Consider the following 111,554-nt stretch of genomic DNA (forward strand, 5'->3'; position numbering starts at 1 on the left):
CTTTGCTATACTGGCTGGTGTGTGCCAGAGCTGTTTTCCTTATTCCTAATCTCAGCCTTCCCCTCACTACCACCTATGCCATCCTGCCCCTGCTAGGAGACCCACCACGCTGGAATCTTTTGTGGTCAAGGTCTTTTGAGATCTACTTCTTGTTAGTGCAGCGAAGGATCCTCAAATTCTTCAGGACTCCACTCAACAAAACTCTCTCCTGATAATTCATAGTAGCTTCCATCCAATTTTAGGCTATAAGGCTGCTCCTAAATGATGTGGTGTAAAACAAATAAAGAAGCCTGCTCTGCTGATGCTAAAGATAAAAACGGAAGAAAGTTCATCTCTTTTAAGTAAAGTAGTAAAGACTAGATCAAGACATTTCTATGATTTAAAAATTTTTAAATCTAGACATCCTATGGATATATTGTCCTGTGTCCAGCACTTCAAGGGATGTCAATTATGAAGATTCACCTCCATACTTTTGTCTTCCAGTGCTGAGGTTGAACACAGGGCCTTGTACATGCTAGGCAAGAGCTCTGCCATTGAGCTGCATCCCACCCCTCCACTCCATGCTTTGACTCAGGTTGCATATTCTTTATAAGGCAAAGGACACAGATTGTCACTACATTAGAGCTGCAAAGGTGAGGTAGTGACTGGCATGGACACCTGAAGCAACCAGAATGCTTGGGAAGAAGCAGTGTTTTGCAAGTGTCTAAGCGCTCACACACCACATTCTTGTTGAATACTGCACTTTACTGTGCAATGTCCTTACTGGGAGGTGCTACAACCTCTGTAGACAAACCCCCTCCAGGGAGGGAAAGCCCTGACTCACTAGTGAGTCTTCTTTTACATTGTGTTAGATACTGCAAAGCACCCCTGGGTCCCACTGTCCCACTCCTTGATTAAGGAGGCAGTCATTCTTTACCCTGCTGAGAATGTTCATAGCTGGAACTCAGCCAAGCCTCTCCAGTAACCACCCTCATGGAAGAGAATCACCTTGCCAAAAGGTTATGCCTCTTTTCTGGATGCAAAAACCTGTCCCTCTTTCCTGGATTCAGGACAACTCTCAGGACCATCCCTTCTCAAGCCCATGGGATTGACTGAGGAGGCCTTCCCTGAGACTGCATTACAGTTTAACAACCACCAACAGCTGTTGATCAAGAGCACTTCCCAATAAACTCCATCTCAGAGTCAGCTCCCAAGGAGCCTGACTTGCAACTTCATTAAGTATAACTCTGCTTTATATAAAGTCTACTTGCTCTAATTCTAACCTCAAAAACTGTATCAGTTAAGACAATCTCTGTTCTCCATGATGGACTTTCAGATGCTCCAAGGCAGTTATTGTGTGTTTTGGGGACAACATCAACCTTTAGATTTGGGGAGCAAGAAGAGAAACAAGACAGTGTAAAAGGACTAAAGTTGGAGAATGTGGTGTCTTGGGAACCATACTGCATCCTAGCTGCCAAGGCTGCTAGAGGCATTCCCAGCCATAAGGCCAAAGGATGAGGACTGTCCCATAGACACTGCATAGCTAACCCTGAAAACATCCTGTATTAGATTTCTATTGTTACATTTTAAAAAATCACAGGGTTAGCAGACTTAAATGCTCATTTATTAGCTCAGAAGTCTAGCAAGTCTCAACAAGGTTCTCCACTTGAGGTCTTGCAGGACAAAATCAAGGTCTCACTGAGACTCAGCTCCTAGCTGGAAGGGGACGGAAGAATTCTCTTCTACACTCATTCAGGTTGTTGGCAGAATTTAGCTCTTTGTGGTTGCAGAACAGATGTCCTGCTTCCTTGGGGACACTCACCCAGTGGCCACTCTGCCTCTAGAGGCTACCCACATGCCCTCTTACGTGGCACCTCCACCTCTAAACCAGCAATGCCCTTTAGGATTCAACTTATAAGCATCTCTTCACCTTCCTCTTTTGTTACCAGCTGGGGACAGGTCTCTGGTTTTCAAGGTTCCTGTGATTAGATCTTTCTTGCCCAGATAGTCTTCCGATCTTATCATCAACTGTGCTATGTAACTTAACATAATCCTGGGTATGATACCTTATCATATTCTCAGGTTCCAGGGGTTCAGGGGAAACACTTTAGGGGACTGACTCAGAAATTCTGCCTACTGGCAGGCTCTTTACATTCATTATTCTGGTAAATTCCTCTTCCTCTAATGACAGTAGTTTAATCTCTCTACAGTCTCCATACCTACCTACCTCTGTCTCCTACCTGCCTTGAATTTTGCCAAAGTTTAAATTAAGATAGTTTATTATGCCATTCAGCATTCCATTTAAGTTTCATATTATTAAATATACATTATGGGCTGGGGTTGTGGCTCAGAGGTAGAGCACTCACCTGGCATGTGTGAGGCACACTGGATTTGATCCTCAGCACCACATAAAAATAAAACAAAGGTGTTGTGTCCACATACAACTAAAAAAAATAAATAAATACTTTAAAAATATACATTAGTTCATTGTCTGAGTGAAACTTAACCTATTTAAGTACAACACTAATTATGGTTATTTGTGCCTTCAAAGTATGATATATTTACTATATCATACTTTGATGAACATCATACTTTCCATTTTTTTTTTTATCATTTTCTTGGTTAATTTCTGAACCAAAGGACATAAACACTTTCCATCAGGCTGGGGGGGGGGGTGTTGGGTGGGTGAATAAAGAAGCTTATTGAAAACAGTAGAATTAGGCCAAAGTCTGTGACTACCAGATGAGACCTCCATCATTCACCCTCTTCACCTGCTTGGTAGTCAGTGTTGGAGAAAAAGATGCTAAAGGAAAACGTCCTACAGATCACAATGGCATTTGGAGATCCCACAAAGAACAGGGAGTCCCATCTAATTACAGTGTAAAATTAATCTACTACTGTTTATAATTAGTCTGCAATCTGTACAATGTCTGTGTATCAGTGGTGCCTCATATTTAAAACTACCATTTTCCAGTTTCTCCATTATTCATCCCATACAGCTCCCTTGACCATTCTGATTCTGACCTAGGATAAGGCTAGAGCAGGAAGTCACACGTGTTAGGAAAACACCCAGCTAACCTTCCTTTCCCCTTCCCCCTCTCTGGACCCCAGGCCACTAAAGAGTCCACTGAGATATCTAATACATAATAAAATATTTATGATTTAAAGTTTGGCAAATATTCAAGAGAAAAAAAAACTGTGTATATTTAGACTTTTGTTAGCTGTGTTAGCTTTTCATTGCTGTGACCAAATACCCGAGGAGAACAACTCAGAGGAGGAAAGATTTATTTTGGTTCATGTTTTCAGAGGATTCAGACTGTGTCTGGTCAGCTCTGAGGAAGAAATATGTTGGCAAACGGGCCTGGCAGAGGAAAGTTGCTCACCTTATGGCAACCGGGGAAGCAGAGGGAGGGTATGGAGTTGGGGAGGAGAGAGAAGGACAGGCAGACAGACTCACAGACAGGAAGGCGGAAGGGGAGGGACAGGACAGATACTGTCCCCAAGGCCACACCTCCAGTGACCTACTTCCTGCGTCTTGCCTCACCTACCTATGGTTTTTATCACCTCCTAGAAAATCCATTGAAACTATAAACCCATCAAGTGGATTAATCCATTGATGAGATCAGAGCCCCATAATCTAATCTTCCCCCTCTGAATACTACTGCATTGCCTAACACATGAACTTTTAGGGGGACATTGCAGATCCAAACCATACATTTATATTAACTATGTAAAAATTAGGAAGGTGATTGGATGGACAGTCACCAAATCTTCAAAGGTGGCTATACGTGAAAGTAGAATTGCGAATGATTTTTATTTCCTTTTTGAATTTTTTCCATATTTATTTTTTGCAATAAATACATATATATTATTTTTTTAAATCTCAGTAGGTTTAAAGTAAATATGAAAGAATGATTTGAAGAACAGTTGGTAACTGGATTCTCCAGATGAAAATTTCCAGTTAGTTTATACATGAGTGGCTTTTCAAGATATTATATCATCTACAGGTATATGAGTAGTCTGCATTTTAAAGACAGCCCATTGCAAATCTTTTCTACAGGGAACAGTTATGTTATCTATAAGATAATTGCTACCTTATCTAAAGTTTTTTTCTTTAATTATCTTCTGTTTGAAACTTTTAGATAACTTTTCCCTCTGACTTTAAATTTTGTAATAAGTCAATGAGGTCATCTTCATCTTTTTGGGGGAAAACTGTCTCCTCAGATCAAGTACATTTTAAAGCAAAAAGATCCTCCAAAGCACAGAAATGGGCCCTACCAGGCAGGTCAGCAACCCCCTTTATTCATCCTGGTATCGCCCAGGACCAGAACCCAGCCCCGCACACGGCAGGTAATCCCCGTGTGTGTTAGAGTGTGGTCGAAAGTCTAAACTCAGAATTGGGCAGAATGTAAATGCACCGAAATCGGCACCTGGCTCCCTCCTCCTTCCCACGCCTTCTCCAGTCTTTCCCGGAGCAGCCAGAGCCCGAGTCCACTTGGCGCCCGCTCCGCTCCCGCTCTGTCGGTGGCCCTGGGAACCTCAGGTGGCAGCTCCCTCGCCGGGGCGGCGCTTGGACACCAGTGTCCCCGCGGGGGCGGCCCGGCGTCCTCGAAGGACAGCGAGGACCCGGGTCCCGCACTAGGCGGCGGGCGAGCGCAGCCCTGAGCACGGTCCCCGCGGCGCTCGACGGCTCACCCCGCGCACCGCCACTCGGCGGCGGGAGAGGCGCGGGCCGCGACGGGGACGCGGGCCAGGGGACGCGGGCCAGGGCCCGGGCCGCGGCGAGCCCCGCGAGGGTGGCGCCAGCGGAGCGCTGGTCTGGCCGGAGCGTCCCCTGGAGGAGCGGCCGCCGCGGGCCGAGCACCAGGACCGTGGTGCGGACCCCGCCGGCCTCGGCCCCGCGGCTGGAGCCCCCGCGTCTGGCGGCCGCGCGAGCCCTCGCCCCTCTGCCTGCTGCCGCTACCTGCGCCCGCGCCCGCGGCCAGCCGCGCGCAGCATGTTCCAGGTGCGCAGGTCCAGCCTCCCCAGACCCGCGCGCCGCAGCCTGGAGGACTTGGACTCGGTGCAGCGCGTCCTGCTACACAGGTCAGTGTCGCGACGCGGGGCTGCGGGGAGACGGCGCGGGCCCGGGGCGTTGTGGCGGAGGGACTTCCAGGGTCCTCAGGGGCGTCAGGCGGGGCTTCCCCGCAGGGCCAGGGACCTGCACCCCACCCCTGGCAGCGTCCGGCCCTGGCGACCCTCGGGCCGCGCGGTGGGGTTGCCCACCTCCAGAAGCGCCACTTCCGAAGCCGGGAAGGAGCTCCTGGGCGCAGCGCGCCGGCACCTCGGGCTCCTCGGGAAGAGCGGGGTTTCCTCGGGGAGGTGCCTGGAATTGCCAGGAGCCTGTTTCCACTCCGTCCCACCCCACCCCTCCCTCGCGCCCCACACGCGTGCGCGTCCCCGCAGCACACCAGGAATTCAGGAGTTCCCCTAAGGAGGGCGAGAACCCCAGCCTGCGGTCGGCCGGCAGTGTGGCCATCGACTGCCAGGACTTCGTCCGGTCTTACCCGAAACAGACTCACAGACATAAAGCCATAGGCACAGTGACGAGCTTATCAAAGAGAAGGAGAATCCACAGGAGCAGTTCTGCTTCCCTCCTAACAGCGACTGGAGGAAGAGCCAGGCCACCCCACCGCTGTCACTCCGGGAGGCCTGGCCAGCCTAAGATGTGCTGTGGGGAGGGGGAAGCACACAGCACACCACACAAAAGCCTGCTTTAGAAATATAGCAACAGTGTCTCTTGAATGCATCTGTGGTGAGAAAGAGTCAGTGGCGCTTAGTAAATATCTGTCGGGGGAGGTTTATGTGAGTTCTCTCATCTGTAAACGTTTCAAGTGATCCTTTTAAGTCCTTGTACAAAACCATATGAACTGTAGAAATCCTGTTCCATTGGAAGTGTAGTAAAAAGAAATATTGTTCAAGGGGAAAATTGGGTTCCTTCTATTTGCACTGTCTTCTGAAACTTGCAATTTTCTACGGTTGGTTTCCTCCATCCCTTTCCCATCCCTTAACAAAGCTGCTACCATATAAAATAAAATATATTGTCAAACGAGCAGCTAAAACTCCTGAATTTTTAAGGGTAATTCCCCTTGCATTTGGTAAAATCACAGTTCGGAAATAACCCCAGGAAGCATTAACTAGAAATTCATTCACAGCATGACTGGTAATGTGGGGAACAGTGTTTGTTTTAAATACTTAGGACTCTCCTGTAACAGAATTTCTTCGTATTTTTCATGTTTTAAATGTTGAGTGCCAAAAAATTCCAAAGCGATTAACACAACAGGGTTTCAGGTCCAAAGCACAAACCTGCTTGATGAACCAGCACAAAAGAATATGGTTAAACTATAGTCATCGAAACTGAGATGATTATTTCGGAAGTGAGTAGTTGAGTATTTCTGGAATAAACCTGCTCAATATTAAATGAAAATCTACTTCATCTGAATTATGAATAACTGCTCCCATATGCTATAGGAACCAAGGGACTCTGAAGCTATAAATGTGTTTTTCAGTATCATGGCTAACAGTGATTTCTTTTTAACAGTATATGAAATATTTTTGTTTTTATAATGCACTATTTTATTAGTGATGTTTTTCAAACACTTGTTAAAAATTTGAGACATCTGTCAAAGTTTCTCTTTCATTTGATGAAACTGTTTGTAAATACATTCATATGTAATCAAATGTCTTGCTTGCATATATAAAGATTTGTTTAGACATAATGTAATAGAAATTGGAGAAATCAGATTACCTTTAAATCATGCTAATTTATCAACCATAGTTCTCATGAACTAGACTAACCCATGGCTTTTTTTTTAAAACTAGTTTTACAATGTTTTATGTTTTTCTTTTAAAACATCCCTTTTAAGTTATCCACAAAATTCTGGCAATTGCATTAAAGACTCCAGTGGCCTTGGGCCACAGAAATTCATATACAAGAGAAAACATCAGATTATTTTATTTTTACATTTTATTCTAAAGAGTATGTTTTCTGAGTGTTTGTTTTTTTAATTACTTGTATATTTTCCATTGCAAATGTGGTTTTTCAAAATGTAAAGCATTAAATTAATTGCTGTGCTTTTGAGAAAGATATTTCAGCCAAACCAAAATTGATGCAAAGTTGCAGACTTTGCTGTGCATGAGGTGTTAACTACAAAATGTCAAACTAAAAATGACTATTGCTCAGAAAAAAAATATTCAGCTATTCTGCTTTTAGGGAAAAAAAGTTGAGGTTTCTAAGTGGAAAGCTTCAGTATTGGCATTTCTGTTAAGTTTACTTGAGTTAACATTTTTGTGTCATCTTGATTCTTAGAAGTACTAAACTAACCATGTTAGTACTCACTAGTGTTTTACAATTTTTTTTTTAATTGTGCATGAGGCTTTCCCAATTTAGCAATTCCTTTGGAGTCCTATTTCTATTGTATATTAGTTGTATGACTTGGCAAGATTTTTAACTTGTCTGTTAACACAACAGGGTTTCAGATCCAAAGCACAAACCTGCTTGATGAACCAGCACAAAAGAATATGTTTAAACTATAGTCATCGAGACTGAGATGATTATTTCGGAAGTGAGTAGTTGAGCATTTCTGGAATAAACCTACTCAATATTAAATGAAAAACTAATTTCCTATTCTTTTGGTACTATAAAGAGTATAAGACCCATCTCATATGGCAGTATCATGAATTTCTGATTATATAGAAGCACTCTATAAAACTAAGATTCTGTCAAATATAGAGGATTATGGTAGCAACTATCTTAAAACATAAAGTATAGCTATTCATAAAGCCTGTGAGAGGCTCAGTTGAGCTACTTTGTCCAAGGCCTAATGGCTAATAAATAGTGCTGGTCCAGGCTAAAATGTTGATTTTGGGGGGCACCAAAACCAGCAGAGAGAGTGAACTAAAGGCAAGTTCCTGAAAATGTTTTATGGTCCAAATTTCATACTCTTGTCAACAGCAAAAATGTGCATATTAAAAACACCTCAGACATCTGGAGCTTCCAGGGGTAAAAGTGTGCCCCATTAAGTAATATTCATGCTATTAATAGTATAAAATATTGGGACTAGGGCTGTAGCTCAGTGGCAGAATATGAATGAGGCACTGGGTTCGATCCTCAGCACCACATTTAAAAAAAAACAAATAAAATAAAGGCATTCTGTCCATCTACAACTACAAAAAAAATAAAAAATAAAAAAAAGAATATAGGCTGGGGTTGTGGCTCAGTGGTAGAGTGCTCGCCTAGCATGCATGAGCACTGGATTCAATCCTCAGAACCACATAAATATAAAAATATTGTGTTTACCTAAAGCTAAAAAATAAATATTTTTAAAAAGTATAAAATATATTTTTAAACTCTGAAAGTAAAAACTGACATAAATCATAAAGCCAAAAGTATTGAAAGTAGAGCATAAAGCATCACTGCTGTTTTTAAATGTGTAAGGCATTGGGTTTCAATGATTATCTCATTTGAATTTTGACAACCCTGCATGGTGGGCAGAGATTATCATTGCTGACTTTGCCTATGTTCATTTGGTCATCAGTGCTAGAATCACAGAACTCAGATCCTCTTACTAAGAAAAGCATGGCACTTACGGATAATCGAGCATTTTGACAGCCCATTGTCAGATCGTTACAGAGTTTGACAATGCTGTGATTTTTTTTTTTTTTTTTAAGATGCTAGTAGTGCTTTGGGCACTCATTTATAAGCTGTATTTTTTTTTTTTTCCTACGTGGAGTCTGTGTTTTGGTTCTTCTTTTTCCTCTTCCTCTTCCTCAGCAGATGTGGGCCATTCACCTGGGGCTGTTGTGTTCCTGCTTAAGGGGCCTCCTTTACTTCTGCCTGACAACTACTAGTCTATGACAGTAGAACAGTTCACCAGACTTGTAAGTGAAGGCTTGGGGCTTAAGCTTTGTGCTGTCCACTGTAATTACTTTATGACTTTGGGTTCCTCATGAGTAATTCCATAATTATCATTCAAACATAGAATACATGATCTTATAATAGTTAAGTTCCATAAATTTTTACAAGCAATTCAATTTTATATAAGAAAATTAGAATTCTAGACCATAACTTAATTCCATAAATTTAGCATTGCTAATGCTATTTTTATATACTATGATTTGATTATGAATCTGAAAAATTCCACATTATATAAACTCTCCATTTTGCTGGCCTACCAAATTATTTATTCATGATTTAAGAAAATAATAGCAGTTGTGTTTCCACAAAGTTTATGAAGTATTATTTCTGTTTTCACAATTAAGGAGATTTTAATTAGCTCCTAACAAGACTCTGCTACATGAATTCTTACCTTGTGGTTTGAAGGTTTTAATGAATGTAACCTCTGTGGCCTTGTTTTCATTTATTGCTTAGTGCTAGCTTATCTTTCCACTAGGGAAAGAGCTCTTGAACCTGCTAAAGATACTAAATATTTAATTATGTTCTTATCTCCTGTATTTTATGTCAGAATCGTATTGTTTGCCTATTTGAGATGATAATCTATGGAAATAAGGACCTCACATATTATATGTTTTAAACTAAACATTTTGGGGCCTCAGAAGAGGCTGACCATTTGTGTAGTTAAAAACCAGTAATGAGAATACACCTCATTCTAAATCTTTCAAGTTTTGTTGGGATTGCTAATCACCCAATAGACAAAGGCCCTGAAAATGGCATCTTATTTTTTTCCTTTCTTTGTCCTCTCCAATACATATAAAGGATGTTAAGTATTAATAAGGTTAGGGCAAATATGATATGTGAAGTGAGAAATATGATTAGCTAATATATACCCCACCCTGAAAATTAAGGATAAAAATTATTGCTATTTTTTTTCAATTGTGAAAAAAAACAGGGTGGTAACTGTTATTATTTCTTTGTGATTGTCTTTTGTCCATTAGCCAAAGAAGTTGCTATATCCAGGGACACATCTAGGGGAAGGAACATTTCTTAGAAGATAAAACTTTTATGTGGCATTCTTTTGCTCCTATTCAACTTTGCAAAAAATGAATGATTACAAAACAAGATCCAGTCATATTCTCTAGGACACTGTCATTTGGTAGCAAAGATTTTATATGTATATATATATATATATATATATATATATTCCCAAATAATTTAGATATGACAGACTGATACTAGTTATACCAGAACCTCATGGGATATATTGTGATGGGAAAGGTGGAAAGAAGAATTCTAACAGAGGGAGGAGAGGTGTCTGGGAAGGCTGATGGAAAAGGTCTTGAGAGATTATGTAGTACTGTATTCAAGGAGTAAATTTTGGAGAGGTATCATCTCAGGAAAAAACTGTGTGAGCAAATGGTGTAGAACTGCTAAGTTTTATTGATACTTTATGTACTAGCTGTTTTACATGGATTAATTCATTGGATTTCAAACAGTGCTGTGAAGTAGATACCAATATCTGAGTTTACAGATAAGAAAATTGGAGAGGTTGATTTGCTCAAGGTTCTGCAGATGGTGGGTTCTGGAGCAGCAAGAGAGGCCAGCCTGAGGGGCTCAAATTCAGAAGATGGGAGTGGTTCCAGCCTATTCTGGAAGTGGCCCCTGAACCGACACTTAGAAGTGCAGGGCTAGGGGAGAGCTTAGGGAGGTTTCGCAGGTTTGTAGAGTTGGGGGGGATGCTCCTTGGAAATAAAAAGATTTCCAGGCCCTTCCCCTGGAGGTTCTGATCCTGTTACCTGTCATTAATCAGTGATTTGATTAATGAGGGAAGTTGGACACAGTTCATTAACTTAATTAAGATATAGTGGGAGATAAAGCATCTAACCCTAATTAGTGCTCAGTTATTTGTAGTATTGGAAAAACTGTTCTTAAAGAATCTACAGTGTTCATTCTCTGTTTAATGTGATGCTAGAGGAATTTTATGAGCATGGTGTAAAATTATTAGCTGCTTATAGAAAAACAGATTATTATTTGTGAGAAGAAAATGTGATATTTTTCTAAAATTTAAAATATCTTTCTTTACTCTAACAAATTGCTTTAAAAATGAAGAAAGGCTAACTTTTTAAAGAGGCCTAAAGCACTTTTTATTTTGGAATGGAATCTTAAGTAATTTTTAACATTTGAGACTTTGGTGAGAATAAGTACATACGTTTTGCCAGAAAAATGTAAGATAACTATTAAATGTGACTTCAACTTTTTAAAATAATATCATTTCTCTGATTTTAAAAGTAGTCCCTTTTTTTGGTTTGTTTGTTTTTTTGGTCACAATGCTGATGGAAGTAGTTGTTCCCTTCTTTCCTTGCTTCAAATTCCTGGCCCATTACTACTTCGTTCACTGTAAGTTGGCATGGCGGCTGCCTATCAAAAAACAAAATGAACAAAATCACATGAGACCGCCTCAGTGTCCTGCTGAAACCGGTAGGTCGCCACCCATGCCCTCCCTCCTTTGGTCCTTCCTTCCAGTTTTCAAGAAGAGGTGTTGAGGGAGGTCATATCCTTCATTCTTCGACTCAGGAGCCGTCTCTGCCTGCCTCCTCAAGGACCTCCCTTTCCATCGTCCTTTTACAAATTGGTCTCCTGTTGAGGAGTGTAGGAATCACTTTTAGGGAGAAACTCGCGGATTTCCAGAGATGGCTTCAATTTTTTATAATCTTAAGTAAACATATGGAATATGCTTTATAGTTTTAAGATAAAACCAATTTTATAAATCAATACAATTAAGCTATAAAATAAAATTCAACAGTTGTTATATAATTATACAAAAAGCACATTTAGAAAGTATTACAAATAAAGCCATAAAGCCTAGTTTCAGATCCACAGCCCAGTGGTGCTAGGGCAGTGGGTTAGGTTGCTGAAAAGTCAAAGAAAGAACCTGGAGATGGTGTGTGAGACATAATTTACTCCCAAAGGCTGAGGAGGTAGCCCCTCTGTCCCTCACGGTACCTTGCCATCCCTCACAGCATTGCTCCAGAAAGCAGTGTGTCCATCCCTCACTGAGCAGTAACACCAGTGGGATGAGTGACATGCACACTCTCCCTCTGTATTGAGCTTCACGTTAGCTACTACAAGGAAGAGGTCTTTTATAAGTTAGTTGGTAGAAGCAGTGCCGTTGTTAGTGGCTTAGTTTGCTTTCTTCCTTGTATGGCCATCATTCCAAGGAGTGGCTGTTCTGGTGTTCATGGAAGCAGGCGCTTTTTACAGATAACATTAACTTGTTCAAGTTCCTAGCATTCATGAGAAAAGGCAGTGTCCTCCAAGGTAGTACTTACTCAGGCATACTGGCCTGGGCCTACTCTCTTGGTTCCCTTGACTTGGCTGGGGAACTGGGGACCAAAGGGCATCTCAGGAACATGGTATTATTTTGTTGCCATCCTTCTTTAAGGATGACACACAGGAAATCCAAATGTACATAATTTAAAGTGACAAATGAAACTAAATTGTCTGCTACTGCCCAGGTTCTTGAGTTCTTCATGCATAATCACTATAAGAGCACACGATGACCCATTAGTCTTCTCTGTTGGAAACATCCCTTAATAAGATAAATTAAGACTTCCTCTAAGAAATTTGCTGAGGCCCCACATGTGCTAGCTTGGTTTTCTCTGGGTATTTTGTTAGAAACCTGCATTTATAACCAACCCTGTGTCTCCATCTGCCCATCTAGTTTAGTTGAATCCCCAGCACCCATCCTTTGAAATAATAAAATAATATTATATCCTTTATTACTTTATTACCTGATGGATTACTCTTTGAAAATATTTCTATTTAAAATAAAAATATTAATCATTATATCAATAAAAGTATACTTAACTTTCTCCATTTTTCTTTAGATCACCTTCAGATTTCACTCTTCTGAACTTTCAAAATTTTATTTACTTTCTTTATTTCCTCAGACTGGATTTCTAGTAGTTTAATTACAGTAGTCCTTTATCCTAGGGAATATGCTCCAAGACCCCCAGTGGGTCCCTGAAACATCAGATAGGAGTGAACTCTATGTGTGTTGAATATGCCTTATTGAAAATGCTTGGGTCCAGAAATGTTTTGAATTTGGGATTTTTGAAATCAAATTTTGAAATATATGTATATACATAATAATATTTCTTAAGTTTAAACATAAAATTCACTTTTGTTTCATAAACATATACATAGTCAGAATATAATTTTAAGTAATACCTTTAGTGTGCTAGTGTTTTGACTATGACCTGTAAATAAGGTCAGCTGTGGAATTTTCCCTTGTGGTGTCCTATTGGGGTCAGAAAGTTACGGATTTTATAGCACTTTGGATTTTGGATTTTCAGACTAAAGATGCTCAATCTACATATACTATGTGTTTTCCTATTCATATGTATTCAATTTAATAAAGTTAAATCTGTAAATTAGCCACAGTAAGAGATTAAAAGCAGCAATAATAAAATGGAACAACTATATCAGTATATTTTAATAAGCATTATATGAATGTGGTCTCTCTCAAAATATCTTATTTGCCTTTATTCACCCTTCTTGTTGTGATGAGATGACAATGTTTTATGTGATATTGTGAAATATATATTTGGTTTTCATCTGTGGTTCCTGGCTTACAACCCCCTTCTCATGTTGAGTCTTAAAAACTCTTCATCTTCCCCAACTTTTCTATCTTGGATTTGGCTATAAGAAATTCTCAGACCTATTATCCTTGTCTGATAGAAGGCCATAAGATCCTTTTCATTCCAAAGAGGTCCTGTCCCTTACCTGGGAGGAAGAAGGGCTGGGTTTCCCCAACCAGTCTGTTAGTAGTCATGCCTGTGAAGGGCAGTGTTTGGAGAGTTTCCAGAGTTTCCACATGGAGGTTCCTGGAGGGTGGCACACCCAGAGAGGTCATGGAAACACCATGCCCTTTCTCTCAAACTTCACCCTGTGCATCTCTTCATCCATATCCTGGGTAATTATCTTTATAATAAACTAGTAAACATAAGTATTTTTCCTGAGTTCTGTGAGCCACTCACGCAAATTATTCCAACCTGGTGAAGAGGTTGTAAAAATCTCAATTTATAGATGGGGAAAACAACCTGAGGCTTGCAAGTGCCATATATGTGGGGAGGCATGCAGGGGTTCAATCTAGGGAACTGAGCCCTTAATTTGTGAGATGACCCTATCTCCAGGCTGTATTAGAGGATGCCCCACTGATGTCCACTGCTGCAGAATTGATTGCTTGCTGATGGGGAGAGATCCCCCAACTTTGGAGGTCTGTATTGATAGCAGTGGGAAAAACAGTACTCCCTTCGTCCCACACAGAGTGATGAGGTGAGGTGAATGACTTAGGTATTATGACCCATTAGCCTACTGCTTACCTTTTTTAAAAATTTTTTATTTTTTAAAAAATATTTTTTAATTATTTATTTTTTGGGGGGGCGACCTTCTTACTTGAAAACAATTACATGACAAGCAGCTACTAAGTGACATAGGGCTATTACCATATACAGTGTGCATACACTGGACAAAGATTCATGACCCAGGTGGGACATAGAACTGAATGAGATTTCATCATTTTGCTTGGAATGGTGTGATATTCAAAACTTACATATTGTTATTCACTTCTGGAACTTTTAATTTAATATTTTCTGGTCTTGGTTGACTTCCAGTAACTGTGAAAAAGGGAAACAGATGAGAAGGCTATTGTCCTGAGTCCCGAGGAGAAAATTTCAGGTAATGATTTCTTGGTTAGCTTTTTATGCCAATTAGCCATCTAGCCATTAACAAGCCTCAAGACCTCTCTAACTCTGTTTGCTTATTTGTATATGGAGAAAATATTTACTTTATTGTGTGCAAATACTTAGCATGGTATATAAGTAGAACAGGTACATAACCTAAGCAATGGTTGACAGTCAGTGATAGCTATTATTTTGTGCTTTCAAAAATATTTGATGTAGATATGCACAAATGACATATCAAATTAGCCAGTCTACTCTTCCAACCTCAGTGAGGAGAACAACTTAGATTATAAAATTGTGTGTTAGAAAACAAAATCATCACCCGTTTGAAGCACTCTAAGTACCTGCTTGGCAGAAACGTAAAACTGTTTCCAAGTGCTGCACATACAGACATAGGGCAACTAGTGAGCGCATCCACAGGTCGCCTAGAGGTGCTCAGACCCGTCCGTTCCGTGAAGGGACGCAGCGTCCCTAAGGCAAGATCGTTTCCTCTACTTGTAAACGGACCGAGCCGGGCGCCTCTGCGGCTCGGTTCTGCATCGAAAACCCGCCCCAGTGCGAACAGGAAACGGTGTGATACGCTGTGCAGCCCCCAGGGGCGAACGCTAAGGGGAAAAGGAGCGGTGACGTCTCAGCGGTCCCCTTGCAGCCACCGAGACACGCTCGCGGAGAGTCAGCTCCTAGCCCAGTTCGAGCCCGGGCGTGCTCCGCGGGAGGCTTCCTCGTCGCCCCGGCAACCCGCGTCTCCACCAATGGCAGCAGCGCGGCGCGGTCACGTGGCCCCGCCCTTCCCCGGCGGCAGCAACATGGCGGCCGCTGCGGGCGGTGGCGGCGGGCTGTGAAGGGCCTCAGCGGCGGCCGTGCATCCCTCACGATGGCTTCGCCGACCTTGGGGGCCTCGCGTGGGAGCCCGGACGCGCTCCCCGCAGGTTCCGCTTCGCAGGAAGACGAGGAGGGCGATTCTGCAGACTGGACGGGCTCCTCGGGCTCCTGCGCCTCGGCCAGCGGCTCTTCCGAGTGAGTGCAGAGGGGGACGGTGGGCAGCCCAGGGCGCAAGTGCCGGGCGGCCCGAGCGGGACCTCGGCGACCCTGGGGTCTGAGCCAAGTCCGCTCCCGCCGGTTCCGCGCCTTGGAGGGCGCCTCTGCGGAAGGTTCTGGAAACGGCCCCTGTGAGGCTGCGCCCTTCTCTATGCCAGGTCCTTGCGCCCCAGCCGCCTGGGTGTGTGGGATGCGGATACCACGCGGGTTTTACAAGGCAGCGATGAACTGTGCAGGTTTTCCTCCCGCCGTGGAAAGAGTAGCTGTGTGTAGTCACCCACCTGCTCCAGGATAGCCTCCTCCAGGATGATAGCCTCCCTCCAGGATGATAGCCTCCCTCCAGGATGATAGCCTCCCTCCAGGATGATAGCCTCCCTCCAGGATGATAGCCTCCCTCCAGGATGATAGCCTCCCTCCAGGATAGGCTCCTTCGAGGATCAGAGTGTTTGTGCTGTGTTTTATGCATCCTCCTGGTTTCCTGTTTTGTCATAAGTTAATTTTCAAAGTGTTCTTTCCACGTTTTTATCCTTAATAATACCAGAGAAAGTTATTTTGATTTTCAATACCCAATGCTATTTCATTTTTTTATTCTAATTTGTTATATATGACAGCAGAATGCAACAGGGTTCATACTACACATATAGAGCACGATTTTTCATATCTCTGGTTGTACACAAAGCAGAGTCACACCATTCGCCGTCTTCATACATGTACTTAGAGTAATGATATCCATCTTGTTCCACCACTTTTCCTACCCCTATGCCTTCTCCCATCCCTCCTCCCCTTTGCCCTATCTAGATTTTGTCAATTCCTCCCATACTCCCCCTCCCAACCCCATTATGAATCAGTCTCGTTATATCAGAGAAAACATTCAGCATTTGGTTTTTTGGGATTAACTAACTTCACTTAACATTATATTCTCCAACCCCATGCATTTACCTGCAAATGCCATGATTTTATTTTCTTTCATTGCTGGGTAATATTCCACTGTGTATATATGCCACATTTTCTTTATCCATTCATCTACTGAAGGGATTCTAGGTTGGTTCCACAGTTTAGCTATTGTGAATTGTGCTGCTATAAACATTGAAGTGGCTGTGTCCCTGTAGTATGCTGATTTTTAAGTCCTTTGGGTATAGACCTAGGAATGGGATAGCTGGGTCAAATGGTGGTTCCATTCCCAGTTTTTCAAGGATTCTCCATACTGCTTTCCATATTGGCTGCACCAATTTGCAGTCAATGTATGAGTGTGCCTTTCCCCCCACATCCTTGTCAACACTTACTATTGTTTGTATTCTTCATAGCAGCTATTCTGACTGGAATGAGATGAAGTCTTAGAGTAGTTTTGATTTGCATTTCTCTAATTGCTAGAGATAGTGAACATTTTTTCATATATTTGTTGATTGATTGTATATCCTCTTCTGAGAAGTGTCTGTTCAGGTTCTTGGTCCATTTATTGATTGGGTTATTTGGGTATTTTTTGGAGTTTAGCTTTTTGAGTTCTTCATATACCTTAGAGATTAGTGTTCTAATCTAATTAGTGTTCTAATCTGTTGTTCAAATGGTAAAAATTTGCTTCCATTCTGTAGGCTTTCTCATCACCTCACAGATTGTTTATTTTACTGAGAAGAAGGTTTTCAGTTTGAATCTGCCCCATTCATTAATTCTTGATTTTAATTCTTGTGCTATAGCAGTTTTATTAAGGAAGTGGGGGCCTAATCCGATATGATGAAGATTTGGGCCTACTTTTTTTTCTATTAAATGCAGGATCTCTGGTTTAATTCCTAGGTCCTTGGTCCACTTTGAGTTGAGTTTTGTGCGTGGTGAGGGATAGGGGTTTAATTGCTGTTTCATTTTTGAAGGAATCTATTCTATGGATGAAGAACTTTTTGGAAAAGCCAATCAGTACAACTTGAAACACCTAAGGGTGAAAGGTTTAGGCACCAAGAGTCTACCAAGCTGATAAGGGACTGCAATACATATTTTTAGGATGGCATTTTATGGGTAGTTAGGAATAACAGTTACAAATAAGTAAGAATTACTCCTAAATTATTTTCACTTATCATAATTATAACATTTTTATTACTGTCTTTGTAAGTGTGTGGGGAAAGCCTGTTTAATACATCCTAGAAACTTAAGGATAGGTTGTAGTCTTGAAAATTTGAACAAATTTAAGAATATCAATTTTTTGTAATCTCTTTGTGCCCCCCTTTTAAATATTATTTTAGTTGTAGATGGACACAATACCTTTATTTTGTTCATTCATTTTATGTGATGCTGAGGACCGAACCCAATGCCTCACATGTGTGAGGCAAATACTCTACTGCTGAGCCACAACCCCTGCTCCCCTTTGTGGCCTTTTAAAAAAAGCAGTACAGGGGATTGCAACCAGGGCCTCATGCAAGTTATGCAAGCACTGTACCACAGAGCTTTATCTTGAGCCCATTTTATATTTTGAGACAGTGTCCTTTTAAGTTGCCTAGGATGGCCTTGAACTTGTGATCCTCCTGCCTCAGTCTCCCAAATAGCGGAGATTGTACTTGTGTACTACTGTGGTCATTTAAAAGTAATTTAAAAACTCGTGGTTATTAAGCGAGGCTGCTGGAAGGAAGTAAAGATTACATGGAACCTTATTTGGTCCTTATATAGAAGCAATAGACAGGGTGAGACTTCAGCTTTTGGTTTCTCCACATCTCGGAGTCATACATGTTAGTCTAGAGATAATATGTCATTTCCCATAGTTACACACAGCTGAGTGTTTCATTGTAGAAACTCAGGACACCTGATTTCTAATGGAGCCCCATGCACTTGGTGGTATGAAAATAAATGAGCTTAACTCAGTTTCTTCAGAATGTGCAATCTGAGGACCTTGTGCTAGGGTAATGTCTTACTTTTTAAGTATTCCATTTTCTGGAATACATTATCTATGTATGATATTTTAGTTTTTAAAAACAATCATTAAGATTTCTACAGTAGTCATTTACTATTCACTCTAATGTTTTGTCTTTCAATAGAAAAAGTACAGTAAATCCCTATTGGAGGCTGGGCACTGTGGTGCACACCTGTGATCCCAGCGGCTTGGGAGGCTGAGGCAGAATGATCTCAAGTTCAAAGCCAGACTCAATAAAAGTGAGGTGGAAGCAACTCAGTGAGATCCTGTCTCTACATAAAATACAAAATAGGGCTGGGGATGTGGCTCAGTGGTTGAGTGCCTCTTAATTCAATCCTTGGTACCTCCCCCACAAAAAAAATCTGTATCAAAAATATTTTTCTGGTCTCCGTTGAGTTCTATCAAGATTCAGATATTATGTCTTTTCTTTCTTTCTTTCTGTACTGGGGATTGAAGTGTTTTTGTATTTTATTTAGAGACAGGGTCTCTGAGTTGCTTAGTGCCTCGCCATTGTGGAGGCTGGCTTTGAACTTGCAATCCTCCTGCAATCCACAGGGATTACAGATGTGCACCACTGGGCCCAACTGTCTGTCCTTTCTTGATGTATATGACTTAAAGGTTAGGTTTCTCTCTTGGTATTTGGTGTCCACCTCCCTAATCTGCAGTCACCAGTGCAGACAGCCTTCCTACCTTGGACAGAACCAGCATTTGCTCAGAAGCATACCAGTGTGAATCTTAATCCAAGGGAGATGAATTGCCCATTATCTTTTATGGTCTATATGAAGCTGACTAAGGAAGTTATATTACACATTGATTCACATAAATAATCCTGAAATTTCAAAATTCTAGTTAATAATCTGTATGTTCTTTTTGGAAATTATCATTTTTTTCACATATGCTTTGTAACTAAAAATCAGTTTTGAACTGCATATGATTGTCAACATTATTGTTTGGTGGATAAAAATATTGTTTGGTGGATAAAAATCACCTTAGGTACATCTGTAGAGTTCTTACAGGCTTACTATAGAGGAGGAAGGTTGGCACACGGGTATGTCTCTGAGGAGGCTGCGGAGGTAATACTGGTGGGTGGGTTGGAAGAAGGAACCCTTGACTGGTGTCAGTATTGAGATAGCAGAAATCAAGCATTTACTTGGCAACAATGCCGAGTTTCTTAGCTTTGGCTGTAGTTACCCGACTCATTGAAGAAACATGAGCATAGTTGATGTTGGCCTGACATTGCCCAGTTTTCTGACTCAGATTTTCGGTGTTTCAATGTGAATTTTTTTTACTATTGTTATGTTAGTTGCAAAACTTTGGCTGATGAAGAGAGAAAAATAACTGTAAAAGAGATTTTAGCTGAGAAAAACTAAGGAACTTCTATCTAAAATGAGATTGACTACAGAAGAAAGCAAATATCTCAAAATTTTTTCAGAGATTTTTTAACAGCTCTCTTGAATTATCATTTATATAGAAAAAATTGCACACAACAGTTTTCATTTTGACATATATACATCTTCCAGGATAATGAACATATTTGTCTTACCCACTAGTTTCCCTATGCACCTCCCTAAGAGCACACATGCCCCCTCACTCTTCACAGTCACTAACTTGTTTTCTCTCATTATGTATCAGTTTGTATTTTCTAGCATTTTATAAAAACGAAATCATCCAGCATAGAGAGGTTTTTTTTTTTTTTTTTTTTGGTCTGCTTTTTTTTTTTTAACTCAGCAAAATTGAGATTCATCCATTTTGTTGCTTGTAAGGGTTGTTCCTTTCTTTGAGTAGAATTCCATTGTTGGAATATAGCAAAATTTATCTTTTTCTTGGATTTTGGCATGGGAATGTACTGCTCACATGTTTTCAGATCGGACAGTGTCCAGTCCTGTTGACCTCCTTCCTGTACCCCCACCCCACCCCCCGCCATTCCCACAGCAATACCTTGCTTAAGGGGCTTCCTCTCCTGTGTCTCACTGAGTACCTTCCCTTGGATCTGGATGCCTCTTATTTTTGTTTCCAGTTGGTCTTCCATACAGCTACCAGAGTTTCAAACACAATTTTAAATCATTTTCTACTTTACTCAAAAGCTTATTGGCCTCTCAAATAAATTCCAGATTCCTTAGGATGATTCTTAAAGTCCTTTTTGATCTGCACCTGGCATTTTGTATTTCATCTTTAATGAACTCTTTTAAGCTACCTGTATTTCTGCTATACTACAGTATCCACCTGTTCTCAAACTGACAATGTTCTTTCACGCTGAACCTTTACAGGCTTTGTTCTCGCTGTTTGAAACCTCCTTTCTTCCTATCTCTACTTGCCCAAATCATTTAAAAAATCCTACTTAAATGCCACCTTCTCCTAGAACCTTGTCTCATTCCTTATACTTAATTTTCCATGCTCTATCCTCTATAAAAAAAAAAACAGTGTTGATTTCTGTTTTAGCTCTTGCATTTCAACTATTTGATTATCTCTCGCCTATCTGACATCTTTAAGAATACCGAATGGCGATGTGTTCCTGATTGTGGAAATTTATTAAATGTAAAAAGTCCTCAGTTATATCAGCTGCTCCCACTGTCTTCTCTAATGTGCTTTGTGCTTGTTCCTATGGTGACTGTCTAGAACAGCATCAACCCTTTGGAGACCCCCTACCCTCTGACTGCTATAGCATCCAGCAAAGATTTCAACTACTAAAATTCTTAACAAAAAGACCTTGAGGGGTGAAACCTAGATATTATTGGTAGACAGAGCTCAGAAAACGCAAAAAAGCATTGGCTAGTGCTCATTGAACAAGTGCCACATAGAACCCATATTCATTTGTCATAACATTTTTTATTGTGTGTGGTTTTTCTCTGTCCCTAGAATTGTCCTTGTGTTCCTAATAGTGTCATATGACTACATGTATTGGCCACTTTGATAAAAGGCATTGTACCTTGCCCACTTTAAAAGAGAAAGAGAGAGAAGAAAAGAATAATGTAATGGATTTGGAATAGGGCAAATGTCGGTCCTCCAGTAAGAAAACAGTGTCAGTAGGACTGGTTAATTTATAGATCTTTTCTCTGTGTGGAATTGCTATACTGTTGCAAATGATTTTAAAAAATTATATATATAGATAGGCATTAGTGCAAATTAAGTCCTGAGAGAGTCAAATAACTTTGGGGGGGGGAATATTTAGTGTCAACTTGGAATTCTTGAAAACATTAGGAATTGAGAAACTTATTAGCATTATCTGAAATTCATGTTCTGTAATCTATTTGTTACATATCATTTAGGGCCTTGAAAAACAATTAAAGTGTCTTTAAATTTTGCAAGCAAGCTGTAAATAAACTGTTATCTGTTTAGAGCAAAGCAGAATAAACAAAGTAAGACTTTCATTGAAAGAAAATTGAGTCATTTACTCAATGAGAATTTTATAGCTTGTACCATAGGGTTTCAGATGGTGATGGAAGAGTATTTGTATAGTACTGATTAATATGACCTATGCAATATAAAAATATGAATTAAGCAGCTACATTTAATTTTGTTTGTTTTTTGAAATAAGGTTTAAATTTTGAAGTAAGTTTAGATTTACAGAGGAGTTGCAAAGGTATTACAGCATTCCCTTAAACCCTTCTCCCGGGTGCCCCTGATGTTGACGTCCTATATAGCTGTTGCTCATTTGTCAAAACTAAGAAAATTAACACTGGTAAGTACTATTAACCAAAGTCTGAACTTTATTTGTTGGCAGATTTCACCATTCTGCCACTAATGTTCTTTTTCTGTTCCAGGATTCAACCCAGGATATCAAATTGCCTCTAGTCAGCCTGTCTCCCTAGTCGCCTCTGTTCTGTGAAAAGTTCTCAGTTCAGTGGTTTTCGTAACCTCAGTCCCTTGGTTGAGGTGGCACTGGCCAGATCTCTTCCCCATCAAGTTGTTATTTTCCACTTTCCATGTTCTCACACTTTGCTGGTGAGAATGTGCATTGGTGTGTCTTTTGGGTGAAGACCTGTATATACACATACATAAAAGGAAAGTCACTGTAACTTTCTTAGAGAAAAACAAAAATAAAAACAGAATACAAAGCTCATCAGTAGCTAAATGAGTGACTATGCTGCATCCTCTATATGGACTGTTATGCCACCATTAGGGCTTTCTGAACTGTATTGTCAAGTGAGAAATTAGAAAGCTAAGTACATACTGTTATATAAGTATATACGTTTTATGTGATTATGAAACATGGGTTTTTAACATTGTTTATGTCAATGAGAAGTAGGAAGGAAAATGACCATGATAATCATACTTCCATTTATTTGTGCCTACGTATGAATAGAGAGATGCTGGCAGTCACCAACCAGAAATCCAGTCCACTTCAATCCCTTCTGTCTTATCTTACCTACTGAATCTCAAAGTTCTGGTGATTTCGAGTATGTTTCAGCCCTAATTACCTTAGTTATTTTTGCTTTGACTACTAAAATGCCAATTAATCTTCTTGCCTTGGGTTGTGTCTGTCTTAAACTCACCTTCAGTTTACTTCCAGAGCAGGACTGTCCAGGGATATCTGACCTCTGGACCCTGCAAACCCTTCACTCACCTTGATGGAGGCCAGGTCTCCACGCCTTCTACCTCCCATGTTGCTCTGGCACCCGCACTTGCTGGTGGTTTTCTACATAGGTTAGACTCTTCCCTCAAGCCTTGCTCTGTTGTTACTTTTGTTTAAACTTCTCTTTTTCTTCAGCTTCCTAATTCTCCTCCCAACCACTTGTTGTTGGGTGTAGAGCTCTGGTATGTGCCTCTGTCCTGTGCTCCAAGTGTATTGTCCTGGGTTCCTTCTCTCTTTTCCCCACTAAGCAAAGGCAGAAACTGATATTTTCATTCTTGTAATTCCGGTATTTACTGCAGTGCTTGGTGCTATGTATTTGTCCCTTTATTCCTCACTGCATGCATCTTAGAATCATAACCAGGAAGTGGGTTCACATTCATTCAGATTTTAGAGATTAAAATGCACCATCTTTTTTTTTTTTTTTTTTTTTTGGTACTAGGGATTGAACCCAGGGGTGCTTAACCACAGAGCCACTTCCCAGCTCATTTGGTATTTTATTTAGAGGCAGGGTCTCACTGAGTTTCTTAGTGCCTCACTAAGTAGCTGAGCCTTGCTTTGAACTTGCGATCTCCTGCCTTAGCCTCCTGAGCCACTGGGATCACAGGTGTGCGCCACTGCGCCTGGCTAAAATGCCCCATCTTTATACTTGGCATGTAAGCTAAGTTAGTGTATGTATTCCAAAAAGACTTTTAAAATAAATAACAAAACCTTTTATTGTTTAAATTTATATAAAGTTATGAATGTATAATCGTGGTATTTACATTGTACCAGTTAAACTTATGATGCATTTTCTGTCTACTTGTTTGTAATGGGCACAGTTAGGCTCATCAAACCAGAACTGCAGTTACTGACGCTGACCTCCGTGAGTGCACGCTGTGAGGCTGAAACGGCTGATGTGTGGCCAGTGAGCAGTGCTAAGTGGTGCTGAGCACCTAACGTGATTCCGGGCCTCAGAAGCCAGCTAGAGCCCGAGAAATATTACTTTTGATATTTTAAGCTAATTATGTCTTTTTAAAGAAGTGACTCATATACTTGAAAATTCTGTGTGGATAACCAACCACAGACCAGGGCAGTAGTTAAGAACTGAGTAATAGAATTTAGGGGCTTTCGCAGCATTTAGAAAGAGACATTTAACAAAACGTTGCTAATAAACATTATATAAAACAGAAAAGTGTCTGATTGATTGATGATTAGAACACAAATCATACCTTTTCACGCCAGGATATTGTCACTCATGTTTCTGAAAAGACATGTTAGTTTTTCCACTGGAACCAATTTCACTTTAAAGGACAGCAGTTTGAAAGGTGGTTCACAACATGGAGCAGGGTAGAATTTGTGATTAGGTTTGTTATAAGAGTTTTTGATGGCTATTTCAGTACTTTTAATAGCAATAATTATGTTTTTTTAGTGACGTACTTCCCAGTTGAAAGTTGATTTTTTAACAGATGATGAATATTATGAGTTTTGCTTTTCTTAACATTACTCATAAGAAAGGAGTTTTTACAAAGATTATAGGCTATAGAGCTGATCATGAGTTAGCTCTGACTATAAATTGGTTGTTTTCAGCAGAACTAACTGTGGTGAGATGAATGTTTCCATTTTGAAAATTTATTTATTTATTCATTTTTATTGGTTCTTTTTGGTTAAACATAGAAAGAGGTTGTGGGATTCATTTTGATATAATTGTAAAAGCATGGAAAAAAATTTGTTCTCATTCAGTCCTCAGTATTTCCCCCTTTACTTCCCTCCTCTCTTCCCCTGTTCCCTTCCCTCTACTGATATTCTGCCATTTATAGTTTTTTTAAACTTTAATTTATCGTCTTGTGGATGTGGATGATGGTGAGATTCACTGTGGTATATTCATATACGTACACAGGAAGGTGAGGTCAGATTCATTCCACAGTCTGCCTGTCCCATTCTTCCTCCCTTCCCTTCATTCCCCAAGTCTGCTCCACTGATCTTTCTTCTGTTGTTTTATTCTTCCACCCCCACTCACCCCTTATTTTGGATCAGCTTCCACATATCTTTGACTTTTGAGGACTGGCTTATTTCACTTAGCATCATAGTCTCCATTTTCATCTATTTACTGACAAATTTTTTATGGCTGAGTAATATGGCGCACACACACACACTAAATTCCTCTGTTGAGGAGCACCTAGGTTGACTCTATGACTTGGAGTTATTGGCTTCTATAAACATTAGTGTGGCTATCTTACTATCCTGTGCTGATTTTAAATCCTTTGGACACACACAGAGGAGTGGGATAGCTAGGTCACATTACTAGTTTTTTGAGGAATCTCTATGTTGCTTTCCAGAGAGGTTGCACTAGTTTTCAGCCCTCCCAGTGGTGTATGAGTCTACCTTTTCACCTACATCCTCAACAACGTTTAATGTTACTTTTTTTTTTTTTTTTTTTTTGTACCAGGGATTGAACCAGGAGCACTTAACCACTGAGCTACATTCCCAGCCCTTTTTGTGTTTAATTTAGAGACAGGATTTCACTGAGTTGCTTAGGGCCTTGCTAAGTTGCTGAGGCTGGCTTTGAACTCACAGTCCTCCTGCTTCGGCCTCCCAAGCCACTGGGATGTTACTTGTATTCTTAAAAATTGCCATTCTGACTGGAGTGAAATGAAATCTCAATGCAGTTTAAATTGCATTTCTCTAATTGTTAGAGATGTTGAACATTTCTTTCATATATTTATTGACCGTTTTTATTTCTTCTTTTAAGAAGTCTTCATTTAGTTCCTTTGCCCACTTATTGATGGGGTTTTTGGGTTATTTAGGTCTTTTAGTTCTTTGTATATCCTGTATGTTAATGCCCTATCAGAGGATGGGGGGCAGGTTTTCTCCCATTCTGTAGGCTCTCTCTTCATGATTTTAGTTGTTTCTTTCCTTTGAAGAAGCTCTTTAACTTGATGCTGTCCCACATATTGACTTTTTATTTTACCTCTTGTGCTGTAGGAGTCTTGTGAAGGAAGTCACTTCCTGACTCTCCATGTTGGAGTGTTGAGCCTACATTTTCTTCTAACCACTGTAGGCTTTCTGGTTTGGGTCTTTGATCCACTTTGAGTTGAGTTTTGTGCATGGCAAAAGACAGAGGTTAAATTTTATTCTACTACATACAGATTTCCAGTTTTCCTAGCAGCATTTGTTAAAAAGGCCATCTTTTCTCTAATGTATGCTTTTGGCACCTTTGTCTAGTGTTTATGTGGGTTTGTCGTTGTCTTTTATTCTGTTCCATTGGCATTCATGCCTGCTGTGGTGCCAGGACCAGATGTTTTGTCACTGTAGCTCTGTGGTATAATTGAGGTTCAGTTTTGTGATGCCTCCTGCTTTGCGTTTCTCACTAAGGATTCCTTTGGTTATTCTGGGTCTTATTTTTCCAGGTGAATTTCATAAATGCTTTTTCTAGTTTTGTGAAGAACTTCATTGTATTTTTTATGGGAATTGCTTTGAATCTCTGTAGTGCTTTTGATTGTGTAGCCATTTTGGTAATATGGATTCTGCCTATCCAAGAACATGGAAGATCTTTCTATCTTCTAAGGTCTTCTTCAATTTCTTTCTTTAGTGTTCTATAGTTTTCATTGTAGAGAACTTTCGTCTCTTTTGTTAGATTTATTCCCCAATTTTTTTTTGAGGCTACTGTGAATGGGATTGCTTTCCTAATTTCTTTTTCAGTGGATTGAACATTTTGTACAGGTACACAGTTGATTTATGAGTGTTGATCTTCTGTCCCTCTAAATAAATTTGCTGGATTAATTTATTTATGAGTTCTAAAAATCTTCTTGTGGAGTTTTTGAGTCTTCTAAATATAAGATTATGTCATCAGCAAACAGATAATTTGAGCTCTTCTTTTCCTGTTTGCATCCCTTGTTTCCTCCTGTTGCCTGATTGCTTTGGCTAGAGTTTTAGGACTGTTTGAATAGGAATGGTGAGAGTGGCCACTCTTATCTGCTTCCTGTTTTTAGAGGTAATGGTGTGCAGGTTTTCTCCATCCAGAGTAATGCTGGGCTCGGAGTTGTCATATGTGGCCTTTACAGTGTTGAGGCAAGTTCCTTTGGTCCCTAGTTTCTCCAGTATTTTTAACATGAATGGGTGCTGAAATTTATCAAATGGTTTTCTGCATTTATTGAGATAATCATGTGATTCTTGTCCTTAAGCCTATTTAAGTGGTAAGTTATGTTTACTGATTTCCATATGTTGAACTCTGAATGAAACCTACTTGATTGGGGTTGCACTCTCTTTTTAATGTGTTTTTGTATACGGTTTGCCAATATTTTATTATAAATTTTTATATCTGTGTTCACTGAGGTTATTGGTCTGGAGTGTTCTTTCCTTGATGTGTCGTTGTCTGGTTTTGGTGTCAGGTGATACTGGCTTTGTAGGAAGAGTTTGGCATATTCCATCCTTTTCTGTTCATACAATAATTTGAGAGGATTAATAGTAGTCCTTCTTTGAAGGTCTGGTAAAACAGCCAAGAATCTCTCTGGTCCTGGACTTTTCTTCGTTGGAAGGTTGTTGATAACTGATCTGTTTAAGTTTTCTGTATCCTTCAATTTGGATGGGTCATAGCTCTCTAGGTATTTGTCAGTATCTCAAGTTTTTCTAGCTTATTGGGGAAGAAATTTTCAAAATACTTTGTGATGACCCTGTATTTCATAATGTTTGTGGTGATATTTCCTTTTTCATCTCAAATTTTGATAATTGAATTTTTGCCCTCTTTGGTTAGTTTGGCTAAGGACTTATTAATTTAGTTTATCCTTTCAAAAATCCAACTCTTTGTTTCATTGCTCTTTTGTATTTTTTTTCATCTCAATTTCATTGATTTCATCTCTGATTTTAATTATTTCCTGCCTTCTACTGATTTTGGTTTCTTCTTCTTTTTCCAGGGCCTTGAGATGCAATGTTAGATTATTTATTTGGTATCTTTCTATTCTTTCAATGTGTGAGCTCAATGCTGTGAATTTCTCTCTTAGAACTGCCTTCATACTGCCCAGAGATTTTGAAATGTTGTATCACTATTCTCATTTACCTCTAAAATTTTATTTTAATTTCTCCCTTGATTTCTTCTGCTATCCATTCATTATGTAAAAGTATATTATTTAATCTCCAGATGTTAGAGTGATTTCTGTTTTTTATCTTATTTATTTCTAATTTCATTTCTGATAGAATGCAAGGTATTATCTCTGTTTTATTGTGTTTGCCAGCATTTGCTTTGTGACCTCAAAGCGGTGTATTTTGGAAACTGTTCCAGATGCTGCTGAGAAGAAAGTAAAATCAGTCGTTGATGGATAAAATATTCTACAGATATCTGTTAGGTCCATATTATTAATTGTATTTTTTTAGTTCTGTAGAATTTTAGCTTAGTTTTTGTTTGGATGATCTATCCAGTGGTGAGAGAGACATGTTGAAGTCACTTAATATTATTGTATTTTTGTCTATTTGATTCTTAACATTAAGAATGGTTTATTTGGGGCTGGAGTTCAGCGGTAGATTGCTCGCCTAGAATGTGCGAGGCCTGGGTTTGATCCTCAGCACCACGTAAAAATCAATAAATGGAATGAAGGTGTTGTGTCCAACCACAACTAAAAACTAAATATTAAAAAAAAGAAGAGTTTATTTGATGTATGTAGACGCTTAGTTGTTTGGGACATAAGTATTTACAATCAATATATCTTGTTGACGTATGATTCCAAAGTGACCTTTTTTGTCTCTTTTGATGAGTCTTCACTTCAGGTCCACTTTATCTGATATAAGAATATCAACCCACGCTTGTTTATGAGTCCCAGGTGAATTGTATTTTTTTTCCCTCCTTTCACCTTCAGTCTGTGGATGTCTTGCCTGTGGGGTATGTTTCTTGCAGTCAGCGATTGTTGAGTCTTGTTTTTCAATCCAGTCTGTGAACCTGTATTTTTTGATTAAATAGTTTAGACCATTTATATTTAATGTTATTATCAAAAGGTGAGTTTTATTTTCTGCCATTTTTGATTCATTTCTAATGTTAAAATTGGACTTCATTATTTTTTGATTGACTTTTCTAATGTAATTCCTCCCTATGCTGGTTTTTATTTTTATTTTTTCATTTCTTCTTCATGGAATATTTTGTGAATATGTTTTATAGTATAGGTTTTCTAGTTATGAATTCTTTTAGCTTTCATTTATTATGGAAGTTTTTATCTCATCTTCAATTCTGAAGTTTAATTTTTGCTTGATACAGTATTCTTGGTTGGCACCCATTTTTTTTCAGTGCTTCATGTGTATTATCACAAGCCCTTCTGGCTTTAGGATCTGGGTTGAGAAATCATTTGAAATCTGGATTGGTTTACCTTTCAGTGTGACCAACCATTTTTCTCCTGAAGCTTTAAAAATTTTATTTATTTTATATGTTAGACATTTTCATAATATTGTGTTTTGGAGTGGAACTATTGTGATTTTGTATATTGGGAGTTCTGTATGCCTCTTGTATTTTAATTTCCATCTCATTCTTAAGGTTTGGAAGTTTTATTTTAATACTATTTCATTGAAAAGATTGTACATCCCTTTAGCTTGTATTTTAGAGCCTTCATCTACCTCAGTGATTCTAAAATTTGGCCTCTTGATGTTATCACAGATTTCTTGACTTTTCTGTTTATGGTGTCTTAACATCTTTTCTCTGTGGTCAACTTTATTTTGAAGATTATGTACTTTGTCTTTGAGGATTAAAAATCTGTCTTCAAAGTGGCCTAACCTATTGGTGGTGCATTCCACTGAATTTTTAATTTAGTTTGTTGATTCTTTTATTTCCAGGATTTCTGTTTGGTTGTTTTTTCAGAATCTCTCTCTTTATTGAAGTGATCTTTCACTTTCTATATTTTCTGTGATTTCACTTCTTACATTTCTTTTAGCTCATAGAACATTTTAACTGTGAACTTTCTAAATTCCTTCTCTGGCATTCCCTCTACTGTAGTGTCAATGAAGTCTGTTGTTCAAGCATTATAGACTGTTTGGGATGGTTTGGTTCCTTGCTTTTCATATTGTTTGATGTCTACCTATCCATCCATATAGCTCTCACTTCTTCTAAGCGAAGAACTACTTTGTGAGCTTCTTTCTCTTAAGAGCCCTGGTTTGGGTGAATGTCTAGTTAATGATATTTTAAGTTGTGATCTCATTAGCACTACTTTAAGAAATGCTACTGAGCCCCATGGACTATAATCACTATTGAGCAAAGCCTTGTTATTTATATTCAACCTTATAAGAAACAAAAACTTACTGCAGTTGTTCTCCACACTTACTCACGTTCAGGTGTAAACCTATAATAATCTTTGGAATAAGTCGGTAATTAGTTGGTAAATTTAATAAACTTACCTTAAATGAGGCTAAAAGGGGGAGGAATAAACATTGTCAAGGTGAAGAAAATTCTTGTTAAATTTTGGTTTGGATTTCGTTGAGGTTTGGACATTTAGCAGATGTCCATCAGTTTTTGGTTCTGGATCTCTCACAAGTTGCAGGGCCACAGGAGCCAAGTCCCTAGTTTTTATGAGCCTCCAACAGCAGCTTCTGGTTTGTCAGCCCAGAGGCCTGCAGCTGAATGCTTGGAGGGCGCACTGGTGTGAGTTGGCTGTTTCTATTGTGTGCCGTAGTTCAGGATGCAGGCTCTGAGGCGCCCTGTGTTTGCTGTGGGTCATCGTGTATCTGCTCCTCTCTATAGAATCCTTTTCATGGTAGGGAAGATCCTGGTAGCCGTGTGCACAGGAACTCTGGTTGTGGGATTTCTGCATGTGTTCTGTGGTGCGCGGCTACTCCCCTGGCCGGCCACTCTGTGAGGTACTGCAGTGAAGGGTGTCAGGTGGTTCACCTGGACTCTCGTTTCCACTGCCCCCGGTTGTGAATGGTGGGCGTTGATTCCCTCTATTTACTAAGTCTGATGCCAGGTCCACAAGTGCCCAACAAGGCCCTCTCAGCCTTCATTTGTGATCATGGGTCAGGCTGTGTGCCACTGAAGGCGGGGGCAGCCTCTTCTCTCTGTGAAGGCTCTGGAAATTCTCCACCTCGGGCAGTGTTGGAGTGGTGAATGAATCGTGAGTCATTGAACTGCCCAGGTGCAGGGGTGATGTTTCTCTTGAGACTTTCTTGGTACAAAGATTCTGAGAAAACGGCCCAGTTGTATGGTGATGCCCTGTTCAAAGGAAAATCCCTTGCTAGCCAAAGACTTTTGTTAGTTCACAATCTTGGGTTCAAACACCTGCTGCCCACAGGTAGAGAAGGTCGAGAATCATAGGCTTGAGCCAGTGATCCCAATTGGGCTGCTCTTGCCCTCAGCTTCTGCTCTGTTTACCTTGAAGAAGCTTTCTCCCGCTGCGTCCTTCTGATGTTTAAACCTACCTAGTGAATGCACTGAGCTTGCTCGTGGTCATCTCCCTCCCCAGAGGCAGGCTGGACCTCCGAGCCCTGGCCTTGTCTCCACTTTTGTTCTGTCTTCTTCCTAATCCCCTCCTCAGCCGGTTCATGTACCCTGGATAAACTGCCATGCAGGACACGACAAGGCAGCTTCCCCCCATGTGGCCCCACCGCCCTGGTCCTGTCCCTAAGCTTCCCCGGTGCCTCCCCCAACATCAGTGGACAGGGCCTGGTGACCTTTCCTCTGCTGGGGGCCTAAGCTGCTTCGTAGCTGTGTCTCAGGGGAGCCGTGGGGCGCTGCCCAGAGCCTCTGCCCTGGCCTGGGTTTACAGGCTGAGCAGCGTTGGGCACAGTTCCTGCCAGGTCCCCACCAGCCTCGTCTGTTCCCTGGTTCACGGTGAGGGGCGGGGGAGAGGCTTCAGTGAATTTTGGCTGGTCGTGGTCTTCCTGGAAGTTCTTTCTGGCCAGATTATTAAAAGGTCCCAAGGTAGGGCACTGCCCTCCGGTTTGATTTGCAGCTGTCTGATGTACGGGGTGAATGGTCAGCCGAGGGCTCCACAGGATGCCTGTGGACCCGCAGCTCAGCTTTCTTTTCAGGCTTTGGCTTTCAACTCTTTGCTCTGTCTTAAGGAGCCTTTGGTTGGTTACCTTCACACTTTAAATTTTGTCTGTCTTTCCAAAGTGTTTTTAAGTGGGTGAGTTTAAGAGATTGTCTGTGCCTCCTTCTCTCCCCAGGTTCAGTTTTGGGGTTAGGGGACTCTGAGTTTGTTTTCTTCTCTGGTTCCATGTCTCAGACTTTGTAATATTGAGACTATTTTTTTTAAATAACTTTAAAAACATTATTTATTTTAAAGTGTCCATAAGTGGCATATTTGTTTTTCAATTTAAGTTTTTTATAGCTGTCTTATATATGTGACAATTGAACATAATGGATTGAAATTGTTGGTTTGTTAAGAAATTATCAGAATATTAAATTCTCAGAAAATTAACAGTAATTCCAGTAATTGGATAATCTATAATTTTCTATAGGTTAATATTAAAAGCATTTATTTTGTTGCTCACCTCTCAATTCTGCTTTTCCTTTGCCATCTCCTTGTAAGGAGACCCGAACTTGCTGCCTAGCTCACTTTTGCCATCTTCCTGTCCATAAATGAATTTTCAAAAATGTTTGTGTAAATGACCTATGAATGCAGGTATGCTTTCATTTTCCCCTGATAGCCATGCTAACAATTTCTATGCATGTAGACTATTTTCAAGTACAAATTCCAATAGTAAATTATTGTCCAGTGTGGTTGTTGTCTAAAGCAAATAATAACCATGTAGTAATTGAATTAATTTATTTTTAAAAATCCTGTAGGTTTTTCAAAAGGACCATCTCTTTTTTTAAAATATGGGTTTTCTTTCCTATCACTGCACCTTCTTAATTCCTTCTCCTCCAACTCCTATTCTTCAAGACTCTACAAAAATCATTCTATAGGAAATAGTGTTAATGCTCAGTAAATTAGAAATGTTCGGAAGAATTTGAAATAAAGAAAATTCAACCCTCCCACATCCCACACCCATTCTCATCCTCTAGGAGGGTGACACTGTTTCTTATGTTGGGCTGCATCCAGATGATCTTTTCTCTGTTTCCTAGTGATCTGGAGCCTGAGTGGCTGGACAGTGTGCAGAAAAATGGAGAACTGCTGTACTTGGAGCTGAGTGAGGGTGAAGAGGAGAGCCTCCTTCCTGAGACACCAACTGTGAACCACGTCAGGTTCAGTGAAAATGAGATTATCATTGAAGAGGATGGCTACAAAGAAAGGAAAAAGTGTGAACCCAAACTCAAGCGATTTACCAAAATTTTAAAAAGTAAAAGACTTTTACCCAAGCGCAACAATAAAAAAAATAGCAGTGATAATGGGCCAGTATCCATTCTAAAGCATCAGTCCAGTCAGAAGACAGGAGTCATTATCCAACAGCAGTACAAAGATGTGAATGTTTATGTGAATCCCAAAAAGCTCACTGTCACAAAAGCCAAAGAACAGCTCAGACTTCTAGAAGTGCTGGTTGGAATTATCCACCAGACCAAGTGGAGCTGGAGGAGAAGTGAGAGGCAGGGCGATGGAGAGAGGCTTGTGGTCCACGGCCTGTCGCCAGGAGGGTCCGCTATGAAGAGTGGTCAGATAGTAGTTGGTAAGTGTCACTGATGAACGTCGGCGGCGTTTGCAAGATTCATGATTAGTGATAATGCCTTGTGAGAGCTGTGATTAAAGAAACTGTTATAGAGGGTCTCACAGATTAAGGGCTGATGAGTGATCCACTGATTATTTCTCTGTGGTAGAGAAATTGTTGCAGTTGGTGTACCACAAGGCACAGTGTTCTTAAAATAATCGATTCAGTGTGTTGAATACATGTGCTCCTTGTTCAGGCCAGGCGTTAGCCTAATTTTAAAGTTTTGATTATGTAATTTTATTCAAGCTTGGTTATATTTGCTGACAAGAAAACTAAAATAAGTTGATTGTATGGTGATAATTTAGGCTTGAATGGCTGCATCCAATAGCATGATATAAAAATCTATAATTTATGAATAAAAATACCTTTAAATTGTATGTTTGCACTTGAGTACACTAAGTTCTTGGACTTAAACTACACTTAAACTGTTTCATTTGGCACACTTAGCAACAGTAGTATTATACATAAATTTCCTTTTAAGGGTGTTTGTCATAAAATACTCCACTGATTTTGAGGAAAAGCCTAAGTCCTCAAGTTATTCTGAATATGCATTAAGACGAGCATTCTGTGTTGCCAACAGATTTTAAGGTGTTGCATATAATGTTTGCATTAGTAGCAATCTTTCTTTCTTTCTTTTTGGTACCAGCAGTTGAACCCAGAGGTGCTTAATCACTGAGCACATCCCAGTCCTTTTTGTTTTTTATTTAGAGACAGGGTCTCACTGAGTTGCTTAGGGCCTCACTAATTTGCTGAGCTGGCTTTGAATTAGTGATCCTCCTGCACTGCTGGGATTATGGGCGTGTGCCACTACGCCTGGCTAGTAGCAATCTTATTAATTAAAGATAAGGTCAGTGTTATTGGGGCTGGGTTTATAACTCAGTGGTAGAGCGCTTGCCTAGCACATGTGAGGCATTGGGTTTGAGCCTTAGCACCACATACAAATAAATAAATTAATTGAATAAAGGTATTGAAAAATTTCAACATGCATTAAAAAAAGATGAAGTCTGTATTATTAATGAAACTTAAAATTATAATAGTTCTAGAACCTGACAGCCTTTTAAGTTGACCCAGCTTAAGAGATTAGACAGAGAATATTTTTCAGATACTTCAGAAACATTTTTATAAGTTAAGTATGTCTGACTTGAAGTCTGAATTTCAGTTTTTTATTCATAGATTCAACAAATTAAACATTTTTTGAGCTTCTACTAAGTGCCAAGAATGCAAAAGATTGCTGTCACAATCTGATACTCTTATAAAGGAGCTCATATTCTACTGGAAGGGATGGATCACAAAGAGGCAGAGAGTTTCACACATTGTGATAACTCTTTACACAGAGGGTCCTCCAGAATCATGTAAGAACCACCTCAGGGCAAAGTGTGTGTTCTAAAGTGGCAGTAACAGCATCTCCATGTAGTCTTCTCACACTGTGATATCCATATTTCCTAGGGAGAATTACATCCGTGTCCTCAAGTCTGGGTGGGCCTATCACTACAGATTAAGTGATGCTGTGTGACTTACAAGGTTGGGTCATAAAAGGTGATAGTGCTTCTGCCTGGTTCTTTTGGGGACACTTGTTCTTGGAACCCGGTCACCATACTGTGAGAAGGCCAGGCCAAATGGCGAAGCCGGGAGCGGTGATCTGACTGACAGCCTAGCTGAGGTCCCACCCATCAGACCTGAGTGGAGAAGCTTCCGGGACAACTCCAGCCCAGCCCCACCCCCACCTGGCTGTAAATGTGTGAGGAGCCTCTTGTGGGAACCTTAGTTGAGCCCAGAGCCAGAACGGATAACAAATTAATGTGGTGGTTTCAAGCCACTGAATGTTCTAGATGGTTTGTAATGCAGCAGTTGATAACCAGAGTGGGAGCTAGTGTCCACTTGTATGCTGTTAGTGCTGAAATTTCTTTCTTGTAAAATAATGAGATTGAACTAAACTATTTCTCAGGTTAGTTTTTTTACTTCTACAGAAGGCCAAGATTCCCACTTAGGAAATCCTGCCTGGTTGTTTGCTGACCACCTGTTTTCCCATCCCACATGATGGGAAACAGCCAAGACCTTCTTTTTCCACATACCTGGGGCCTTTCCTCAGTATCTGTTTGGACTGGTTTACAGACAGATATCTACAGTTCCTGTTATCCTCTTGACATCTGGGGTAGAGGAAAGAGAATGAACCACAGAGAGGAAGAAAGCTTCTACTGTGTGTGGGGGGGGGTCCTGCTATTTTTCCTTTAAGAAAAATTCTAATTTTCTTTGGCCTTTGTTAGTATACTGCCTTACCAAATATGAACAAAGGGGGAAAGAAGCCTATAGTTTCCTCTAAATGTCATAGTTTCCCCTATGAATGATCAAATAATCCAAATAAATGTCATTCCTTCAACAGACATATGTTGAGCATCTGCCATGCACCAAGCACTGCGTCAGCATTTTCCTCCACACACACATAGGTATCTATGGCTTTCAACAGAAAGGGTACATATAAGGAACCAATATCTATGTAAACTTTTTGAGTCTCAAAAAGTATCCATATAGGGGCTGGGGCTGTGGTTCAGCGGTGGAGCGCTTGCCTGGCATGTGTGAGGCCCTGGGTTCAATCCTCAGCACCACATAAAAATAAATAAATAAAATAAAGATATTGTGTCCAACTAAAAAATAAATAAAAAATTTAAAGTGCCCATATAGGAAAAAAAGGAGAGTTGGCTCTTATTTCACACCTTTCATAAAAATCAATTTTGAGTACAGTGTGCATCTGAATATAAAAGATAAAAGATTTCAATAATATGGGAGAATAGCTTCAAAACTTCAGAAAGGTTTATTATATAATATTAATCACAAAATAAAATATTGCACTGAAATTAAGAACTTGGGTTTAATCAAAAGATATGCTATTGTAAGAGTCAAAAAAGGCCAACCTTCTAGAACTGACAAAGAGCTTTTATAAAACAAACTGCAAATTCAATAATAAAAATATAGACAACCCAGTTGGATAATGGACAAGAAACCCAAGCAGGCACTACACACAAGAGGATATCCAAATGACTATAAAACATACAAAAGGCTTTCAACTTTACTATTCATCAGAGAAATACAAATTGAAGCCACAATGAGACACCACTGCCTATGAGGTCCTTCATAATCCTGAAAGATGTGGTCTCAAACACCATATCCCATGGGGCATGATGGCACACACCTGTAATCCCAGCAGCTGGGGAGGCTGAGGCAGGAGGATCTCGAGTTCAAAGCCAGCCTCAGCAACTTAGTGAGGTGCTGAAGCAACTCAGTGAGACCCTGTCTCTAAATAAAGTACAAAATAGGACTGGGGATGTGGCTCAGTGGTCGAGCCTCTGAGTTCAATCCCTGATACTCAAAATAAACAAACAGAAAACCCCACTATATCCCTAAATGTTAAAATCCTTAAAAAAGCAAAATTCCTAATTCTTAAAATCTCAAAAATCATAATCCCAGGAGATTAAAATTCCAAATATCAAAATTCTGGAAGCTGACATCCTCCAAACTGAAATTCCCATGGGAGAAAGAAAAAGAAATAAAAGGGGGGAAAAAGTCCCATAAGAGAAGTAGAAAGCTGAATTCTGGGGATAGCATACAATGTGACAGTGACAAAAACTTCTGATTAAAAACTCAATTAAAAAACTTCAGTGAATTAAGGCTTCATTTTTGAAGAAGCCAGCAAAGGTCCTGACTGGTTAAAACATAATCACGTGCATGGAGGATAAGAAAACATTTGTGCAGCGGTGTTGCAGTTTGATCCTCAGGATTGTGTCTGTGACCTGTGGCGTCTGCGAGTGCACCTGGAGTGCACCTGGAGTGGATTTCCACATACTGAAAACAGAGCTCAGCACGAAGATGGGAGATTTAATAGGGACTGCTCATGTCTGTGTGGATCAAATCATAGAATTTCAAAAGGGGCAGAGCTATGCGGGAAATGAATATGAACTCCAAGGAGAACCATTCCCTAAAAGATAAAAGGCAGCTCTTTATCACAATGCAAGACCTCAAAGTCCAGTTAATGAGTGTGAAAGTGCCAGCTCTCGTGGGCAACATGTGCTGTTGCCCCTGATTAATCCCTGTGTGCACTTTTTCCTGTATCAACTTTTCTTTATAGCGTTTATGGGTTTTTGATTTTGCCTCTTCAGTTTTTTTTTGTTTGTTTGTTTTTATCACCCCAGTATTTTTAAATTGCCAACATTATTTTTTACAATTATATTGTAGATTTTGCTTTTACCTCATTTCCAATACTGGAGTTCTAAATTGTGTAATTTTTGTGTAACGTCATTTAGAGAATTCTAATTTGTATGTTTTGGATGTGAGGTGTCCCTCAAAAGCTCACGTGTGAGACAATGTAAGAAGGTTTGAAGGAGAAATGTTTGGTTTATCACTTTAAACTAAGCCTGCTGGTCTTAACTGAGTGGTGGCTGGAGGCAGGTGGAGTGTGGCTGGAGGAAGTGGTTCATTGTGGGTGTGACTATGGGATATATATATATATATATATATATATATATATATATATATATATATAGTATCTGCAGAGTGGAGTCTCTCTCTGTTTTCTGATCATCATGTGAGCCACTTCCCTCCAACATACTCTTCCACCATGTTATTCTGCCTCACATTGAGCCCCATGGAATGGAGCCGGCCTTCTGTGGTCTAAGACCCCTGAAACCATGAGCCTTCAAATAAACATTTCCTCCTTGACAAATGTCTGGTTGGATCTTTAAGTCACAGTGGCGAAAAGCCTACTAAAACATAAATTTTAAAAATATCTGCATTTATGACAGATGTACTCTGCTCTTTAGGTGGCCACGTATGCACTGATAACCCATTGTGGTGTTTGATGAATCCCATCAGAAGATGTGCGTTATTAGGATCAGCACTCCAACAACAGGCACCAACATTTTTAAAAAGACCCCTACAGCTCAAGAAATAAAACCAAGTATCAGTAAATGGTACAATATCAAAGTAAAAATTTCAGCAAAGGAGATAATTAAGAACATGAAGAAAGAGCCTACAGAATGGGAGAAAATCTTTGCAAGGTACTCCTTTCGTAAGGGATTAATATCCAGGAATGTTAAGAACTCAGAAAACTTAACACCAAAAATGCAAATAGACTAATCAATAAATCGGTAAAAGAACTAAACAGACATTTCTCAAAAGAAGAAATACAAATGGCCAACAGATACATGGAAAAAAATGTTCAACATCTCTAGCACTTAGCAAATCAAAACTATAGAGAGATTTCATCTTACTCTAGTCAGAACGGCAATGATCGAGGATACAAATCATAATAAATGCTGATGAGGATGTGAGGGAGAAGGTACACTGTTATATTGTTGGTGGGACTGCAAATTAGTGTAGCTACTCTGGGAATCAGTGTGGCGGTTCCTCAAAAGATTAGGAATGAGACCACCACATTACCCAGCTGTCCCATTCCTTGGTATTTATCCAAAAGAACTAAAATCATCAGAATACTCTGTGATGCAGGCACATCAATGGTTGTAGCAACACAGCTCACAATAGCCCAGCTATGGAACCAGCCTGAGTGCCTATCAACAGATGAATGCATAAAGAAAATGTGGTATATACACAATGGAGTTTTACTCAGCCATAAAGAAAAATGAAATTACAGCATCTGCTGGTAGATGGGTAAAGCTGAAGAATTTCATGTTACGTGAAATAAGCCAGGCCCAGAAAGTCAGAGGTTGAATGCTTTTTCTCATATGCAGAAGCTAAAGCAAAATAAGACAAATGGGGGACCGGGCTGAGGCTCAGTGGTAGAGTGCTTGGCTAACATGTGTGAGGCCCTGGGCACGATCCTTAGCACCACTAAAATAAATAAAATAAATGCATTATGTCCAACTACGACTAAAAATATATATTAAAAAGAAAAAAGAGGAGCGTGTGGGAATACCATGAAAATAAAAGACAGGTCAGTGGAGTAGGGAAGGGGGGTGTGAGAGTGAGGGGGAGGAAAAGGGAAGAACTGCAGAAAGAAACTGACAGAATTGTGCTGTGTACATATGTAGAGACCGCAGAGATCCTCACCTTTATATTATCCACAAAGCACCAATTAAATATATATATATATATATATATATATATATATATATATAGAGAGAGAGAGAGAGAGAGAGAGAGAGAGAGAGAGAGAGAGAGAGTAGGAACACCAAAAGAGGAAGGGGAACAGGGGGAGGGAGGAGGGAGAGGAAGTGGAGGGACTGAGTTGGAGCAAATTCTATCCCATGCTTGTATGATTATGTCAAGATGAACCCCACTGTTTTGTATAACTAGAGTGCACTGATAAGCACATCAGAGAACCCTGTGTTGGCCATCACGTTATTGCAGCTGACTGCAGGTGTCACGCTGGGTGCACATAGTTGTGGCCTATTTTTATGAGTATGATTTGTCTGCTCATAGCTGTGATACCCATGTACTATCATTAGCATACCCGAGCTTTTATGCGTGTAAAAATTGATATATTATCATTTCCTTTTGTGTAAAATGGTTCTTGAAGTATTCTGTTGTGGAGTTTCTTATTTGATTTTGGTACTGTGTATTTAAGCCAGGGATGCTTTACCCCTGAACTATATCCTGAATCCTTTTTCTAGTTTTTATTTTAGTTTTTATTTCATGCTCAGCTGTTCCAATGTGTTTTTTTTCTCAAATTAATCCTCTTCAAAAACATAAATAAATGTCTTTTAAAGAATCTCTTAAAATAATTTTCCCAAAATCATATTTTCAGGATATTTTTCTTTTTATTAGTGCATAATAGTGGGGTTCATTTTCATTTTCACGTAATCATGCAAGCGTGGGATATAATCTGCTCCACTTCAATCCCCACAGCTTCTTTCCCTTCCCCTCCTCCTCCTCCCTGTTACCCTTCCTCTACTCTCCTGGTCTTCCTTTTATTTATTTATAATGTTTCTTAAATAAGCGCTTTACAGATCTACGTAAAGGTGAAGTTCACTGTGGGGCAGTCATAGAGGTGCGTAGCAGAATTCTGTCAGTTCCATCCCACTGTTCCCTCATTTTCCTGTCCCTTCTCCCTCCCACTCATCTCCCTTCTATTTTCAGAGGATTCCACCACAAGCACCTTTTTTCCCCCTTATTTTGATCTAGCTTCCATATTATCTTTCTGAATTTTAGATGTTTAGGGATTTTTTCCTTATTATGGTGTTCAGGATTGTATGTTTTAGGACGATTCCCCCAAACACCACTCCACAGACCTCAGGGCCTCTAACATTAAAGTGACTAATAACAACAAGTGTTAGGATTTGGAGTAGCATTTGAATAACTCTCATTGGAAAATTCTTTCAGTAGTATCTACTAAAACTGAACATACATATTCCCTATGATACAGAAGTTCTTCTAAGTGAAAATATAATTATATTGGAAAGGCCTTTACCCGAATTTCTTAGTGGTATTATCTGTAATAGCTAAAATTGAAAACAGCTGGTGAGATCAATCCAATAGGTAAATGGATAATTTGTGAAATATCGTCACAATAGAATGTCATATGGTAATAAAAACAAACGGTGGCTACATGCAACAACATAGATATTTCTCATAATCATAATGTTCAAGCAAAAGCTAAGTACAAGCTGGCAAAACTAATTCAAGATGTTGGAATTCAGAGAAGTTTTTACTTTGGGTTACGGGCAGTAATTGGAAGAGTGTATGTGTTAGTCAGTTGTGCATTACTATAACAAAATATCTGAAGCAGTTACCATAAAGAGAAAAGGCCTATTTTGGCTCATAGTTCTGGAGGTTCCAGTCCAAGATCAGGTGACCCCCATTGCTTTGGACCTCTGGCAAGTGTAGCACATCATGGTGGGAGCAGGTGGCGCAGCATGTGGCTCACTTCATGAGCCAGGAAACAGAAAAAAAGAATGGAAAAAGGGAGTGGAGACCCACAGTCCTCTTCAAGGGCACTCCCCAGTGACCTAAGATGTCCTACTGGGCCCCACCTCCTAAAGGTCCCACCCTGGGGACTGAGCCTTTAACACGTGGACCTGTATCGGACAGTCATCAAACCATGGCTGGTGGCAAGCAAAACTCTCCATGCTGTTCTTAGACCTAAGTGTGATTGCACAGGTATGTCTACCTGTGGTGATTCACTGTGTCACACTCTGACAATGTGTGCACTTTTTTGCATGTGTATTAAATAGCAATACAGAGTTAGAAAAACTAGGGTCATGATTTCAACTTTGTAGTAGAAAAGAGGTAAAATTATTGTTTCATCCTTGGTGCATAGCAGAATGTTTGGCTCATGATGAGCCCTCAATAAACAATTATTGAATCAATGAGTAAATAAAAAAATATGTGTAGAGAAAACTATTAGAAGTGAATATAAATAGAGAACCCAGCCAACAGCTAACAGTATTGGGTTAGTGAGGAGGCATTATAGATGATCATTTTCTCTATTCAGATTTTATAATTTTGTGATTATGTCCCAGATTTTTAAAATTATATATTTTAGAAATAAAGAGTGGACTATTTTAGAGTCATCAGGGTTTAGCTAATCCCATGAGTATGCCTGTAGTAGGAATTTCTCACTTGTTTCACACCATGGCCAGTGATTGAGCTCTGAAGTGACCTTCCTCACAGGCAGAAGGATCATGAAACTTAGTGCTGTGATGCACCTCCCAGCATCGATGTCTGTTGTCCAGCTAAAGAGAGACCAGCTTTCGCCAAGGGCCTGGTCAGGAAAGGTAGACCAGTAGCCCTTCCTCTTTCAAAACAGCCAACATCTGTCCCAGTTCTTTGTTGGGAGCTTGAGGGATTTGCTTCCTTCTCAGGTGCCATTTTTGCTACACTCATTGTCAAATACTTGGATCTTTATTTTTTAAATATATATTTTTATTTCTGATTTTTTCTTAAAGTTTGGCAGCCAACCCCAATACATTCCTCCTGCCCTCCCCTCCCCGCCTCTCTCCCCTCCCTCCTTTCCTTCCCCTTTGCTCAATCCAGAGTTCTTCCTTTCTTCCCTTGCCCCCTACCCATTATGGATCAGCATCCACTTGTCAGAGAAAACATTTGTTTTTTTGAGATTGGCTTAACTTTGCTTAGCTTGATATTTTCCAATTCTGTCCACTTACCCGTAATTGCCATAATTTCATTCTTCTTTAATGCTGAATAGTTTCTCTATCCATTCATCTATTGAAGGGCATCTAGGCTGTTTCCACAGTTTAGCTACTGTGAATTGAGCTGCTATAAACATTAAGGTGGCTACATCACTGTAATGTGCTTTGTCCTTTGGGTATAGACTGTGTCAAATGGTGGTTCCATTCTAAGTTTTCTGAAGTATCTCAATACTGCTTTCTAAAGTGTTTGTGCCATTTGCAATCCCAAAGGCAATGAACTAATCAGTGTACTTTTCCCCCCACAACCTCCCAGCACTTATTGTTGCTTGATTTTTTTTTGATAATTGCCATTGTACTAGAATAAGATGAAATCTTAGCTTTAATTTTCATTTCTCTGACTGCTAGAATTGAACATTTTTTCATAAATATGCTGATCGATTGTATATCTTCTGTAAAGTGTCTGCTCATTTACTTAGCCCATTTATTGATTAGGTTATTGGTTTTTAAAAATTTATATGTGATAGCAGAATGTATTACAATATTTATTACACATATAGAGCACAATTTTTCATATCTCTAGTTATATACAAAGTATATTTACACCAATTTGTGTCTTCATACATGTGCTTTGGATGATAGTGTCCATCACATTCTACCATCATTTCTAATCCTATGCCCCCTCCCTTCCCCTCCCACTCTTTTGCCCTATCTAGAGTTCGTCTATTCCTCCCATGCTCCTTCTTCCACTATGAATTAGCCTCCTTTTATCAAAGAAAACATTCAGCATTTGGTTTTTTAGGGATTGGCTAACTTCACTTAGCATTATCTTCTTTAATTCCATCCATTTACCTGCAAATGCCATGATTTTATTCTCTCTTATTGCTGAGTAATACTCCATTGTATATATATATACACACCACATTTTCTTTATCCATTCATCTATTGAAGGGCATCTAGATTGGTTCCACAGTTTAGCTATTGTGAATTGTGCTGCTACAAACATTGATGTGGCTGTAATAACAGAACCCATGGGCAGGAAAGTTGATGAAATATCAGAGAAGGGGTTCAGAAGGTTCATAATTAAAATGATCTGTGAATTAAAGGATGACCTAAATGTTGACCCTGATTTTTAAAAGGAGATAAAACATAAAAATTTTTATTGAGGCATTTAAAAATATTTTTTTAAAAAACTTACAAGCATAAAAATTTCTACTAATATTTTAATGTGATATGACTTAAAACAGTAATTCTATAAACTGTATACTAACATATAAATTCTTATCACTTGAGACATTTAAAAGAATGAATATCCATATACCTAATTTGGGTGAACAACTATACTTAACTTTTAAAAATGATCATAGCTGTAATGCTAGGACTGTTGTAATTTCTTTAGCCTTTCTGTAATATTATTTTTTAACTTAATGGGAATAAAAATTTTGCACTAAGCTAGGTATGATGGTGGAGTGGTGCTACTTGGGAGGCTGAGGCAGCGGGGATACAAGTTCTGTTCAAGGCCAGCCTGGGCAACTTAGTGAAACCCTGTCTCAAAATTTTAAAGAAGGGCTGGAGTGTATCTCAGTGGTAGAACACTTGCTTTGTATGTGTGAGGCCCTGGAGTCAATCCCCATTGCCACCAAAAAACCCACAAACACACACACAACAAAGTCTTGCATTAGTTTCTTATCCACTCTCATTAGGAAACATGTTGTTCAGGAAATATGATATTTTTAATCAGATGTTCTGAATGATAGTTACAATATGTGAATTACCATTATTCATGGACTTCTATAAGGGTAGGTTGGGAGGCCTGTAATTCTCTCTTGTTTAGAGCCCATATTTTGTGGATGAGGAGTTGAAGTTAAAATGTTAAAAGTCATAGCAATAAAATACAGTGTTAGTAAATACAATGGTAGAAAATGTTGACTTCTGAATGTTTAAAAGTGCAGTATAGTAACTGTTCAAAACTAGATTCTTCTTTCCTTGAGGTCAAATTTGGCTTAAATAATTAAATTTACCTTGCTGTTTCACACATATTTCCCAACTTCTTTTTTTAATTCTTTTATTCATTTATGGGCCTTTATTTTGTTCACTTATTTATATGTAGTGCTGAGAATTGAACTTAGTGCCTCACATATGCTAGGCAGGTGCTCTACTACTGAGCCACTACCACAGATCCATATTTCCCAATCTTTTGGTATATAAATGCCTCCTTCTAACAAAACGAATGTACTTTTCCCTACTATGCTGCAAATGTTCTGTGAGTATCATATCTTTCTTCTTGACCATTCATGATCCCTGACTCTTATTTGCTACTCAGCAAAAATTGCTTTGTTTTGTTAGATGGATACATTCATTTTCTGTTGCTATTATGGCAAATTACCACAAATCAGTGTTTTAAAACAATACAGATGTATTATCTTGCAGTTCTGTAAATACAGATCTAAAAATGGGTCTTCCCACACTAAAACCAAAGTGTCCACAAGGCTGATTTCCTTTTGGAGGCTCCAGATGCGAATCCCTTTTCTTGGTCACCTCTCTGAGGTACTTGCACTCCTTGTCTTGTGATCCCTTCCCCTATCTACAAAGCCAGCAGCATATCATCTTCCAGTCTCTCTGCTCTGACACTTCTGCCTCTGCTAAAAGACCCTGTTATTACATTAGGACTTCTCAGATAATCCAGGATAATCTCCAAATCTCTTGATTTAATTACATCTGCAAAGTCCCTTTTGCTGTGTGAGTTAACATATTCCCAGATTTCAGGCATCAGAACATGAACATCTTGGAGCCGGGTTCATTACACCCACCACAGTGGAGGATTTTTTTTTTTTTTTTAGTAAAATATGAGCTTTAATTTTTTCCTCATTATAATAGCAATAACATATGTTCATTGTAGACAGTTTAGAATGTAAAGTTAACATAAAAGAAAAAAGCTCATCTCCAAAGGCAACATTTTGATGTATTACGCTTTCTTTGCCCTACATTTGTGTATAACAATTTTCCCCCCAAAATAGTGTCTTTCTTTATTAACTTATTCATGTGATACAATGTGGTATTTCAACACATGCAAGCAATATAAAATGATCAAATCAGGGCAATTAGCATGTCCATTACATCAAACATACCTTCTTTCTTTGTATTGGAAGCATGTAAAAATCTTCTATTTTGGAATATATCATAAATTGTAATTTCTTAAGCTGCATAAAGCTGTATATTCAGTTTATATATAGTTTTAATACAGCAGTAAACAAATTTTTGCATATATTTTTTCATAGCTATTTATGCTTCTTCCATGTTACATTAGTTGTTAAGTACATGCTGAGAAATCAATACATTTGTCCAAATAGTTAACTTTATTTATAATGAGGAATTAATTTAAGACTATGATTAACTGATTTCACATTTTCTATTTTATTTGATTCTTGAATGTATCCTTTCATAAACTTTCTTCTGATTTCTACCCACTAATAATCCCCAGTTCATTTCCGTTTAGCCTTTGAAATGGGACAGAACAGGTGAGCACTGTGTGTTGTTGAGGAAGCTTCCCTGGACGCGTGCTGCCTGCTGCAGCGATGGACGGTGTCCAGGAAGCCCGCCTTGTGAGTCACTTCACACAAGTGCTCTGGAGAACTAACAGAAAACACATATCTGGGAGAATGAGAAGTCAGCATAATACTTCCTTTATAGAATGGGAAATCATTCTATTAAACATTTAAAATATTAGTTATACTTCACTTGCTTTTTAAATTTATTTCCCTATAACTTTCTGATGATACATGTCTCCTATTTTTAGAGAGGTTTGCTCTACATGAAAATACTCCTTAGAACACTCAACTATCAAAATATATTCATTAAAGTTGGGAGGAAAAAGTCATATGGTCTGAGCTTGGTGGCGCATGCCGGTAGTCCCAGCTGCTTGGAAGGCTAAGGCAGGAGGATCACGAGTTCAAAGCCAGCCTCAGCAAGAGTGAGGTGCTAAGCAACTCAGCAAGATCCTGTCTCTAAGTAAAATAAAAAATAGGGCTGGGGATGTGGCTCTGTGGTCAAGTGCTCCTGAATTTAATCTCTGGTACCCGCCCCCCCCCAAAAAAAATAAGTTGCATGGGATTTCACTCAGTGGTCTTTTAGTTTGGAGTACCAAATTTAAAAGGGCCTCACTGTCTTAAGGGTCCTGAGGATGGCATAGTCTGTAGATGCCCAAACTCCACTTTGCTCTAAAAGTGAATATATCAACATTCAATGTTTATCATGCCTTATTTATTTTTTGTGGTGCTGTGTATTGAACCCAGGGCCTTGTGCATGATTTAGCTCAGTGCTTTACCAACTGAGCTAAATCCCCAGCCCCTATGTCTTTTCTTTAAAAAAAAAAATACAGCTGTAAATAATTGATATAGTCTCTTACTTCAGAGCAACTAGAGGGGCGTGTTGCTTTTAGTTTGAAGTTTATTTTGGTCTGCAGGGATTTTTTAAGAACCATTCCCAGGTTGCCCAAAGTGCTGCAGTGGTTGACCATCACAGTACATCACATCATACTCGGTACCCAAGGTTGGCACTCTGAACTGGGTTATTTGCTTGAGCATCTAATGCAGGTCTTCGTAAACCTTCACAGGTAGCTGAGCTCGTCCCCCTCACTCTACCCTCAACCCTCCTGTATGATAGAGCATCAAGGAGAGGAACAGTGGTACATAAAATGTCAGCATTGTCTTCTACTTCCCAGCCCTAACAAGGGCCAGGTGATGCCTAGTAGCAGTTTGCATTAAGTGGAGGAACTTTGAACTTGGGGAACACCAGCCTCTTGTAAGGAATAATTTTATGAATAATGGGATAGTGACAAGAAATTGTTTTTATATACCGTGTAGTGAACGAACTCAGCCTCTGCTCAAGAGGGAAGCACTGTCTCTGTCATCCAGGCTGCTTGTTCTATAAACATCTTTGAAAAGATAGTCCAGAACTACAATGTGAGACTCAGTGCCTTTGCTTGCAGAATGTCCAGAAATGTGAGACCCATAGAGAACTGTCCACCTACACTATTTTACCTGTGTACATGTTTATTACCCATCTTCCCCAAAGAATAGCTTCAGGAGTGTGGACATTTTGTTTTTTTCCTGATTTCTATCCACACTGATTATACCTTGCCCATAGTAGGTTCTCAAGAAATGCTTTCTAAATGAATGGATGCGTGTGAGTTATTTGGTCTATTTGCTAATGATATATTTTGGAATAATGGGAAAAAACAATAGGTATATTTATATTTCCACCAACACAGCTTATTAGTGTTTTGACATTACCTGAAAAATGTTCTGAAAGTAAATTTTCATTCTAACCTTAATCTTTATTATCAAATTTGAAGACGTATATATTTAAAGAAAAGCCATGGGAAAGCAGGTTTTTACTGATACATATATTTTGATATAGTCAGAACCTTTTGAAGCAAAGAAATGTTTGTTGACACATCAGTAACAGCAACAAAGGTCAGAGCACATTGAGTTACAACCTACCACATGGATTTAATTAAAATTTCAGTAATTTTTTTTTAAACTGTGGGACTAAGTGGTTAGATTCAATTTTGTTAAGTGTAGTACTTGTTTATGCTAGAAATCTTACATGTCCTAAGAATGGGAATGTTTATCCCTATAAATATTCATAGCTTGTATGTAGTTATGACACAATATTGGGTGGCATTGTAAGTAATAGTAGAGTTGGGCACTAACTCTGTTCCAGACGCTGTACAATCTTGGACAATCTCTGAGTGTGTGTACAGAGTTTTCTATTTTACTTTGAGGAAGTCAGGATAGCCACTTTTTAATGTTTCCGATCTGCATCTCTTTGGTTTTTGTTTGCTCACACAACTATCTTTTATTGTTATTCCCTTTATAGGTGATGTCCTTATTGCTGTGAATGATGTTGATGTGACCTCTGAGAACATAGAGAGAGTTCTATCTTGCATTCCTGGACCTATGCAGGTTTGGACATTCTTTTTCTTATAGTGAGCTATAGAAATGTATCTTGTACCATATTCTTTTTTAGGATTCTGAAAATTGTCATATATAATGGATTAGTTACATTTATACTTGGATATTTAACACATTGTAGTTCTTGGTAACATGTTTAACTTAGGGGTATTGTTCTGAAAAGGGAGAAAAATAGCTATAAATAAAACTCATTCTAAATAAAGCAACAGCAACAATAATAAAAACATAATTACCAACTTGCCATTATAACTAACATATGTGCTGATGACATTCTAGTTCCTAGAAGAGCCATTTTCAATAGTCATGGAATTTTTTATTCTCTGACTTATTAAATTCACTATTGCTATAAGAAGATTTTTAATACTGTTTTATTTTAAAAACAAATTATGTTATTTTTTGAATTTCTATTTTTTGGTAAAATTTGTTAAACTACTTAATGAATTATTTTTTACTCCTTGTAGATAAAAATAAATTTATTTTATGCTAACTCACTTCAGTATTCTAAACTTACATTTTTGATCACAGATGGCATTTTAGGATATTAAATGTATTTTGGAAGTGCTGTACCTCCTTTTCAGGAACTCTTTGTTCTCATTAGGATCAGAAATTCACTTTCCGTCTTTCTTGGGAGGTGGAGAAGACAATGTATTCAGCTAGGTTAGAGGATCTGCCAGGCAGTGAGAGGGTTAAGTGGTTTGGGGATTGGTTAGGTAGAAGAACAAAATCCTTGAGGGATCAGAACCTTACGTGTATGTGTTTCGAGATTCTGAAATAAGCCTGTGAGGAAATTTCTTGTAAGATTTCCCTCATGCCTGCTTCCTTCTCTTAAACACACATGTGCTTTCAGGTACTTGTGCAGACTGACAGAGATGCTCTGTAAATTCAGCTCTTTAGAAATGTGAGGCGAAAGTATTGAAATGACCATGGTAGCCATGACAGTAGCGAGTGGAGTGGTTAGAAGACATAGGTGGAGATAGGGTGCGTTGGAGATATTGACTCTCAGGTGGACACCAGCGACTAGGATAAGGGGTTAGGTCTAAGGAGATCCTTGGGCGGTTGGAGGTACTAGGGTACTAGGGGGAGAGACAGCAGCTAACTACCCATCAGTAATGAAGAACTGTCACATTGTAACGACTTCCCCCAGATAAAGTGTCCCTGTGTCAGCTCTGCCTGAGGCCCCTCTTCCTTGCCTGTGTCAGTTGCAGGTAGGTTGCCAATATTGCCAGAGCTGAACCACATCATGTTTATGCAGAATTACTTTATATTTAATTAACAATTACAAATTCATTTATGTATACTTGGCAAAAAAAAGGAAAGAAGTAATGATTTGAATATTTTTGATTAATTGTACCCACAATTAATACATCCTCATTGACTATGCAGTAGGTATCTATTTGTTCAGTTTGCCTCTTATACCATGAGCATCTTGCTGCATTATGTGTTGTTCTGAGTTTAAAGACATATGTTTTACACCACATGGCTCTCAAGTGCCACGTCTGATGCCAACATGAAGAAATAGCAATTGTTTTGAAGACGTAGGAAAACTGACTTAGTTAGGCTTATTGTAGACTATGCTGTATTACATCATACCATCGCCTTTTCATGATACACAACTTCAGGATATAATTCCATGATAACTATGTATTATTGAAATATTTTTATTATTTTAGAAAAATATAACTTTTTATTATGAAAGTAGAATTTTCATAATAGAAATTTTGGAAAATTCAAAATAGTAAGGGAAAAATCACTTAGAAACCCACTATGTCAAGATACCTATTTATATTTTGAAGTATTTCATTCTAGTATTTCCTCCTACATGTAAACACTTATTTGTTTTACTGGAAAAATTGGTATTATAACTGTGTCTTTATCAAAACCAAATATCTCTATATAGGGCAATGTATCTGTTTTTGGAAGGGGGTACCAGGGATTGAACCTAGGAGCGTTTAACCACTGAGCCACATCCCTAGCCCTATTTTGTATTTTATGTAGAGACAAGGTCTCACTGAGTTGCTTAGTGCATCACTTTTGCTAAGGCTGGCTTTGAACTCATAATCCTCCTACCTCAGCCTCCTGAGCTGCTGGGATTACAGCTGAGCACCACCACGCCTGGCTGAGGGCAATGTATCTTTAATAACTATATAAAAGATAGTTTAAATCCCTTTAACTAGAAACCATATTTAATTAGCAGACCACATTTTTCTTTCTTTGTTAATGTTAAAGGGAGGGTAAATTGTAAGCTCTTCACTACCGGCCATTTCCCCAAGGCCATGTAAACTAGGAATTCCTGGAGACAGGAGTGGGATAGGGAAGGAATGAGTGTGCCTGGGTGTGGGCCATATGTCAGGTGCTTTGCTTATATCATTTCCTCTCGGCTTTCCCTCACTGTGACTGAATACCTGAGAAAATCAGCTTAACAGGAGAAAACATTTGTTTGGTTCATACTTTCAGTCTGTAGTAGGTCACTTGACTCTCTTGTTTTGGGGCCTATTGTGAAGTAGAACACCATGGCAGGGAATGGATTGTGGAGCAAAGTTTCTCATCTCATGATAACTTAAGAAAACAGAGAGGAAGGAACCAGAGTCCCAGTCTCCCTTTCAAGCATACCCATCAGTGACCTAACGTCCTCCACTCGGGCCCCACCTCCTAAAAGTTCCGCCACCTTCAGATAGTGCTATAGACGTGCATATGGGCTTTTTTTTTTTTTTTTTTTGAACCCGGTATTTAACTCAGGGGCACTTGACCACTGAGCCACATCCCCAGTCCTATTTTGTATTTTATTTATAAACAGGGTCGCTTAACACCTCACCATTGCTGAAGCTGGCTTTGAACCTGTGATCCTCCTGCCTCAGCCTCCCAAGCTGCTGGGATTATAGGCGTGCGCCACCATGCCCAGCACACATGGGCTTTTGGCAGACATTTAAGATACAAACCATAGCATTCCATACTTGGACCCAAAGGCTCATGTCCATCTCAATGCAAAATCCACTTAGTCCATCTTCAGGAGTCCCCAAAGTTTTAGCTATTCCGGCATTACTCAAAAGTCCAAGTCTGAAGTCTCCTCTGAGACTCAAGGCAAACTCAGCTGTGAGTCTCTTCAAAGATTTTACAATCGCAGTGGCACAGGATAGCCATTCCTATTCCTAAAAGAGTGAGAAAATAATGAGGAGGAATTGGACCAGAGCAAACATTAAATCCTGTAGCTCCATGACTGGCGTCTGAGTCATATGTGGTACCTCGAAGACTCCAGAAGGCTTGGGCTGCACCATTCCTGCAGCCTTGCTGACTGCAGCCCGCACAGCCATTCTCTGGGGCTGATTCTGCTTGCTGCATGCAACTTCCCTTGGAAGGCGTAGCACATTCCTGGAATCTCTCACTTCCTGGTCTACTATACTCCAGCTTCAGTCTCACTGCTTTACTGGGCATAGTCCTTTCAGGGGCTACTTGCAGAGATTCCAACACTTCCACATACCTCTTGACCTCCCAGGACATCCTTTGAAATCTTGGTGGAAACCTCCATGACCCCATAACTCTTACACTCTGCATGCCTGCAAATTCAGCATCTCATGGAAAACAGCAAGGTCTGCCACCTGCGTGACCTCTCCATGGGCCCCTTGAACCACGGCTGCAGCAGTCCCTGAGTGTTAGGCTGGCTGAACAGCCTGGAAACCATTCCCTGCGGGGCCCTGTGTGAGTGGGGTGCCCCGTGGCTTTCTTCTCAAAGGCAAGTGTTGGCCCTCCGTGGTGCCAATTCCTGAGATTCTCTCCAGGCATCTTTTCAGTTGTCCAGAGCAAAGCACTTGGCTGCTTTTTAATGACCTTAATCCTCACACCCTCCTTGGATGCAGCTTTAAACATGTTCCTTTCTGGCCAAACTGCAAGGTTTTCAGATCTTTCTCTTCTGTTTTTTGCTCTCAGTTCTCACTGTAAGCTGGATAAAGTTAACCAGTAATGCCCATGCCATAGTCTGAATTCTGTTCTGCCTTGAAATTTTCTCCACCAGATTAATTAATCCATCACCTTTAAACTCAGCCTCCCACAAAGTCTCAGTGTATGGATAAAACGTAGACAGGCTTTTCCCCTAAGAATGTAACACAGTTGGCCCCTAGTTCAAGTCCCAATAGACTCTCATTTCCATCTGAAACCTGATGAGCCTGACTTTGACTTTTTACATTTCTATTAGAATTTTGATCTTCTCAGCCCACACTAAAATTGCTCTCTAAGCTCTGCTTACAGTGCTTTAAGTTTTCTCTAGCTTGCTTCTCCACACTTTTCCAAATTTCTCCTGTAAACCAATTCCAATGACATCATCAAGTGCAGTCACAGTAATGACCCCACTTCCTGGTACCTGTTTTCTGATACTTAAGATATAAACCGTAACAAACCTACGAGATTCTAGTTATCCACATTACTGTTTTAAGTGTGAGGAAAAAGCATTTTAGAGTTCTAATGATTTACCCAAGGTTATGTATAAATAACTGAAACTCGAACTGACCCAGAGCAAGGTCCTCCCATTTCACACTGACCTGTGTAGGTCTTGATGTCTGGATCCCTTTGTTCTTGCTGGGTGTTTTAGTCAGCTTTTTCACTGCTGTAACCAAAAGACCTGACAAGAACGATTTTAGAAGAGGAAAGTTTATTTGGTGCTCACATTTTCAGAGATCTCAGTCCACAGATGGCCAACTCCAGTGCTCTAGGCTGGAGACGAGGTGGAACATCAGGGTGAATGAATGAGTTGAAGGAAAGCAGCTCAGGACATGGCAGAGAGAGACCTCTGCTCACCAGGAACAAGGTGTACACCCGACAGGCATGCCCCTCCACTGACCCCCTCTTCCAGCCACACCCTACTACCTACAGTTACTACCATTCACTCCCTGTCAGGGGGTTAATGCTCTGATTAGGTTCAGGTTCTCATAACCCAGTCATTTCCTCTAAACTTTCTTGCATTGCCTCACACATGAGCTTTTTGGGGATACCTCATATTGAAACCATAACATGGGTCAGGACAGGTTAAGGCGGATGTGTCCCCCAAAAGCCATTTTACCTGGTTTGTATCTGTGGCATTTGTGAGACAGTTATTCAAGCACTAAGAAGGAAGAATGCTTGTTTATAGGGAATGCCATAGGAAACTTTCTTACATTTAAATCTGGAAATATATAAGAATAATGTTTTAAACGTAAAAAGAGCGAAAGATGGTCTGGAAACTTTTTTAGAGCAGTGTGAAAGAAGAGCTGCCAAGGGAAAGGAGGTCAGACCTCCATTTAAGACCTCACCCAGAACAAGTTTCCAAATGCTTCTGGGTTTCAGTTTCCTCATGTGTGGCCACAGGGGATTTGAGAGGGTAGTCTTTGAGCCCAGTTCCAACTCTACTGTTCTGTGCTTGCTTTTTAAATAGTTTCTGTTGTTGTAAATAGATTCAGAATACTAGAAGGAAATCCAGAGGCAAAGCCTGTGTACTTACGAGGTGTCAAAAGCCCAATCATTTCTTTTAAAGTCAAGTTTTAAAATATCCAAAACAGTTTAAAAAACATTAAGATTAAAAAAAAATAATAATAAAACATTATTATCAGGGGTAGAGCATGTTGAGCAAATGCAAATCCCTGGATTTGATTCCTCCCCCTCCCACACCCACACAAACACAAATGCTAACACCATGAAACACAAAAAAGTCTGGAGAACTGTCTTAGGCTAAGTCAGACCAGGTGACCTTCAGCCAAATGCAGTAGGTGATCCCTGACTGACTGGATTGTAGTGAGGAGCAGCTGTGTTAGGACAGTTTGGGAAACATGGATTTTATTAGATAGTGGTGCAGGTTGAGTGCCTCTTACCAAAAATGCTGGGACCAGAAGTGTTTCACATTTTGGATTTTTTTCAGATTTTGGAATTTTTGCATAGACTTTACTAGTTGAACATCTCTAATCTGAATATCCTAAAGGCCCCAGAACTTTTGAAACATTTTGTTGGTGCTCAAAATGTCTGGAATTTTGGAGCATTTTTAGATTTCAGATTTTTGGACTAGGGAACATGCTAAATTTCTTAAGTGATAAATTATATTGTGATTATGCAGGATAATAACCTGAGGAGATACATACTTAAGGATTAAGTTTTTAAGTTTTTAAGTTTTAAAATATCATAACGTGGAGGACAGATAATTTCCTGAGCCAATCAGATTTGGTTCCTTGAGAATTTTGACTAAGGAATATAGAAAGCATCTGCCCCTTTTCAGCCCTGAGGAGAGGATGAGTCACGTGGAGAGCAGCCCAGATAGGAGAAAGAATGGGAGGTGGGGCGGTTTCATATCCCAGAGCCTCCCTGGTCTCCTGCAGAGAGGACGCTGGCCAGAGCTGAGAGCATCTGTCCTCTGCGTGGTAGAGGCTGGGGGACTCTAAGGAGGGTGGGCTGAAATAAGAGAGGGGGTGGCTCAGCAGCGAGACCTTGGCAGCCACGATGGTAGGGAGGTGTGGTCGGACCTGAGGAAGGCACATCCTCACCTCAGCTGGAGGGATGGAGGAGGGAAGGGCAGACTGCACAAATAAGGAGACAGGAGGTGCCGGGACCGTGTCACAGCCCAAAGTCTGCGGAGAAGCAAAGCTTCCAATAACCTAACTTATGTTAGTTAACAAGGTTTTTCCACATAAAACACGTTCTTAATATTTATATATATCAACCCCTTTTAAAATGTAGCACTTAACTCTTAATTTGGCTGTCTCACCTTTGCCCTTTTATGAAGGCACCCAGGTTTCTCTACATTTACAATCTACTTTACATGTGAGCTTTTAAATGACTTTCTAAAGTATGATTATTTTTATGTTATGGAGTTTAAAATACTGACCTGTGTTTTGTTTGGCTTTTGTCATGGTGAGGGGAAAAGGTCCTTGTACCACAGAAAAGAAGTGAGATTGTTTGCCAACGGACAGCAGGAAAGTGACTTTTCAAGTGCATGTGTCATTTTAACCAAGCGTAGCAAACCAGTCTTACATTTCAGGTTGTTGCTGCTGCCTGAAGTAAAATTAGTGAAGTTTTAAGTCTACGATCAAACTCCCTTTTGTTATTTTTGGTGAGATGCATGCTGTCTTTTAACCCCTCCTTCCACAGGACTAAGCTGGGAAGACCCCTCCCTGCTGGAGTCCTGAGCCTTCTCTGTCCCTTCCCTCCTGCTCACCACTGTTGATGCTGTCCCCGCTAGAGAGGTGCCACCTTCAGGACCTAGTCCCTCAGGCCATACTGTGCTGACCTGTAGCCCATGAGGTCAAGACCCCACCCAAATATTCTTTTTTATACCCATTTAAAAGTGGCATCTTTTCAACTCTCACTTCAGCCTGTGTCAATTTTCATTGAAAGACAACCCTAGATTGTTCCCACTTGGGGGTCTCTAATTTTTTATATTTTTATTCATATCTTTTCCCAGAAATATTCTAATTTTTTATTTGGCCTTTTTAAATATACTGTTCAGATACAAAAGGTTTATTTTTTAAAATCAGGTTTATAGAAAACGAAAAATTAGTAAATGTTGATCTTTTCCATTTAAAATTACATTGAATGTCTTGTAAAGAAACATGACTATCATGCCTCAGAAACGTTTCATGAAGAACTTCTCTCCTGCTACTTAGTATAAAAATCATTACTGACTATTGGTCTTCATAACTTCATCTTTTTTCTGAATATATACATATGGATGAATTGAGACTCAGTGTCTCTTATTTTCTACTTCTGTGTTAGTTAGCTTAACATCACTGTTACAAATACTTGAGATAATCAACTTAAAAAGAAAAAAGGTTCATTTTGGCTCACAGTTTTAGACATTCTAGTTCATGATTGAAAAGGTGAACCTATTATTTTTAGGCCTCTTTGGGAGTGCCAGATGGCAGTAAGGGGCAGCGAGTGATGGAGTAAAACTGCTTGTTTCATGGCAAGGAGCAAAAAAGAGAGAGAGGAAAGTACCAGCTCCCACAGACCACTTAGAGGGCATGCCCCATTGTGTAAAGACCTCTTACTGAGCCCACTCTGGAGGTTTCCATTGCCTTCTGGTTTCCCCCTGCTGGGGACCAAGGCTTTAGCCACATGGACCTTTGGGGCATATTTAAGATCCAAACTAAAGACCTAGTGATGTAGCTAGCAGTGCGGCTCAGTGGTAGGGTGCCCCCCACCCGCCCCCAAACAAAAGCAACTTATTTATAAAATAAAGCCTGAGACTCAGAAGAGATGTGTGTTTAACTTAGTCCACTTAGGCAGACAAAGAAATCTTGTGCTTCTGAAATGCCACCATGAGCTACAGATAAGAAAAATTGGATACAACCATAAGCAGTCACTCCTAGCCAACAAAACGGGAGCATCTGTCCTTTTTATTTTGGAAGATTTATTCATCAAGAAAGATTTATGGTGTAATACTGGTAACAGTTAGATGAGCAGGTAGGGTTTTGAGTGTTTTTTTTTTTAAAGTGTGCTTAACATTTTTGATGAAAATATATAAAGCTCATTTTTAAAAGAGTGACTGTAGGGCTGGGGCTGGGGCTGGGGCTCAGTGGTAGGGTGCTCATAACTGCGTGTGCGAGGCACTGGGTTCGATCCTTAGCACCACATAAAAATAAATTAATAAAATAAAGGTATTGTTTCCATCTATAACTAAAAAAATATTTTTAAAAAAGGAGAGTGTAATGGTAGAATTCATCATGCCTTTTTAGGTTGACTTTGAAAATGTTATCTCTTGCAATAAATTTATTAAAATAGGAATTATTACTTTATTAATAAATATTCTATCCCAAATATACCTTACTGCAAACAATTTTATCTGCTTTTAAATATTGATTAGTTTTCTTTGTTCTTAAACAAGAATTTGTCCTTTTCCTTTAAAAGTTTAACTTTATTTAAAAAATATTATCGGACTTTGATGTTTAAATTTTAAACTTTATTGATTGTCATCATTAGAATGTCCGTAGATACTTACCTTGTACTTACATAGCTTGTGATGATGTCCTCATTACACACAATTGACTTTTTAGTCAAGATACACACTGGGGTGGCCTCGAAATGAGAGGGTTATCCTGGGCCAGCGTTTCAAGGAAACATTGAGGAGTGGAAGCCACCTTTTAACAGCTCGAAAATGGCCACATTCTGGATTCTTAGCAATCTGGATAACAAGCCACGGAATGAAGTGTCTTGATAAAATTGACAGATAATCTTTATAGGGCCATGTTCCAAGGTCCAGCGTGGTGACGGCTTTTTACCTTCTTAGCCTTTGTTTTAACGGACCCCCAAGGATGTCTGAGAGAAGCGTGTTTGAGTGGAGAGCCGACTGGCTGAGCCAGGCCACTTTCCATCCTGAATCCCTCCCCTCCTCCTCCTCAGGTGGCTGGGCCTTCCGCAGTCGCAGGGTGCTGTTGCCCTCTGCACCGTCACAGCGTCTGATTTCTGTTTTTTCACAATCTTTATGTTTGTGTGGTCACCGATTAAGTTTAAGTTAATGGATGTTTGTGCAGAGCATTGTATCCTTCCTCACTCAGTAAACACCTGTGGTTGTTTGTGTCAGGCCGTGTGCAAGGAGCTGGAGCTGGAGATGCTGAGAGAACACACAGCCCTGCCATCAGGACCTTGCCTGGGTGATCTAGCCACAGTGAACTCACGCTCGCGAGCGTGTGTGCAGCTCACCTTCTTTGGGGAAAATGCAGCTAATTTTGCCTTGTTGAAAACCAACACCTTGTTTTAATTTTTAAAGGTGAAACTGACATTTGAAAATGCGTATGCTGTAAAAAAGGAAACAAACCAACTAAGAAAGAAGAAGGCACAGTCTAACACAAATGATTTAGTCAAACTGCTGTGGGGAGAAGAGGCTGGGAGCATCCCGCAGAATATGGTGAACTCGCCTCACATCATCATGTACCTCACGCTGCAGCTGGACTCGGAGATCTCGAAGGAAGAGGTGAGTGACTTGGACGTAGCAGGGGGAGAAGGACCTTTTACGGTCTTCCTAGTAAATGAGCATTTTTTATTTGAAGAAGAAACTACAGGGAATTAACTGTGTTTTATTATTATTATTATTTAAAACTGTGTACTTTATATTCCTGTATACATGAATATCTCACACTACACGTTTTTAAAATAAAAATGAATCGACTATTCAGTTATTTCAAGCAGTAAGAAAAGGTGAAAGGAGAAGGTGTTGTTGCAGTACTTCTAGAAGCTAAGGACCTATTTTTTTTGTCAGCTTTATTGAGAAATTACCTATATATAACAAATTTAAACAACTTCAAGTGTGCAGTTTCAGAAGTTTCCACACATCTGTGCACTGTGTAAGCAGTATCACACTCCCTATGACACGGGGCATCTCCATCACCCCAGAGAGTTCCTGGTGCCTTTTTCAGGCATTGTCCTTCCTTCCTGCTGGGTACAGGTAGTGCTAACATTTTTTTCATAGTTTGTAAATAGTTTTGGTGTCTTTTACACACACACACACACACACACACACACACACACACGTATGTAGCGGGGATTGAACCCAGGGGCACTTAATCACTGAGCCCATCTCCAGCCCTTTTTATATTTTTATTTCAAGACAGGGTCTCGCTGAATTGCCCAGGGCCTCACTAAGTTGGCTGAGGCTGGCTTTGAACTCATGATCCTCCTGCCTCAGCCTCCTGACCCACTGGGATACAGGCATGTGCCAGCATGCCTGGCTTATATTTTTAAAATTCATTTCTCAGTGTTTCTTGAACACATTTTTTTGGACTTTTTTTTCTGTCTTTTGCTAGTAAATTGAGTCCTTATAGATTCTGGATATTAACCCCTTGTCAGATGTTTAGTTTGCAGATCTTTTCTTCCATCCTATAGGTTGTCTCATAGTCGTGTTGATGGTTTCCTTTGCTGTGCAGAAGCTTAGTAGTTTGATGTAGTTCCATTTGTCAATTTTTGCTTTCAGTGTCTTTTGTTTGGGGCCTTGTTTAAAAAAAAAAAAAAAAAGATCTTGGCTCAGCCTAATGTTCCAAGACATTTCTCCTGTTTTCTCTTAGTAGTTTCATAGCTTTGAATCTTATATTTAAATGTTTATTGGCCTATAGTTTTCTTCTTATTTTTCCTTGTGTTTTTAGTTATCAGGGTAATGCTGGCCTCATAGGATGAGTTTGGAAGGACCCGCCTCTTCATTTTTTTCTTTTTAAGAAAACCATAGTATTCTTCATTAAAAAGTTGGTAGAATTCACTTATGAGCCATCAAGTCCTGGACGTTTCTTTGATGGTATACTTTTTATTACTGATGTAATCTCTTTGCTCATTATTGTTCTTGTCAGGTTTTTTAACTTCTTCATGATTCAGGGTTTTGCCACCCTACAGTAATGCCACAGGCTGGTATTATGGATCTTTGGGAGACATTAGGATTCAACCATTAACGGTAAACATTAGGATCTAAACCTTACATCTTTGCTCGCTTTTATCTTGTGAATCCTGTGGTTCTAAAGTGGGAATACTTTCCTTCAGGGAGAACTTGCTTCTTAGGCTTCTGCCACCAGCCTCGAGCACTTCAGCCTTCCTTGAGGTCTCTGCTTAAAGTCGTGGCCCTCAGATCAGCTCATCTACCTTGCTGCTAGCCCAGGGCTCAGTGTTTTGATTAAAGCTCCTGTGGACATCAGTCCTCAGGACAACCCTGTTGTGGCCTATTGCCCTGAATTCAGTACTTCTAAGGCCCTGCTTGCTTTGCAGTGAAAGGGAATGTTGGAAGAATGTGGGAGAGGCCCTTGGGAACCTCTGTTTTCTTGCATGCAAGCAATTCAGCAAGCGTGTTTTGCCCCAGCATCTGGTTTTACAAAATGAGAGTCTCTGAAAGCATTTACTTTACCATAATGCACCAAATAGAAGTGACATTTTCAATGCCAAAGCCATTTATTCCAAGAGATATAGTTCTCTGTGTTGCTTCTTATGTTAGAATTTAATATTTGAAGTGGCAAAGAAGATATTCATTCATATTTTTGCAATTTTCTATTTTCTGAAAAATACATAGAGAGTTGGAGTTAGTAATTCTAATTTCTTATATTATTGGCTCCTTATATCTTTAAAACAAGTGAGGCATTTAAGCATTTGTTATATAAAACCCCCAGCAAATTTCAGGAATAATTGTATCCTGAGTCTCTCCAGGTCATTTTGTAGTGGGAGACTGCTAAGACCTTTTGTTGTCCTCGCCTTTCTTTTCCTGGGAAAGTGTGTAGATGTTTCACAAATGAACAGGTCTGTCTGCTGCCAGCCCTGTATCAACACTGTAATTAGGAGAGGCTTTTTATTCATACTGAACAGAGTGGAAGTTGCTGCAAATGCATGCTACTAGAAATTGCATAAAATACAGCTAATTAAATTGGTGAGGAACTGTAGAGCTTGCCAGGGCTTTCCTACTGAGTGTGTAAAACCAGAATGGAGGCTCTCAATTGACCTTTTTTAACTAGTATATTTTACAGTGAAATGTCAAAGGGTCATTTTGGTTTTTTTGTGAGTTACATGTGTGATAAAAAACTTTTTTTCTTCAAGACTTGGAGAATAAAGACTATAAACTGAGAGATTTCAAAAACTAATCAAAGACTATTTGTTTAAAACAATGTTTAGTATTTTTATCTAAATGCAATTAAAGTATTCATTGGCCAAGGTTTAAACTTATCAAGTGCACATAACAGTAGATCTTAATCAATGTTTGACTTAATTTTTAGAGATAACGTAGTGGTTGGTAACTGTTTTTACACTGAAAAATATTGCAAAATTTTTGAACTGTGAGGCAGAGTGTATTTGGCCAACATATCTCATAACAATTTGCATATATTGAAGTATTTTGTGCTTAGTAAGAAACAAAAGCAGAAATGTCCAAATTTATCCTGATTTATTTGTCATAATTTAAAAATTGCCTTGGACACAGTGTCATATTGCTTGTATAAAGAGACCAGATCAAGTTGTTTAATACTCTTTACAGAGATGGAGAACCAAGGAAAAAAAGGTAGATATTTAAGGAGTTCAGGTTTTCAACTGTGGCCATATTAAATTTATGGATGTAGTCATTAAATAGTAACTAGAAATTAGTCTGAGTTCCCCATGGTTTCTATCTAGAAATTTTTATTTTGCCTGCTTTTAATTAGTCTTGTGAGAAATATAGTTGTTTCCTTAAAAGCGCAAAAGTGAGAAACAAAAGGGTTCATCTCTTCATGTTTTAAAAAGTGTTAGCACAGTGCACAGCCTGATTTTGAACTATGCTGTTTTATTTTGTAAAAGCTATTTTTTTTTTCCTGGAAACATGCTCTGCTTAAAAATAGAAAATTATTAAGCATTTTGTGATTTATCTTATAGATTAGTATTTCCCATAATGTAGAACAAAATGTGCTCTCTTTTAATGTTTGAATTAATATTAATTTGTGGTATGCAAACCCTTTCAAATTTATGACAAATAGGATTTTATAATATCATGATTTTTTTCTGTGTGTATGACTTTAATTTCATTTTCTATTCTTATTTTGTAAGCTTAATTGCAGATTTTTATTGATTTTAAATAAATATTTAATAATTTTACCAAAATGGATAAAGATGATCTTTTAAAAGGCAATATGAAAGGCACTTCATTTAAGGACTCCTAAAAGTTGTATGTGGTGTGTGTAGCTGTATAACTCTGGAAGATGGAAATGTCTGTGCAATGAAATACAATAAAATATTAGTATTAGAAATTACTGTTAAGATTAAAATTTAAAACATTTTGAAATTAAATTAACTATAATTTTAATAATCAGTATCCTAGTATATATTTTGGTACCATGAGCAATTGGCAATCTCTAACCAATTTTCAAATGCTAGTTAATGTGTTCAAATTCCAAGCATACTTCTCTCCTTGTGTTTGAATAAAACTCACCCTGAAGTCAGAATTCTTTTTTGTTTTGTTCTTAATACAAAGTCTGAACTATCCATGACAAAAATAATGGCTGGAAATTCAGGAGGGTTATCATTTCTGTTTCCTTTCATTTAACAGCAGGAAATTCTTTATCACTATCCAATGTCTGAAGCATCTCAGAAGCTTAAAAGTGTGAGAGGAATTTTTCTCACACTCTGTGACATGCTGGAAAATGTAACTGGGACACAGGTTACTAGGTAAAATTTTTTATTTAGCTTTAACTACATTTCTTTCAAGTTCTTTTCTTCGATTCTAACAAAATGCTAAATTTATCTATCATACAAATATACTTTTATCTATAAGATAGATACCTATACTGATATATAGGATAGGATGTCTGAAGAATTTGGTTTCATCCAAATTCTTTCCACCAGCCATCTATTAAATTTAGAGTGTAGGTTTCCAGTATAGTTGGATCTAGGTGTTTCATACTTTAATGATGGAGTTGGGCTAATGACCTGTGTTTCTTCATAAAGGTCATGTCTTTTAAACATGGCATTATTATGAGTCTAGGCTTCATTTTTTATCTCGATGGGTAACTTGCTAGGCAGTGCCTTTCAGAACACTGAATTTTTCATATAATTAGAAAACAATCTATTCTTAAAACAACAATATAAAAATACAGAATACTTTAAGAGGAATATTCAGGAAAATTGTCATCTGTGAGGTTTATTCAGTGATGGATAAGCAAGTCTAATGCCAAATAATTTTATATGTATACACACACACACACATATATATATATATATGTATATATATACACACACACACACACACACACATACATGTGTGTGTGTGTGTGTGTGTAAAACATAGTCAGTTACAGAGCTATTCCACTTTGATTTATCAAGTCCTGACTGAAATGCCAGGGCCTTTGAGATGAGAAAGCTCAAAATCTTTGAATTTTTTTTTCTCATAATAAATTAAATATTACAAACACTTTTTCTTCCTTAATATTATAAAAATTTTAGAGTGTAAAAAGAAATTTTATTTCAAGTTTTAAGGTTCCTCATATTAATGATAAAACACCAAGTTAGATTTTCTAGGCTTTAACTTCATTTCCCGTCTTCTGGTACAGTGATGCTTCTATGATTTTATAAGAGGTAGGATCTATAGGACAATAGGAAGAAGAATGAATGTCCTTATTTTCCTAAATCAAATTCATGTTTGACTCTCTGAGTTTAGGTATGATATATATAGTTCCATCTTCAGGACAGTATTACCCAAGGCTCCATTTAATATATAAATTCACATTCATAAAAACATACTGCAGGACTGTTTTTATTTTTATTTTTGCCCTGCTGGGTTTGAACCCAAGGCTTTCTAGGCAAGTGCTATACAACTGAGCTACTTCCTTAGCCCGTTTTTTTTTTTTTTTTTTTGAAACCACCTCTATTGAGCTATTGTTCATAAACAATATATTTCAGCCATTTAAAAAGTGCACATGGGTAAGTGGTTTCAAGTGCATTGACAGATGTGTGCGGCCATCACTAAGGTCAATTTTAGAACATTTTAATTGCTTCAAAAAGAAACTTTATGCCAGGTGTGGTGGCACACACCTCTAATCCCAGCAGCTCTGGAGGCTGACATGGGAGGATCACAAGTCCAAAGCCAGCTTCAGCAATTTAGTGAGGCCTTATCTCAAAATAAAAAATAAAAATGGGTTGAGTATGTGGCTTAGTGTAAGTGCCCCTGGGTTCAATCCCTGGTTACACGCCCCTCCCAAAAAAGAAAGAAACCCCATTTCCTTTATAATCAGCCTGTCTTCCCCAAGCCAAGCCCTAGGCTAATCTGCTTTCTATCCCTCAGGATTTCCCTATTCCAGACTTGTCATTTGATTGCAATCATATGATGTGTGGTTTCTAGTGACTGACTTCTTTTCATTTAGCATAATGTTTCATGGTAAAGTCCTCATTTATAAAGAAAGTTTGTTTGGGGTGGACTCCATGTAGATTTGCTTTCCCCTTGATTGTATAGGATAAATGTCATTTTAATTAATAGTTAGATCTTGTTATTAATAATTAGGTGTGGAGTTAAAATGCAGAAAGTAGTAAATACAGTTAGAAAAACTTTTTTGAGGAAGCGAATAGGAAAATTATTATTTTGGTGGTTCCTTAACAATCTTTAAATTCTAGTAATATTAATATGACCATAAGTCTGATATTTGTGCAAAAGTATATTTATTTTAAAACTTTATTTGAAAACAAAAATGATGTTCTTTTGGGATAAAAAATCTGTTTAATAATTCATATTTAAAATTCCACACACTTGGGCTGGGGTTGTGGCTCAGAGGTAGGGCGCTTGCCTAGCATGCGTGAGGCACTGGGTACAATCTCCAGCACCATATAAAAAAAACTAAATATACAAAATAAAGGTATTGTGTCCATATACAACTAACAGTATTTTTTAAAAATCTCCCACACACTCTGTTCTCTGTATTTCCATAGTTATTATCACATCTCTTTTGAGAACACATTTAATTTTTTTTAGCTTTGTGAAACAATTGAAGTACAATAAACTGTACATGTGTAATATATTCAGTTTTATCAATTCTGGCAGTTACAGAGATCACTAAACCACTACCACAGTGAATATCACCCCAAAAGTTTCCTTGAGAACAAGTTTAAACCTGATATATGTTTTTGTTACTTATTTATAGTCTGTGTTTCCTATTGAATTATCATCTTCTAAGCTGGGATCATGTCTGCTTTCCTTTCTTTGTATTATCTTTAGCAAATCATGCTCATGAATAGGCAGTCACAAGAGCTTTATTAAATTGACCAACGGGGATGGATGGCTTTCTTTTGAAAAAAGTTGTGCATAGTCACTTGTGTTAACAAAAGAATTTCAGCTTTTTAAAAATGCTGAGTCTACTTTTTTTGGCCTAGAATTTGTTGGGTTGTTTCTGTTTCTGTTTTTAAAATAGTTTAGAATGCATTTTGTCGTCATATAATTCCTTGCCTTTTCTGTGTGGCAGTTAGGTATATGCCAAGAAATTTGCTTATTGAGTGTTCAGTTCTTAAATCATACCATATGTAATTTTTTATGGGTGCTTTTTATAAATTTATGACATTTAAAAATATTCTAACTTTATTTTAAATTTATTTTTCTTAGCTCATCCCTCCTTTTAAATGGAAAACAAATTCATGTGGCTTATTTGAAACAATCTGACAAGTTGATGTTAATTGGCTTGCCTGCTGAAGAGTAAGTTGACATTTTTGTTTACATTAAAATTATTTCTAAAAAAAATTAACAAAACCTGTTTCATTAAAATTGACATTTTTGTCAAACTGTAAGCTGCTTAAACATTTTTATGCTTTAAAGGTATGTTCCTTAGTGAGATGGTTGTCTGCATCCAGTGTGAACACTATAGAAAGGTGCCATGGAGACCCACCTGGACCAGTTAGTAAAGCCGGGTGCTCAGGACACTTCCCTTCATTGTGGCCAGTACAGAGTTGGCCGAGAGATGATCTGATCCTCTGCTCAATCTTTTGCCAGTACTGTGGTTTGGATTTGGCATGTTTTCAATTTTTTTTAACTGTTGAAGAATTTGAAGAATTAAAGGACAGCAGGAGGGTGTTTTACCCTAATGTTGAATTCTCTGACAAAAGAATGACTTCTCTATTGCTGTTTCTTTTACCATAGTCTTCTTTTATCGTAGCTTCCCTCGTAATTTTTTTTTTTTTTAAACTTTTTTAGTTGTAGATGGACACAATGCCTTTATTTTTATGTGGTGCTGAGGCTTGAACCCAGTTCCTCACATATGCTAGGCAAGCGCTCCACCACTGATCCACAACCCCAGCCCCTTTTTCTTAATTTTTTTGCAAGTGTTTTGAAATATATCTCATATTAGTAGTTCAAAATAAAAATAGTATTGACATTTATAATGAAATGGCCACTAGCTCAGGGACTGCATTAGATCCCTTTACATTTATGAATCTCATTTAACCTTCAAAATCAACTCCAGATACACTAGTGATTGCTGACTCCATTTTACAGATGAGGAAACTAGAACCAAGAGAGGATTAAATAATTTGCCACAGGTTATATAGTTAGCAAGAGGCAGAATTGGAAATTGAATAAGGGTCTGTCTGAATTTTACTACACTGACGCTGTAATGTCATAGAAATCAGAAACCAAGCAGGAAACAGAGTACAACATGGAGAGCAGCCCCAAGGAGATCGATTTAAACTACTGTTAGAATGGTTGTATATTCCTGTTCAGTGATTCTTTTTTAACATTGAGATTTGTTTATTAAACACAGAAAGCTAAGATTCAAATTTATATGCAGCTAACACACAGAAAAAACTGAATACCTACTGAATGCCACTGATTGTTATCTGGCACTCCACAGAGAGGACTTCACTTGGTAGTAACCATCCAAGGGCTGAAACATTATCCCTATTTTTATTTTTTAATTAGATCATTATAGTTATACATACAGGTTCATTTGAACAAAGTCATACGTGCATGAAACTGATCTGTTCAGTGATTTTTAAAACCTATAATTTAAATTCTCACCTAAACTTTAGAAATGTTTGGGCAACCTTTATGGAACTGTGAAACACAGTATTCCCCTTGGGTCCACAGAACCATGGCATGTGGTCTTCCAAATAGCGGTCAAATATTAAAATAAATACTAGAGTATGCGAGTGATATAAATTTAGATAAAATTTCCTTTATTGTTTCTCTAGGGTTTAAGCTTCCCAAGAAAGAAAAAGATAGACCAAAAAGTACATTATCCTGACAAGTCATTAGTAACAAAACAGATTGTTTTCTGTTACTAATGACTATGTTAACCAGATTTCTTTCACATATAACTGAACATTAATTGTCGCTCTGTAACAGTATCCAAAAAAATGTGAAAGTAATTTTGGGCTGAGGATATGGCTCAGCAGTAGACCTCTTGCTTGGTATGCACAAGGCCCTGGGTTTGATTCTCCAGGACCAAAAAAACCAAAGCCCACAAAACTTAGTGATAATTCAAACCCAAATAGTGATCATTTATTGTCTTATAATGGTTGAGATAACAACACTTTAGGAGCAACATGGTGGGTGGTTCTAGCTCAGGGTCTCTCTCAAGGTTGCAGTTGAGTGTTGGGGAGGGAGAGTCATCTGAAGGCTTACCTGGAACTGAGAATCTGTTTCTGAGGTGGCTGTCACCCATGGCCATTGTCAGGAGGCCTTAATTCCTTGCCACATGGACCCCTGCATAGAGCTACTTGTGTGTCTTCAGAGCACATCAGCAGGCTTCCCACAAAGCAAGTGGTTCAAAAGAGAAAAGGGGGTAGACTGTCATACTTTATAGCCGAGTCTTACAAGTGACACTCTGTTATTTCAGCCACATGCTATTTGTTAGAATTTACTAAATCCAGCTCATACTCAAGGAGAGGAATTGATCTTCACTTCTTGAGGATATGATCTTCACTTCTTGATGGTCTGTTTTACCATCATGTAGGAACTCAAGAGTTGGCTGCAGTAAACAATTTCAAAATGATTGTGTTTTGAAGGTGACTTTAGTTTGGGACAGAAAGAGAGACAATGTATCATAAATGTGGAGTTCAGATTCTTTAACAGGAAAGGATAATAGTACTTTGACATACACACTAGATGACAGCACTTTTTATTTCCCCATTTTATTCTTGTGTATTATAGTTGTTACATACTGATAGGATTTTTGTTACATATTGGTACATGCACGTAGTATACAATATAACAATATAACTTGGCCAGTATCACTTCCCAGCACTTTCCCCGGTCTTTGCATCTCCCACCCCTTGGTCCCTTTCCCCTACTCATCTCTCTTTGATTTTCATGAGATCGACCCCCACCCCGCCTCTCTTTTCCTTTTTCCTCTCTAGCTTCCGCTTGTGAGAGAAAAAAATGCCTTCCTTGACCTTCTGGGTTTGAATTATTTCACTTAACATGGTCATCTCTAGTTCCATCCATTTTCCTGCAGATCACATAATTTCCTTTTTCTTCGAGCTCAGTAAAACTCCATTGTGTATAAGTACCACATTTTCTTGATCCATTCCTCTATCGATATTCACCTAGGCTGGTTCCACAGTTTGGCTGTTGTGAATTGTGCTGCTCTAAACATGGGAGTGCATGTGTCACTGCAGTGGGATGACTTGATGCTCTAGGATAAAGAAGTAGTGAGCTGGGTCACACAGTAGTTCCATTCCTATCCTTTTGAGGAACCTCCATAATGGTTTCCGTGGTGGTGGTACTACTTCACAGTCTCACCAACAGTGTGAAAGTATTCCTTTTTCTCCATATCCTCCCCAGTGTTTATCATTGTTTGTATTCTTGATGGCTGTCATTCTGATGGGAGTGAGGTGAAGTAGTTGAAACCTCAGTGTAGTTTTGATTTGAATTTTCCTAATGGCTAATGATGTTGAACATTGTTTCATACATTTGTTGGTCATTTGTATTTCTTCTTTTGAGCAATGTCTGTTTAATTTGTTGGCCCATTTATTAATTGGGTTATTTGATTTTTTTCATATAAAGTTTTTTGAGTTCTTTATATACTCTAGATATTAATCTTCTGTCAGAAGAGTAACTAGCAAAGATTTTCTCCCATTTTATAGGTTCTCTCTTCATGTTCCTAATTGTTTACTTGGCTGTACAGAAGCTTTTTAAATTGATGCCTCCTTCCCCCATTAACTCTTGGCATTGTTTACTGAGCTTTCAGGGTCCTGTTGAGAAAGTCGTCGCTTTTGCCTAAAAGCTGGAGTGTTGGCCTGGGGTTGTGGCTCAGTGGTAGAGCACTTGCCTAGCATGTGTGAGGCCCTGGGTTCAATCCTCAGCACCACATAAAAATTAATAAATAAAGGTATATATAAAAACAAAAAAAAGCTTGAGTGTTGAACCTATGTCTTCTCCTAGAAGCCGCATAGTATGTAATTCCTAGGTCTGTGATCCATTTTGAGTTGATTTTTGTTCAGGGTGATAGGAAAGGGTCTATTTTCATTCTTCTACATGTGGATAACCAGTTTTCCTAGCACCATCTGTTAAAAAGTCTGTCTTTTCTCCATTGTATGTTTTTGGCACCTTTGTCAAGGATCAGATGACTCTATCTGTATGTGTTTGTCTGTGGATCTTCAGTTATGTTCTGTTGGTCTCTATGTCTATTTTTACGCCAGTACATACTGTTTTTGTTACTATAGCTCTGTAGTATAATTTGAAGTCAGAGATTATGGTGCCTCCAGCATTGCTTTTTTGGCTTAGAATTGCTTTGGCTATTTTGGGTCTTTTATTCTTCCAAATGAATTTCAGATATGATACTGTATCTAACAGACCCAAAAGGGTCTACAAAGAAACTATTAGAGCTAATAAATGAATTCAGCAAAGTGGCAGGATATAAAATCAACACACATAAATCAAAGGCATTCCTGTATATCAGCGACAAATCCTCTGAAATGGAAATGAGGACAAACACTCCATTCACAATATCCTCAAAAAAAAATAAAATACTTGGGAATCAACCTAACAAAAGAGGTGAAAGACTTATACAATGAAAACTACAGAACCCTAAAGAGAGAAATAGAAGAAGATCTTAGAAGATGGAAAAATATACCCTGTTCATGGATAGGCAGAACTAACATCATCAAAATGGCGATATTACCAAAAGTTCTCTATAGGTTTAATGCAATGCCAATCAAAATCCCAACGGCATTTCTTGTAGAAATAGATAAAGCAATTATGAAATTCATATGGAAAAATAAAAGACCCAGAACAGCAAAAACAACTCTAAGCAGGAAGTGTGAATCAGGCGGTATAGCGATACCAGACCTCAAACTATACTAGAGAGCAATAGTAACAAAAACAGCATGGTACTGGTACCAAAACAGGCGGGTGGACCAATGGTACAGAATAGAGGACACAGAAACCAATCCACAAAACTACAACTAAAGGGGCTAAAAGCATGCAATGGAGGAAGGATAGCATCTTCAACAAATGGTGCTGGGAAAACTGGAAATCCATATGCAACAAAATGAAACTGAATCCCTTTCTCTTGCCATATACAAAAGTCAACTCAAAATGGATCAAGGAGCTTGATATCAAATCAGAGACACGGCATCTGATAGAAGAAAAAGTTGGCTATGATCTACATACTGTGGGGTCGGGCTCCAAATTCCTCAATAGGACACCCATAGCACAAGAGTTAATAACTAGAATCAACAAATGGGACTTACTCAAACTAAAAAGTTTTTTTCTCAGCAAAAGAAACAATAAGAGAGGTAAATAGGGAGCCTACATCCTGGGAACAAATCTTTACTCCTCACTCTTCAGATACGGCCCTAATATCCAGAGTATACAAAGAACTCAAAAAATTAAACAATAAGAAAATGAATAACCCAATCAACAAATGGGCCAAGGACCTGAACAGACACTTCTCAGAAGAGGACATACAATCAATCAATAAGTACATGAAAAAATGCTCACCATCTCTGGCAGTCAGAGAAATGCAAATCAAAACAACCCTAAGATACCATCTCACTCCAGTAAGATTGGCAGCCATTATGAAGTCAAAACAACAACAAGTGCTGGCGAGGATGTGGGGAAAAGGGCACACTTGTACATTGCTGGTGGGACTGCAAATTGGTGCAGCCAATTTGGAAAGCAGTATGGAGATTTCTTGGAAAGCTGGGGATGGAAACACCATTTGACCCAGCTATTCCCCTTCTCGGTCTATTCCCTAAAGACCTAAAAAGGGCATGCTACAGGGACACTGCTACATCGATATTCATAGCAGCACAATTCACAATAGCAAGACTGTGGAACCAACTTAGATGCCCTTCAATAGATGAATGGATAAAAAAATGTGGCATTTATACACAGTGGAGTACTACTCTGCATTAAAAAATGACAAAATCATAGAATTTGCAGGGAAATGGATGGCATTAGAACAGATTATGCTAAGTGAAGTTAGCCAATCCCTAAAAAACAAATGCCAAATGTTTTCTTTGATATAAGGAGAGTAACTAAGAACAGAGTTGGGAGGAAGAGCATGAAAAGAAGATTAACATTAAACAGGGGTGAGAGGCGGGAGGGAAATGGGAAGAGAAGGGAAATAGCATGGAAATGGAAGGAGACCCTCATGGTTATACAAAGTTACATACAAGAGGAAGTGAGGGGAAAGGGGGAAAAAAACAAGGGGGAGAAATGAATTACAGTAGAGGGGGTAGAGAGAGAAGATGGGAGGGGAGGGGATGGGGGATAGTAGAGGATAGGAAAGGCAGCAGAATACAACAGACACTAGTATAGCAATATGTAAAACAGTGGATGTGTAACTGATGTGATGCTGCAATCTGTATATAGGGTAAAAATGGGAGTTCATAACCCACTTGAATCAAAGTGTGAAATATGATATGTCAAGAACTATGTAATGTTTTGAACAACCAACAATAAAAAAAAAGTGAATTAGAAAAAAAAAGAATTTTCCATTTCTTTCTCTTGCCCCAGGTGTTATGCTAACTACATTGATTCATTAATTGTTTCATTTAATCCTCAAAATCAACCTGAGAAGGACTTAGTGATTATTGGCCCCATTTCATAGATACAGAGACTGAACTCTAAAGAGGGTTACATTATGATGATATAAAAAGTTCATTTTGATTCATACTAGAAGCCCAAATCTAGACCTCAGAGTGATTGATTGCTAATGTAGTAAGCAAACATTTTTCACAGTTCAGCTCATAGTTGACATACACCTTACATATAAAATGTAAAAGTCTTCTGCTTCTTTTAGATATCTATCATTGATTATTACAAATGAATAAATATGTTTTGCTTTTTTTTAGAGTTCCTCTTCCTCAGCTAAGGAATATGATAGAAGATGTTGCCCAAACTTTAACATTTATGTATGGTTCTTTAGATAGGTAAGTACTTTTTTGAGCTGACTCTCAAGTTTTAAATACATGACTCTGTATCACCTTTGGCCCTTAGTACTATTTCTTGCTTGGGAAGTTACCTGTTTGGTTCCTCTCTTCTTCCATATTTTAATTGTCTCATTTTATACTAGTTTTTATTCTGTAATGCTGGGCAGTTTTTCTTTTGATCCATTTCTTTTTTTCCTTTTTTGGGGGAGGGTTATTACTTTAATGAAATTTTTAGTGGACTAGTGATACTATATTATATAGTGATCACTGTAAAACTTAGTGAGTCGGTATATTTCTGTAGGGGCAAATGTCAGAGGATTTCTCCATAACAGATACAGAGAAAAGTAAGACTCTAAATAAAGTTTTGTATTTTCTATTCCTTTAAGACCATTGTCCAATTCACTGTCCTAAAATACAATGTTTCTTTCTCAAAAAACATTTACTTACAGAATGCACTGGTACAAAAAATATACGACAGAGAAGGCACTGAACATTTTCATGTTATTTTTCTATATATTTTCTACACAATATGAATGTATATGCTCTTTCTTTACACATTGAGCCCGTATTATACATATCCTTCTGCTTCTCACTTTTTTAGCCTTACACTTTAATTCGATGGACATTTCTTGATTTGAAGGTGGAAATTTGAGATAACTATTCAACATTCAAGAATGCAAAATCATGGATGTAAAATGGATTTTTCTCTTAGTGGGATTTTTCTACGTTTAGTACTTCTAAGGGCTAAAATGATAGTTTTGCTTCCAAAGCCTTGAGAGCGTATCAGCATAAAAATCCAAACACAGTTTATCATTTTTCCAAACCATGGTGTTCTGCTCTATGGTGGATCTTTATTGTTAACTGTTCTCAAAGCATCATGGAGAATTTTCTGTGATGATGTCATCTGTCAAAACTATCTAGTTTGCAGTGTTTTACTGGAGGAGCCTAGAAGAGGTCAGCACATTCCTCCCCACCTGATTACTTGCCTGCGTGAGTGAGCTACAAAAAGCAGGCATCTATACATAGTGCCTTTACCTTTCACGAATCCGAAAATGTTTAACTAGTGAAGAGTAAGAGTGTAATTATGAACTACCCCCTTAAATTTGCACTAGAGAAGCAAACTGCTGTATTGCACCAAGTACAGCAAAGCTTTTCGCACCCATAAAATGAGAGACTATCAAAGTTTAAGTTTCTGCAATGACTTTTAATACATGAAACAGTCAACTGAAGTTGCTCTGAGAATTTCCAGTGAAGCAGGTTGGGGGCAGAGGGACTCAGTTTCTCTGAATCTCCTCTTGAAGTTAGCTTTCATTGATTTGGAAGTATTTCCAAGATGGGAAGCAAATTTAGTTTCTGTTTGTTCAAGTGAGAATTTGAAGAATAAACCAATATACTAAATGTGAAGATTCACTGAATTCTTAAAACTAAAAAGCAATATGAACCCAAGATGTTAATAGAAATTTTATAATATTTTAATAACAAAGTTTTTTTCTGATTATGGAACATATTGAGGGCCCATCATGAAAAATTACAAAAATATTTTTATAAGTCCAAAGATCTAATTATCTTTTTAAAGTTTTGAGCTGTTTAGTTCCCTGTAAGCCACAGAAAATGGATTTACATATTAACAGGTTAGTATTGTGGTCCAATTAAAGATCTAACATTTTCCTCCACCATTCCCAACCAGTCCATCTTGGTGTGTCTCAAAGCATGTCTCCATTCCAGCCAACCTCTCCATCGTCACTGTGGCCCTGCGCAGCCACTGCTGTGTCACACTACAGTAGCCTGACTGGTGTCCTTACCTCATTTCTTGCCACTTTAATTAATTTTCATAAAGCAGTTAAAGTTATCTTTCTACACTATTGTCTGGCGCCTCTCCACCTGTTTGACATCAGACCTCAAACCACACCCCTCTCTACCCTGTACAGGGGGGTAAAGCTTACCCTGCCTTAAGGCTTTTATACCCTTTCCTCCTTGGGATATCAGCATAAATGCCTCATGCTTAGAAACTCTTCCTTAATTATTTTATCTAAAATAGCCAAGTAGCCAGGCATGATGGCACACACTTGTAGTTCCTACTTCTTGGAAGGCTAAGATGGGAGGATCACTTGAACCAGAGTACAAGACTAACCTAGGCAATGTTGGGAGACCCAGGCTTAAAAATAAAAATGGAGATAGAATAACTAACCAGTCCTGACCCCCATTCCCATCAGCCTCTTCTCTGCGTAGTCCTGTGTAGGTATGCAGGGTTTCATGGCTGCTCATTCATTCTCTCTCCATTAGAATCACGGGCCCCCGGAGCTCCTTGTCTTTTGTCTTGATGTTACTGCTGTGCTTCCGGAATTGAGATGGTGCCGGAACATGAAGGCACTCAGATATTTGCTGGACGAATCAGTGAAAGTTATTTTCTTTTCTTTTGTATGGGGATTTGAACCCAGAAGTACTTTACTACTGAGCCACATCCCCACCCCTTTTTGTTTTGGGTCAGGGTCTCACCAAGTTGTTTATCGCCATGCTTAGTTGCTGAGGCTGGTCGTGTGATCCTCCTGCCTCAGCCTCCAAGCCACTGGGATTATAGGTACACCAGGTGTGTGCCCATATCTGGAGTGAATGTTATTTTGTCATGTTAATGTCCCATGTACCAGTTATGTGTGAGCTAGTAGCTGTTCCAATAAATGATTGCAGTTAGTGCTGTGTTACTTTTAAAATAGCTAAAACCAAGTATTCTTTCTTTCTCCCTCCTCCAATAATTATGCCTTCAGTAATGGAGAGGAAAAAGGAATAATTTATGTTCCGTATTTTCACTTACTGCGTGCTACACTAGTTAGTAATAAGCATATTAAAAACTTAGGCATGTTATGTACTAGGTAGTTTATAGTGACTTCAATTATATTAACCCGTTTTTCACAGAGTTGGAAGCCAAAATTCAGAGAGAGGTTAGGTGATTTGTCCCATGAGAGCTGTTTAGTAAGAGCAGTGGTAAGTTGCAAAGCCAAGTCTCTTCTATTACAAAGGTCAGAATCTCTTTATTACATTTTGCCTCAAAGATAGCGGGAGTGATAAATGGTTGAGAAATAGTCAAAGGTAAATGCAACTTACATTTTCTACAAAAAACAAACAAAACCCAAAGCCGGTTTCCTTGTGCTGTCCTAACTTCAGCTCTTATTCCTTCAGGTCCTTTTGCCAGGTAGAGAATGCTCCTCGTTTGGATCATTTCTTCACCTTGTTCTTTCAAAGAGCGCTGCAGCATGCCAGCCCCCCTCCCTGTGCCAGTCCCAGTGCTTGGCAGTACGAAGCTTCCAGTGCAGCGCTTTTAGACAACCTCCCTGGAGTTCGGTGGCTCACACTTCCACGGGAAATCAAGGTAGCGTTAGGTGTCAAAAATAAGAGTCAGTCCGCTAAAAATAACATAATCGCTGTTTTAAAAATTATTTTGTGTTTTTGTGGTGGGGTGGAACCCAGGAGTCTTATGCATGCTAAGCGTGACTCTACCACTGAGCCCAGCAAAATCTTTCTTTACCTGAACAAACGTGTTTTGCCTTTGGTTTGTCCCATGATGGTTAAATATTATCAGGGTGACATTAGTTGTAGATGACATTGTCTGTACACCCAGATTAACTGTAGTATTGAGTTATTGACAAGATCATTTTAGAGACGTTCATCAGTGCAGATCACCATATTTCTAGTTACAGCATCTCTGTTAGTATTTAAAGGGGCACCGTCTTATAGCCATTTCTCTGCCTGTAGAGAAACCTAGGATATGTTACAGGAGAAAAATCTAACTCATGATTCTATTCTTCATGAAACTAGAACATGTGACTAAAGAAATGCCTTCTAGATAGTTGAGTAATGTTTTCAGTTGATATCTCCTTGCTCAGCTTCTCATCTATAAAATAGGAAAAATAATAGTATGTACTTCATAAAGGAGCTGTAAGTTACTACATGTGAATGCTTAGGATTTTGCCTGGCACACTGCCGTTGTGGTTTGGAAATATTATTATACAATTATTATTTGAGAGGAGCTGAAAAAACAATATTTTCTAGTTGTCAGTGGATCTTTATTCATTTATATGTGGTGCTGAGAATCACACATGCCAGGCAAGCACTCTACCACTGAGCCCCAGCCCCAGCTCCTAGAGCAAATTTTTAAAGAAACTTCACTTTCTATTATTTTTATTTTGTTCTAGTCTGTCGGCTGCCTCATGGTGCCTCCTCTGCTGTCTCCAGCCAAAGTTACCATTTTTCTAATCATCTAAAACCCCAAAAGTGTAAAATACAGAAATGAACCTCACCAGTGTTTTCGTAAGAAAATGTAAGTGTTCCACCAAAAAAGAAGTTACTAAATAATGTTGCCTTTAAGGTAGGAAGACCCTGCCTTCAGAGGGTCTCTGCTTGGAAAGGCACAGGCCCACCTCTTGAGTCAGAACGTACCAACTCAAGCAGCCTGCCCTTCTGGGTGGAGCTACCCCGAGTCTTGCCCCATCTCAGAGTCTCTTCATTAAGGAAACCTCTTCTTTCTGTGATAGTAAAGGTACTTAATGGTTTCAGGAAGGGGCATTTTTTTTAAATTTATAGTTTAGAGTCATTAAGTATTATCTCCCTCTAAGACACTTCAGACATTTTAAAATATAGTCTATTTTATAAAATATAAGTCCTTTTATGTTCAGATTTCTTTTTTACTGGATTTTTTCTTAGTTTAGAATGCATATGATTAGGAGATTTACTTTCTTTAACCTAAAAGAGTACCAAACTTATAAATCACTGTGCAAATTCTGGTATGTATTTTTTAACCTATTGCCTCAAATTGTAACTGTTGTTTATCTCCCCAAAGCTTTGATAGTTTTTATTCTTGTTAAATCTTAGTACTTAGCAGTACTAAGACTGTGGAAATCAGTCTTCATTGTGCCCAGTGCTCAGAATTAAGCTATGTCTTTTGGAATCCAGAAAAAGCTCTAGTTTGCAGTCAAGCAAAGTAGTTGAGACTAGTACACAGGAAACACTATAGACTTAGAGCTTAGATACTTTCTATATTTTGTAGTCTGGTTAAGAGAATTAAGAATAATACTTTTGGAGCTGGGCACGGTGGTGCACACCTGTAATCCCAGCAGTTTGGGAGGATCATGGGTTCAGAGCCAGCCTCAGCAAAAGCGAGGCGCTAAGCAACTCAGTGAGATCCTGTCTCTAAATAAAATACAAAATAGGGCTGGGGATGTGGCTCAGTGCCCTCTGAGTTCAATCCCCAGTGCTGTAATAATCATAATCATAATCATAATTTGGAAAGAGGGATAGATATTTTCTGCTAAAGTTGTTTTAGGATTTCTTTAATTAATGTAAAGTTTGAAGGACATAATAACCTATGAAGTTTATTTGTGTGTGTGTGTGTGTGCGTGTGTGTGTGTGCGCGTGTGTGTGTGTATGTGTCTACATTTTAGGTTAGTTTTAGTTTGTAGAAAAATTCAGAGAAATTTCCTATGCATACCTGCTACCACACACCCCATGTCTCCCCATTATCAGCATCTCTCACCACATGATAGAAATCGTTATGACCAACCAGACGTGGTCGTGCACACCTGTGATCCCCGCCTCTCAGGAAGCTGAGGCAGAAGGATCACAAATTCAAGACCAGCCTCAGCAGCTTAGCAAGACTTTCTCAAAATACAAGTCAAAAAGGGCCTGGGGCTGGGGGTGAGGGGAGAGGCAGCTTTGGTTGTGGCTCAGGGGCAGAGCACTTGCCTAGCATGTGTGAGGCAGTGGGTTTGATCCTCAGCACCATATAAAAATAAATAAAATAAAGGTATAAAAATTACCATAACAAAAGCAGGGGGCTCTGGGAGTATAGATCAGAGCCCCCTTTTTTAGTAACAATTTTTTGAGGGGATATCAAGGATTGAACCCAGGTAGAGCACCGTGGGTTTAATCCTTGATACCCCCTCAAAAAATTGTTACTATTGAACCTACATTGGCACATCATAATCACCAAAATGCACAGCTCAAATTAGGGTTCACTCTTGGTGGGGTACCTTGTGTGGGTTTGGATACATGTGTAGTGGCATGTATCCACCCTTGCCATCGCAAAAGAGTAGTTTCACTGCCCTGAAATTTCTCTGTGCTGTACTTATCCCTCTCTTTCATCCTTCCATTCCTCTAAACCTTGGCAACAAGTGACCTTTTGATATCTCCATAGTTTTGTATTTTTAAAAATGTCATACAGTTGGAATCATGGAGCATGCAGCCTTTTCAGATTGGCTTCTTTCACTTGGTATGATGCATTTAAGGCTCCTCCTCATCTTTTCATGGCTTGATAGGTCATTTCTTTTTAGTGTTGAATAATATTCCTTTAGATGTATCACAGTTTATTTATCCTTTTACTTACTGAAGGACATCTTGGTTACTTTCAAGTATAGACATTCTTGTATAGGTTTTGGTGTGGACATGAGTTTTCAGTTCTTTCTGGGTAGATGCCGAAGAGCTTAACTACTGGATCAAATAGTTAAAAGAGTATATTAGTTTTAGGGCTGGGGTTGTGGCTCAGCGGTAGAGTGCTTGCCTAGCATGTGCAGGGTACTGAGATTGATCTTCAGCACCACATAAAAATAAAATAAAGGTATTGTGTCTAACTACAAGTAAAACAAAATGTTTTTTTTAAAAAAAGAGTATATTAGTTTTGTAAGACAGTGACTAACCATCTTCTAAAGTGGTTGTGCCATGTGCATTCCTGCCGGCCACAGGGAAGGGTCCCCGTTCTGCATCCCCTCCAGAATGTGGTGTTGTCAGCTTCTGGATTTTGGCCATTCTTTTGGGTGTGCAGCGGCATCTTATTGTCTTGATTTATATTTCTCTAATGACTTATGATGGGGAGCATATTTTCATACATTTAATTGCCATCTGCACGTCTTGTTTGGTCAGGTATTTGTTGAGGTCTTTGGCCCATTTATTGGTGGGTTTGTGTGTGTTCTTATGGAGTTTGCAGAGTTCTATGTTATACTTTGGGTAACAGTCCTTTATTAAATTCATCTTTTGCAAATATTTTCTCTAGGTCTATGTCTCATTTTGTGATTCTCTTGGCGGTGTATTTAGCAGAGTAAGAACTCTTAATTTTAATGAAGTGTGGCTTGTCAATTATCTGTTAGTCAATAATACCTTTGTTGTTGTATCTAAAAAAATCATTGCTATACCCAAGGTAAGTTTTCCTCCCATTTTATCTTTTAGGAGTTTTATTGCTTTACACATTATATTGTGATCCACTTAGGAGTTAACTTTGGTGAAGGGTCTCCAGATTAAGTCTTGTCCAGATTCTTTTCTTTTTCATGTGCATGTCTGATTGTTTGAGCAATGTTTGTTGAACACTGTCAGCTGTCTTTGCTCCATTGTCTTGTCTTTGCTCCTTTGTTAAAGATTAGTTGATTATATTCATGTGGATCTGTTGTGGGATCTTGGTTCTGTTCCATTCATCTATTTTTCTATTGGCGAACGGTCTTGATGACCATAGCTTTGTGGCAAGTCTTGAAGGAAGGAGTGCCAGTCCCTCTGACTTCGTTCTCCTTCACTGTTGTGTTAGCTATTCTGGGTCTTTTGCTTCTCCATAAAAACTTTAGAATCATTTCGTCAGTTTCCACAAAATAACTTGCTGGTACATTTGTTGAGACAGTATAGAATCTCTAGATCATGTAGGAAAGAAATGATGCTCAACAGTATTGAGCCTTCCTGGCTATGGACTCTCTCAATTTATTTTGTTCTTTTTTGATTTGGTTCATCAAGTATTATAATTTTCCTCATATAGATCATATTTATCAGATTTCTAAGTAATTCATTTTGGGAGGGTGCTAATGAAAGAGTAGTATGTCTTTACTAACAAATTCTACAGGAAGGCAGCTGATTGTGGTATATCGACCTTTGATCCCGTAACCTTTCTGTGATCACTCAGGGGCTCCAGGATGTTTTTTCCCCCAGGCTTGGTCATTTCTTTCAGGTTTTCTACACAGGAAGATCATGTTATCTGTGGAGAAAGTTCATTTTACTCCTTCCCTCCCAAACTGTATGCCTTTTGTTTTTGAACTTGTGATGTGATGTTGAACAGGAGTGGTGATGGGGAGCATCATTGCCTTGTTCCTGATCTGAATGAGGAAATGTCTTACCTCTCACCCTTTAGCATGATGTTAGCTGTAGGGTTTTGATAGTTAAAGAAATCCCCCTTTTCCTAATTTTCTGAGAGGATTTTTAAAATTATTACCATGAATGGAAGTTAGAACTTGTCACATTTTTTTTCTTTTTCTTTTTCTTTCTTTCTTTCTTTTTTTTTTTTTTTTTTTACTGTATATGTTGATACAATCGTGTGACTTTTCTTTTTCAGCCTATTGATGTGATAAATTGCATTCATTGTATTCTTATGTTGAACTAGCCTTGTGTCCCTGGGATAAATCCCACTTAGTTGTGTGGTATAATTCTTTTTATATATTCTTGGATTATACTTACTAAATTTTGTAGAGGGGTTTTCATCTATATTAATTAGGGATAGTCTATACCTTTCTATATACCTTCATATGCTTTTGGTATTTTGGGTAATGCTGACCTCATAGAAAGAGCTAGAAAATATTTCTTCTTCTGTCTTCCTGCTTCTATCTTCTTAAAGGGTCTATAGAGAATTGGTATAATTTCTTCCTTCAGTGTTTGGTAGAATTTCACCAGCAAACCCATCTATGCCTGGTACTTTTTGGGCCTGGAACATTCTGGCTTTGCAAATTGATTAATTATTGATTCAGTTTCTTTAATATATAGACCTATTTAGAGTGTCTTCTTGTGTCAGTTTTGGCAGACTGTGTCTTTCTAGGAGTTGGTCCATTTCATTTAGGTTATCAGATTTGTGAGCGTACAGTTGTTCATAGTATCTTTTCTTATCTCCTTAATGTCCCTGGGATTAGTACTGATATCCTCTTATTTGTCATTTCCTCCCCTTTGCTAGCCTGACTAGACGCTTAATGATGTCATTGATCTTTTCAAAGAGCCAGCTTTGGTTTCCATTGATTTTCTCTTTTACTTTCCTGTTTTCATTGTCATTGCTTTCTGCTCTAACTTTTTATTACTTCTGCTTTTTGTATGGGTATTTAATTTGCTCTTCTTTTTTCTAGTCTCTTAATTTAGATTGTTGATATAAAAAATTTCCCCTGAGCACTGTTTTTGCTGCATCACACAAATTTTGATAAATTATGATACCATTATCATTTAGTTCAAGCTCCTGAGAGCTGGAGATATAACTCAATGGTAGAGTGCTTGCAAAGTATGTGTGGAGCTCTGGAAAAAATAATTTTTGTAAGCTTCTCTTGAGAATTTCTCTTTGAACCCTGTGTGATTATCAGTCTAGTAGATTCATGAGCACCATATTTGTTACTACTTTCTATTTACTGCCCTGTTTTTTTGTTCTCGTTTTGTATTCTGTTATTTGGTAGGCTTTTCTGCCAGCAGCCTTTGGATTGTGAGCTTCACAAATGTTTCTTTTTTCTCCCAATTAGGTAGGACAGGATGGCTGGAATGAGCTTGAATTGGGTATTTCTCCTTTCCCATGTATAAGGTTACAGGGTTTTTCTTCTCCCATGTGGAAGGCTATTGCTGACTGTAGTTGGATGTCTTTTCCTGAAGGTCAGTTAACTTTCCTGAAGGTCTGATGACATCCCAGAAGGTTAGGGTATATTAACTATCTTCTCTGGAGGACAGGCTTTGTTAAGAAGAGTAGAGTGTTCCGGAGTATTCTGGAGTGTTTCTTTCCTCCTCCTCCTGCTAGAATCATGAGAGGACTTTTTCCCCCCAATATTTACTCCTGATGAAAAACTTACAAGCCTGCAGGTCCCTGAAGACTGAGTCCTGCTGGAGTTTCTGAGTCTCGGACTTGCCCACATGGAGCCTCCAGCCGTTTGCCATGGTCCGGGTTTTCCTGTCCTGGCACTGGGCCTTTTAGCACTTCCTGCTTATGAGTCTGTTCTGGAAAGTGATGAGCCGCTGAGTTCCCATCTCCCCAGCCCTGGGGCGGCATTCTCTGTGTTCTTTCTTGTCTCACAGAGACGAGACTGATAGGGGACAAGTTATTGACCTTGTTCTGCTTTAATCCTGTGTATTAGCCTACAGAGTTCAGCAGCAGGAATGGCAACTCATTAAACAGTTTCTCACTTCAAAAATTACTTGTCATGACAGAGTGGCAGCTTCAGGCTCTTTATGTGTGTAACCAGAAACCAAGAGTCCACAAGGATTTTTTTTTTTTTTTAACCAGAAAACGGAAAGAACTTATATACTTTTTCTCTTTGAGATTTTTTTTTCCTGTCTTGAGTAGTATTGTATTGACTATGTATCTTCTAAAGGAAAATACTAAGGAATTTAATGTCTTGAAGTACTCTGGTTAAAAACGTGTATGAGGTAACTTGTGCTCATCAGATTTCAGTGTGAATAGTTATTTTTACTTGGATATAATTTATTTGTTTTGAGTTTAGTATATGATGAAGTCTTATTTATAGTTTTATTTTTCAGGCATTTGAGAATATACTCATTTGTTAGATAACTCTCTTTTTAAATATGTTTTCCTTGAACACACTGGAATAGCTAAAAGAATAGGTGTTTTACTTGTTCTCATGATAATGAAGAAGCAGTTATGATAACCCTGTGTATTAGCCTGCAGAGTTCAGCAGCAGGAATGGTAACTCATTAAACAATTGCTCAGGTCAAAAATTACAAATCTGTAATTTCTTTGTCCTATAGTTTTTCCACAAAATAGACTATAGTAAAAAAAAAAAAAAAGCATTCGTTAGATGCAGAAAATGTAGATCACAAATGAGTAATAGGTCATTACTGTGTGAAATGCATTGAAAGCTGTGACCAATGTTTCAAAGGCTTTTGTCATCTCAGTAGGACATGGTGTGTGAAAAAGTCCTGCAGAGAATGTCTCAGCCTTAAAAAAAAAAAGAAAAGAAAAAAAAAGAGAAGAAAGAAAGAAAACATTCTTATTCACGTACAGTGTGTATACTGCAAACTTCGATTGCCTGTACTTTTCAGTTTGTACATATACACATACATACACATTACAGACTGAACTACAGGTCAAACATGCTCTGTTTTTAAACTTTGAATGCTTTAGGGCAAAGTTCAGTTAATTTCTGTAGAAACAAAAGCCAAATCTATGCAAAAGATTTATTTCTAATAACTCAGTAGGGTATTCAGTATTGTGCCAGATTCCAGGGGTACTCTTGCCTTCATGTTTTAATCTATGAATAAAGATTGACAATCCTTGTATTCAAAACATTGTGTACCAGAAAGAGACAGGAAAAATGTTGGCATTTTCCAAGAACACCACTGTTGAGAAATATACAGGAAATAGAAAAACAAAAATAGGTTGGCTGCATTAATATTGATTATCATTCTCATTTTTCTTAAAAAAATTAATGGATTAAATTGTTTCTGAGCTAAAACTGAAAAGATTTTTTTACCTCATAAATTGTTTTATATTATTACATCTTAATAATTATGATTTACTTGAGGGGCTAGGGTTGTGGCTCAGTGGCAGAGTGCTTGCCTAACATGTGAGAGGCTGGGTTCTATTCTCAGCACTGCGTGTAAATTAAAAAAATAAATAAATAAAGGTCCATTGACAACTAAAAATAATATTTTTTAAAAAAGATTTACTTGAAAAAGGCTCATACATTAAATAAATTAATGTCATTGTAGTTGGAAAATTTAAAAATAAGATGTTCCATTTTGAGACATTTCTTAAGTAAACAAAGCATACAGAGCCTTACTCAATTCTTTAAGTAATAATTAAGCACTTTTTATGTGTCCACCACAGCAAAGGAAACAAGTAACTAATAGGAGTCAAATGTTTATTACTCTTTTTTTTTTTTAAACATAGATGGAACTAGACACAGCATTAAGTGACCTGGAGGCCGCAGATTTTGCAGAACTGGTAAGAGGAGGAGGGGAAAGGGTCAATATTAATTCTTATTATGTAAATCAGTCAGAATTCTAAGTATTTACCAAGTGGACTTTTGTAATAATCTTGAAAAACACAATATTATGCCTTTTTTGACACTGGGAAAACCTGTTTTGTTTGCCTTAAGGTTTTCTACTCAATGGAAAATATTTGTTACATAGTATGTAATATGACATTAAAAATGACTAATAACAATGGGTGTTCTTAAGAATGAGGCTTCTTGGGTTGGGGTTGGGGCTCAGTTGTAGAATGCTTGCCAGGCATGTGTGAGGAACTGGGTTCAATTCTTAGCACCACATATAAATAAATAAAAATAAAATTCTATTGATAACTAAAAGAAATATTAAAAAATGAGAAAAAAAGAATACGTCTTCTTGAGGAAAGGAAATGTAGATGTAATGTTGATCAACTTAAGTGAGAGCCTTATATTTCTAAATTCAACTTGGAATTGTCAGAATGTTGTTTGTAATCTTTGAAAAAGTATATTTCCTTGCTCTGCCCAATGGAAAGGACAAGAAACAGTGACCATTTTAGCAATAGTATCGCTACCCAGGTCATGGTGTATAAATGATATTTCTCATCAAAAGGAACCAGATTCCTCAGAAAAATGTCTCATTTCAGATTTGGGGCTGAAAATATATAAGTCTGAGAATATCATAACTTATAAAAAATCCCCAGTGCTTTAAAAAATGACTGGGGTTATATATATGATAGGGCTAGAACTGTCAGAAACCACCTCAGAGGGGCTCTCCCTTGAGCCTGCAGAAGGATAATAACTGCAGTCGATTAGAATAGATCTGATATGTTTAAATCCCAGAGTTCATAATGATACAAGAGGAAAAACAGGAACTTATTGATTAACTTTGGAAAATGCTAGGGAATGAACTCGTTTTTGTGAAAACTAGTAAATGAAGAAGAATCAAGTATTTATTCTGCCTTTCCTCTCTGAACTGTATATCAAAGTACCAAATAAAGATGAAGGGGAGTTTCTCATGGAACGAGTCCACCTAACAACATGTTCAGAAAGAAGGACAGAATTGGAATATTGCCATTGTGTAGTCCCTCCGTGATCTAATGATCTAGAAATCGTCATCAGTAGCTGTTAATATCACAGAAAGAAAGACGACCAGAGGGCACCTGGTTGCTGTTGGATGGACACAAACCACCCATGAGGCCTCAGAACCTAACTACCAATTACAGGGAATTTCATTAAAATGGAACATGTGAATGACCCTATTGAGGTAAGAGAGGTTACAGTCAGCAAAGTTCAGACCTGGAAACATAGGACTGTGTCTTCAACAAATAAACCAAAAAAGTGTGAGTGAGGCAAAGGGAGCGGGGAAAACTTGAGAGAGAAAGCTCTGTGTCAGTTATGAAAGACTTAAGCATGTCAACCAGGACAGCATATGGCCTTTCTTGGATCATGATTTAAGTGAAATTTTTAAAAACACTTTTTAAAAATATTTATTTATTTATTTATTTTAGTTTTAGGCAAACACAACATCTTTATTTTTATGTGGTGTTGAGGATCGAACCCAGTGCCCCACGCATGCCAGGCGAGTGCGCTACCGCTTGAGCCACATCCCCAGCCCACTAAAAGCATTTTTAAGATAATCAAGGAAACAGAAATCTAATGACGAATATTAGATGAGAATAATTCTTGAGATATGATAATGGTACAATGTTTATATTTTAAATTCCTTCTGTTTTAGAGATACATTCGGAAGTATTGCAGATGAAATGATATATCTGGTATTGGTTTAGAAATAATTTAACAGAAGGAGGAAAAAGAGAGGGACATAGATGAAACAAGATGAGCTAGGTACTGGTCATAGTCAAAGTGGGTTGATGACAGGACAACATTCTCTTTTTGTATCCATTAAAATTTCAGTGTAAGTATTCTTTTAAAAAGAACAGGATCCAGGTACAATGGTGCACACCTGTAATTTCACCTACTTAGGAGGCTGAGGCAGGAGGATCAAGGCTTAGTAATTTAGAGAGACCCTGTGTCAAAACAAAATTTTAAAAGTGCAGGGAGCAGAGAATGTGTAGTTCATGATAGAACTTGCCTAGCATGAGCAAGGCCCTGGGTGGTTCAGTCCCCAGCACTGTAAACACACACACACACACACACACACACATACAAAAAAAAAAAAGGAATAAAAAAAAGTAACTAGAAAGTGAGGAAATAGAAGGCCTTAGGGTTGGATCATCCCCAAGAAGATTGCTAGTGAGAGTGGGGAAGGAATGTTAGCTTGAAAAGGAGGCTGAATCCCTCATTAAGATCCTGAGCAAGTGGAAGGGAGTTTTGTTTCTAAGAATGGAAATTCAACCAAGGTTGTAATTTTTTTCACTGTTGGAGAATGTTTAGATGGAGAATAATTATTAGGAACAGTTTAGATCTAAAGTGTTAAAATATCAGTTAAAACTTAAAACCAATAGGTTTAATTTAGAATCTATCTTTGTAGAACATCATTTTAATGAGAGCGGAGCGAACAGCATTTTCTATGGTTAGAAAAGGATTTATTGGGACACCTGTGGTATAAGATCAAAAACACAATCAATAAAGAAAAAATAACAAAATGAGAAGGTAAAATGGTACAACTACTTTGGAAAACTGTGTGGAAGTTTTTCTTTAATCCAAATATATACCTCGTAAGATTCAGCCATCCTATTCACATCTGTTTACCCAAGATAAATAAAAGCATATGTTGCTATGGACCAGCAGGACATCATTTCAGAAACTGGAGGGGCCAGGAGGAGATGAAGAAAAGCCACTCACTCACATATAGAGAAAAAGCTGGGCCATAGTGGGAAAGCCGAGCCCTAGTGAGGCTTGACTAACACCAGAGCCAGCTCAGCACGTTTATTATACAGGTTTGTCATCAGAATGTTATTTGTGAGGAAGTTTTAGCAAAGCAGGCAGCCTGGAGGATACAGCAAAACTTACAAGACATCGAGGTCATCTTGTTATGTCTAGAATTCTCTATCTTCCTGGGAGTTGGTGTCTGAATCCAAGGTTCCAACTGTTAGAGCTGCACCTTTGCACTTAGCCTGCTGTGGCTACTGTTACCATAACAACTGGGGCATCTGAACCTGCACTTTTGGACAGGCAGCTCCCAGTGTAAATGCAGCCATGAGGGAATGAGAAACCATGGTTCAAGTCACCAGTGTCCACAATATGTATTGCAGAAGCCTACACATAACTCTTCATGGCAGCTTTGTTTGTGATAACCAAAAACTAGAAATAATCTGAATGTCTATCAACAGGTGAATGGACAGATAGGTTGTGTTATATTTGGCACTGGATACCACTTAGAAAAACCACTGGGGTGGGGGATGCATTGATGGACTCTTCTTGTCTTCATTGTGGTGGCACTTAAGCAACTGTATGCATTTGTTACAACTCACACAAGGGTTCACAGTGAATTTTACCTTAATATAAAAAATGAAAAGGGAGAATCTATCCTAAACTTTTTGTGAAGTCTGTTTAATATTGTATCATATTTTTTAAATTTGTGTTCTTCAGTTTAAAAAAATTTTTTATTAAGGTTCAGTTTATACTTAGTGAATTCTTCTTCCCCTTTATAGTCAAATCCTCTTTCTACCTTCTGTCATTTGCAACCACTGGTCTGTTTTCTTTTCCCATGATTTTACTTTTTCAGGATGTCACATAAGTTGAATCTGTAGTATGTAATTTTTGTCTAACCTCTTTCTCTTAGCATAAGGAGTTTGAGATTCATCTATGTTGTATGTATGATAAAGTTTAGTCCTTTTTGTTGCCGAGTAGTATTCCATTGTATGGATGTATCACAATTCCCCAGTTGAAGCATATTTCATTTATTTCCAGTTTTTCATTTTCTTAAGGATAATTAATTATAAAAGTCAAAAACAGAAATTGGGTGAAGATGTTATTAAAAGCAGAAGTCCTCCCATATCCTTCTCCCCCATTTCCATTCCCAACTATAACTGCTCTGATAGTTTAGAATGTGTTCTTCTAGACCTTTTTTTAAAATTCTTTTTAGTTTTATATGACAGTAGATTGTATTTTGACACATCATTCACACATGGTGTATAACTTCCCATTTTTGTGGTTGTATATGATGTGGAATTACACTGGTCATGTATTCATATATGAACGTAAGAAAGTTATGTCCGATTCATTCTTCTGTCTTTTCCTATTCCCAACCCATTCCCCTTCCTCCCACTTCCCCCATGCAATCTGGTGAACCTCCACTCCCCCACCCCAACCTCAGCTGACCTATTGTGAATTAGCATTCACATATTAGAATATTCAGTCTAAGTGTTTTGGGATTGGCTTGTTTCACTTAACATGATAGTCTCCAGTTCCATCCATTTACCAACAAATGCCAGAATTTCATTCTTCTTTATGGCTGAGAATATTCCATTGTGTATAAATACCACAGTTTCTTTATCCATTCATCTGTCAAAGGGCACCTAAGTTGGTTCCATAGCTTAGCTATTATGATTTGAACTGTTATAAACATTGATGTGGCCGCGTCACTACAGTATGCTGATTTTAAGTCCTCTGGGTTTATGCCAAGGAATGGGATACAAGACCTTTCTCTATACATATACATTTGCATGCATAAACCAACGTGTGTATACGTATATACATGTTTATAGTTGAAGAGGGGGTGCTATATTTAATGAATATTGGATCTAGTGAATATTATATTCTGCTTTCTTTGCTGAGGAAGATATTCTAAAAATTCTTGTGCTTGTTTATATAAATCAACCTTATTTTTAAACTATCTATATGATAGTCTATGACTTTACATATCTAATTTAAAATCTAATCATTCCTCCATTAATGAATTCCACATCATCTCTTACTTTTCCATGTTCCAAATAATTCTGTTATCAACTTTTATGTAAAAGTCTTGATTCTCTTATTTAAATATTTCTGTACTTTCTAGAAATGGAATCACTCAAAGAGTATGTGTATTTAAATTTTATTTTACATATCAATTCAGTTGCCCACAAATTGGTTGTACCAATTTGTGTTTCCAAAAATAGTATGGTAATACTGGATATTTTAGATGATGTATAATAAAAGATTTTTGTCCTAACAGATTGGTTTTAAGAAATCTCAAATGGGATAAACAAATTTTATATGCTGGTCCTAATCAGTATTTATTTATTTATTTATTTGGTACCGGCGTTGAACTCAGGAGCACTCAACTACTAAGCCACATCCCCAGCCCTATTTTGTATTTTATTTAGAGACAGGGTCCCACTGAGTTGCTTAGTGCCTCACTTTTGCTAAGACTGGTTTTGAACTCTTGATCCTCCTGCCTCAGCCTCCTAAGCTGCTGGGATTTCAGATGCACCACAGCTCAATAATATTTTATAAGAACCAAAACTAAGGTTGTTCTCAAATAAATACATACTTGTATTTTACCCTAATACTCTCAAATGTTGATTTCTAAAGAGGATATTATGAAAAGTTTAGGTAGGAAAGGATCTAACTTCTGTGATGACAAATGTTGCTTAAGGAACTATTTCTCTCTCTCTCTCTCTCTCTCTCTCTCTCTCTCTCTAACACACACACACACACACACACACACACACACACACACGCCACAATATAAATCCACTGTGATTTTTCTCCCCTCAGTCTGAGGATTACTATGACATGAGACGGCTATATACAATTTTGGGCTCTTCTCTATTTTACAAGGTAAGTTGAAGTTTGCATTTTTAATAATATCCAACGCCTGCATGCACAAATCTAAAGGAATTTTTCTCAAACTTTTACACATGAAAACTAAATCTATCTCTTTCTCTGTGAATGTAGGTACCTTAAGGTTAAAATCTTAAAACAAGTATTGTACCTACACATGTATAAATATAATAAATACTTACAGTTTCATTGCATAGTGTAGCATTTAAAAATGTGTAAAGGAGAAACAATACTCAAACCAATTATGTAGGAAAAAAGGTTAATTCTTTCTTGATGTCCTTTTGCAATAGTGTTTTTTATTCTGACTTCAGAAGTAACCATGTATCTCTTAAGGAAATCCTATAATATTTATTAAGTATTTGGTTTTCAGGGAGAACACATTAAGTATCAGATGAATTTAATAAGTTTCTGTCCACCTTGACCTCTTCTTCCCTATTTCCCATTTTCAGAATATAGTTCTTTTCTAATTTTGACACTCAGGCTAATACCTCAGAGGTGATTTTGCTTTATGATAAAAGTCTAGCTTTTGGGTACCTTGTTATTTAATATCTAGCTTGACCTCAGGGGAGAAAAACATTTACTTATGCTATATCTTACTTTACTATGTTTGAATATAATAAAATATTGAATAATAAAATATTTCATGTCATCTGAAGAAGCACTTATAAAACTCTAGGAAGTATAGGATTACTGCTTGGTATCACTAGCTGACTTTTGCTCTTGGTGGTTAAATTCAAGGGTTATTTGATATGCAGTCATTTGCCTAAGGATGATCTTATTGAGATTGCCGCGTACTGTCGCCACTATGGCCTGCTGTCTTTAGCAGCAAAACAAAGGATTGGTCAGTTGATAGTATGGAGAGAAGTGTTTCCTCAACATCACCTCCAGCTTTCTGCAGACTCAAGCACAGAAGCCTTTCAGGAACCGGAAGGGAGATATTTTTTGCTAATTGTTGGATTGGTAAGTTCACCTGGACTTCTTTCTTGAGATTGTTTTCCCCATCTGTTTATGTCTAAATAAATACACAAACAGGCCCATTTAAAACTATGTATGTATTAAACATAGAATTCAAAAAGTTGTTATATAGCCTTTACTTCTTTTAGTTTATATTCCTTTAATATTCATGAAGAAATACTAATAACATCCAGGAAAATATTTTAGCAGTTCTGAATACTTTTGTTCCCTATCTTATGGGGGTTTTATCCTTTGGTCTGTTTTGGAATATAGAAGAAGACATAAAAACAATGTAGAATTATAAATGGAATAAATACATAATCGTAAATGAGAGAATTTCTCATCATTGGGGCTCTTTCAAAGCCGCTCTAGTGAATTCTTTGTACCAAGAGAAATGATTGATAGTATATCAAAATATGATAATGTGAAGCCAGGTGCAGTGATGCTTGCCTGTAATCCCAGCGGCTTGGAAGGCTAATGCAGGAGGATTGCAAGTTCAAATCCAGCCGCAGCATTAGTGAGGACCTAAGCAACTTAGCAAGAACCTGTCTCAAACAATAAAAGAGTTGGGGATGTGGCTCAGTGTTAAGTGCCTCTGGGTTCAGTGCCTGGTACAGGAAAAAAAAAAAAAAGACAATGTGAGATAGTTTTTAACTATAATCAAGAAGCATTGATAATCTCGCTGCTTTATAAAAATATGGCTTCTTATTAAAAAAGAAGCAGCATTGACAATAGCTTAAGAAGGAAGAATTTTTAATAATCATCACATAATCATGCCATATGCCAACATCTTTTATAGTATTCATAAATGTATACATATTATATGTAACTGTTCTCATGGTGGCCAAACCTATGTCAATAATCTTCTTTTATAGAGACATTATATGTTATGTGTGCTATTAGAAGCTGGAGGCTGTGCATCTAAAGCTATTGGGAATCCTGGGCCTGACTGTATATATGTGGACCAGGTCAGAACAACTCTTCACCAGCTGGAAGGAGTAGACTCCCACATAGATGAGCACCTAGCGTCTTCTCCAGGCCCCTGTTTGTCTTGTGCTGACTGGTTCCTTTCTGGAACACGTGAGAAAACTGAGAATTTGACAGCTTCCCCTATTCTCAGCAGGCTGCAAGGTCCTTCCAGGACAGCAGCCTCTCCAACATGCAGAAGAACCCTTTTTGGTGACTATTCCTTAAAGACACGTAAGCCCAGTCCCTCCCGAAGCAGTGGAGGATCTGACAATGGTTGTGAAGGTGGAGAAGGTGCTGGCCTTAGCCCCCACACCACACTGGATGCAATACAAAAGCAGAGAGACTTTCCGGGCTCTGATTGTTCAGAAGAAAGTGGAACCTTGCTTAAGGTGAGTGTTCATCCAGTGTGTACATTCTGGGAACTAAGCTGTCTCTCTAGTTCTAATTTTATAATTGCAAGAAAAATTTTTAATGGTAATTAGTCTTCATTTGAAATAGTGATTATTTTAGTCATTGTTGGGTAACCAAAGATTTAAAAGCAAAAAGAGGAAGGAACATCAAGTAATGACAGGAGCTGCCCAACGTTCAGGGTGTCTACCCAGCAGTACCTACAGGTAGAGGAGCTCTTGAATCTTGATTTCCATATTCATCTCTTTCTATTCGTGATGATAAAAGAGCACATCATGGCTATGGAGCATTTGAGGGGCTGATTTAACAATATAGCTGTAAAATATTCAGCAGAAACAAAAAGAGAATTCAAACGTGTGTATATATTTGCCTGTTTTTTATAGATAGGTATTTTTTATCTGTATGTATAAAGATCTGGTCTCTATACATAGAGATATACAATGTGATTGTAAAGCCAAGAGAATGTTCAATTTTCAAGTTGTTTATTTTTCTGGGTTTTTTTTCCATGAAAATACCATGAAATATCCAAATTATTATCAAAACAGTCTTCCTGGAAAGCTCTCTACTTAGCTAGTGATGCTGTTTTCTTTTGAAACGTGTTTGAACTTGCCATCTGGGTGGGTGGAGGTGATGCTGGTCAAGGCATGAAGAAGAGGGAGAACTGGCGCCAGTGGAATACTAGATTCTGAGTGGCCTGGCGTAGATGACCATCGACTCAGGCTTCTCACTCCTAACTACAGGGTACTGTCGGAGAAGTTAGTGGAATGTATTTAGGAAGTACTGATTTTGTGTCCATTATCTCAGTTGATGAAATTGATAGGAAATATAGTCCAAGAGAATATGGATAGATTTTAAAATAACAAGATCATAAATGACACTTTAGAGAAATTCAGTTAACTTTAAGATTCAGCCATTCAACAAATGTTGATACCTGCAAAGTACCAAGGGCTGTGCTATACAAAAGAGATATGAAAATGAGTAAGACACAGCCCTGACTTTGAGAAGTGCAGAGCCTCGGGAGGGAGATGGGTATGCATGCACATAAGCTTGGTGATGGCTCTGGTGAAGGAACACCAGCATGGCCTAGTTATGGCATAGCCCTTGGATCCTATTTTGCAAAGGCTAAGCCAAGAGGTGGAAGTTAGCATCAAAAATATTAAAAAGAAGCATTGCAAAATATAAAATAGTTCTCTTAGAAGGATTTTTAATTTTTAAATCATTTCTGCTGTTTGATTTTGTTCTTAGATATAAACTGATTTACATAAATATTTTCCAGATCACTAAAAAAAAGTCTACCCTTCCAAATCCATTTCATTTGGGAAATTTGAAAAAGGATCCTTCAGAAAAAGAATTGGAAATATATAACACAATGAAGTAAGAAACTTCCTTCTAATATACTTTTTATCTTATGCTTTCTGTCTTTGAGAAAGTTTTACAATAAGAAAATACAATTTCGGGCTGGAGATTTAGCTCAGTTGGTAGAGTGCTTGCCTCATATGCACAAACCCTGGGTTCAAATCCCAGCACTATAATGTTTCATTACACTTAGGAAAATGAACATATTCATATTATAAGAGGGAAAACACAAATATTTCAAAACAGAAAAATCCCCCTTCATCTCTCTTTCACAGGTAACTTCACTTTCGTATGCCTAATATTATTTTTAAATTAGAGTTTTATTTATTTATTCATATTGTATTTGATTTGTACTGGTTATTGAACCCAGGGGCACTTAACCACTGAGCTCACTCAGTTGCTTAGGGCCTAAGTTTCTGAGGCTGGTCTTGAACTTGTGATCCTCCTGCCTCAGCCTCCAGAGTCACTGAAAATTCAAGTATGCACTACTGATCTTGGCCTTTGAGTTCACTAATTTTAGACTCTGGTGGATGCCAAGTTATCCCTTAGCTCTGGGCACTCACCGCCAACACCTTGGAGTGGTGGCTGCTAGTGTCTCAGGGCCAAGTTCCTACCCTAGAGAATAGCCCCTTCTAAGTCTGCCAGATAAGGGAGTGCAGAGGTTTGGTCCTTGTGCAAATTCAAGACAGCTCTGAGAGTCCGTCCAAGCTTCACATTTCAGCTTCTCCCTCTGCTCATTCCTGCTTCTGCTCCCTCTACCCCCAAGAGTACACACCCCCACCCTGCGTGTCCTCTCAGAGGCTGGGACCTGGGAACTGTTCTATAACATCCTTTGTAGAAAACCTCGAACTTATTTTGAGGAGGAAATTCTGAGATAAAAAGGACTGAGTGAAGAGGGAATGTTTAGCAGCTTAAACTGTGTCAGTAATTGCAAAATGAAATGTTACATGTTCACTTCTTGTAGGGCAGGTACTATGTGATAGACAGGCAGGTCAGCCTGAGCCTTGCTTGGTATATAATTATGATGTCATGTGTGGGATCCATTGCACACTTTTGCTTAAGCATCTAGACATTCAGAAATAGAATTCTCTCTCTCTCTCTCTCTCTCTCTCTCTCTCACACACACACACACACACACACACACACACACACACACACGAGTGCACAGCTCTTAATCATGGAAACATTTTTAACAAGTTAGCAAGTTCAAATCTTGGAGTTTCCAGGAAATGCTTTTCCCTAAAAGTTAGGGCAAAAACAGGGTGATCTGTCTTCATAAAATAATTCGTTAGAAATCTAATGTGTTAAAATTGGGTATTTAAGGCCTTCACATATGAATGATTTTTTTGAAATATTTATTTTTTAGTTGTAGGTGGTGGATATAATATCTATATTTCATTTTTACGTGGTGCTGAGGATTGAACCCGGTGCCCGTGTGTGCTGGGTGAGTGCTCTACCACTGAGCCACAACCCCAGCCCTTGAATGTTTATTTTTAATAGTTATAAAAATGTCTTTTAAACCATTAAATCTGAAACAAACTTTTTATGGAACCCTAAAGTACCTTCATAAAACCCTAGTGTTCATCTAACAAGAACTACTGAAATTTTATTACTTCCATATATTTTTAAAAAAATATTTGTGTTATTTTAGCATTATCTTTAGTAAATAGAAACTCTTCTTTCAAGATCAGTAGCTTAAACAAATTCACATGTAATGTAAATCATAGGTTCTACTATTTTAAAAGACATCAAAGATATAAAATTAAAATATATATTAAAAATACTGGGGCTGGGGATGTGGCTCAAGCGGTAGCGCGCTCGCCTGGCATGCGTGCGGCCCGGGTTCGATCCTCAGCACCACATACCAACAAAGATGTTGTGTCCGCCGAGAACTAAAAAATAAATATTAAAAAAAATTCTCTCTCTCTCTCTCTCTCTCTCCTCTCTCACTCTCTCTTTAAAAAAAAAAATTCTCTAAAAAAAAAAAATACTATGTATACCAGATGTTTCATTCAGCAAACAAATGCTGTCTGTTCTGCATTTCAGTAGTACTTGAATCCATTCAGCCCATTGATGCTTCCTGGTTTATGGTCCCTTTTTCTCTCCCTGGAGTCACTGCCTTAGTCTCCCAGCCCCCAGCCCCCTCCCCCGTCTATTCTCTCTCTGTAAATTTCTCAATCTGTTCTCTAGTGCAGGAATGACCTTTCCAAAGACCAAATCTGAATTTATCTACTTTTTAATACAAATCTTTGTCTTCCTATTGGGTAATTGGTGATTTCTAAACTTTCGGTTAATATATGAACAACTTTATGGCTTTCAAGAGCTAAACTTGATTTTTGTGGATTATTTCTTTATGATTAGAGCTTTATGTAGTTATACATAGTAGTTGGGTTAATCCCAACAAACTCATGTGCATGTAAATGGATTTCAGTTCATGACCCTATCTTTTCCTTTCCCTCCTCCCCTTTCCCGTTCTCCTTCCTCTACTCTACTAGACTTCCTTTCACCCATCTGTTAATTTGTATTTGATTGGTTCTTTTTGTTATCCTGTGAATTTGTATTTGATTGGTTCTTTTTGTTATCCTGTGAATTTGTATTTGATTGGTTCTTTATATTATCCTTCCCTCCCACTTTTCTTTATTTTACTCTAGCTTTGTGTATGAGAGAAAACATTCAACCTTTGAGTTTCTGATTTTGGCTAGTTTCACTTAGTATGATGTTCTCTATTTCCATCCATTTACTGGCAAATGCCATGATTTCATTCTTGTTAGTGGCTAAGTAGAACTCCATTTTTTTTGTGTGTGTGTATCATAATTTCTTAATCTATTGACGGCATCTGGGTTGATTCCATAATTTAGCTATTATGAATTATGCTGCTATAAACATTGATGCCGTAAAAAAATCACTGTAGCGATTTTTAGATCTTTTGGGGAAATACCAAGGAGTGGGATAGCTGGGTCATATGGTGATTTCATCCTTAGATTTTTGAGGAATCTCTGAACTGCTTTCCAAAGTGGTGGTTGTGATTTATTTTTGAGAGAAAATTTATAGATCACAAAAATGTTGATTCTAACCTTCCAATCTTATTAATAGTTCTTTCTTAAGAATAATTTGTCTTCTGTGTCTTTCCTTCAATTCAGACACCTCTAGATTAAAATATGTTGCCGCAGTCTGGCTGGGCACAAATCACGAGCCACTAAAGCAGGAACAAATTTTATTTTTTCTACTGCAAGAAAAAACCTCACACACGCTCCTGGGGAATCCTCCCGAAAGCCACGAGGCTCCTCCAGGAACCCCCCGCCGGAAATATCTCTCCGGGAAAACCCTCCTCCTGCACTTCGCCAACCAATGGGAACTCCCGGGGAATCCCCGTGAGAACTAAAAATAGCGCGAGAACTCAAAATTAGCGGCAGAGGCGGATATTAACGCCTTGCCTGTCAATCAATACTGTTGGCAAAATGCCAGTGGCCATACAGACTCGGCTGTGGCTCTCAGCATCTCCCCCCTTCTGTTTAATTAAACAACAAGTAATGTGGCTTAGGGACCGTGCCTGTTAGGTAGTCCAATTCAACATATGGTCCTTACCCGTCATCGGATGAACTGACCTCTAGGCGTCAGCCTCCTGTCTTAGGTTGGTACCACTGCAATCGGATCATACCCGTCACTGACTACCGGTCCAGCATACAGCCATACTTGTGGATAGGCCTTTGCACCAGTGGGGGGGTGAGGTTCTTTGCCTCACCTCTGTTGGCCCCCAAATTTGTCCTTGGTGCCAATGGGGGGGTGAGGTTCTTTGCCTCACCTCTGTTGGCCCCCAAATTTTAGACCATCACTAGTAGAAGGGAGGAGGATGAAAAATGCCATGACACCAAGCCAATTGAGGGCTCCTTTGAAAAATTGTACCACCGGTGACACCATCAGCAAAGATGCCAGCATTACCACAATTCGCTGCACCAACAGATAGTTCACAATGCATACAAGTGATACATAGTCCAGGCAAGTTCTGCAAGCAGTTCAAAGTAGAGGAATCTGTCAATATGTCCATTTCTTCCCAAAGTAAATCTACTCCTTGATTGAGCATTACTTGTTGAGTTATTATCCACTGATGCATCAGTTTATACAGTTTGTTGATAGCTACCGAAGAAGCTGTAGTTTGGTTTTATCTTTGTCTTCACCGGCACTGGGATGAAGATAGGAATTCTGGCAATGATGCTAGGAAAAAAATTATGTAACATTCCAACAGGCATTAAGAAAATAATTTTTTGAACAATTTACATTATCCTGAACAGAATTATTAAATATAATGAGAAGGAAAGGTGAAAGCAAACAAACAGATCTGTTAACCTCCTTATTTGTTCACATATTAAAACAATTTTCAACAGCTGTTTACCCAATCTAAATTAAACCATTAAAATCACGTGAATAAAAAAAATTCGGATCCATTTATTCATGAGCGCTCCTCATATAAGATATATGGACATACACACATACAGACATACAACACAAAACAGAAGTGTGCGCACATAACATACAACATATAAGACAATAATAAAGGCCTTGTAGCTTTACCTAGGTAAAATCTCCATTGCAATGTTTAAAAACTCCACAGTCAAAAAATAAAACACAGTCAAAAAACAAAACTGATCAGAAAAACATTAACCTAGGTTTGTATGAGCTCAAAAAATAAAATAGAACTTTATGATGTGGGAAAAATGCAATAATAAAATAGATATTGAAAAAAGGCACCGTGGTTAATCACTGTCGCAGATGTAAGAATAGCCAAGCTGGAGCTCTGGATATCAGCTGTTATGGATTTCAGTCAAATCATCATCTTTTTCTGTAGAAATTGTTTTGGTTAACCTCTCTGGAATCCAAATCGGCTGCTGTTCTCCCTGTGGGAACACACAAACGGAACCCCGACTCCAGACAATAACTGGGTCGGGACCTTTCCATTGTCCTGTTAGAATATCTTTCCAAAGTACCTTAGGTTTATGTACATTTTTCGGATACATATGTCTTTCCGCAGCACTAAGTCCTGATGAATCCAAATTTAGAAAGTTTAGAGTAAAAAGGGTTATTTTAAGTTTATCTTTGGGGGATATATACCCCTTTCCAATTCCCTCTTTTTGCTTTAATAAGTACGTTTTAATAGTTTGATGAGCAAAGCAATCTTTTTTTCCGCCAAGAAGGTATCTCGACCACCTTCAATTTAACCTTTTAAAGCCTTTCATTTATCATGTATACTGTACTTTTAAATGTACTTTTTCACCACCTACAGCTTTACTCTTTTAAATGAGGCTTATATTCTGTTTAAATCGCTAAATGTTAGTTTACATGGCTGCCCTTCAACCAAAGGCTCTTTTTTTTACTCCATTAAGAAGCTTTGTCTCAATCTGCCATGTACAAATACCTTTTTTCTTCTTTCTTCCTTTCTTAAGCTTTTAAAGTAAGTCTAGTTTCCTCAAAATCTTTTTAAATGGCATTTTACAACTTTTTACTTTACCACACAGAGATTATCTCATCTAGAAACATTTCTTTTTCCTTTAACCTTTTATATTAAAATATATTTCCACATCTTGAATCTTTTTATCTCTTTTTTAACCATTAACCCTTTTTATAAATTCACATTCTAAAACAACCCTTATAAAATTTCTGATTTAGACAAATTACTCCACTTTAATAAGATGAAATATTTTCATGTTTTCTAAGGTACTATTATACTGTAATTGAAACCCAACTGAAACTTCTTATACTCTCTGTATATAAATTACACATGATAGAATTTTAACTCTTAGTATTGTTTTAGCAAAGACACAGACCAAAGCAATATTAAACCTTTTTTTTCCCATTTACCAATTTATGAAAACACACATAATGTTTAAATATATTACCTTATGGAACTTAATAAGTAAAGAGTACTTGATTTTATATTTAGTGGTTGATATTTTAACACTTTAGCTTGGTAATTAATCAGATGTCTGTAAAAACCAAGATCTTAGACAAATGTAGTAAACAGAACTAGCCATCTCTTTCTTGTTGAAGAAAAATCCTTCTACAGGATACCATGATGGTCCCATTGATAGACTTAATAACTCGTCTGTAAAAAGCCATGGGCTACATTTTTGTATTGTATCAACATATGCCCTAGCTGTTCTTGGTCTTACTGGGGTGCCTCCTTTCTCTAACAATTTGTCTTCCTCAGAGGCGAACAAATTCAAACCTTGAGTCAACCATTTTCCCCAGTTTGCCTGAGAAAGTTCTAGGAACAGGCAACTTGAAATAAAAACAAAATAAATCACAACAAGAACACATTGTTTTTTGAAATGGTCACCCATTTTTTTTGCTCTCCTTCAGGAGCGAGCAAATTCACTTACCCCCAAGCTTCAGACATCCCCGTACGGGCCACCAAATGCCGCAGTCTGGCTGGGCACAAATCACGAGCCACTGAAGCAGGAACAAATTTTATTTTTTCTACTGCAAGAAAAAACCTCACACACACTCCTGGGGAATCCTCCCGAAAGCCACGAGGCTCCTCCAGGAACCCCCCGCCGGAAATATCTCTCCGGGAAAACCCTCCTCCTGCACTTCGCCAACCAATGGGAACTCCCGGGGAATCCCCGTGAGAACTAAAAATAGCGCGAGAACTCAAAATTAGCGCTAGAACTCAAAAGTAGCGGCAGAGGCGGATATTAACGCCTTGCCTGTCAATCAATACTGTTGGCAAAATGCCAGTGGCCATACAGACTCGGCTGTGGCTCTCAGCAATATGTTTTAAATTATTTTCCTTTTTTAGTCACTATACTTATTTTCATCATGACTATTTAAGATTTTATTCCTTGGAAGGTGAAGGTATCACCACTCTGTACATGGAATGCTCCATAAGAAGAATCAGTCTGCAGGCTCACAACTGCTTCCATCTCCTTTAAGAATTCTGTCCTACCTCACATATGGGCAGGTCATGGACGTGGTGTAAGAACTGCCCTTACAGGGTAGTTATTAATGAGCCAACCACCCTGCTGAGAAACGGGAGAACAATGCACACAGGATTCCCTCCCTCCCAATAGGTCTGTTTCCTAATCCCTGGTTTAGGAGACAAGAGGTCATGCTACCTAATTAATTAAAAATATAACAGGAACTTAACTAGCATGTGGCCTAGGTTCTAAAATATGCCTTTTCCCTGCCTCTGTACTTAAGAGCTGGAGAACAATCAAACAAAGGTAAATTTTTTAGTATAGACAGCCTTTATCACAAAAGTCTTGGAATGGTCAGCTTGAGTATTTGAGATGTAGGAGGGAGTTGCCCACCATATAAAGACTGCCAGTCAAGAGTTAGCAGTGGAGAATAAAAAATAAGGTATAGGAGAGCAAAGCTTCAAAGTCGGCTAAGCCCTGACACTTGGCTATGCAACTTCATTCAAGTTAATCCAAGCTCACTGACCATGGTTTCCTCATGATTAAAGTAAGGACGGTAATATTTAAGATCCTGCAGGGTCATTATGAAAATTAAAATAAAAGTGCTTCAAAAAGTTTTGCAGGTACATAGAGGATAGTCAGTATTTGATAGCTATTATTATTTTGTTGTTGCTATTATTGTTTTTCTTTAGCTTTTCTTACTATTGGCAGAAATAAGCAATATTTATAGATTCTGCTAACCTATCTAAGATTAAATAGGGAAGGAAAAATCGGGGAAGAAAATGAAAATGAAAATATTAAGATCACATAGAGCAAGAGTGTACTGAGTGTACTGAGAAGTGGCATAAAAGTACCAGCTATTGCCACAGTATTATAGATTAATCTAGCTTGCACTTTGGTAATAATTTTATATCAGTTCAGAATCATTACTTTTATTATCATGGCAGAAGACTAATTTAAAGACCCGTTTAGTTTTATGGAAGGTATTTTTATGTGTGGTTCACCTTGTTCATGGTTTGTAGATATCTAGACCAGACATCATCTGAGTTATTCATTACCAACCATGGAAAAAGAGGGCTTGGCCAATTGGAGTGTTTAGCAAAGGGATGATTAAGTTACTTGGAAATGTACTGGTGTTTGTTTATTCTTGCATAATAGGTAGTGTTTGCCTCTATCAAGGAAATTAATAATAATCCAAGCCTGTTTAATTAAGGATGAAGAGGGGATTAAAATTAGATTTCCTTTCCGAATTGCACTACTAATTGTACAAAGTCTACAGAATTCAGAATGAAATAATACTTTTAAATTTACTTGAATTTCTTTTTTCTTTTCTCTTTTCTCCCTATCTTCCCTTCCCCGACCCTTTTCTTTTTTGAGATTGACATCTGGTCCTGAGAATACACTTTTCCACTATGTTGCCTTAGAAACAGTGCAAGGAATCTTCATTACTCCTACCCATGAAGAGGTGGCACAGCTCAGTGGCTCTATCCATTCACAGCTAATAAAGAATTTCCATCAGTGTTGTCTTTCCATTCGTGCAATTTTCCAACAGACTTTGATGGAAGAGGTAAAATAGGTTTATAAATATAGTTTTTTGCCAATATCATTCCCAATCTCCACACACTCTGTAATCAGTATGTCCAACAATGCATTCAAGGTTTTTTTGTTTTGTTTTGTTTTGTTTTGTTTTTAACAATCAGCCAACCAATTTCAGGATTATACTCACTCTAGTTAATCTCAAAATGTTGTTTTATAGTAGAGTTAAATGTCCTATATTAGTATTTTAGGTAAACAGTGGACCCATGTTTTCTATAGCAAAGTAGAATATAGTAGTTTGTAATATAAATTAACCTCCCATATTTGATATCTGTGACTCAGCCATTAAGTCAATGATATCTACCAATTGATTCCTAAAATAATTCTAATAATTCTGTGACTGTTCAACCAACAATATGGAGCATAATGGATTAAGATATAGCTATGGACAAAATACTATTGCAGGTGTTTTAGCACTTTGTTCATTGATTACTTGCTTGCTTTTTAACCCAGGATGAAGTTTCATATAATATTGTTCCTGCTAGATAAGCACCAGTGCAGTATGTAATTAAAATACCAGCTAGATTGTTTAAAATATCAGTTACATGTTAATTACTTGAAAAGGATAATCATACAAAAGTTTACTTGTGACTGATCGAACATCATACAGCCAAAAGACTTCTCTGAAGATGGCTATAATGTATACAGCAAGATGTAAGTGAGGGTGCCAGGTTTGTGCAGAACTTAAATTTAAAACTAGAACATTAGGCTGGGAATAAGGAATCCTGGAGTGAGCCTCAGCTGTTTGCATTTCCTCAGCTATACAGGGTGGGCTCATTCAGCAATGAGATTCTGTATCTTATGGGATTTCTTTGAGTTCTCAGAAATTTTTATTCTGCAAAAATGTTATGCTTACAATACCCCATGTACTGTAGGTTCTTATGCTCCTCCTTTCCTATTTAGCATAACTGGTTAGATTCTGAACAAAAATATTACATTAACTTATTTGATAATATTTAGTAATATAAATTAGTCTTCCTGGTATCATTTAAGGATTTTTTTTTTTTTTTTTTGGTGGTGCTGGGGATTGAACCCAGGGCTTTGTGCATGCAAGGCAAGCACTCTACCAACTGAGCTATGTCCCCAGCCCTCCTGGTGTCATTTAAAATGGTGAGATACTACTCTGCACCAGACTAGGTGCCTTGGTTAAAGTGGGAACAAAACAAACTCTCTTCCCTGAAGCCTAGTTTCTGATGGAGAAGATGAAGAAATTAGTAAATAATATATGGGGTATTTTAAGTGCCACAAGGAATAATAAAATGTGTAGAGATAAGAGATGTGTTACTATTTTAAAAGGCCTGGCTGATGATGTCAAGTAGCATTTCAACAGAGGCAGGAAGGAGTGCTGGGGTGGCCGCATGGCGTCTGGAGCCAAATGCAAAGCTACAGAGTTGGAGGGGCTGGGGGAGCTCATAGCCTCCTGATCAGGCCAAGAGTGGAAAGGAATGAGATTACCAATGCAGCAGGGCCTAAGACTATGACATGGACTTCCGGGCTTTTTCTGAAACAGATGGAACATTGTTACATAGTTTCAGCAGAGGAAGGACAGGATACCCAGGTGTTTAAAGAACCCCTGGGACTCTTGGAAATCTGGTTGTAGGGTAGCAAGGATGGAGGCAGGGCCAGTTAGAAGACTATTAAAATTCGAAAAGTGAGAAACGATCACAACTTCAGGATTCTTGATGTTTTGGAGGATGAACCAAAGTGATTTATTGTTGGATTAGAAGTTATGAGAGAAGAATCAAGAATCGCCTATTTTATCCTGAGCCTTATAAAAAGTTTATATGTACCAAATGAATAATTGTTTTGCTGATGCTTTCACAAATGGGAAATTTAGAGATTATGCTTCAAAGGAAGAGAAAATATTGTTTTAAATGTATGTGTTTAGGTTTATTACAAAATCTTATCCACTTAATATACATTCAGTAAGCTCCTACATTATGTACAAGCACTGATTCTTTTTAAATATATAGAAATGAATACATTGTCTCTGCCTTTGGAAAAAAGTTTACCGTCTTTACCGTCTATCTTCTATATGGGAAAACAGACCTACAAACTGCTAATGCAATATAATATAAATACTAAACAACCGGGGCTGTGAACAGAGTGTTCCCTGGGATCACCAGGGGCACTTTACCTGTGAAGTCTCCTTTCGGAAGTAGTATTGAGCTAAGTGTGAAGGAAGAGTGGAAACCGAAGGCAAAGGGAAGAAAGGCATTGCATGCACTTAGGATCAGCCATTTTGAATCTGGAGGTGAAAACATTTTAAAGTAACATTATTAATACCAGTTAATACCAACAATATCCATGATTTACAGAAAAATAAGGCACTGAATGGTGGAGATCGTGCTGATTCTACAAATTCGTTGTCCTCTCTTAACCCTGTGAAGGAATATGGTGTGTTATTTGAATGCTCACCTGAAAATTGGACTGATCAGAAAAAAACACCACCAGTTATGGCCTACTGGGTAGTAGGGTAAGTAGGAAAAAGCTATTTGAAAGTAAAATAAAATGTTAGAAAAGTGAAAGACAAGTAGTACAGCAGATCAGTGTTTTAAAACATAGGCATAAAAATCAATCTAGCTATAATATTTTAACATTTTAAAGTTTTATTTGCTAAGAATCTCCTTTAAATCCCTCTAAAGACTTTCTCTACTTAAAAATTCTTTTTTGTTGCCTTGCAAATCAGGTAATAATCCACTATTATTCTCCAATTTCTGTCCTTCCTTCCTGACTTCCTTCTTTTCTTTCCTTTCATTTCCTCTTCTACTCCTTTTTTTACATGTTCTACCCACTAGCACCTGTCAAATCTTGTTCCTGCTATTTTTTCTACTGGGGATGTTCTATCCCTGACCCTTGCCTATCTGGCTCCTTGATATTCAGACCAGGATCAGCAGGTTATCTCCTCAGAGGTTCTCCGTTAAAGTAGCTAGCTACCCATTATTCACTGTCTGACCCTTTTATTGTTTCTTGTTTGCTTCTTGTCTAAGGAACTGAATTTTTGATGGACATATTGAAGGTTAAGTTGGAGAAAAGAGTTGTTGAGGAAAGGGCATCGGTAGGATTGAGGCTACTGGATACCTGCCATGTAGTACTAAGCTATATGATAAACAGTTTGCAAACTGTATCATTTCCATATTCTGGTCCTTGGGATTTAGAATCACCTGAGTCACTTGTTAGAATCGGAGTTGCCTGAGGCCCATCACGACCTACTGAATTCATGGAAGGAGGAATCTGTTTTTAGTGTATAAGCTCCCCTGTGATTGTGATGTGTAATCATCAGCCTTGAGAACATCAGCATAAAGTTAGTTCTGCGTTCTGACCATAGTGTATGGTCAGAGCTGTGCTATTAGAAGAACAACAGGAGCAGCCTGTTGTATGGTGTGAACTCAGGAGAGGCTACTGATGAGAAGACCAGTGGTTCCCTATCTATGTCCACAGCATGGGAACAGAAAGAATTAAAGGGGCTGAATTAGGATGATGCAGGTCTACATAAAGGAAAAATCCTAAGGAAATCAAACAGAACTAGCTCTCAATTTAAATTGATTGATTTACATGTGTTAATATTGTTTAAATATATTAATACATGAACTCTTGAAGAAAACCAAAATTTTAATGTTAATTCCAATTCAATACTGTCTGCAAAAAGAACCATCATATAGTTCATGTTTTAAGAATAAACTTTAGGGGCTGGGGATGTGGCTCAAATAGTAACTCGCTCGCCTGGCATGCTCGGGTTGCTGGGTTTGATCCTCAGCACCACATAAAAATAAAATAAAAATGTTGTGTCCACCGAAAAACTGAAAAATAAATATTAAAAAAATTCTCTCTTCTCTGACTCTGTCTTTAAAAAAAAAAGAATAAACTTTAGAAAGTGGCAATAAAATGTTTAGATAACTTCTGCACTTTATTGATGCCAGTGCTATATATTGTAGTAATAATAATGACTAGGTTTAATATTTTAAAATTGAAGGGTATGATAATATTTATGTATTGATAAAATAGGATTTTTACACTCTTAACCATAAAAATAATTAACCTAAGGCACATGTTATTTATTTAGAAATGAACTCTCTATAGTCTGTGGTTTAGATTAGTGGTTTTTGCACTTACTACTAGTTCTTTCAAAAACATACAAAAAATAAAAGGAATTGAATTTATTTTTTGTCATTTTCATTTCTGAAATGAATGTGTTCTTTTCTTCTGCAGGAGACTCTTTCTTCATCCAAAACCTCAGGAACTTTATGTCTGCTTTCATGACTCAGTCACAGAAATTGCCATTGAAATGGCTTTTAAATTATTCTTTGGATTAACCTTGTAGTTGTGTTTTTATGATTAATAGCAACGTGAGTGACATGCGGAACAGTGTTAAAATTGCTGAAATCAATACACAAGAGAAAATGTTTAGTTCATTTTCACTGTTCAACATTGAACATAATATTGTTATTGAGATGAAATGCTGTTGGACTCGATGCATCAAGCTTTTTGTAGTATTGTGAGACATTGGAGAAGATAGTTGATTGAAATATATAGAAGGGAGTGTTAACTTATTGCTATTTTTGGTATATAATATTAATTTATTGAGTAGTTTGAAATAATGTAAATTGTTTCATATAAAGTTAATATAGAAAATGTTTATTTGGGAAAACACCCAATTTGTTGTTTATTTTTCTCAAAACTAGTATATTTGGTCAAAGAATCATGAACTTAGGAGGAGGTGACCAGGTTCTGTAATTAATTAGGGCGGCGACCTCATGCAAGTTTTTGCACCTCTGAGGTCAGAGGTTTCATGTATAAATGCAATGACCTATTCTGAGGTTTTATGTAAAATGTGCTACCTCCCCTTGCCCTTGCCTTTGGTAAGTACCTAAATTTGTAATGTCCAAACACTGATTTCTTTATAGGTCAAGTGCTCTTCACTAGTATTTGAGTGGATACCTCACTGCAGAGGAGAAGGGAAAGATGAAAATCAAACTTAGTTTTTACTTATTTAATTTTCTTTACTCTTTTAGATAACAATCTTAGTCTATTTTGACTCAGATATATTTTTTAAATTATTTACCTATAAACATTCATTTTTATTTTTAAGGACATTCAAATATACATATACATATTTTATATAGTTTATGAAATTCAAGACAGTTATCTGTAAATTGTTTTTAAAACCAAATTATGTTAAAAATACTGAAAAGAATAGCTGAAGAAATCCTATGGTGACTTCTTTTGTAAAATGCTCACATTTGTCTTACAAATAAGGATCATTAAATATTGGGTTTTCCAGATGGGGAACACTTGGATGAATAAGAGTTTATTTGACCTTCCATAGAGAAGAAAAAGAAAACTAATTGGATAAGAATTTTCTTTGGCATGAGAATTTGGTAGGTTAAGGGAAAGAAAGGAAGAACACGACAAATACTGCATTTGTAATTACCATGTACCAAGTAGGTCCTTCATCCACCTCAGATGCCCCCAAAACTTAACAATACTGGGTTGTTTTTCTTCAAGACTTAAGTGTTGGAAGAGCTGTACCAGCCCATATAAAATCAATTTCTGCATATCACCTGCCTCAAACATGAGAACTTCAGCTTGGAACTAATTACAGAACATTGTGGGTGCACCATTTAAGTCACTGATCTTAGAAAAAAATACTGTTATCTGTCATCAGTCTAAAAGACTTTGATCTGAGTATTTAAGATGCAAATCCCTGCATATTTATCTCATTAGGTACTTGGGGACCTTGATTTTGACATTCAAATCAAGGTAAGAAATCTTAATTCTTGAAATAATGTAAAAAATAGCTTTAAATGTCTTCCCCTTAGGATCACAATACTGAGCTGCATGGTAGACTTTTAAACTCTGTTGTAGGACTGTTTGTGTGCATATGTGTGTATTAAGGCACTTTATTTAAATATAGTCATTACATGGCTTAAGTTTCTGTATGTGTCCTCCCCAACTATCAGCTGTTTCTAATACTGGTAATTATTAATAAGTAGAGCCATCAATCACCTCAGGTTTTTGACAGACTGCACCAAGACTTGATATTTTAACACAAGGAACTTTCTTTCATTTAATGAAATTCTGGTCTGTTGATGCTTTCTTAGTATCAAACAATCATGAGGCATCACTCAATAACTGAAATAAAAAGGCAAAGCAGACTGCTGGTCTTTTTTGTTGCTGTTCTTTTTTAGTTATATATGACAGTAGAGTGTATTTTGACATACATGGTATATAACTTCCCATTTTTGTGGTTGTACATGGTGTGGAGTTACACTGATCATGAATTCATATGTGAACATAGGAAAGTTATGTCTGATTCATTCTACTGTGTTTCCCATTCCCGTCCCCCCTCTATTCACCTTATTACCCCTTCTGAATCTGATGAACCTCCGCTCCCCACCCTCTGCCTATTGTGAGTTAGCATCAGCACATCAGAACATTTGACCTTTGGTATTTAGGATTGGTGTATTTCACTTAGCATGATAGACCACTGATCTTAATAAAAGAGGAACCCTCTGCTATGTTGTAGGGGCACTGTAATCGCCATGTTGTGGAGACTTGAACTTTTAAGAAATAAAACCAAGCATTATCTTGTTTTTCATTTCTAAATGAATTAAACATTATAGGTAAACTTCCCCATTTTTCAGATATGTTCAGATTTACATCAAAGGTAGACCAATCTAATTTTTTGGTAATAAAGGGGGACAGAGTGACAGTGCAGATACTCCAGAAATATGCTTTAGCAAAAATTTCTTAAAGTTATATTTTATGGGTGTCTTGCTGATCTTGCCTTTCATTAAAGATTATTAATGTGAGAAACTAAAACTAGCATTTTTATTCTAATTTGTTATGTATGACAGAATGCATTACAATTCATATTACACTTACAGAGCACAATTTTTCATATTTCTGGTTGTACACAAAGTAGAGTCACACCATTGATATCTTCATATATATGCTTAGGGTAATGATGTCCATCTCATTCCATCTTTCCTACCTCCATACCCCCTTCCTTCTTCTCCCTCCCCTTTGCCCTATCTAGAGTTCGTATAACTAGCATTTTTAGAAATATCAAGTACTCTCTTATTGCTTGATATTTTAAAAAAATATCGGTACTGTCATATTGCTTATTGGTTAGTTCCCCCCCCACACACACACACACAATTACATTGTAGACTCTCTAGCTTTCTTTCTACCCATTGCTGTTTCTCCCTCCACTTTTTCCTTAGCTCTTCCTTATTTCTTTTTTGTCCTGTCACAGAACTAAACCTGGCAAGGGAATGTTTCTTGTTTGTGCCAAGGAACTATAGATGATGATACATAGTGACAAAATTAGTAATTTGGCAGTACCTGCTTTTTTCATGTTTCTAATACAAATTGTAAAAGCTGTGGAACAGATTTTGCTGGTTTGTGTGCTTTGACCATTATTCATTGTATTTGTTAGTTCTCTCTAAATAACGACTGGGATACATTATGTATTATTAAAGTGTCAGCTACTACCACCGTTTATGATTACTCTCAAATATCCATTGGTTGAAAACCAATGGAGTGAGCTAAGTCTTACCCGTGACTGTAAAACATCTTGGAAAGAAGCTGAGAACAATTATTCATCATAAACAGTTTTAAGGACTGTTAAAACTTTGGATATTTAAAAATACACAGTTCTAAGTGCTATTAAAAGTTTAACCTGTACACAAACTGTATGAAATACTTTAATTTTGTGAAGTTTTATTTCTACATTCTATATAATCACAACTATTTTTATATTGATAGTTTTAAATAAAAATGGTTTGGAGGTTTGTTTGCAGTTGTGTTGCCTTTTCCTACATACATCCAACAACTGTTTATGGAATTTCTACACTCTGACAAGCACTGTCCCAGAGACTGATGATATAGCAGTGAACAAAGAAGCTAAAGATTCCTACTCTGTTGGAGTTTGTGTTCCAGTAGTTGTGACCACCAACTAAGGATATAAAAATATGTTGATACTTTATCAAATGCTAAGAGAAAAAATAGGGAAGCAATAAAATGAGGTATGAAGTATGGCAAACAGGTGGTCAGAGAAGGGGTTGCTGAAGTGATCTTAGACCAGAAGAAAAAAAAATTAAGCATGCACATTTCTAAGGAGAAAAGAGTGAATAGTGTAAAGGCCCTGAACCTATATACTTTTACTAACATAAATCACAATGTCCCTTCTCAAAGTCACTAAATGAAATGTAATGAAGCAAATTAAACATTTTCAGCTCCAATCTGTTGAGTTGATTTGCATGTCTTACAGTTAAAAAGCTACATTTCTAAGTAGGTACTTTAATTTTTGTCGTGTTATACATGCACAGCTTAGATAGTGTAAAGGAGTATAAGATAATGTTGTCAACTATCAAGCCAAATGCGGCGGGGAGGGAAGAGTGAACAGAAAACTTCCCTGGGGAGCAACAGAACACTTCCTTCTGTCCTCAGAGACACACGTTCCCCGTGACCAGAGAAGTCTCCTCGTGGAGCCTTAGAGTTTTACCTGAAGTGAATTCAACCAATCTCTGCCTTAAGTTACGTGTTATGTGCTTATTAATGCTTAAAACTCTGAAAGGAGATCGAAACCTTTCATTTCATGTTTAGATTTTTGCAGATTAAAAACCTATCATTTCTGGAATTCTCAGTGGACCTCATAAAGAATTTTTTGTGATGTCAAGTTCAAGTGCAATGAAGAAAACCAAATGTTACAAGCCTAGGAATTCTGATGAAAGCAAATGCTTCAGAAGGATTAGCCTGGCAGCAGCATGTAAAATGGAGAGATTGATTCAGATTAAAAACCTCAGTTAAGAGCTGAATAAGCCTCTACGGAAAGGAAGCAGCTTCGAATATACGGCACCAGTAGAGATTCGGGCTGGTTTATGTGATGTAATCAAGATGTTAAGATTTCTGGCCTGGCACACTGGCCTAAGTGGCCCTTTAGGGTGGCAACGTCAGAGAGGTCGTAAGATTCTAGAAGTCCTACAAAGCAAAAGATTGTATGATGGAATCTCTTTAATAAAAGAAAACAAGCTGTAAAAAACAATCAGGAATATACGCTACTAGGGAGGGATCTCAGGGT

The 111,554-nt window shown here is 38.1% G+C and overlaps 1 protein-coding gene across 1 annotated transcript; it reads left to right on the plus strand.

Moving 5' to 3' along the window:
* The first annotated feature begins 15,465 nt into the window (after positions 1 to 15,465).
* Positions 15,466 to 106,997, plus strand: Intu (inturned planar cell polarity protein). Its single transcript, XM_026390918.2, has 16 exons — positions 15,466 to 15,675; positions 33,172 to 33,710; positions 48,722 to 48,807; positions 58,532 to 58,735; positions 62,798 to 62,916; positions 65,834 to 65,923; positions 72,526 to 72,603; positions 75,778 to 75,967; positions 84,488 to 84,541; positions 90,210 to 90,272; positions 91,014 to 91,235; positions 92,105 to 92,587; positions 93,883 to 93,980; positions 102,251 to 102,440; positions 104,788 to 104,945; positions 106,679 to 106,997. Exons 1-16 carry the CDS (start codon positions 15,533 to 15,535, stop codon positions 106,788 to 106,790), a joined length of 2,829 nt encoding a protein of 942 aa, XP_026246703.2. The 5' UTR covers positions 15,466 to 15,532; the 3' UTR covers positions 106,791 to 106,997.
* The last annotated feature ends 4,557 nt before the right edge of the window (positions 106,998 to 111,554 follow it).

Source organism: Urocitellus parryii, chromosome 10 (assembly GCF_045843805.1).
Source record: "Urocitellus parryii isolate mUroPar1 chromosome 10, mUroPar1.hap1, whole genome shotgun sequence".
NCBI lineage: Eukaryota > Metazoa > Chordata > Mammalia > Rodentia > Sciuridae > Urocitellus > Urocitellus parryii.

What these genes read in the sequence shown, in the direction of transcription:
- Intu (XM_026390918.2), top strand. Translation starts at nt 15,533, where the DNA reads ATGGCTTCGCCGACCTTGGGGGCCTCGCGTGGGAGCCCGGACGCGCTC. An exon ending in AAAGTGGAACCTTGCTTAAG is followed by an intron (nt 92,588 to 93,882) that starts GTGAGTGTTCAT and finishes AATATTTTCCAG; the next exon opens with ATCACTAAAAAAAAGTCTAC. An exon ending in ATGGCCTACTGGGTAGTAGG is followed by an intron (nt 104,946 to 106,678) that starts GTAAGTAGGAAA and finishes TTTCTTCTGCAG; the next exon opens with GAGACTCTTTCTTCATCCAA.